The sequence below is a fragment of the Lissotriton vulgaris genome, chromosome 7 (genome assembly GCF_964263255.1).
Source record: "Lissotriton vulgaris chromosome 7, aLisVul1.2, whole genome shotgun sequence".
NCBI lineage: Eukaryota > Metazoa > Chordata > Amphibia > Caudata > Salamandridae > Lissotriton > Lissotriton vulgaris.
The window spans coordinates 788,493,432-788,637,610 of NC_141695.1; the positions used below are offsets into that span (position 1 = coordinate 788,493,432).

At 47.1% G+C, this 144,179-nt stretch overlaps 1 protein-coding gene across 1 annotated transcript; it reads left to right on the plus strand.

Annotated features, from left to right (window-relative positions):
- The first annotated feature begins 42,711 nt into the window (after positions 1 to 42,711).
- NPTX1 (neuronal pentraxin 1) lies at positions 42,712 to 117,752 on the plus strand. The gene is made up of 5 exons (XM_086931042.1): positions 42,712 to 43,800; positions 51,041 to 51,248; positions 75,663 to 75,907; positions 87,953 to 88,132; positions 115,047 to 117,752. The coding sequence occupies exons 1-5, from the start codon at positions 43,360 to 43,362 to the stop codon at positions 115,266 to 115,268; spliced, it is 1,296 nt and encodes a 431-aa protein (XP_086787168.1). The 5' UTR covers positions 42,712 to 43,359; the 3' UTR covers positions 115,269 to 117,752.
- The last annotated feature ends 26,427 nt before the right edge of the window (positions 117,753 to 144,179 follow it).

The following is a 144,179-nucleotide window of genomic DNA, read 5'->3' on the forward strand; positions in this document are numbered from 1 at the left end:
GAGCCATGTAGACATTAAAAAGTGTGGGGCTGAGGGAGGATCCTTGGGGTACTCCACATCTGATCTCTGTCAGTTCTGAGAGAAAGGGTGGGAGTTTTATTCTCTGTGTTCTGCCTGAGAGGAAAGATCACATCCAGTCTAAGGGCTTTCCTTGGATGCTGGTGGCTAGTGTGAGGTGGGAGATGGTGTCAAAGGCTGCAGATAGGTCCAGGAGGATGAGGGCTGCTGTATGACCTTGGTCGAGGGGGGCACGGATGTCGTCAGTGGCTGCAAGGAGGGTGGTTTCTCTGCTGTGGTTCCTACGGAATCCAGATTGAGAGGTGTTTAGGATATTGTCGGTTTATATAAAGTGTGCTAGTTGGGTGTTGACTGCCTTTTCGATGACTTTGGCAGCAAAAGGAAGCAGTGAGATGGCCTGAAGTTCTTGAGGTCCGTAGGGACTGCGGAGGGCTTCTTTTGGAGGGGTTGACTTCGGCGCGCTTCCAGTTGCCTGGGAATGTGACTGTCTTGAGGGAGCAGTTGATAGTTTGGCATAGCTCAGGTGCGATGGCAGTGGTGGCCTTGTGGAAGATGTGGAGCGGGCAGGGGTCAGAAGGTACCCTGGTGTGGATGCTCTTCATTGTCCCTAAGGTATCTTCTGGGGTGAGAGGGGTCCAGGTGAGAAGGGTCTATTTGGTGGCGCTGGTGGGTGTTGGGGCGGTGCAGTTGTCTTGGTCATCGAAGTTATTGTAGAGCGTCTTGATCTTTAGGTGAAAGAAGGAGCTGAGTTTGTTGCAGAGGTCTTGGGAGGGTGGGACGTTGTTGTTTCACTGTTGGGTTTGGCAAATTCCTGTAGGATGGCAAAGAGTTCCTTGGAGTTGTAGACATTGGGGAAGATTCTACCTTGGATGAAGTTCTTCTTTGTTCATTTAATGAGTTGGTGGTGTGCCATGATGGATGTTTCGTAGGCGGAGCGTGCTTCTGGGGTTTGGCTGTTTATCCATGTCTTCTCCAGTCATTGGTAGGCGCGCTTGGATTCTCAGAGATCCATGGCGAACCAGTTGGCTTTCTTGTTGTGTCGTTTCACGGTGTTCTGGAGGGAAGTGAGCATGTTGGCAATCAATTTATGGAGGCTGTATGCCGCTCTGTAGGCTTCTGTCGTAATTGCTCATGGAGTGCAGGTGAGGGTGGAGGTGGAGGTGAGGTGTTCTGCAGAGACTTTGTTCCAGCTTCTGTGTGGGAGGCAGCACGTGTGCTTGCGTGCGGTAAGTTTCGTAAAGGAGAAATGGATATAGTGGTGCTAGGTCCAGAGCAGCTCCACAGTATAGTAGAACAAAAAGAAGTGGCCTGGTCAAAATTACTGTAAGTGTGCCATGTAAAGTCTAGAACCATGAATCCATTAATAACACTGAAGTGATAGCACAGGGCTAGAAAAATTCCCATCAGCCCACCCATCTGGTGGAGTATCGTCACGTGGGAGATGTATCATAAATCCAAATCTTGATCAACGCACCTGGTAATGATGCAAAGATGGATTTCGTAGATATAGTCTTAGACCACAGTGCTTCACTGGTGATGCTAATGGAGTGCAGTGCAAGTGAAAAGTGAAGGCGAAGATAAAATTGACTCAAAGGACCAAAAGTCAGTTTATTGGGTATTGTACTAGGGTCAAACTTAAAAACAACGCCCAATAGTTTTAAATAATAACTATATCAAGGCATGGTGTAATGAGGTCGACATGTTTCAGCTAGATGGACTGCTGGTCCTAGCTTTCTTCAGGACCTGGTGAATACTGCGACTGCAAACTAAAGTAAGTAAATTACAATAATAGTAAATTAGTACACTTATAATGGATAAATCCTACCATTTACTCTGAGCCCAGATGTATACTGGTGGAGATCCAGTCATGCGGTCTTTCCTAAAACAAAAGAGAAAGTGTACAACTAAATGAATGTGTATAATGGTATCAAGGATACAACAGACAAACAACAGGCACTCAAACAATACGGAAGAGAAAGTCTCCCCGTTACTCAGTAGTCATACATTTCTACTGGATTAATGTGTGTAAATCACAAACAATCAAAATAGCTAAACTCACCCTGCGTTCTGTGGGAATATGCCTCACCTCACCCGGCACCCACTCCGGAATAAGGAGGCCCCGCTCTGTTAGAGTGGAAATAAAATAAGGACCTCAGAAAAATATCACAGGTACTACAGTCCATATAGTCACATATTTCCAGTACTCTACTAACAAAAACTAGTTGTAAGAAAGGAGATTCAACCTCAAATGAACATATGGCATAAACTGTGCAGGGTAATCAAAGATACAGCCAGAACTAAGTAAACTTTGGCTTGAATGCATGGCAGTATGGTGACAACAAGTCCCAAAGCAGTAAGCACAGGTTTGTTGCTAAAGAAGACAAAGTAACTGGCTGGGGCCACAATGAAAGCGTCCTACCTGTCCGTCGGTACCTCTACACCAACATGAAATGAATGAATGAAATGAAATAAAAATAAATTTATTGAGCGCGATTGCTGCCCAAGGGCGTCCAAGCGCTGAGCTGAGGCGGAAATGACCAGGAGCGGAAAAATTTAAGACACGAAGGATTTAGCAAATAGTAGTGTCTTCAGGTTTTTCCGGAATAGGAGTAGATTTGGGTTGGACCGGAGTGAGAGGGGGAGGGCATTCCAGAGTTTGGCAGTATTCAGAGAAAACAGCCTACCACCCGACCTGGCTCTCTTCACTCTGGGAACGACAGCATCCGAGAGGGAGTGGAGGTAACTGACAGATGGGCGCGCATGTCTTTTTATACCCGACTAAATTGGCTGACAGGCTTCAGCTGTTAAAAATTGTCCTGTAAACGTTAAATGATTGGTTAGAAAAACGCGCTGTTATTACAGTGCGCTCGCGCCATGTGGAACGCTATATTCTATACACATGCGTGATGTAGTTGTGGAGTATCAGTGCATAACACGCAGAATCCTGAAGATAGAGACGCGCTGTTGTTGAAGCGCGCTCGCGCCGTGTAAGACGCATTCTAACATGCGCATGCGCAAAGCAAATTTTGAAGTGCCAGTGCATAACACGCAGAATCCTGAAGATAGAGACGCGCTGTTGTTGAAGCGCGCTCGCGCCGTGTGAGACGCATTCTAACGTGCGCATGCGCAAAGCAAATGAGGCATCTAAGTGCTTGTCACGCATAATCCATCAAAATAGAGGCAGTGTTCACAACGCGCATCTGCGCCATGTAAGAGATTTGTCGAGGCTGGTGTCTCGTACGCAATGCGCAGTGTGAGGTCTCCTTGGTTATTTGCAAGACGTGTGACCTGCTCAAAAATAGAGACAATCTGGTAACAGGGCACGTGCGCCAATTAAATTACCGGGATGATTATATATTCGCTATCTAATATAATACTGTAAAGATTCAGAGTAATATATGTAGGTATAGCGAAATATCACTACTTGGAAGGTAGTGTATTGTTGGAAAAGCCATTACCATGGTAGATATAATGGGAATTGCACACGCATGATAGGGGACAGAGAAAGTTGATATTCATGCAGATGTGTCATGCAGTGTAGTTTGAAACACAAGGTAGGGAAAATACTGTTGACTCATTAAGAGAGATGAGTATGAGAACTAGCTCGGCTCTGTAGATAAAGGTATATTGTTCTCAAAAACTCACTCAGTCAGATAGCTAAATATCAATAGATACACAGTTTGTTTACAGTGACGTCCAGGGTATGTCATCATTGAGTCCCTGAATATGGCTTCTAAGAAGGAAAATCCACCTCTGTTCCTTCTTAAATAGGAACTTCAATATATCGCTGATGTGGGGGGGGGGTGTAAGGCTGCTCTAGAACTAACCACTTCATTTCCTCAGCTGTGTGTCTAAAATCCAGGAAATGATTCGTGAGTTTGGTGGCCTGTTTACGACACCTGATTGTACTCTTGTGCTCCCCAATTCTCAGTTTAATTTTTCGAGTGGTGTAGCCGATATATCTTAAGGAACAGGGGCAGGTAATCATGTAAATAACGTTGTCAGTGTTACAATTTGTGTGTTTCTTAAGAATCCACGTTCTACCTGTGCCTATATCAACTGTGTTGATCTTAGCCGTCTGAGGGCAAACACTGCATGATCCACACGGATGGTGACCAGAGACCGGCGGAAGACCCCATAAGGGGACCGAACTATCAGTGTTGAAAGTCCGAGGTCTAGTATGGACAAGGGTATCTCGCAAGCTTGGTGCTCTTTTGAATGCAAAAAGAGGCGAGGGGATGTTAGCATCAGTGGTATTAAGAATCCCCCTTATGTTTGCGAACTGATTTTTTGATGGTGTTTGACAATGCATTAAATGTGCTGGCAAATGTGAGTCGTTCCATTGGTGGTTTGACTGGACGTCTTTCAATCAATGCCTCACGATTATTATTTGATGCACGTTTCCATGCTCTTTTTACAAGGTGTTTTGGATATTGACGATCCTGAAGTTGGGTGGCTAACACAGTAGCATGTTTGTTAAACAGATCCCTTGATGAACAATTCCTCCTGACTCGTTCAGTTCGCAAACATTGGGGGATTCTTAATACCACTGATGCTAACATCCCCTCGCCTCTTTTTGCATTCAAAAGAGCACCAAGCTTGCGAGATACCCTTGTCCATACTAGACCTCGGACTTTCAACACTGATAGTTCGGCAACCTTATGGGGTCTTCCGCCGGTCTCTGGTCACCATCCGTGTGGATCATGCAGTGTTTGCCCTCAGACGGCTAAGATCAACACAGTTGATATAGGCACAGGTAGAACGTGGATTCTTAACCCTTTCGATGCTCATGACGAGCTCAGCTCGTCATGATGCACAGTTGAGCTGTGCTGATGACGAGCTGAGCTCGTCATGACACCAGCAAAATGGTAATTTTCAGCACAGGAGGGGGAAAACGCCTAGCAGCCAAGGTGTTAAGAAACACACAAATTGTAACACTGACAACGTTATTTACATGATTACCTGCCCCTGTTCCTTAAGATATATCGGCTACACCACTCGAAAAATTAAACTGAGAATTGGGGAGCACAAGAGTACAATCAGGTGTCGTAAACAGGCCACCAAACTCACAAATCATTTCCTGGATTTTAGACACACAGCTGAGGAAATGAAGTGGTTAGTTCTAGAGCAGCCTTACATCCCCCCCCACATCAGCGATATATTGAAGTTCCTATTTAAGAAGGAACAGAGGTGGATTTTCCTTCTTAGAAGCCATATCCAGGGACTCAATGATGACATACCCTGGACGTCACTGTAAACAAACTGTGCATCTATTGATATTTAGCTATCTGACTGAGTGAGTTTTTGAGAACAATATACCTTTATCTACAGAGCCGAGCTAGTTCTCATACTCATCTCTCTTAATGAGTCAACAGTATTTTCCCTACCTTGTGTTTCAAACTACACTGCATGACACATCTGCATGAATATCAACTTTCTCTGTCCCATATCATGCGTGTGCAATTCCCATTATATCTACCATGGTAATGGCTTTTCCAACAATACACTACCTTCCAAGTAGTGATATTTCGCTATACCTACATATATTACTCTGAATCTTTACAGTATTATATTGTAGGTAGCGAATATATAATCATCCCGGTAATTTAATTGGCGCGCGTGCCCTGTTACCAGATTGTCTCTATTTTTTAGCAGGTCACACGTCTTGCAAATAACCAAGGAGACCTCACACTGCGCATTGCGTACGAGACACCAGCCTCGACAAATCTCTTACATGGCGCAGATGCGCGTTGTGAACACTGCCTCTATTTTGATGGATTATGCGTGACAAGCACTTAGATGCCTCATTTGCTTTGCGCATGCGCACGTTAGAACGCGTCTCACATGGCGCGAGCGCGCTTCAACAACAGCGCGTCTCTATCTTCAGGATTCTGCGTGTTATGCACTGGCACTTCAAAATTTGCTTTGCGCATGCGCATGTTAGAATGCGTCTTACACGGCGCGAGCGCGCTTCAACAACAGCGCGTCTCTATCTTCAGGATTCTGCGTGTTATGCACTGATACTCCACAACTACATCACGCATGTGTATAGAATATAGCGTTCCACATGGCGCGAGCGCACTGTAATAACAGCGCTTTTTCTAACCAATCATTTAACGTTTACAGGACAATTTTTAACAGCTGAAGCCTGTCAGCCAATTTACTTGGGTATAAAAAGACATGCGCGCCCATCTGTCAGTTACCTCCACTCCCTCTCGGATGTTGGTGTAGAGGTACCGACGGACAGGTAGGACGCTTTCATTGTGGCCCCAGCCAGTTACTTTGTCTTCTTTAGCAACAAACCTGTGCTTACTGCTTTGGGACTTGTTGTCACCATACTGCCATGCATTCAAGCCAAAGTTTACTTAGTTCTGGCTGTATCTTTGATTACCCTGCACAGTTTATGCCATATGTTCATTTGAGGTTGAATCTCCTTTCTTACAACTAGTTTTTGTTAGTAGAGTACTGAAAATATGTGACTATATGGACTGTAGTACCTCTGATATTTTTCTGAGGTCCTTATTTTATTTCCACTCTAACAGAGCGGGGCCTCCTTATTCCCGAGTGGGTGCCGGGTGAGGTGAGGCATATTCCCACAGAACGCTGGGTGAGTTTAGCTATTTTGATTGTTTGCGATTTACACACATTAATCCAGTAGAAATGTATGACTACTGAGTAACGGGGAGACTTTCTCTTCCGTATTGTTTGAGTGCCTGTTGTTTGTCTGTTGTATCCTTGATACCATTATACACATTCATTTAGTTGTACACTTTCTCTTTTGTTTTAGGAAAGACCGCATGACTGGATCTCCACCAGTATACATCTGGGCTCAGAGTAACTGGTAGGATTTATCCATTATAAGTGTACTAATTTACTATTATTGTAATTTACTTACTTTAGTTTGCAGTCGCAGTATTCACCAGGTCCTGAAGAAAGCTAGGACCAGCAGTCCATTTAGCTGAAACATGTCGACCTCATTACACCATGCCTTGATATAGTTATTATTTAAAACTATTGGGCGTTGTTTTTAAGTTTGACCCTAGTACCATACCCAATAAACTGACTTTTGGTCCTTTGAGTCAATTTTATCTTCACCTTCACTTTTCACTTGCACTGCACTCCATTAGCATCACCAGTGAAGCACTGTGGTCTAAGACTATATCTACGAAATCCATCTTTGCATCATTACCAGGTGCGTTGATCAAGATTTGGATTTATGATACATCTCCCACGTGACGATACTCCACCAGATGGGTGGGCTGATGGGAATTTTTTCTAGCCCTGTGCTATCACTTCAGTGTTATTAATGGATTCATGGTTCTAGACTTTACATGGCACACTTACAGTAATTTTGACCAGGCCACTTCTTTTTGTTCTACTAGTTGTTGTAGGGGCCCAAGTTGCCTTGGTCGTTAAAGATGCCCTTCTGACCCTCCCCTATCTTATTTTTTCAGCTCCACAGTATGGCTGAAGTGAATGTTGTTTCCTCCGGCGAAGATGCGGTGAAGTATGTGTCTTGCTGTGTGAGTGGGGGTTGAGACAAGTTGCTTCAGTCATATGTTGGTTAGGTTCTCCAGGAGGGTGGTGGTGTTGGGGCCACTGTGGTTGTCCAGGGGAAGGTTTAGTTTGCATACTGTAACTGTTTGCTATGTGGTTTTTCACTAGTGCTGCTTTGTCTTCTGTGTTACACTGGTTCTTTTCTGACCTCAGTGTTACACTTGTGGTCTGTTCTGTTTCTTTGGTACATTGGTGCTGCTCTGTCTGCTGTGTTCCATTAGTGTTATTCCGTACCCTGTGTTACACTGGCGATATTTTGCTCCCATCTAACTCTAGTTTCGTTTTATTGTGTCTGCTGTGTTTAGCTAGTACTCATCTATCTGCTGGACTACTTGGATACTGAAGGAAGTGACCCGATTAGGGCCACCCGGGTCACTCGCGACCACCTCTCAGCCTTCTGTACAAATGAAGAGTCGGTCAAACAGTAGAGAATACAAACCAAGTATATTTTATTCAGGTACACTTGAGCGGAGTCCAGTCTGGCCAGCCTCTTAGGATTGCTGCAGAGGGACTGACTTCAGCCAACATGCAGATACATTATGTACATTTCTAAACCAAGAACGTCCCTTCGATAATGGAATTCTCCTAGCAGGTGCAGCTAAAACAAAGGAGTACAGTAAGACGAGTCTCAACTCTGAGGCCGGGCACACATTATCTTTATGCCAAGGTCATTCTGTTCGGGTCTAACGCTAGTCAAGTGAGAGAAAGCCTCTTTCTATGGGAAAGGAATGCTTCAATAAGAAAAGTGTATTCATTAGCGGAGAAAGGCCTAACCTTGGTTGAATGGGACTTTCCACAGCCTGCTTCTTGAGAAGGGAATACGCAGCTTACAACATAATTCAAAATGGCAGCTGAACATAAAATGGTGCCGGAAATGCTAACCTAACATAAGAACAAAACACAAGCATGGTAGCAAAACATATTCATTTCATCAATACTGCCCATCCCTTTTTATATGGGCGTTGTTCTATCAGCAGTATTACGTTTGGTAGTTTCTGTTGTGTTACACTTATGCTGCCCTGTTTCCTTTTTACATCGGTAAAGCTCTAACTCTTGTGTTCTGCTCCTGTTGTTGTGTCTACTTTATTCCACTAGAGCTGCTGTTCTTCTTACTTACGATTCCGCTCTCCCTCCTGTGCTACACCGACGTTCTTGTGCCGCCTTTGTTACACTGACTCTGTTCTATTCTGTATGCATATTTACAGTAGTGCTTGTGTGCTGCTATTGTTACACGGTTCAGTACTGCACTGCCTCCTTCCTTACACCAGGGCTGTTTTGGATCTGTTGTCAGACTTGTGCTGTTACACTCGTGCTGGGCTTGTTCCCACTGTTACAACAATGCTGTTCTGTCTCCTATTGCCTCTTTGATGCGTTACTTTGGTGCTGTTCTGTTGCACTGGTGGTCAGGGCTTTAAGTGGGATTTAAAAACTGGGGAGTCTCTCAAAGGGATGTGGCCAGTGTAATTAGGGGCGTGGTTTGGAAATACCATATCATTGCATACAGGGATATAATACACGTAACATTACACCTACCATAAGCCAGGACTATTGGCTTTGCCAATCGTTATAAATTGCATAAGATAAATTAGCAACAACTAGGACTTTGTTGTATAGAACATTGAAAATGCTTCAGTTCTGAAATGATGAAACTTTGGAAGACCAATAACGAGTCTCTTCGAAGTTACCTAACATAACTTAACACATGTATTTGTAAAGCGCACTTATCACCCGTAGGTCTCAATACACTGAATAACAGATGTTTATTGTTACCCAACTCAATGGTACTCATTTTATCGACCTCAGGTGGATGAAAGGCTGAGTGGACCCGCCGGGATTTGAACCTGTGACCAGACCAGGACCTCAAAGGCAGTGATGGGTTCTGGGCACTGCTGCAGAGTTCAGAGTTTTTTTTCAGCCCGAGGGCAGAAATGGAGAGCCCGATAAGGACCCGTCTCAGCACCAGCTTTTTAAAACTGCTGGTGCTTTTAAGCGCACTTAAAGCCCTGCTGGTGGTATTTTGCCTCCGGTGCTGCGCGGATTATGTTCTGTCGCCTGTCCTGTCCGTGTTCTGTCTCCTGTGCACCTTTTCTAAATATCCCCCTAGTGACATGGGCGTAACATAGCCCCCTGCAGCACGAGAGCTCAACCTTTCTTTTTTTTTTTTTTTGGTAATTATAAAGAGCCAAAATATTCTCTATGGACTGCCAAAAAAAAAAAAAAAAAGAGAGCTCAACCTTTCAAGGGGCCCAATTCCCACTACGAATATTTGTGACATTTGGGAGTGTGAAGAGCGACTCCCCACATTCCGCAAGGGGGTGGAGCGCCACCCGCCTCCTCTTAATGCCCTACCCTAAAAATCCCTTCGAATACATTAATTTCCTGAGCCGTGAAGCCATAAATGTTTCATTTGGTGCCATAAATGATCCCCCACTTCTGTGGGGACGATAACTCACTGCACAGCCTACAAGTTCGCATCTTCATCACACGCCCACCCCACGCCCGAGGGCGGGGGCTAGCCCTCGTCAGACACGCACACACGAGCGCACGCACACAGACACACGTCCACACGAACGCCTCCATCCGCTTATTACAAATCGGACTGCATTGTTGTTGTCGAGGTTTTTAATTTCCAGGAACGAGTGCTCGCCGGAGCGGAAGCCGGAAGCCCTAATTCCCGCCGGAGTCGAGGTATGGATCGCCTTCCAGTTCGAAGGCGGCAGGCAGGAGGGGGCACGCGGTGCTATCTTCAATCAAAACCCGCCCTATTTTTAGATACAACCGGAAATATTTTATTACACGAGGGGGCACGCAGACACAGAGAGGCTGGGAAAACGGATTAACCGGCAGCAGCACTTCGGAGTCACTGAAACCCGACATTGCTGCTCCGCCATTAGCCCTGTCACGGGGAGCAGAGGGTAAGTGCTTTCAGCTGGGCCTGGATGGCTCATTGACTGCGAAAGCTGGCTCTGGTTTCCACGCAGGCCAGAAGCGCCGAGACTTCGAGCTGAGAAAGAGAGGCAGGGTCGGACTGGGACCTAAATACCCCCGATACCAAAATAAAAGTGCTCCCTCATTAGTAGAATTAGATAACTAAAGAGGTGACTCATGTTTGCAAATAAGGCCAGTTTTGAACTCGTAAAGACATGCTGTATAGGCGTTTTGCAAAGTATGGAAAACTGCATGGATTTATGTTAGCTGTAGGCAATGTTCATTTCAATATGAGAGAGAACAACAGTAAAAACCAGCCCAGCAAACCATAAAACAGGCTCACAAACAGCCCAAAAACAAAGCCGACTCTGTCTGATTGCCCCGCAGGCCAGTCTGACCATGTTCAGTAGATCCATGGTCCTGAGTGTTGTTTCATCGAAATGGTTGGGGTACTGGAAGTGACATCACTTACCCTTTAGTTCCTTATGACATCACAGGGTTGGGTGACTGCCCAACACTTCAGCCATTCGCAGCTTATTATATAATGCAGAGTGTGAAAGTGATTGCACCCAAGGGGAACAAAGGAAGGTACATGGCTTTTGGATCCCGGTTTACATTCTGTTCCTGCCTCTACTACAGGAAGTAGGAATAGCAAGAGCAGTGTCTGTGGTACCAAGTGCCAATACAGGGGAAGCAACTGCTATCCCTAACTGACAACTGACGTTCATGGCTGCTGGGAATCCAACAACTCTAGGTTTCTTCTGGTACTCAGGTACCCAGTTGGTGGCATCACCAAATCTGGCGTCAATGTTGGCATCAGAGCTAGCAGTCTCCCCAAACAAGCAGAATAACTATGCAAAGGAAATGGAACCCAGTGTCCAACAAGGCCTTCCATGGCCCCCCTGGGGGGAGAGACGAGACAACAGGATGACAACTCAGGTAGTGGGCTTCTCACCCACATTACAGAAGACGGGCCCTTCGGTCTTGTCTGTCAATAATTAAAAATAAACTTTCCTTAACCCCTTCCATGCTCATGACGAGCTCAGCTCGTCATGACCACACCCGTTTCTATTGACCATCAGCACAGCAGGGGGATATCTCAAGCAGCCAAGGTGTTAATATGGGGTGCTGGAAGGCTCTACCACTTCCCTAATACCCACACTAATAGCAGTAATTAGCTCACTGCATGTATCCCATTTCTAAGATTCCCCATGGAAAGTGATGCACAGTGTCTAGGAGGAGAAGTCCAGTGTGTCCTTGTGCGCGGAACACTCAGAAGAAATGGACTATCAAACGGAAGAGAAGTCAGAAGCATTCCGAGTTGTCAAGTGATTCATGATGTGAACAGTGCAAAAACTTTAAGTGCCAAGCATCATCAAGTCTTTGAGCACTCTGCCGTGTGCTAGAGAGACCGGCGCTGCTGACCACAAGATGGAGATCCCTCTTTGTCGTCCTAATCTGCTCAGAGGCTGCAATTGCTGAAGACACACACCTGCAGATGAGCTGTTTTATATAGTGCCACGCTGTCATTTTATGGCTTCCACAGAGCACACTGTGACATTGTAAACATGCAGAAATGCCAAACAGAGTGGCATTGAGATATTCATAGTGAACGTCCTGGACCAAAGGCTAAGCTCTGGGAGGTGATATTCTCTCTTTGAGTACCCCGAGTCCCTTCTTATGTATGCTGAGTCGCCACCAACACTTTGTACTCGCCGAAAAGCCATGAGTAGAAGCTTCTATCTGTAGGCAATTTGCGTTATTCTTCGGCCACATAAGGTGACCAGGTGGGACAGTCCCCATTTTTTTGCCATGTGTCCTGTCAAATTTGAGTACATTTAGCACATGTCCCAGTCTTCACACAGCTGGTCAATTTAAACACAGATAGAGGCAAGTTTTTATATGTGCTAGTGCAGAATTAGTAGCCCTTACCAGAACGCAATTTAGTTATCGCAAATGATACTGCGTGTAGAAGTAGTATTTAATTACCACAGTCTGTGTTTTCTATGTTAGTGAGTGCTGACCCCTAAGTCATTCTGTACCCCTCGGGAGATGCAAAATTGTACTCTTACTTCTATGTTTGTGGCATGTCCTGGTTTTTGGCTGTCAACAGCTGGTCACTCCAGACCAGTGGTATTCAAATTGTTGTATGCCCACCCCCCACCTTTGTATAAAGAAAATGTCACCGGGACCATGTTTTTCCAAAACTATTCTTTACAATGCAGCTCTAAGCATATTTATCGATTCAAACACCACAGTGATGTTTAGTTATTCCTTTTTAGGACGAGCCTAAGGGCAGCACCCTTGTGCTGCTCGCTCTGCTAGGTATGCTGTACCGGAGTATGCTATTGAGGCCCCTCCCACTCTCCACCCATATTTGTCATTGGCTTATGTCATTGCCCGTGTTAAAGTCTGGCTTCTGATTCGTACATAGGCTTGTTAGTCCCTCCTTAGTGCTGCCTTGTCTTCACTTGTAACCTCCCATTAGGACTGGCCCATTTTCTTCAGTTGTTACACAGTACGCTTTATATGTTGGTGAGCACAATTTTCTTTAATGCTCTTCCCCATTGCACCCATTGCATCGGAGTACCCTGTTTTCAATTGTAATTTATTTATTTGAATTACAGCGCAGTCCATTTTATAGAGGCCACTCTTATTTAATTATTTTATATACAGCGCAGTCCGCATTCATTTTAGAGGCCGTGCCTGTTTAATTATTTAATTTCCAGTGCCGGCCGCTTTCCCTTTAACGGCTGGCCTACAAAGTTTTTCAATATACTTTTTTTAGAAAATAAACTTTAGGTGAAAGCACCATACGCTCTTTCACTATAATGGTGGCCACGCCCCTTTGTTTAGACCCTGCTCACGGTAACCCAAACAAGAGCGCAGAGTCTAAAAAAGGGGCGTGGCCACCATCAAGGTGGTCTCGCATTTGCGAGAGTTTGAGCTCTTGACATTAAAAACAACAATGTTTTTTATATAATATGTGTTCCTTTTAAAAACACATAAATAAAATGCATTGTTATTTTCTATGCCAATAGCTTAAACACTCGCAAATGCGAGACCTATTGCATTGAAAATGCCTGTTTAAAATGCAATTAATCAAATGCATGATTGGCAACATGCTATAGGGCAGCCTGGCCTCCCTAAGCTGTAAAACTAAACACAGAGGGATCCTTTATCAGAAATTGGATGAGAGACTTTGAGGGTTATTTAGAGCCCATTCTCACTTGATACATACTCCGAGCTGGAACATGAGACACAAAAATGTTCCTGATGGCTCACCACAAAGTGGCTCACTGCCGCTCTGATCTTTCAATTAAAGCACAGCACTTTGTCAGCATGATTCTCTACTTGGCCAGTGCCTGGCGCCCCCTTGAGATCAATTCAGGTCCCTTTATGGGGTCTGCCCACCAGTTTGAAGATCATTGCTCCAGGCCCGTGGTACTCAAAGTACGGCCCGCGGGCTGCGTGCCGCTCTTCTGACCTTCATCTGTGGCCCCCAGCTGAATGACTGCACTGGGCTGCTCTTTACTTCAAAAAGCACTAACATTCAAAAATAAGGTAAATAAACGGAAAACGTTTATTTACAGTCTAACTGAAGTAAATGAAAAGAAGCAAATAAGTTGCCTTGCAAAACATAACTTTTGGAACATATTATTTTTTTTACAAACGTGTAAAAATATGATAAAGTCGGAAAGTGTATTTCATTGACATGGAGAAACGTTACACCTTAGTACATCAGAAAAGATAAGTGCAATTAGAAGTATTTTGTTTTAACCTGATCATTTTCAAAAATTAGTGTAGAAATATTCATGGCTCCTCACACACTGACAACAATGTTAGTAGTGAACTGAGAGGCAAGTCAGTTCCCATGTGGGTCCCTCTGGGTGGTCATGGTTGTTATTGTACATGGACAACATTATAGATTATTACATCGAACACAAGAGGTCTGTAGAGGATATAGCCTTAACTCATGTATTTCAAGTTACAGTTTTTTGCCATAATGAAGAGAAAGGAGGTAAAGTGAAATGAAGCAGTTGCCTAGGATCAAACAGTTGTTCAACTGAGGAAGCCGGGATTGATCCTAGATTTTAACACTTCCGTCTCCCAAGGTAGCATTAGCAAGCAGAAAGGCTTAACCAAAGTGTGGTAGAGGGATAGCAATTTAATACAAAATAACACAGTATTGTCAAATGTATGACTCTACTAGAGACTGGGGACTTCATTTAGAGGGCAGTAAAGAAAGAAATACTTAAAATAGTTCCATGACTCACAGACCACACCCTGTATGTGATTCGCTTCCCCTGTGCCCACCTTAACCCCCTACAAAGACCCACTCCCACTGTACTGGCATTAATGCAACCCTCGGTCATACCACAGACCATAGCTTGTGGCCCCTGGGGAAAGGTTTGTGAGTACCCATGCTCTAGGCACACTCACTCAGATGAGGAGAAGTCTTGGTTTGAGAATTCTCTCTGTGCAAATGCCTTGGTTTGGTATCTGGTCTATGTAGAGACATTGTCTGTGTACATTTAAAACATTTGCCTTTTCCTTCTCGCTTACTACTTGCAATTTCTCATTTCTGAAAAAGGGAGCCAGGGCATGACCCCAAAAGCATATAGGTGCAAGATCAGCTCACTTATGGACAATATTAAGTGTATTTGGAGATTCTACGTGAAACTTCCAGTAGGGACGTAAAGATGCCATGAGGCATCGGAGAACCAACTGTTGGAAAGATAAACATAGTCTTCAACGAGTAAAACAAGTCTTTATTGCATTGCACATCCCCAATACCAGTCAGCTGTAACTACAACAGCGTTCCCTGGTGACAGTTAACAGGTCGGAACGTTCCACACCAGTAAGTAGGCAAGGGGAGGCAAGGTAGAAGAAGCAGTAGATGGAATACCAGAGGGAAATGGTACAGTCCTGCGTTGGGAGCATAGGTGCGAAAAATAACAGTAAGAAGAAGTGAAGCCTTGAGTACATTGCAGTATAAAAATCAGATTACAACACCAACTTTGCTCTTTCACTTCTGTGAGGGGACCACCACACTGGGGACAAGGCCATCTGTGGCTATTGCACGCCTGCGGCCGGATGCAACTATACAATCATTATGTTTTCAACAAAGGGTCGATTACAATGCGGGCTGGAACGGCTTCGACCTTTGGATAGAGCCCTCCAGCCTGCATCGTAATCGGCTAGTCGGATTCCTTTCCGACTGACCCATTTTGATGGGGTCGGTCGGAAGGCAATCCGAATTGGTTACCCAAATGTCTTTCGATGGGCTCGGAGAGTCCGTCTGCCATTCGGGAAACCTGCAGTAATCCCTTGGCCGGCTCTTTCCGGCCGAGGGATTACAAAGGTAGCTTCCCACTGCCTTTCTTTGCCAGCCTTTCCGACACAGAAAGGCATTAGGAACCTGTCTTTAGGTGCCCCCAGCTGGGCCCCACGTTGATCTCTGCACCTGTGACAGGCACCTCATGCCTGTCACAGGGAGCAGGGATGAACTGCACCTCTGCTCTTTACCATGCGAACATGCGTTCTGTTCGAAATGCTAGCTCCCAAAAAATAGGGTTGCGACCGATCAGGGTTCGGTTGTATCCTGATTCCTGGGCTGGAATCGACAACAGGAGGTAGTGTGGTTCCAGTTTCAAACCGATGTCGGGCGGACTCCGGTCCTTTCGACTTCGAAATCGGGCCTAAGTGTTAGGAACATGTTGTTCCAGCGCTCTACAAGGGCAGCACCGACCATCACTATAATAAGCACAGAGACAGTTAAACGGAAAGGAAGGAGCAAGATTTTCGGAATCACTTGACTTCAAAGAACTATCTGTTCTGGGGTTTTACCTCCACTTGTGTCATTGGAGCCTGCGCAATAGCGCAGCAGTGCCACCTAGCGGCCCGTCGCAGCGGCTCACTGAGAGATTATAAAAGGAGGCTTCAATCTACTTCGCTGCCAACGGGGGCCGCTATGGCGAACTTCTGCTTTAGAAGCTAGTCACGAGCAGGCCCGGTTCTAGAGGGTGGGCCGGGTGGGCCAGGCCCACCCAAACATGAGCCTGGCCCACCCAAACATGAGCCTTGGCCCGAGGCTTGATGTGAGCCGTTTTTTACCCCCACCAGTGTTCGGACTGGCTCTCCTGATCGGAATTTAAGAGGCTGTGGCAGCCTCTGCGCAGCCCAGCACAGATTATCGCGGCCCATTGTCACATATAGAATGACAATGGGCCAAACCCAGCATTCACAGCATGTGGTGGGAGCTCCCGCCCTGGCCTTAGGGCTGACGGAGGTCTTCAAACTGTGGGTCCGTGGCTGCAGTCCCAGGAGGGCTCAAATGCCGCTTTAAGTACTTAAGAATGAAGATGGCCTGGAAGAGCAACTTTTGGGTTTTTTTGCGTTTCCAGGCTGTCTTCATTTACATGACAGTTGAAGTGTCATGAAAAGTATGGCAGCTGTGATCCTGAACCTTGGGGTGGCAAAGTCAACAGCTTTGCTAAAAACAGCACAATATTTTATAAGTATTTTGTTGTATATACACGTTCGGCAACTGCACTTAAAATAATGCTCACGCCTACAAGTGAAGAGGTGTTAAATAAATGCACATTAAACTAATTGATGGGACACACACATCTTCACATTATGAAACTTGGTTAATGTGATCCCCGAAGATGTCTGTATGAGAACAGAGTCACAAAATTGAATCCAGGATGGTGCAGTGCATAATCGTGACATATGTATTTATGTAGTTTTACGGTCCCAGCATGTAACAGAAAGCAATGTGAATATGAAGGGTATTATTCTAAAATTGTAATAAACACTGTATAACATAGGTGGCCACACAATGATTGAGTATGTGATCAGGACCAATGGAATTATGTGTCAGGGGAGCACCTAAGACAAATTATGCAGTATATTGCGGCACATTTTAACTAGTATAAGTTAATTATTTTGAATTTTTTTTACTTGGTAGTATTGTCTGGGCAAAGATTTCACCTCGTTAGTACCAATTTAACAGCCAAATACAGAAATAAGCCACTGAAAGTTGGCCAGTTACCCTTTGAAAAGGGCTTCCAATGTGCGCAAACACGTCACCATGTTTTTTAGTGACTTTTGATCCATTTGAGCTTCAAGCAATTGTTTTTTAAATCAGCATGTTAAACTGCAGGTGGTGGATTTTGTGGCAAATACATAATTATGTGAAAAATGTCACGGCTGCAGAATCTCATAATTCCAGCAGCCTTGTATAAGAAAAAACAAGTGGTTTAGTTAGAACTTCACTTTTTTTTGTGTTGCGATATAGTTAGAACTTCCTCAGTCTTTCATTATTCTAATGTTGCTAAAAAGAGTTAGCTTGGGCAGTTATACATTTTTATTAGTAAAGCCAACCCACCAACCTTTGGGGTACTTTAAATCCTGAGTTTTTGCTTCTCCAGACCATACCCTCTTAAAATATACTGCCCACCAGTATGGATGACGTGAGTCCTACTCCTTCTACTCCTCATTGGCTTATGTGACATTCCCTATAACTGATATACCTACTTGCATAATAAATTATCTCTGTATAATGTGTGTGTGAGGTGAAGTACTGTGACACCCTACACTGATATGAGTAGCGCTATACAACAAATGAAATGCATATGAGAGAGGGGCTACAGAGGGATGAAGGGCACTGTTGGGTGGTACTAATGGTATCAACAGCGAAAGAGGTCATTGGTGGGGCGCCAAACAAGACTTTCGCACTAGTGCTAAAGCCGGCCCTGTCATCCCCTTTCATTTTTTTGTTTATTTAATTAGCAGTAAGGTCATGCGTGCACAAAGACTGTTTGGTTGGCCTTCTGGGGTTACCGAAACTAGTTATGCCCACTCTGTCCTTCTCCATATATGCTGCATTGGCTGCAATGCAGCCGGCAATGAGAACATGCCTCCACATAAGCCCCTGGCTGGGCGGTGTCCCGACCAATCACAACACTGCTTGCAGTGTTGTGATTAGCTTTGGGGAGGGAGCCTGGCTACCTGCACCTTGTTCCTGCTAGAGGCAGGAGAGCAGGAGCCGAGAAGACGTGGGACCCGGCAGGGGGAAAGGTAATCTACATTTTTTAATAATAATAATTATTAAATTAAAACCCCCCGCATGAACCCCCTACACCGTGTGAACCCCCTTCCCCCGCGAGTTATGCCGGCCGCGACTGCCGCAGTGACCCACCCGAATGTACCATTGGCCCACCCAAATAAAAATTCCTGGAGCCGGGCCTGGTCACGAGTATCAATGGACCTCTCGTTATAGTGGTTAGTGCATCGAAGTGGTTAGTGCAGAGATAAAGGACGGTAGGTGAAATGGGAGTCTAGCTGGCCTGGGACTAAGAAGCCCGGGTCTCACAGGTGTAGAGTGGTTTGGGTTTGCGTGACAAGGGCACGGATAACTCTTACATACACAGTTCCCATTGACAGCCCTCGTGCCCCCGGGGCACGAGGGGCGCCTGGCAGGCATCTCCCCCGCTACTGACAGGCCGTCAGCACCAGCTCCCACGTCATAGACAGTCCTCTGGCTCAGCATCCAGCCTCAAGGTCTGCTGCCGCCGGCAGTCTTCGCGGCCCTTTTGTTGGAAGCGGGAGGCAGAGGCCCTGGGGTTCGCATTCTTCGCGACGCCGAAGCACTACTCGCCGGCAGCACGTGTCTGTCGTCGAAGGTCGGCCGGGATGCATGCAGCAAGGTGACATTGAGCAACGTTAAGAACACAGGAGGGCACAACTGAGCGGTGAAGGAGGCGAGCGGCACTGAAGAGGTTAACCTCCTATCTGCCGAGCAGCACACACGTCTTCAAGGCCGAGCAGCCTGGAGCGCGGAGGCCTCGTCAGGCGGGCGCCTCTCGGGGCTCTGTTATGTCTGACACGTGACGTGGCTGACTCTGCCCCGGCTCATTCGGCCTTTCGAAGAGAGGGGTTTATTCTGGAATCCCCCCAGTGTTCCTCTACACCAGCCTCTGTGCCAGTAGAGAGTGAGGGGCTCTGACTGTCCGTGCCCAGGGCCGGCTGCTGGGGTCGCGCTTTCAATGTATTAATCAACCTGTAATTACTCACCACTTGTGTTTCACTGCTGGGCAGGTGGACAGGGTAGCCATCCAGGCAGAATTCAGCGGGGCTGTCCACGCTGAAGCGGAGTGGTGTAAAGGGATTTTACAAATAAATTAATATCTTCTGCAATTGTGCATAGTAATTTATCAAAGAAGGGGTAGCAAGCGTATAATGCCTAAGGCACGGCTGTGCACCAACCAAGCCACTTTTCTCTTGTAACACACTGTTTGCTAGCTCTTATATTTTTTGTGCTTTAGATACTTGCACAAGTGCCACCGTTGCCTACGTAACGTGTGTTCTTGTGTTTGAGTGTCTGCCGTTTATTGCAGTACTATACCTCTACTTGTACTTTGTACGCTTTTGTAACCTGCACACATGTAACTTTTTCCTCCTGTAATGCACCGTTTGCTACCTCTTGTATTTTGTTTGCTCACAATTGTCACTTTTGCCTCATGTAACTTAACGTTTGCTTTTGTAATTTGTTCACTTGTAATTTTCTCCTCGTGAATCAGTTCTGTTCCTATTGTGAAGCGCTCTGACACCTTCGGGTGAAGTCTGCGCTATATAAAAGCGCATAAAATAAATACATGAATAGACCAATGGCCTTTGACCTTTTCCAAGGTCTCCTATTTTGTATATTACGCCCAAGCAGATCCTGGCTACGGTTTTGCTCGGCCTTCGCTTCGTAATGTATGCGGATAAAACGCAGATTCGGCTTCATGTTGACTCCTCCCACCCTTCCGCTGCCTTGTCGTTGACGTCATATCTCGAGGCAGTGCTGGGCGCACTCTTGCTTCCTGAGGTTAAATGGCGGTAGGCCTGAGGACCGCAGTTGTGGGCTCGGGACTCCTGGCCCGAATCCCTTTGTCTTGTACCAGGGCTGGTTCCAGTTTGTCTGCAGTCTTGGGGTCCTTCTGGATGACAGCATGGCTTTCACTGCTCGAATAGGAGCCGTGGTACGGCCATGTCAACTCCAACTAAAAGGATTCTGTTATATTCTGCTCTGCGTCACACAAACTGACCACTGCTGTATGGCAGAGGCCAGAAGTCTGTCGAGGCTGGACCATGGCAACTCTGTTTGGGATTCCCAAAGTCTAATTTGAAAATAGAGGTGGGCGAGCCATTGAAAGTTCGAGAAAGAGGGCTGGCCCTGGCTCAGTTCTCTTTGAACCTGGAGCCCAAATCGAGTCAAACTGTCACTGATGGTATGTGGCCTAGTGCCTATGGCGGCTCCTCCACTGGGGCGGAGGAGCGCCACAGCACTGCTTTCTCGCAGTGCGAGAAAGCCAAAACATAAAATGGTAATAACTTTTGGTTATTACCATTTTATGTTTCTTTCCGCATTGCGGGCAGGTGGATGGGCGGAGCTTCCCAGGCAGGGTAGGAATGGCTCCCCACTCCAAAGTACACATGACTGGTTTGGTCGGCCCTCTTTGGCCGCCCAAACTAGTCATGCGCACGCTGCACTACTTCATGCAGGCTGCATTGCACCCTTCATGGAGAACATGCAATCCCCTACAGCCCCTGGCTGGGTGGCGTCCCGACCAATCACAATGCTCCACTGGAGCATTGTGATTGGCTATGGGGAGGGGAGGCAGGAGCAGACTGAGCATTGAAGAAGCGTGACCCGGGCTGGCAGAAAAGTAGGCTTAATAATTATTTTTTTCATTGAACTCTCCGTGCGACCCCGCGCCCGCCCCCACACCCCGCACCCACATCCATGAGCCATGCCAGCCGCAACTGCCTAGTGCTACTGAAAAAGTAACACAGAGAACCAGGTTTGAATCCTGGCAAAGCTCCCTGTGCTGAAAGAAAAGGTGTAGAATTGCCTGTGTCTGTTATGCAGCACTCTTATGTCCTTGGGCAAGGTTTGTGCTATATAAAACTGCCAAAAATAAAATGTGGATTCCGCTGGTCATCCACACTCTAATCTCATCTCTAAAGAAAGAAAGACAAAGTATTCATGTTTGCTTTCAGAAAGTGATAGCCCTCTAGTGGCGGCCTTGCACAGTGTTAAACTACAAATCTTTGAATAATCCTGGCTTCCCCGCTTGCATGATCAAATGGTCTGATCCTAGACAGATATTTATTTCACCAAGCCTCCTTTCTGTTCATTATCACATACGAAAGCACCTTCTAATACACAAGTTCAGGACGTGCACTGTTCAAAAATCTCCCTTATGTTTAATAAGCTATAATATTTTTCCATCAATAATAGGAATCTAGGCCACATAAAGGGTACAAACGACAAGCGACTTCCCTCATAGCACACTAATAGCATTGCCATCAAGACAGGCGGCAGAAATGTTTCTCTGTTCATGTTTAAAAACTCTCACTTTTAATAAATACTTCTCAATGTAGAGATTTAGGGCCATATGTAGGTAATCTCAATTTACCTGTTCTTAAATACCGAATTTTACCGATTCGGTATTTAAGAAAGGGGTAAATGGGATGTAGATAATTATTCTGTAAATTTTACCGAATCGGTAGGATTCAGTAATTAAGAATCAGTATTTACTGAATTGGTAATTCCCATTCATTCCTATGGGCCTGGAGGCCCATAGGAATGAATAGGAAGCCATTCAGTATTACCGATTCAGTAAATACCGAATCGGTAATAGGGGGAATATTTTCAAGGGTGGCAGGGTGGCACATTGACACCCTGTTGCACCCCTGAATAGGGCATGGGTGCACATGTGGCACACATACATGCCCTAAGGGCATGTATGTCTGCCACATCGCACTGTTGTAAAAGCAAAATAATAGCTTTTTCAACGGTTTTCGATATTTACCACCAACTTGTAGTTGATGGTAAATAACGAATCATTAACTCAGGAATGCACTAACTTGACTACTCCCTACATTACGGATTCAGTAGTTCACCGAATCGGTATGTTAAGAATTCGGTAATTTATCGATTCCTTAAATTACTGATTCGGTAAAATACCGAATCCAGGCATCATGCCACCTACATCTCAAAAGCCAAATACCAGTCGGTAAAGGCCGAAATTCAGTAATTTCGTCTGTTACCGACCGGTATTGGGCGACATACGTCTGGCCCTTAATGTGGACAAAACGTTTCTCTGTGTTAAAGAAATACATGTTTTTGAATTTTGAAGGCACGTTCTATATATATTCTATCATGAAATTTTTGCATGAGTTACATGCCACATATTTTCAAGCCTAGGCTTGTGCTCACACTCTTGGAGCCAGAGCTGACCCTTGGCATTTCCTCTTAATTTGTTGGCTTATCCACCACTACTTTAAGCACCTTCAGAGCCTGCAGAATGTAGCCATGCGTCCGACTACCAAGATCCTGATGGCTGCATTGGTGCCAAGAGCCTGAAAGCTGCATTGTTTCCAAGAGCTCGATGGCTGGATTAGTACCAAGAGCCAGATGGCTGCATTAGTGCCACAAGCCTGATGGCTGCATTGGTACCAAGAGCCTGATGGCTGTGTTGGTGCCAAGAGCCTGATGGCTGCATTGGTACTAAGAGCCCAATGGCTGCATTGGTACCAAGAGCCAGATGGCTGCATTAGTGCCACAAGCCCGATGGCTGCGTTGGTGCCAAGAGCCTGATGGCTGGGTTAGTGCCACGAGCCTGATGGCTGCATCAGTACCAAGAGCCTGATGGCTGTGTTGGTGCCAAGAGCCTGATGGCTGCATTGGTACTAAGAGCCCAATGGCTGCATTGGTACCAAGAGCCAGATGGCTGCATTAGTGCCACAAGCCCGATGGCTGCGTTGGTGCCAAGTGCCTGATGGCTGCATTGATACCAAGAGCCCGATGGCTAAATTGGTACCCAGAGCCCAATGGCGACATAGGTACCAAGAGCCCGATGGCTGCATCGGTGCCAAGAGCCCAATGGCTGCATCGGTGCCAAGAGCCCGATGGCTGCATTGGTACCAAGATCCTGATGGATACATTGGTACCATGAGACCGATGGCTACCTTGGTACCCAGAGCCCAATGGCGACATAGGTACCAAGAGCCCGATGGCTGCATCGGTGCCAAGAGACCGATGGCTGCATTGGGACCAAGAGCCTGATGGATACATTGGTACCATGAGACCGATGGCTACCTTGGTACCCAGAGCCCAATGGTGACATAGGTACCAATAGCCTGATGGCTGGATTAGTGCCAAGAGCCCAATGGGTGCATTGATTCCAAGAGCCTGATGGCTGGATTAGTGCCAAGAGCCCAATGGGTGCATTGATTCAATTGTACTGGGAGCACAATGGCTGCATCGGTGCCAAGAGCCCACTGGCGACATAGGTACCAAGAGCCCAAGGGCTGCATTTGTGTCTAGGGCCCGTTGACTGCATCAGTGCCAAGAGCCTGATGGCTGGATTGATGCCAAGAGCCCAATGGCACCATCAGTGCCAAGAACCCGAGGGCTGTATCGGTGGCAAGAGCCCAATGGCTGCATTAATACCAAGAGCCCAATGGCACCATCAGTGCAAAGTGACCAATGGCTGCAGTGGTACCAAGAGCCCGATGAATGCATCGGTACCAAGAGCCAGATGGCTCCATTGGTACCAAGAACCTGATTGATGCATCAATGGCTGCATCAGTACCAAGAACCCAATGGCGACATAGGTACCAAGAGCCTGATGGCTGCATAGATTGCAGGACCCCGATGGCTGCATAGGTACCAAGAGCCTGATGGCTGGATTGGTACCAAAAGCCCGATGGCTGGTTTGGTGCCAAGAGCCCGATGGCTGCATTGGTTCCAGGAGCCTGATGGCTGGATTGGTGCCAAGAGCCCGATGGCTGGATTGGTGCCAAGAGCCCGATGGCTGGATTGGTACTAAGAGCCCAATGGCTGGATTGGTGCCAAGACCTCGATGGCTGGATTGGTGCCAAGAGCCCGATGGCTGGATTGGTGCCAAGACCTCGATGGCTGGATTGGTGCCAAGAGCCCGATGGCTGAATTGGTTCCAAGAGCCCGATGGCTGCATTGGTTCCAAGAGCTCGATGGCTGGATTGCGGCCAAGAGCCCGATGGCTGCATTGGATCCAAGAGACCGATGGCTGGATTGGTACCAAGAGACAGATGGCTGGATTGGTACCAAGAGCCCGATGGCTGGATTGGTATCAAGAGCCCGATGGCTGCATAGGTCCCAAGAGCCTGATGGCTGGATTGGTTCCAGGAGCCTGATGGCTGGATTGGTGCCAGGAGCCTGATGGCTGGATTGGTGCCAAGAGCCTGATAGCTGGATTGGTACCAAGAGCCCGATGGCTGGATTGGTGCCAAGAGCCCGATGGCTGGATTGGTTCCAGGAGCCTGATGGCTGGATTGGTGCCAAGAGCCCGATGGCTGCATTGGTTCCAAGAGCCCGATGGTTGGATTGGTACTACCAAGAGCCCGATGGCTGGATTGGTGCCAAGAGCCCGATGGCTGCATTGGTTCTAGGAGCCTGATGGCTAGATTGGTGCCAAGAGCCCGATGGCTGCATTGGTTCCAAGAGCCCAATGGTTGGATTGGTGCCAAGAGCCCGATGGCTGGATTGGTGCCAAGAGCCCGATGGCTGCATTGGTTCCAGGAGCCTGATGGCTGGATTGGTGCCAAGAGCCCGATGGCTGCATTGGTTCCCAGAGCCCGATGGTTGGATTGGTACCAAGAGCCCGATGGCTGCATTGGTGCCAAGAGCCCAATGGATGGATTGGTACCAAGAGCCCGATGGCTGGATTGGTGCCAAGAGCCTGATGGCTGCATTGGTGCCAAGAGACCCATGGCTGGATTGGTGCCAAGAGCCCGATGGCTGCATTGGTTCCAGGAGCCTGATGGCTAGATTGGTGCCAAGAGCCCGATGGCTGCATTGGTTCCCAGTGCCCGATGGTTGGATTGGTACCAAGAGCCCGATGGCTGCATTGGTGCCAAGAGCCCAATGGATGGATTGGTACCAAGAGCCAGATGGCTGGATTGGTGCCAAGAGCCTGATGGCTGCATTGGTGCCAAGAGACCCATGGCTGGATTGGTACCAAGAGCCCGATGGCTGCATTGGTGCCAAGAGCCCAATGGATGGATTGGTACCAAGAGCCCGATGGCTGCACTGATACCAAGAGCCTGATGGCTGCATTGGTTCCAAGAGCCTGATGGCTGCATTGGTGCCAAGAGCCCAATGGCTGGATTTGTGCCAAGAGCCCGATGGCTGCATTGGCTCCAAGAGGTCGATGGCTGCACTGATACCACAAGCCCGATTGATGCATCTGTGCCAAGAGACCAATGGCTGCTAAGGTACCAAGAGCCCGATTGCTGGATCGGTGCCAAGAGTCTGATGGCTGCATCAGTACCAAGAGCCTGATGGGTGCATAGGTACCAAGATCCTGATGGCTGCATTGGTACCAAGAGCCCAATGGCTGGATTGTGTCCAGGAGCCTGATGGCTGGATTGGTATCAAGAGCCCGATGACTGCATTGGTGCCAAGAGCCCAATGGATGGATTGGTACCAAGAGCCCGATGGCTGCACTGATACCAAGAGCCTGATGGCTGCATTGGTTCCAAGAGCCTGATGGCTGGATTGGTGCCAAGAGCCTGATGGCTGCATTGGTGCCAAGAGCCCAATGGCTGGATTGGTACCAAGAGCCCAATGGTTGGATTGGTGCCAAGAGCCCAATGGCTGGATTGGTGCCAAGAGTTTGATGGCTGCATCAGTAGCAAGAGCCTGATGGGTGCATAGGTACCAAGATCCTGATGGCTGCATTGGTACCAAGAGCCCAATGGCTGGATTTGTGCCAAGAGCCCGATGGCTGCATTGGTTCCAAGAGCCCGATGGCTGCATTGGTTCCAAGAGCCAGATTGATGCATCACTACCATGAGACTGATGGCTCCATCAGTGCCAAGAGACCAATGGCTGCTAAGGTACCAAGATCCAGATTTCTGGATCGGTGCCAAGAGCCCGATGGCTGCATTGGTTCTAAGTACCCGATGGCTGCATTGGTGCCAAGAGCCCGATGGCTGCATTGGTTCCAAGAGCCCGATGGCTGCACTGATACCAAGAGCCCGATTGATGCATCAGTGCCAAGAGACCAATGGCTGCTAAGGTACCAAGAGCCCGATTGCTGGATCGGTGCCAAGAGTCTGATGGCTGCATCAGTACCAAGATCCTGATGGGTGCATAGGTACCAAGATCCTGATGGCTGCATTGGTACCAAGAGCCCGATGGCTGGATTGGTGCCAAGAGCCCGATGGCTGCATTGGTTCCAGGAGCCTGATGGCTGGATTGGTGCCAAGAGCCTGATGGCTGGATTGGTGCCAAGAGCCCGATGGCTGCATTGGTTCCAGGAGCCTGATGGCTGGATTGGTGCCAAGAGCCTGATGGCTGCATAGTTACCAAGAGCCCGATGGATGGATTGGTACTACCAAGAGCCCGATGGCTGGATTGGTGCCAAGAGCCTGATGGCTGCATAGGTACCAAGAGCCGAATGGTTAGATTGGTACCAAGAGCCCGATGGCTGCATTGGTTCCAAGAGCCCGATGGTTGGATTGGTACCAAGAGCCCGATGGCTGGATTGGTTCCAGGAGCCTGATGGCTGGATTGGTGCGAAGAGCCTGATGGCTGCATTGGTTCCAAGAGCCCGATGGTTGGATTGGTACCAAGAGCCAGATGGCTGGATTGGTACTACCTAGAGCCCGATGGCTGGATTGGTTCCAAGAGCCCGATGGCTGCATTGGTTCCAGGAGCCTGATGGCTGGATTGGTGCCAAGAGCACGATGGCTGCATTGGTTCCAAGAGCCCGATGGTTGGATTGGTACCAAGAGCCAGATGGCTGGATTGGTGCCAAGAGCCTGATGGCTGCATTGGTGCCAAGAGCCCAATGGCTGGATTGGTACCAAGAGCCCGATGGCTGGATTGGTGCCAAGAGCCCGATGGCTGGATTGGTACCAAGAGCCCGATAGCTGCATTGGTTCCAAGAGCCTAATGGCTGGATTGGTGCCAAGAGCCTGATGGCTGGATTCGTGCCAAGAGCCCGATGGCTGAATTGGTACCAAGAGCCCGATGGCTGCATTGGTTCCAAGAGCCCGACGGCGGCATTGGTTCTAAAAGCCTGATGGCTGCATTGGTGCCCAGAGCCCTATGGCTGAATTGGTGCCAAGAGCCCGATGGCTGGATTGGTACCAAGAGCCCGATGGCTGGATTGGTTCCAAGAGCCCTATGGCTGCATAGGTCCCAAGAGCCCGATGGCTGGATTGGTGCCAAGAGCCCGATGGCTGCATTGGTTCCAAGAGCCCGATGGCTGCATTGGTTCCAAGAGCCCGATGGCTGGATTGGTACCAAGAGCCTGATGGCTGGATTGGTTCCAAGAGCCCGATGGCTGGATTGGTACCAAGAGCCCGATGGCTGCATTGGTTCCAAGAGCCCGACGGCGGCATTGGTTCTAAAAGCCTGATGGCTGCATTGGTGCCCAGAGCCCTATGGCTGAATTGGTGCCAAGAGCCCGATGGCTGGATTGGTACCAAGAGCCCGATGGCTGGATTGGTTCCAAGAGCCCTATGGCTGCATAGGTCCCAAGAGCCCGATGGCTGGATTGGTGCCAAGAGCCCGATGGCTGCATTGGTTCCAAGAGCCCGATGGCTGCATTGGTTCCAAGAGCCCGATGGCTGGATTGGTACCAAGAGCCTGATGGCTGGATTGGTGCCAAGAGCCTGATGGCTGACTTGGTACAAAAAGCACAATGGCTGCATCGGTGCCAAAAACCAAAAGCCAAGAGCCTAAGACTGTACTCTAAAGCATTTCCCTATTTGTATGTGTGCTGCAGAAAGCAGCACATATGCAAGGAGGGAAGAACGAGGATAAATGAAAAAAATGTCCTTGTTACACCTTAAGGGAGGTGCAGGATTTAGTCTCAAATGTATGTCTACAATGTTTTGTATTTTCTTTAAAACCCATGGATGGTTGCATCGGAACATCCATGCACCCCCCTTGGTACTTCCCTCAGCGCAAAGCAATACAAGGCAACACATTGTGCTTCCTTGCTTTACTTTGGATTACAATCCAACTCAAATCTTAATTTGAGTTGGATTGTCACTCATACCAGTAGACTTTGAGTCAGGTTTGTATTAAAAAAGTAATGCACACCTGATGCAAACTCTTGGTAGATCTGGGGCTCTGTGTCAACTTGATGGTTATTTTCTTTTTCATACATCCTCTAGCATAGACCCATGATACACGCACATTGCGTGTGTCATGAAGATTTCGAGTGTGCATGCACTTCATATATAAAATTTTAAAAACCTTGAGATTAGCTACAGGAGCTTGAACCTTTCCTCCATTCCTACCCAGCCCATTTCCATTTGAGATGGAGTCATTCATTTCCGAATACCCAAGAATAAATCTGCACAACACCTTTCCAAAAAGGAACTTCACAACTTGAATGGACCAGTGCCTGTTTTGATTGCAAACTCACTTTGGTTACCTTGCACTTAGCTGCTTGGATATTAAGATCTAATATGAACATTGGCCCATCTACTCTGCCCATTTCCTGCCTTCCTTAAAACCATATTCTCCTTAATCTCCAGTTCGTTCTTTGTGCTCACTCTGGAAATAATCTCCTGTGTCTGGCAGGGGCCTATTCAAATTATGCTCCTTATTCTGTCCAGAGTCCCACTTCTGCAGATCAGTTTTATCCATGCACCACCCTGTCTGAGGAGCATGACCTCCTCCAAGTCCTGAGCCCTCTGTGCCAAAGTTCTTCTCATACATTATGCCTTGTTGTTGAGCCACACCTGAGCCTCAAGAACCTGCTGATGCCCTCCTGCTCCACTGGACTCCTAGCTCCGAGACTACAACGTTGAGCGTCACTTCCACACTGGCCTGTGGGTGCACAGGCGATCGGAGAACAGGAGATGGATGATACACCTGCATTCCACCTGTCTAGACTCTGAAAGTCACTACTGGGTAGTTTCCCCCAAGTTCTGGAAGGCAAGATGGGGAGGCAGAGCCTTTTTGGTGGCCACGGGCCAGCTTTGGACCTCCCTCCCCGTAACATCCCCTGCCTAAAGGCTCATTCCTCTTTCAGGAAAGCCTTGAAAACCTGGCTCTTCACCCTATAATGATGGCGCACCAACTCCATGAGCATAGAGCCTGTTATCCTTGCTGATTGTACTTCTCATCAGAATTTACCAATCTTTAGCGCCTTGACTCTATTGGGCATTTGTGCACTCCTACAAATCTTTTTCATTTAATTTGAAACCATAAAAGAGCCATGCTACTGAATTATTATTATTATGAGTGACTCTCTACGATTAGTACGGCTCTCTGTTTTATGGCATTTATTTTTTTAATTTCCTTCTGTATTTAGCCATATTTATTTTTTGCTCTTTTTATCTGTCTTCCTTCATGTTTATTTTGTGTTCGGTGAAAAGGGATAATGTTGCAACTAATACATTTCCACATTTATTAATCCAATATATGTACATTTACAAATAGTACCTGTTGGGTTTTAGCGCTGTCAGGAGACATATATATTACCCTCAACAGTACACTTATTAATGCTGTATAAAACAATATGCCCTGTCCATCACCACCCCCTTTTGTACCACTTTTGGCCACCATAAGTGTGGCAGGGTATGCTCAGACGTGAGTCCCTTGCTCACTTTGCCACTGGATTCAAATATGCTCCGTCCATCACCACCCCCTTTTGTACCGCTTTTGGCCGCCATAAGTGTGGCAGGGTATGCTCAGACGTGAGTCCCTTGCTCACTTTGCCACTGGATTCATATGCTCCGTCCATCACCACCCCCTTTTGTACCGTATAAAACAATATGTGCACATATGCAGCTATTTAAGGAAATCACATCCTGTTCTCTGCAGTCAGGCTGCAGAAATGTTGGCAGGGCAGTCATAAGGGACAACTGTTTTTGTCTGTGGTTGTATGTAAAAATCAGAAAAAAATGAAAGAAATGTCATCACTTCTAAAACAAGCCACATTAACCCTGTTGTTGTCGCATTCTAACGAAATCCCCAGGGGCCCTGTTGAGGCAGTGGCCATATGATGATTGTATTGGCACTACAACCTCCAAGCTTCTCTTCGGCCTTCAAGGACTTCCGTTTGGCTTGTCCACCCCAGATTCATCTTCTTGAACACATCCTTAAGCATCATAAAAACACTCTTGGGCGGCTGTAGAAGCTATGCAAACCTACAGCAGGCAAACAACATCTACAAATGCAAAGCAAAGGATACTACGATTTACCCACATTGCCAAATTACACACAGTTATGTGTTGTCTCAGATGTATTGGTAATATGCTGTACTCATTTCAGGCAGCTTCTGTTGAAGAGGAGCTTGTGTTCACAATAGCATATCGACAACTGTGTCGAGCGGTGTATGGCCATCTGCAGTATTTATTTGTGTGAGACTGTTTTCAAGCATGTTTGAAATCTGCAGAAAACGACTCAACAGTAATGTTTATGGGGCACTGCCTGCACCAGGCCATGATGCCAACTTAAAGAGCAGAGTTGCCCTGCCTACATCCATTGCCGGCACTGCTCTGATGAGGACATTCGTGTCCTTTGCCCGTGCACGCCTGGCCATCTATAGCTATAAGACTAACATAACTAAGGACATATTTAAGCATTTCCACAAAAAATGTGACTTTATGTCATAGGGTCAGGCGATTTAGAAAGCAGGTGACGGTATCTCTTTTCTTGCAATGATTTAAAGATGGTGTTTCCTATTGGTGTATCTGAGCGGCAGCCAGGGGGCAAGTTGATAATATATAAGAAATCAACAAAACAAGCAAGTTGTTAAAGTCTGATTAAAACAATGCCAGAGGCCCTTTTTTAACTTTTACATATTGCTCAGCAGGATGATTTAAGACCTTACACTAATGAAGCGCAGAAAAACCTGGAGAACCCCCGCCTTGCCTGTCTGGAAGTGATGTGATTGCTTTCACCCAGCCCCGGAGGGTAGACAAGATCGATGCTGAGTGTATCTTGCTCTCAACGTCAAGCAGAGAAATGGCCCTATAACTTCCTGGCGCTGGGGAGTCTCCCTGTAAAACAGTATCACTGGCTCCAATTTACAACGATGAAGGCCATTCCCTTTATTTTTATACTATCCGAAACGCTCTGCTCATGGCTGGGCTCACTGACCCACTGAAAAGTAAGACCTGGTAGGGTTCTCAAAATTACAAACACATATGCAAATCATCTTCACTGAAATTAATTACAGCAATAACGTGCCTTTATACAGTGCCTCATAATCCAGGCACTATAAGTAGCGGGTGTTAGTGTCACTCATGAACCCGAATCCCTCAATCAATCATTCGGTACCTGTAAAGCGCGACTTACCACCCGTGGGGTTATCTGGGTACTGGGTTGCTGGGCTTAGTCGAAAAGCAGGTCGTGAGTCTCCCCCTGAAGTCGGTCAGCGAGGGTGATGTTGGGAGAGGGAGGGCGTTCCAGGACGTGGAGGCGAGGTGGGGGAAGGAGCGCCCTCCGCGGTGGTTACGCAGATGCGCAGAGTCTGTGCAAGGGCGAGGGAGGCGAAGGGAAGGCTTCTGGTGGTTGGTGAAAGTTCAGGCGGTGGTTCATGTATGCTTGTTCTTGGTCGTGGAAGGCTTTATAGGTGTGTGTCAGTGAAGACTTGGATCTTCGAGCAAGTACCCAAGCTTCAGGATACACTCATCCAGATTAAAATGTATGTAACATAACATACCCCATTAAAGGATACTCATTTTATTAGCCTGTGAAGGATGAAAGGCTGAGTCGGCTTTGTGGGATTCGACCTGCAGAACACCATGCGTTACAGCAGCATGCGCACTCACCGGGCCATCGATGGACTCAAACACATTGACATGCTGCAGGTGACAGTTTGGAGGATAAACAAACCCAGTTCTACTCTTTAGTTTGCTCACTCAAACAAAATGCACATTTAGTTCTAAGATCTGAAATGAAAGACAGATCTCACGACCGCCCTGCTGTATGGTGCTCATTGTATCGACCTGGTGAGGATTGTTGAGGGAATGATGGTACGAGGGTTTCACCCTGTGCCCTGCCAGCAGGGCCGGCGCTAGGCATGGGCAGTGTGGGCAGCTGCACAGGGCCTCGTGCTCAGGGGGCCTCGCGCCCCTGTGAAAGGTCACACCTTATCAGCCCACCACAGGGCCCCCTGCCTCTCCTGATTACATTACGGGTGGGGGATGCGACAACCTGAATGGGGGACGGCACAATGGCTGGGCCAGCAATTATGTTGGCCTCACAATGTCAGGGGCAGGGCAGCGCCTCGGTTAAGTACCGGCCATTATCGGCGCTGTTTGTGCATTTTGTATCTAGGCAACATAAGGCCCCTTTGGTTCCAGCACAAGCCGGACACAGGTAAAAGGAGGTGGGTGAGGGGAGGAGGGAGCAGCCTTCGAATCTTGATAGGACAGTGTCTCTCATCTTCATTGAATACAGCTAAAGTTTGGTAATAATAATGCCTGTGGCATACAGTGGTGGATACATTCTTCCTAGCTCGATAAATTAAAAGCAATTAATTCATTTATGCAGAAACACTATCTGACTCATACTGATCTGACACAGGGGGGCACTATTACATACAAAACATACAAATATTTACCGTTCTCGTTGCCATCTAAGCTAGGTACAGCTACCACTTTATTTTCTGTCCACTATTAAAGAACACCCCTTCAACTGAGGTTTTTTTTTTTGTACTCTGATGAGCTCTCAGCAGTGTCTTGGGAAGTGCCTTGTTACTGTTTGAAGGCCCATGGGAGGGGGCCCCCCTCCCAAGGCCTTCAAGCACTAAATGGAGCTGCAAGGTCTTAGTGTGGGGGCCCCCTTCCCTGGGCCTTGTAGCCTTTGGTGTCTGTTTCAGAAAGCGCAGCAAGAGTGTAAGTTTTAAGTAGGACTCATTCATATATTGGTGATACATTTGGCAAGTCAGTGAAGGTGGCAATGTATGCCTCTATTGAGCCTGTCCTGGACTACAATATGGTTATCATCTTTGTCATGGCAGTGGGCACCTTAGCCATCGGTGGCTATTGGGCAGGAAGCAGAGACGTTAAAAAGTAAGTGAAGCAAAATCAGTTGCCGTGGAAACCACATTCATAAGTTACTAGTAGAACGCAACAGCACCTTGCCGTTTAAGTATAGTGGACGTTTTAAAAAAGTACTCTACGCTTTAAATTTTGACCTGGGGCTCGCTTTAACATCCTTGGCTACCGTGCTCATTCTCCGCCCACAACAGTTTTGAGCTGTGCCAGAGGTTAACACCTAACTTTTTAGCATTATTATATGTATCTTTTGGTGACAAACATCCCCGTGATTCAAATACGTGTTCAGTAATATCCAAATTGATCTTTAGTGCTTCAACATCAACCATATAGTTTTAGAATGTAAATATTTTATTTTTTACTAGATAGTTCGAACACCTTACGTCCCAGGTCTGATACCTTGGAGATAAGTATGCATCTGGAGGCTCTCCCATGATTGTGTTGTTTTAGAGCTGGAATTTCGTTGACACAGGCCAAATATACAATGAAGTGTCTCAGTTACATTTAGTGATCTTTGAATCCCTGGAACTGACTAGGGTAGTACTGTCTTCTTGACTCCACATGTTGTCACGTAAAAACACACCACTGTGACTGGGTTTGCGTATTGTGGGATATAAAAACAAGCATTTCCATAGCCAATAGGTCTCGCTTTTGGGACCTTCTAAGTATTTAGTTATGCAGCACAATATCTTTGGTGCAACCACATTAACTGTTGCATGGCTAAACACTTATAAGATCCCAAAGGCGAGACCTATTGGCTATGACAATGCTTGGTGTGGTTGTGTGTGTGTGGTTGTGTGTGTGTGGTTGTGTGTGTGGTTGTTTGTGTAGTTGTGTGTGTGGTGTGTGTGTGTGTGGTTGTGCATGTGTGGTTGTGCATGTGTGGTTGTGTGTGTGTGGTTGTGTGTGTGTGGTTGCGTTTGTGTGTGGTTGTGTGTGTGGTTGTGTGTGTGGTAGTGTGTGTGTGGTGTTGTGGTTGTTGTGTTGTGCTTGTGTGTGTGGTTGTGTGTGTGTTCGTATGTGGTTGTGTGGTATTGTGTGGTTATGTGGTGTTGTGGTGGTGTGGTTGTGAGTGTGTGTGTGGTTGTGTGTGGTTGTGTGTGGTTGTGTGTGGTTGTGGTTGTGTGTGTGTGTGTGAGTTTGAGTTTGAGTTTAAAATTATTTATAGAGCGCAACGTACACCTGGCGGTTTCTTGGAGCTATAAGATGCTGAGCCCAAGAGGGCAGGAGGCAGGGGAGAGTGGATAAAACGGTTTATTGGGAAAAAGCTTGAGAAAATAGAAAAGTTTTTAGGGCTTTGAGAAAAAGTGTGTATTGGGGGCAGGATCTGAGATGGGCCGGGAGAGAGTTCCAGAAAGCAGGGGCGAGTGTAGAAAATTTCGTGCCACCCCACTTTTTGCGTTTAAAGCGAGGAACTGTGAGCAATTGTTGGGCAGATGAGCGTAGCTCCCTGACAGGGACATAGGGTTTGATTTCAGAGGAGATAAAGGCAGGCGCTGCGCCGGCCCGGGCCTGAAAGATGATGCAGCCCAGCTTGAACTGGGTTCGTTCACGGATAGGAAGCCAGTGTAGAGACTTGAGAAGGGGAGTGACATGATGGGATTTGGCCAAGTTGAAAACCAGGTGAGCCGCCTGGTTTTGGACCAGCTGGAGTCGTCTCATGCTGTAGGCGGGCATCTGTTTCAGGATATGAGCGGGGCAGGGATCCAGAGGGGAACCTGATTTGACCAAGGGCAGGAGGGAGAGGAAGGATTCTTTTGTAAGAAGGGGCAGGGAATCAAGGCGAGCCGAGACTGTGTGTGGTTGTGTGTGTGGTTGTGTGTGGTTGTGTGAGGTTGTGTGTGGCTGTGTGTGTGTGGTTGTGTGTATGTGTGGTTGTGTGTGTGGTTGTGTGTGTGTGGTTGTGTGTTTGTGTGGTTGTGTGTGTGTGGTTGTTTGATTGCAATATTTCCTTTTATCTGGATATTTGCTCACCTGTTTTCCATCCCCTCTACTTTTTGTCCATGTTACTGATATACACATTAGTTAGCTTCAGTGATGCCAAATAAGATCGATAGTACTGTGATGTTACTTTCTGTGATGTCACTTCTTGTGACGCAATATTCAATTGGGGGAGGCCTCATCTTCCCTTTCGTCCGGGGCCTCAGAAGGCCTAGGACCGGCCCTGCCTGCCAGATGCACGCCTGTGCCTCGGGCAGGTGAATGAAGCGCCTGGGCTGTTTTATCTACTGCATTGCGTCCCAGCGACGACTCCTACAATAAACACCGACAATATGGTTCTCTTCAACAAATAAAGTGTGCCCTAGTGGAATATGCTTAGCCCTTGTGCGTGCCTCCTGCCGGGACACTGCACGCAGATCTTTGCAGCAGGCAATCTGCCTACTGAGCTATCTAGGAGGCTTAATGAGATTATATGTTTCAACAGAAATGAAAGAGTTTCATGAAAACACATGAGGACATGTCTGTCCCTAACAGTTCCACCTTTGGAATAAAACGTGTTATTAATAGTGCATTGACGCTGCACTCATTCGTTGTAAGTACTGCACAATTGCCACATTGTTGTTATTGGAATAGCATCAACTTTAGTCGCATGGCCGTTGCTAGGGACGTGGGCTCGGTGCTCATCTTTGCTCATTGTTTCCTCGCTGTGCCTCTGCTCGGCGCACACCACACACGCCAGCGTCTCGGGGTATCCAACAATAGCTGTCCCCGTTGCCTTGTTTTACGGCATTCTTATCGACTTCCGAAGGACAAACGGCTGAACCGGCGACGGTGAATGGCAGCTGTTGTAAGGTGCATGTAGATCGCCGCAGTGGGCGCTCAACCCATCGGGCTGCCTGGCTGACATTTGAACCTGTCACCTACCATGTTGACCTGTACAGTCAGCGCGCGAGCCCGAGGAGCTCACGCGCTCGGCTTTGGCCCTGTGACCTGCAGGTTGCACTCAGATCCCCATCGCGCGGGCGTTAACCGGCTGAGCTACCTTTCCGGCGAAGCGCTTTATTCATGAGTTTACTTTCCATAGCCAAGAGAAGCTGGCATAATGGCCGAAGACGCATAGCAGACTCCCCGCCCGTCGCTCCCTGGCCCGTGGACCCTGTCTTCACGAGCACTGTCTGACATTTCAGGTTTAGAGGGAGCTTCTCTCCTGTGCATCCTTGGGGGTGTGCGAGGCACATGCTTCTATAAGTGAGCTTCAGAAGTGTCACTGCAAAGTGACGGGTGACTCACTGAACCGATCACGAGGTGAGTCAGAAGGCACTTGATTGTGCCGGGAAGATAGCCATAAAAGGGGGTATGGAGACGTGGCCAGGAATCCGTGGGTGGGCTCTGCCCCGTCAGGGCTGGCAGGATATCGCATTGTGCTAAATATGACCTGCATTGGAACATGGGACCGGCAAGTCACACTGGCATAGGTACAGCAAGTGCACTAACCCACCGAGTTGCCGTGCATGCGACTTGTGAGCTAGAAGCAGATGTGTGAATGGGGCATATGACTCACCGGGTCCATGGAGCTAATTGACTGGGTTTCACTTTCGACCCTGGGACCTTCGGTGTACACGGAAGCAAGTGCACTAACCGGCTGCGCTACCTTGGTATCAATGGCCTGCTGTTGGTCTTCAAATCGGTCTTATTGACCCTTGGTACGTGTACCAGTTGATGCAGTCTTTCACCAAACCTTGATGTAACCAATAACACGCAGACTTGGATGGCTTCTCCCGCTGGGGCGGGGGAGGGATGGGGAGGAGCGGGAGGGGGGCTGCTCAGATTTTGTGATGCCCAACTCCCCATCCGTCAGATAACCTGTTTGGGCCACCCAAAGTGGCGTGGTATTTTCTTACAGTTAAATAGACTATAAAACAGCGAGAGCAAGCTAAAGCATGGTGCTGGTGCCGGAGAACACTCTGCCCAAAAATAAAAATACAAAAGCTGATTTTCAGTAGTGCTGTTCATTTATTGCAAGGTGTGCAGGTACCCAGGGCGTGAAAAGACTGCTGTAAACACCTCAAACGTGTCCAACACTTCAAGCCAGAATACAGACAGTGGGCTCTTTTTTTAATGACAGACACATTTTCGCTTTTCATCTTTCAATAAACAAGTATGTGAAACTAAACCTGTGTTGCAAGCTAGAGTGGCAAAAGTTCAACGGGACGTGTGTGGGGGACAGAGGGTGCACAGTACTCTACACATTTCTTTTCTTTTTTAATCGATGTAGGTTCTTTTTCCGTTTCTCATACTAACATTTCGAATATTTCCAACAACGCACCGACCTGGCTTTGCTTTAGAAGCACATTTTACCAAGCACGAGTTCAAGATGTGAGTGGTTTTCAAAGACCCGTGTTGAGTGGCCGAGGAAGCCTCTTAGTCGGCGACACAGCCTCGCGACCCCCAGGACATTCATTTGTCCCACGGTCTGCAGCTCCTCGCGACCCCCAGGACATTCCTTTGTCCCACGGTCTGCAGCTCCTCGCGACCCCCAGGACATTCCTTTGTCCCACGGTCGGCAGTGCCTCGCGACCCCCAGGACATTCCTTTGTCCCACGGTCTGCAGCGCCTCGCGACCCCCAGGACATTCCTTTGTCCCACTGTCTGCAGCGCCTCGCGACCCTCAGGACATTCCTTTGGGCCACTGTCTGCTGCGCCTCGCGACCCCCAGGACATTCCTTTGTCCCACGGTCTGCAGCGCCTCGCGACCCCCAGGACATTCCTTTGTCCCACAGTCTGCAGCGCCTCGCCACCCCCAGGACATTCCTTTGTCCCACAGTCTGCAGCGCCTCGCGACCCCCAGGACATTCCTTTGTCCCACGGTCTGCAGCGCCTCGCGACCCCCAGGACATTCCTTTGTCCCACAGTCTGCAGCGCCTCGCCACCCCAGGACATTCCTTTGTCCCCCAGGACATTCCTTTGTCCCACGGTCTGCAGCGCCTCGCGACCCCCAGGACATTCCTTTGTCCCACAGTCTGCAGCGCCTCGCCACCCCAGGACATTCCTTTGTCCCCTCAGGACATTCCTTTGTCCCACGGTCTGCAGCGCCTCGCGACCCCCAGGATATTCCTTTGTCCCCCCAGGACATTCCTTTGTCCCACGGTCTGCAGCGCCTCGCCACCCCCAGGACATTCCTTTGTCCCACTGTCTGCAGCGCCTCGCCACCCCCAGGACATTCCTTTGGGCCACTGTCTGCAGCGCCTCGCGACCCCCAGGACATTCCTTTGTCCCACTGTCTGCAGCGCCTCGCGACCACTGTCTGCAGCGCCTCGCGACCCCCAGGACATTCCTTTGTCCCACTGTCTGCAGCGCCTCGCCACCCCCAGGACATTCCTTTGGGCCACTGTCTGCAGCGCCTCGCGACCCCCAGGACATTCCTTTGGGCCACGGTCTGCAGCGCCTCGCCACCCCCAGGACATTCCTTTGGGCCACTGTCTGCAGCGCCTCGCGACCCCCAGGACATTCCTTTGTCCCACTGTCTGCAGCGCCTCGCGACCACTGTCTGCAGCGCCTCGCGACCCCCAGGACATTCCTTTGTCCCACGGTCTGCAGCGCCTCGCGACCCCCAGGACATTCCTTTGGGCCACTGTCTGCAGCGCCTCGCGACCCCCAGGACATTCCTTTGGGCCACGGTCTGCAGCACCTCGCGACCCCCAGGACATTCCTTTGGGCCACTGTCTGCAGACCCCTACTCTCGTCTCTTCCATTTGAATGATAGGGCCTCCCCGCTCATTTACGTGTCTGGTACCGCCCTGTTTTATTACTCTCGTAATTACTATTAGAATTGTTATTAATGGCAGCGGCTCATAGACACCCGTGCGTGAAGGCGCATGCGCCAGTCCCGTCTGGTGACGTGATTCCACACCTGAGGGCCCGGTCCCCTCCGGCTCGGCTCTGCTCCCAGGCTCCCACACCTGTGCTGTCCTTCCTGAGTGCTTTTCTTTTTCTGGTGGCGTGCGGCGCACTTGTTCTCACCCCTGCCGCGAGGCGCTTGCTATTGTCACCTGTTCCTCAAGTCACCTTCCTTATATAACTCAACCCCATGTACAGTTCGGTGAACACTAATGGGCTTATTAATATTTACAAGCCCCTTGCGCCGCCGATGCGTCACTTTTAATATAGGAAAAAGGGCCGTACCGGCGGCGCAAGGGACTTGTAAATAAGCCTTAAATGCCTCCTCTCCCAAACGAGGCTGTGCCCTGCTGTGATACAACGAGCCCCCTCAGACGAAATACACGAAGTTGTCCACTCACTGTAACAATAATGTGACGCGTGACAGCAATTATTACTCATATCCCTATTAATGTGATTATTACCATTAATATTCATGTAATGCGCGGAATCCTGTTTTGATCTTTTGAAGGCTGTAGTTTATATTCTTTTCACAAGCGAGGTCTGACGTCAGAACTTGTCCATAATAAGTAGTGACAGGTAACGGCGCAACGCAGGATGCCCCCCCCCCCCCCCCCCGCCTTGAAAGTCAGCTGGACAGTGTGGCGCGTGCCCCAGGTGGCAGGGATAGTACAGCCCGGGGACGAGGGGGAGGCAGTCCTGCCGCGTGCACGGGGCCCCCGGGTCCTGCGCGGCGGTGACTGACCTCTGTGCAGGGGCGCAGTCACGGCGCACGTCACTTGTCCCTGCGCGCTGCCGCCTTCCTTGCGCACTGCAGGAGTGAAATCCAGGAAGGGATCGAGAGATGGGGTCCTGAGCACCCCCCCCCCCTCCACCCACCCTCTCTCCCGGGAATCGGGGCAGTCCCTCTAGCAGTGAAGGACTTCTGTGGAACATTTTCAGTCCCTGAGCCATCTTGGCGTGGCCCCATTCATCCGGTGGCCAAACAGGAAGTGACAGGAAGTCACAGTAGCAATTGCCGATCCCACAGTACCTCGGAGACCACATACCACCTGTAGAGGTAAGATAAAAGGCCAGCACCTGGTCGGGTTTCCGTGTAGAACCCAAGGGGAATAGGTTCAAAGAGATGGTGCGGTGCAGCGTATCAAGCACAGCTGGAGAGAGCTGAACTGCGCCATACCTTCAAAGTAAAGGGTACAGCACGTGTCTCTTCATCTGCAGGCACAGGGTGGGCGGCCTAGCCCCAGTGCGGGAATCCTTCCGCCATAGTGCAAGGGTGTCAACATGCGGTAAGGAAAAATTTTCCAGACAACACTTCCCCGAACAAAAACTATAATTTGAGGCTATTTCCTCTTTGAAAAGAGGAAATAGCGATGCGAAATACACATATTTCTCTTCGATACGCCAGCCTCAGCCAGGCATACCATTTTGGAGTAAACCCCTGGCTATATATTTTTGAGTATATCGGTTTGCGTCAAAATCCGCAGGTAGGTGCACAGGTACACCCATGTACCGGCCATGGAATGCCACCTGAATCAAAGTCACAGAAGATAGAGCAATGCCCCGCGTTGCTTTGCATTGTCTTATAATAAAGCCACACAAGCACAAGTCAACATTTCTGAATACAAAAGAAGGATTTTGTGCTAGGGCTGCATCAAAATAATGACTCGACCCCAGTGCACAATCTTTATAAATGTCAGCCAGGAGTTCTAAGACTGAATCTTGGCTTTCCCACTTACACAAATACCGTGAGCCTTGGAAATCACTTTGTCACCATATGCTTCTGTTTCTTTCTGTACGCTGCGATAATGCTAGGGAATATGCAGGTCCTGGCATGCAGGGTGAAGGGATATGCTTTAATTCAACCACAATCACTCAGGGAAAGTGTGTGCCCATTACCTTGCATTATAAGGAATAAAGTACCTCCAAGTGAACATACAGAGGATGTGGCAAGTCATCTGGAGGGCCCATCCTCGCATAAAGCTGCTTGGCCTGCAGCCTCTGCTTATCTAGATATGACCACCACCTTACGGTATTCGATTAATGCACACGTGGCGGTGCTTCAGCATTACTAGGAGCTGGTTCCATGTTTTTGATATTATAATAATAACATAAATGACTGTTGTTCTCATTGCTGACGTTACCACTGTTTTTACAATGCTATCAGTGACAGCGGCAGTAGTGCTTCGTCGTGACACCGAGGCGCATTGGCAGCGGAGTCCGCTGGCACAGACGCTCCTCAAGGCGCTAGGCACTCTCTCTGCACCACCGAGGGCCGGGCGGAGGCGGTCACACGGCGATTAAAGCGGGATTCCAGCCCTGCTCACGTCACAGGGGCGTGCACGCGGCCGCGGTATAAGAGCTGTGGTCGTGCTGCAGCGGGCTCAGCCACAGCTCCTGGGACCGAGAGCACTGCAGCAGGAACACAGCACAGCTCCCCAGCCAGCGGGTGCAGAGGCCTCGGTGTCAACTACAGGGACATACCCTGGGACTGAGCGGAGGCTGCAGCACAGGCAGGTCCTGGTTCTGAAGGGAGAGCTGCAGCACATCACAGCTCTTAGGGCCTGCGGACGCAGCACGCGTAGCGAGGAGCTGCAGCAGGGACAACTTCTGGCACAGAGCGACCTGCAGCACAGTTAGTGAGATAGGGAGGTAGCATACAGCACAGAGAGCAGTAGAGACAGCTCCTGTGACTAAGGGAGTGGCTGAAGCAGAGGCAGTTCTAGGCGGCAGCAGGGTCAGGGTGGCGTTGCAGCAGGCAGTTCCCCTGCATCGACACACCTCGCCGTTCCTGGAGCAGGACAGGCAGCTCCTTGGACTGCTGGGAGGGTTGCAGGAAGCTGGATGCACAGCTCCGGAACAGCTCCCGGGGAAGAGATAGCGCAGCTGAGGGCAGAAAGGGCACTGCTCCTGGGTGCTGAACTACATAGGGCAGGAGGTGCGCGCAAGAAGACACGCTGACACCCCTCGAGACTGAGGAGAGAGCCGAAGTCCGCTCAGGGACAGCTCCTGGGACTGAAGTAAGGAGAACGGGCGCGCGGGAGCAGTTTGTGGGAAGCTCCTGGTGCTGAAACGAGGACAGAACGCGGGAGCGCGCTTGCGAGACACCTCTTGGGCTGAAATAAGGAGAGCACGGTGCGGGCTTGCGGGACAGCTCCTGGTGCTGAAGAGAGGGCAGCGCGAGAGCGGCTTACGGGACAGCTCCTGGTGCTGAAGAGAGAGCAGCGCGAGAGCGGCTTACGGGACAGCTCCTGGTGCTGAAGAGAGGGCAGCGCGAGAGCGGCTTGCGGGACAGCTCCTGGTGCTGAAGAGAGGGCAGCGCGAGAGCGGCTTGCGGGACAGCTCCTGGTGCTGAAGAGAGGGCAGCGCGAGAGCGGCTTGCGGGACAGCTCCTGGTGCTGAAACTGAAGCGAGGAGAGAGCGCGAGAGCGGCTTGCGGGACAGCTCCTGGTGCTGAAGCGCGGAGAGAGCAAGGTGTGGACTGACGAGACAGCTCCTCGTGCAGATCCGAGTCCCGCGCACTACAGCTGCTGAAAACACAAATACATTTATATTTAAATAAAGACACGAGAAGGACCGCTCTGATCCTGCAGGTAAAAGGGGGGCAGCCAGCGCCCAGGTGCTGAGAGAACGGGAGGGACTCGCGTAGGGACCGCTCCCGGGGCTGAAGCCAGCAGTCGAGAGGCGCGGCACCAGCAGCTCCCTGCGCTGAACTAGGATAAGTGCTGCAGGAGGCGGGGGCGGAGTGCTCCGCCGGCGCCTCCTTCTGCCAGAAAGGACTCCCCGTTCACTCCCACGGAGGGACTCCACCGCCTCCTTCTTTCAGACGACTCTCCCATCTGCCAGAGAAGGATTTGCCGCGATCTGAGTGATTAAAACCAGGCAACGCTGCGATCTCAATCGCCCGTGAGTGCGGATCCCACCAGAAGACTTCCGGCAGCCATGGGCACTGGGCTCGCGTGGATGTGCCTGCTGCTGACCCTCTCTTGGCCCCCCGGGTCCGGGCAGGGCTTTGGGCAGAGCCGGTTCATCTGCACGTCGGTGCCCGCGGACACGGACCTGTGCGGCTCAATGCAGGGCACGGGGCCCACGGAGGACCTGCGTGGGACCATCCTCCAGCTGCGGGAGAGCGTGCTGCAGCAGAAAGAGACGCTGCTGAGCCAGCAGGACACCATCCGCGAGCTGACGGGCAAGCTGAGCCGCTGCGAGGGCCAGAGCTCCGCCGAGCCGGGGGCCAACGACGCCAAGGCCGGGCTCCCGGGGGCCAGGAAGATTCCACCCAAGGGCTCACTGGGGGACCTGTCCCGAGGTTCCGGCGCAGAGACCCTTAGCAGTCTCGGCCAGACCCTGCAGACCCTCAAAACCCGACTGGAGAACCTGGAGGTAAGAGCTGGGGCGCCCGACCCACCAGCGCCCGGTTTACCCATCCGCATGCCACGCTACCTACCCACTTGGCTATTACTTTATGTCCGCACCTGTTTGCCAGGGACTGACTTGCGCATGCACCTGCTCTCTCCATCCGCATCTTCATAGCTATGAGTCTCTGTGACACTCCATCTCCCCACAAATAGACCTACCCCTCACCTCTTGCTGCTCCACCTCTCTCCCTCTCCCCCTTTCTCTCTCACGCTGCCCTTGGGTCTCTTTACTGTTCAATGTAATCAGACAAGTTCCTGGCACCTCAGTATCTCTGCACCTCTCTTGCCGTCTGTGCATTCATCTATCTTCCTTCCACTCTTCTGGGTATCTCTCTACCTGTCTACTCACCCCCCCCCCTGGTATCTTCCAACGCTCTACTCACCTGCTGACCTCGGCAGGCCCCGAGTGCTCTGCCGAGTTCTGTGCTGTGCTGCGTCCCAGGCGCCAGGCGGGCGGTTAATGGCTGGCATAATCTGGGTCAGTGCGGAACTGAACTGCTTTGCCGTGATCTGGGATTGCGGATGTGTTGGGTCTGCAATGCACATTAAAATCCAGCTGATCGCAGAGTGTGCACGACTCCTCCCAGCCTGCGCTCGACGTCTCTCTCACCTTCTGTCACTAACACACATGTTCTCTCCTCCTCTCTACCTCTCACCATTTCTCTTAGTTCACTCTGCCTTTGCTCTCCCTACTTTCTCCTTCTCACTAATTTTTGCTTTCAAGCTTTCCTTCTCTCTTACATTCCTTCTTCCTACCACCCCCTGTCTTTTATCTTCTCTTGGCATCTTCCACTTTTCCATGTTCCCTCTGACCTGCCTCCATTCTCTCGCCATCCTTATCTGTCGCTTTATTTGTCTATGCCTCCTTCTAGTTCACATCCCTCTTGTCACCTTCTAATTCTTCGTCGCTTTCCCTCACCCTTCTTCTCTGCCCCTGGTATGTGTATAGTGTCCCTTCCCTTCGACACTTCCCCCTGGCGCTCCTGGCTGCAGGGTGACAGCCTCACTCCAGGTCATTGGGGACACTGCCCTCAGTCCAGAACTTTTCACCTACAAACTATTGGTTTCAGGGGTGTTCGTCTAATTAGTTCAAAGGAAGCAAAACAAGACTGCAAACCCCAGAATGCATCAGGGACCACATAAAAAGTGCAGGACCAGAAACTGTGACTGCAATGACCCGGAGCAAGGTGATCACCCCCAGCCCCGTGTGTACTGCTGTCCCTAGTCTTCGGCATGCTGGCAGAAATATACTCTTTCCCTCTCTTCACTTTCTCTCGTGGTTCTCACCGCCTTTTCTTTGGTCTTTTTTTCGGATGCTTCCTTGTCTCACTCCTTGCTTTTCTATGTTGCTTTATCTTTCTCTCCACCACTCAGTTTGATCCCTCACTATTCCCCATCTCTCCAGGAGTCTCGCCGCTCCCTCTCACCATGCTGCCTCGTTCTTTCCCTCCCTCTCGATCCGTTTCCCTCTCCCCTCTCACTCATCTCTCAAATTAGACTCATCTCTCACCTCTTCCTTGCTCCTCTTCTCAAGATTACCCTTCCTACTCCTCTTCCTGCTCTCCCTCCCCTACCCTCTCTCCCCTTCTCATTAGTCTCTGACCCCTCTACCCCATCTCATCTGCGTTCCTCTTTATCTACCCCCCGCACTCTCTCTTGCTCTCTCTCCATATGCTCCTCTCCCACTCCGTCCCTCTCCTCCCCCTAATCTGCCTCGCTGTCTCTTTCTCTCGTTGCGCCTCTCTCCATCTCTTAATCCTCTCAAGTAATCCCCGTCTCTCTCTATTCTAGCGCCCTCGCCTTCCCTCCTCTCTCCCCGTCTCTTGCTAACCTTCTTTTCCTCTTCCTCTTCCTCCTCACTCCCACAACTGCCCCCCTTGTGTCTCTACTTTGATCCTAGCCTCTTTCTTCTCACGTTCCCATCTTTCTCTCTTCCTTGTTTCTTTCTTTGTCCCAATCACTCACTTCCTTCGTTTTTCTGCCCTCCCTCCCCTTTGTGCCTTTTGTCTGCACCCAGATTTCTCTCTAACAATCTTGTTCCCTCTTCTGCGGTGCATATTCCCTCTTTTCTCCAATCTGCATCAAGCGACTTCCCGGTGTCGTCTCCCTCCCTCCGTCCTCACTCCCTCCTCTCTATCCCCGTCACTTAAATGAGACTCTCTTCGCCTTCCTCACTCCTTTCCCTCTCTCTCATTTTGTGATCCAGCGCTACTACACTCTCTCCTATCTTGGCCTCGCCCCTCTCTCTGTCTCTCCTCTCTCAGTTTCGTTATCTCCTCTCTCCCTCGCCTCGCGTGCTCACCCCTCTCCTCCTCTCCATCACCCGTGAAAAAAAACCCGTCCAGCCCCCCGCACTTCTCCCATTCCAGGTGTGGCCCGGCTTCCTTCCCCTTCCATCTCCCCCGTCCCTCCCTTCTGTCTTCGCCTCTGCTCTCTCCCCCACCCATCGCCCCGCGTCTTTACCGCCTCCTCTCTCTTCTCTACCCTCGCTTTCCCTCCCTCACTACAGGACACAGAGAGGTTTTACAGTGCCTAGAGGCAGGCGGTTTGCTGGAACCGCTTGATTGCCGGGGGATCCGATGGGGCGCGTCACGGGGGTACCGGGGAGGGCACAGGGCACACAGGCTGCCCCAGGGCTCGCAGTCTGGCTGGTGTTCGCTTCTCGAGGACACGACGGGGCTTGTGGTCCCTTGATGCCCACTCAAGAAGCTGATGTAGCCTTTTGCAATCTTCTCCTCAGCCTCTCCTCTCGCCGTTAGACCCGTCCCTCCATCGCCCTTCTACCGCCTCTTCCGCACTCTCTCCAGCGCTCACTCCCCAAATGGCTCCTGCAACCCGTCTTCTCTCAGTCGTCAATCTAGAACTCTTTGTTTCTTGCTTTTTCTCCCTCGCCCTCTCTTGACCCCTTTTCTCTCTCCCTGAGTTTCCCGCCCTTCCCCTCTACAATTCCCTCCATCTTTACTTCCCACCTTCCCTCTGAATTTCTCTTGAAGCCTCCACCCACCACCTTTTCCTTTTTACTTCTCCGTCTCCTTCCCCAGTCCTGCTCCGCCGGCCCTTCCTGCGTTTAACCCTCTCAGTACCCGCATGGTAACTCCTCTTCCGGTTCCAGCGGTGCCTCCAAGAAGCCCGAGAGCTCCTCGTGGGCGTTCTTGGGGGGCATTTGCCAATGCCACCTGATCTGCTCTGGGTACCGCGCCTATCTCTGCCCTCCTCTTTGCCATGGGCTCTCTTTGCAGGTTTCGGCCCGTGCAGCCGTGTGCCATGATAGGTGCCCAGTGCTCCTTGCCTGCGCCCCGTGCCCGTTGACCTGTGCCCAGGTGTCCTTTGACCCGTGCCACCGATTTCCTTTTCGTCTACTCCAGAGCTCTTTCACCTCTGCCCCAGTGTCAGCTCACCTGTGTCCCAGGGTTGTTTGACCTCTGCCCGGTGTTCTTTGACCTCTGCCCCAGTGTTTCTTCACTGGTGCCCCAGGGTTATTTGACCTCTGTCTGATGTTCTTTGACCTCTGTCCCAGTGTCCTTTCACCTGTGCGACAGGGTTGTTTGACCTCTGCCCGGTGTTCTTAGACCTATTCCTAGCTATCCATTGACCTGTGCTCTAGTGTCCCTCGACCTGTGCCCCAAGGCTGCTTGACCTCCACCCTAGCGCTCCCAGCGCCCCTGACCTCTGCCCCAGGGTTCTTTCACCTGTGCCTGATGATCCTTAACTTATTCCTAGTTCTCTCTTGACCTGTGCCCTGGCGCCCCTTGACCCGTGTCACAGATTTCCTTGACGTCTACTTCAGTGTCCCTTCATCTGTGCACCAGGGTCCTTTGACCTCTGCCCGGGGTTCTTTGACCTCTGCCCGGGGTTCTTTGACCTAGCCACAAGCGTACCTTGACCTCTGTTCCGGTCTATCTTGACCAATGTCCTTGTGTCCCTTGTCTTGAGCCCCACGGTTTATTGACCTCTGCCCGGGGTTCTTGACCCTCTTTCAAGGTATCCCTGGTGTATGGATCTGTGGTTTGGTGTCCCGTGACTTGTGCCCCTTCCCTTCTTCCTCGGCTTCTGCCACAGGGTTGCTTAACATTGGTCACAGCCAGCTGGCATCCTCCTCCAAAGGACATCCGCCTTGTGCTCTGAGCTCCTTCGAAGTACAAGTCCCTGTGCCCATGGTCGCCCAAAATCGCCCTCAGCCACTCCCTTTCTCTGGCTGTGATCGTCTCTCTGCCATCAGGACAGGCCCCTTTCCTTCGCGTGTTGGGCTGCTGCGCGTTGCACGTGACCTTTGTCACACGCTCTGGTACCCACAACTGCACAATGACATTGAGGGAATATTAAAGAGACATTCTGGTATCCAGGCCATGGCCAGAGCGGCTGCGGGACTCTCTCTCTCTGATTCCACTCCTTCTCTCATTCTTTCTCTCACTAGGGCCCTGATTCTGAAAGTGTCAGGCAATGCAGCGCAGCACAGCACCCAAAGAAGGTGCGTTGCGAGATAGGGAGAGAGTAGGAGAGAACCATATTCACAGCGATATGGCACTCTCCTCCATTCAGCAGCCGTGCGCCAGGCACTCACCTTAGTGCCTTAGCACTAGGGTGTGTGCCTGAGTCTAGCAAAGGTTTCGACCAGGAAGGGAACCCCTCCTGTTCAAAATACTACACCTAGACAAGTTTAAAAGCTGTTCCTACTTTGTATGTGTGCTTCACAGTGCAGAACGCATGCAAAGTCAGAAAGCACAGAGAAATGAACACATTTCTACTCCATTTCACACTTGCTTTTCAGCCGTGTTCATTGTTGGTGGTAAACCCTTTCAACCAATGTTAGTGAATAGGGTATAGTGTAAAAACAAGAGTGATTGCATGGGAAAGACCATGTACCACCCATGCAACACGTCCTTGACGCAAAGTAATGCAAAGCAACGTTTTGCGCTGCTTTGCGCTATTTTTACACACACACCAAAGCTAATACCAATTAGCGTTTGGGACTGTAAACATTTGAGAAGCTGGGCTTAAACTTTCCTTCCCCTCACTGCCTCTCCTTCCCTTAGCCCTATTTCAATTCATCTCTCTAACTCACTATCTGTCCTCTCCTACCCTCTCACTCTTTTTTCTTTCCCTCATTTTCTGTCTCTTTCTACTTGTGTGCATCTTGCACTCTTTCTCTTTCCATATTTTTGCCCTGTCCTTGTGTCTTGTCTTCTCTGGCTATCTATTTCCATTTCTCTCTGTCTCTTTGTGCTGTGTATATGTCTCTTTCTCCCTCTCTCTATATCCCCCACACTTCCTCCTCCCTTCACTCTTTCGCACTCCCTGCTTCTCTTTCAGCCGCTGTCCGTGCAGGTAACAGCGGTGGGGTTTCTCTTATTTTCTTGCTTTCTATCTTCTTGTCTTTCTGTCACGCTCTATCCTTGTTTGGCTCGTTTTCTCTACCCCCCTTCTGTCTCTTTGATTTTCTCTGTTTCGTCCCCTTGTATCTGTTTTTCACTCGCTCTTTAGTTCATTCTTTCGCCCACTCCTCCCTCCCTCTGATTGTCTCTTTTTCTTGTGCCCTATCACTCTCGCGTCTCGTTGTCTCCTTTGTGTCTTACTTTCTCTCTAGATCTCCCTCTATCTCCCCCACTCTATTCTCCATTCCTCTATTTCTACTTCCTTTTGTTTCCCCATCTCTCACTGCCTTTGGCTATCATGCTGTCTTGCACTCTCTCGTCTTCTCTTGCTCTCTTGGGAGTCATGCCCTCTCTCACTATAACTGCCTTTCTATCTCATCCACTCGATCTACTCTTGTCTTTCTCTGTTTCACTCTCTCTGTTTCTCTGTCTCACCTGGCCTCTCCCTTTGCCTCTCTGCCTCATTCTCTCTCCCCTATTCCCTGTCTATATCCACTTGATCTGGTCTCTCTCTCTCCACGTCTCTTTCTCATTCTTTTGCTCTTCTCCATTGTCTGTCTCACCCTCTCTCACGCTCTCTCTCTCTTTCTCTCTCACGCTCTCGCTCCCCTTGTCTTTCTGTCTGTCATGCTCTCTCCCTCACATACGTATTCTGTCTGTCTTTCTCCTTGTCTCTCCCCATCTCTCTATCTGTGTATTTATCTCTCTCGCTCTCCCTCTGCCTGTCTCTCTCCCCTTGTCTTTCTCTTTCTCTTTGTCATTGTCTCCCTCATGTTCTCCTTCTCTCTTTCTCCTTGTCTCTCTCTCCACCTCTCTCTCTCTCTTTCCCCGTCTCTCTGTCTCTCCCTGGCTGTCTCTCTCTGTCTTTATTCTTGTCTCTTTCTCTCACTCCCTCCGTGCGCTCTCTTTCCTTCTCTTTCTACCACGCGTGCCTTGTCTTTCGTTTTCTTTCTGTCTGCTATTCTCTCTCCCTCTCGTGCTCTCTCTGTCTTTCTTGTTGTCTCTTTCTCTCTCCCCATCTCCTTCTCTCTGTTTTTCTCTCTCCCACTCTCCCTCCGCCTGTCTCTCTCCCCTTTCTCTGTCATTCTCTCGCCCTCTTGTTCTCTTCCATGCACCCTCTCTCTCTTTCTCCTTGTCTCTCTCCACCTCTCCCTCTCGCTCTCTCTCCTCTCCATCTCTCTCTCTCACTGTCTCCCCGTCTCTCTCTGTATTTCTCCTTGTCTCTCTCGCTCCACCTCTTTCTCTCACCACCTCTTACTCTCTCCCTGTCTCTCTCCCCATCTCTCTCTATTTCTCCTTGCCCCTTTCCACCTCTCTCGCTAACCACCTCTCACTCTCTCCTTGTCTCTCCGTCTTTCTCCTTGTCTCTCTCTCTCCACCTCTTTCTCTCACCAACTCTCGCTCCCCCCCCTCTCTCTCCCACTCTGCCTTTTTCATAGTCTCTCTCCCCACCTCTTTCTCTCAACACCTCTCTCCCCCTCTCTCTCCCACTCTGTCTTTCTCCTAATCTCTCTCTCCCCACCTCTTTCTCTCAACACCTCTCTCCCCCTCTCTCTCCCACTCTGTCTTTCTCCTAATCTCTCTCTCCCCACCTCTTTCTCTCAACACCTCTCTCTCCCTCTCTCTTTGTACCACGCGCGCCTCCGCCTCAGCCGCTCGGCCGGAGCCTCGCGCCGCCGTGTGTAATGTGATTACAGTGTTTGCCCGGCAATCTCTCAGTTAACCCCACTCCTGGCGGGAGGCCCGGGATTACTGTCACCGTTAAGTACCAGGTGGTAATGTTGTTTTATCCACAATCCACTTACCCGGCGTGCTCCCCCTTCTCCCCCGCAGCAGTACAGCCGGGGCAACACCTCCACCCAGACCAGCACCATGAAGGACTTGCTGCAGAGCAAGATCGAGGACCTGGAGCGGCAGGTGCTGTCGAGGGTCAACAGCCTGGAGGAGGGCAAGCTGGGAGGCAAGAACGACAGCGAGCAGCGGGGCAAGATCGAGAGCACCCTGACCTCGCTGCACCAGCGCATCTCCGACCTGGAGAAAGGTGAGTGCCCTTCAGAGACGCCCATTGGCTGTTGAGTCCGGCCGTATGACGTCATTGGGCTGCAGTGACATGGAAGAGCTGAGCGCTCCGGCGTCAGCATCGTGTGAACGGGAAGAAACCACGATTCAAAACGGAGAAACACCACAATGAAACAAGCATGTGCAATGCAATAGGTGTCGCATTTGCGAGAGTTTAAGCTATTGGCACTGTAAATGACAATGCCTTTTATTTATCTGTTTTGCTAATGAACACATATATCTAAGGCATTGTCATATACAATGCCAATACCTCAAACTTTTGTAAATGCGAGACTTATTCAAAGAAGCGGCTGCTTTTGTCCCTGGCTGTTCGGAAAGTGTAAGCATGCACGCCACGCTGAATTTTTCAGGAAAGCATGTCGTGCCTGTAATAAGAGAAACTCATTACAGAAAATAGTGTTTAAAGAGTAAAAAATAAGTACTGTGTTACAACCGAAGTAGAATGGCCAGTCCTCATGCGAGGTTGCTTATGAAGACAAGGAAGTACTAAGGAGGGACTAACAAGCCTATTAAGGAATCAGAAGCCAGCATTTATAAAGGACAATGACACAAGACAATGAAAATTATGGGCTGAGAGTGGGTGGGGCTTCTATTCCATACTCCAATATAGCATGCTGGCTTGACTTAAAAAGGTAATCATGAAGGAAAAATGAAGAACATTAAGGCAATGTCAATTTAAAAAAGCATTCATGGGGGCGTGGCTACGATGGCGGCCTGAGAGGACGTTAGTTCGTGAGGCTCCTCAGCCCGGATCCCCGTTGTGACCCTTATCCAGCATTTAAACCCCCAGGCTAGAGTGAACTGTACCTAGCAGCGCAGGGACAATTAGTGTCCGTCCTTTTGGTGGCGAGAGAAAGCGGCAGCGGCCCCTTGTGACACCCTTCCTCTGCGGTGCGGGGTCTAGACTGGGGCTGGGGCGTAATGGCGGCCTGGAAGATTGAATAACCTGCGACGAGTCTCTGCCGGAGGTGGCCCACAAGGGGGACACCCACCAAGAGGTCGCCGGCCGTAGCTGCGGACAAGAGCCGGTGTGGAAGAGCGAGGCAGTAGCGCCTGATGAGCGAGGGGAACTGCGGAGCGGGCAGCCGGTGGCGGCAAGAGCACCGACCAGAGAGGCACGAAAATCGAGCCACGGGACTTGGGGCTTACATCCAGTTGGGGGGCGCCAGCCCCGCTGGAGCTGCAACCAACGGAGCAGGGGCCGGTGCGGTGAGGGAGATGCCCATACTGAGAGGGAGGACGGGAGCCGGCGGTGAGACACGAGGCGGCAGCGCATCGCAGGCAAGGCGAGCTTTGGTAGGACTGGCCGGCGGCAGAGGGTATGCCCGCCCGGGAGGTGTGAAAATCGAGCCCCAGGCGGTGGGGCCTGCAGAGGCCTGTCAGCCTGCATCACAGTAGCCTTTGAGGAGGTGTGGCAAAAGACCCAGCGTGGCGGAAAGGCCTCCTCTGGACACGGCCCGAGGAGCAGACCTGCCGGCTGCGCGCACTTGCAACGAGAAGTGGCCCAACGAGAGGGAGCCGAGCCCAGAGGGTAAGGAGAGGAGCGGAGGGAACGATGGTGCCTGTCCAGCGCCCACAGCGTTTTGCCGGCAGGGAGACTGAGACCCGTGAGATACACTAGGGTCTGCATCTGACCCGGACCAAGTGGACTTTAGCGGGGGTGCAGCCTAGTCTGAGCCATTCTGCTATGAGTGGGGCCTGGAGCAGGTCCCAGCAGCGTTTGCCCCCATAACACTTAGAGCATCATAGAGGTCGGCATACTTGGCGGGCGCAGCGCAGAAGACGACCTGGGGGCCTGGATTCTAGCCTGCATTGCCTGGTCACCACATTGGCCAGCACTCATCCGAGCAGTACCCCGCCGAGGGGACAAGCTTTAGGGGCCCCCCAAGGCTCGAGTGGGTAGAGCATCATGGCTGCTGTGGTACGCAGGGGCGGACGCACCTTAACGGACATGCTTGTCAAGAGTACCCCTAAGGGAGAGAAGGGCCCCTCATCCCCAGCAGTGGCGAAAGAAACCACAGGGTAGGAGGACGGAGGGGTCCCATCACTAAATCGTTCTTGGAAACCCTATTTAACTCCTTGCACGAGGACTTCCAGACACTAAAGCAGGATATGGCCAGGGAGAACCGTGAATTGCGCCGCGATGTGGACGGCTTGGGGGAACGAGTTGCAGCGGTGGAGGAAGCGTATCAAACTAGGAGCGAGGAGGTAGAACAATTGCAGCAGGAAGTCCTTCGCCTCCATGAGCAACAAGTGGATCTTCAGGCACATGCGGAAGACCTCGAAAACAGCTCACGGAGAAACAACATAAGGGTCCGAGACATGCCACCCAAAGCAGAGGGGGACAGTGTCGCCAGCTTTTTACAGGGAATGTTCCGGGAGAACTTGGGGGAAACCAATGACTTTGAAATTCGCATCGACAGGGCGCACAGGGTAGGCCTGGCGCGCCGAGCACCTGCCCCCACACCCGATATCCTGGCCTTCCTGCCTGACTTTCCCTTGAAGGAAAGATTCCTGAGGGAGGCACGCCAGAAACAGCCTCTCCTTCATCAAAGCTACCCGGTGGCATTGTACCAGGACCTTTCGGCCATCACCCTGCACAAGAGGAAAACCTTTAATGTAGTCACGACATTCCTGCACGACAAAGGGATTCCTTATTCCTGGGGTCACCCCTTCAGGCTGATCTTTAAATGGAAAGGGGCCTTGCATCAGCTCAGATCGCTACAGGACACATGTGCCCTGTTGGGCATCGACCACGACGAGGACCCGAAGACGGAGGAGGCATCTTCGCGACCCTCACAGGAGAAATCACCGCGACCCTCGTGAGATGGATGGCAGCGCGTGGGCCGCAGATGCTCGCCCAAGGCCAATCTTAAACCGGACCCAGCAACAATGACACAGGAGCAGGCATCGGCTATCCAGGAAGTGTCTAAGGACACATCGGCACTGAATTGATGCAGCAATGAAGGGGGTTTTCTTTGCACTGAGTCCATGCGGGTCGGGGGGGGAAGACGGGCGAGGGGCCTCCGGGGTCGCCACAGCCACACACTCCTCCACGTAACTGTACCACAGGCCTGAACTGAGTATTGATAGGCCTGGGACTATGATTCACACTTGGGAGTTCCTGGTTGGGGTTTGGGTGGGGGGGAGGCGGGGGGAGGGTGTTGGAGTTCGAGGGGGGATGGGTGGATGGGTTGGGGGAGTGAGAGGAGAGGGGGCGGGACCAGTGTGTCAGCAGGGGCAGGGTTCGGACGAGTGGCATGTTGGAATGCTCTTAGATTTACATAGCACACACTTTCCACTGTTCTCGGGATAGCCGCTGCTGAGTTAAAACTCGTAACATTAAATGTAAAAGGCCTCAACAGCCCCATTAAGCAGAGAGCAGTCTTATCCTACCTTGAAAACTCGGGAGCAGTGATTTGTCTGCTTCATGAAACTCACTTACTTTCTAAGGACTGGCACAGAAAGAGGGCCAGGGCTTTTCCCCAACAATTATTTTCCTCCACACATGAGAAGAAGGCAGGTGTGGCGATTCTGGTTGCCAAACACTTTCGCGGCCAAATTAAAGATAAAGTGGGGGAGATCAAAGGGAGATTGCTGGCCCATAGTGTTACAGTGGGAAGCGTGCAACTGACGGTGGGGTCCTTGTATGCGCCGAACACAGGGCAGGAACCCTTCCTACGCAATGCCCTGTCTGAAGCGCTGCGCTCATCTGACCCCCTCCTACTTCTGGGAAGAGACCTTAATTTGGTGATGGAGGCAGGCAAGGACCATAGGTATGGTGGCACAGGCGCTATCTCAGAGTCGGGTAAGGATTGGCTGCAACAGAGGGGGTTGGTGGATATGTGCAGGGCTAAACACCCGGAGTCGTTACAGTACATTTTCTACTCTCACTTTCATCACACCTATGCTGGACTGGACCCCTTCATAGGCTTTTCGGAGCTGGAAGCCCGGGTGGTTGACGTGGGCATCACCCCGGCGGCCATCTCTGACCATGATGCCGTAGAACTTACACTCCAGGTCCCTACAGTTTGGAGGCACCCAGGGAAGTGGAGACTAAGGGAACCCCTCTTGCAGCGCGTGGATGTGGCCCAACGAATTCGTAAGAGCATCACTGATTACTTAGAAGTGAATGACAGGCCTGAGACGCCGTTATCGGCACTGTGGGGGGCATTGAAGGCGTTGGTACGCGCCAAACTTATTGCGGTGGCAGCGGCGGAGACTAAGGAACGCAAAGCGAAGCGAGAGGTCCTGACTGCCAACGTTGTAGAGCTGGAGTGGGTTCATGGCCGTACAGGGGCTCCTAGGGTCTGGAAGCAACTAAAGGCGGCCAAGGCCCAATTGGCTGGTCTGGACACCAATCGGGTCGAATATGTGGCTCTCCGCCTGAGACATATTTATTACATAGGAGGGAACAAAACTGCTCGCCTCCTCGCAAGCGCGTTAAGAGGAAAAGTCCAGTGCTCCAAAATCCTAACTTTACGTAACAGGGACGAGGACGAAATACGGGATGAGGAGGCAATCGCGGAGGCATTAAGAACTTACTACGCCTCACTGTATAGGGAGTACCCCGTTGTGGAGACGGAGGCAGAGGCCTATCTGAGCGATGTAGCAACTACAGAGCTGAATTCAGCGAATGCAAGCGCCCTGGATGCCCTCATCCATCTCGAAGAGGTCGTTGGGGCCATCTCCCATCTTAAACCCCTGAAGTCGCCAGGTCCGGACGGCTTCTCCGCGGGTTTTTATAAAGCCTTCTGCCGGTTGATTGCCCCGATCCTCACGAAGCTTTTTAACTCATTTCAGGGCCCAGGTTCCATCCCGCCTGACATGTTGGAAGCAGAGATTATAGTATTGCCCAAGCCAGGTATGGAGGCCATGCAATGCTCGGTGTTTAGACCAATCTCCTTGCTTAACCTAGATCTTAAGCTTTTCATAGGGATCTTGGCCGCACGACTGGGGCCTTGCCTGCCGGGGATTCTGGAGCCGGATCAATTGAGTTTCGTACCCGGCAGGCAATGTAGAGACAATACCAAGCGCTTCCTTCATCTGATCGATAAAACCCACTTTCAGCAATCGGACTCGGTCCTCCTGGCCATTGACGCCGAGAAGGCGTTTGACCGGGTAGATTGGGGGTTTATCCAGAGGGTGCTGCGACATTTTGGAATAGGAGAGCGCTTCCAAACATGGGTGGTGAGTTGTTACCATCGCCCCCAAGCGCCGGTCAGCTTGAATGGTTTACGCTCTAGCCCCTTTGAGATCCAGCACGGCACCAGGCAGGGGTGTCCCCATATTCCTCTCCTGTTCGCGCTTTATGTCAAACCACTGGCACAAAAAGTGCGTGATAACCCGAACATACTAGGCATAACGTTTGGCGGGGAGCCACACCCCATAGGCCTGTACGCTGATCGTACAATTGAGAAATAACAACCTAGGTAATTTTTAAGAGTGCAAAACCGTAATGGTAAGGATTAATGAAGGTATGACTACAGCTGGCTAAAAAAACATAATTTTATTTATCAATTGTCACAATAAAAAGGAGATTCATTCATATAACACACAATCAAGATTACAAATTCACAGTAAACATATGACATGGACATCAATGCATAAAAGTAAAACACAAAGAGAGAGGGTAAGTGGCATAAAAATAGGGTCTCTACGCGCGTTTCGGCCGCAGGCATCAAGGCGCTTGCCTTGGGAACCCGTCCTGGCTTTTCCCTGTGAGATAACCCCTACTGGGCATCCCCAAGGTGAAAGCCAGGCATCCCGCAGTGGGTGGGCTGCCGTAGTGGAGATTAAGCAGCTATTGCCCAGAGTTGCAGCGTGGGACCCCATGATTAGAATAGGCACCGAGGCGAGAATTATCGAGTCTGTGGACATTTTTGGGTTCAGGTCCCTGCCGCGTCGGGAATTGAACCCTGGTCCCGGGCCAGACCTCTGCATCAGGGTCTGCTGCTCTAATCAGTGAGCCACACTTCTCCACTTCTCCACTCTAGGTCCATGATCCTACCTTTGGGCAAGAACGCACGCTGCCCCCAGGACACTCCATTATACGGCAGTGGCTTACTGACGCAGTCACAAATCCCATACTTGGGTATCACCCTTACTGCGTCCATGGACCGAATGATCGTGCTTAACTACACCAGACTTAAGGTGCAGATCCAAACAGAATTGGCACGCTGGACTAAACAGCCGCTTTCTTGGTTAGGGAGAATTGCAGCAGTAAAAATGTTGGCCCTTCCTAAGATCCTTTATGTCTTTCAGACAATCCCACTGTTCCCTCCAGCCGGGACCATAGCGCACTTACAATCCACTCTCCAGCACTTTATATGGGGGGGAGAAACCGCGCCTACCCAAACGAATGGCTTACCAAGAAATGGACAAAGGGGGCCTAGGAATTCCCAATCTTCAGCAATATTTTCAGGCAGCGCAACTGCGCTATCTGGTGGAGTGGTACAGGCCAGAATCAGAAAAGAGGTGGCTCTTCCAAGACAGGGCTATGGCCCAAACGTCTCAGTGGAAGATTCCATTCCTCCGCCATGCCCACAGACAGAGCTACCTCCAGCGCTCACCCATCACTCGCACTATATTGAAAGTATGGGATATGGTCGCGGTCAGACGGGCACTAAACTGGATAACCCCGACTTCCCTCCGGGCACCGACCCCCAAGCATTAGCATTCCCCCAGTGGCGTGGCACCATCTGCAGATCGGCAGGTCACCTTTTTTACCTGAAGGGCTTTATTCTCTTCATGGAGTTATCCAAAGGATATGACATTGCTTCGCCACAGCTTTTTCAATACTTCCAACTTAGGCAATGGCTCACACAATCTGATCTTGGCCCATGTGTAGGCAGACACATGACTGTGTTTGAGAAATGGCTGGTTACGAAGGAGTTGGATAGTTGCCTTATCATGGACCTCTATAAGATGCTCACACCCCCACCTGAGACACCTCATATTGCGGGGCAGAGACAGTGGGAAGAGGAACTAGGGAGGGTTCTTTCACTTTGAGAGTGGAGCTCTGTATACTACAGGGCCAACCATACGGCATGCTCCACAGCGGGCAGGGAGAAGGCAGTGAAATTAGCCACGTATTGGTATCTTACCCCAGTGAGGCTCAATAGGGGCAACCCGTCCAGAACTGTGCTCTGTTGGAGGGGCGTGGTGAATGAGGCACCCTGACACATTTCGTATGGGACTGCACTGAAGTCAAGGGGTATTGGACGGCAGTACTCGACGACGTAGATAGATCATTCGACACTGAGATTCCGAGATTCCCGGCCTACACCATCCTTGGACTCCCAAATGCTCTTACCTTCCCTCTCAAATCCATAAGGGGACGCCAGATGGGTCTTGCTATGCAAGCTGCTTCCCAACACATCTTATCCCTCTGGGGGACATCTACTCGACCCACCCACACGAGATGGTTACGCAAACTATGGTTTACCTTGGGGATGGAACGCATTCAAGCCACACTAACACACACCGCAGCTACATTCCGGAAAGTTTGGCAGCCACTGCTTACCCTTCTCTCTCAAGAATTCAACGAAATCACGTGTCCCAGATATCTCCACTTATTGCACCTGACAGACGAATCCAATGATCCCCCAGTACCCAAGGAGAATGCACAGTGAGGACGCTGAGATGGACATAGCCTGCATGCAGATTATCTGACAAACTGGTTGGGGAGGGGGGTGGTTTGGAGGAGGGGGGAGGGTTTAGGGCTTTTTTTATTTTCTTGTTTCTGTTAATCAGGCTCTGTAGCAGACCTTCTTTTTTAGCCGCCACATACAGGGAACATAGCACAAGCATTGGAAACTGGGAGCTTACAGACTTTGTGCTCTATATGCCTAGCTTTTCTAACAGAACTTTGTGGTTCATTCGTCATTTGTACCCGTGGCGTCAGTATGGCTGTATACTGCCTGTGTTTGTACTTGAAACCAATAAAAATACATTTAAACAAAAAAAAGCATTCATTTAAAAGGTTTGGGATAGACCCTGCCAGTAAATAACCCCGATGTCATAGGAGTCGAGGCAACCAAAGTTTTATGAGTAGGCAGTAGCGGTCAGTGGTGGGAATGTGCTGCCGGGCAGTGATGTGAGGCGGGGAGGGGCAGGGTGGGAGGGTAGTAAACTACAGAATATGGCCAAATGCAGGTAAGTAAACATATAAATAAATAAAACAAACTTGGCGATGCAGTGCACGCAAGGAAATTCACCCTGCCCCTCCCCCGCCCACGTCACCGCCCGGCAGCACTCCCACCACCAACCGCTACTGTGAGTAGGACAATTTTCTCCCACATTAGGTAGCAGGTGTTTGAACAAGGCCGAACGTTTCCGCAAGAGTTGTCATGAGCCGAGATTTATTGCAGATTTTGCAATCATGTTTGACTGGAGTCCTAGGGAGAGGCAGCTCTTAGAGCCAGAAAATGGCAGGCTTGGCCAGATTGCTTTCTAGAGAGAAACATACACATGTGAAGGAAGAGTTCCTGCCAAGGACTACCATCGTCTAGTGGGGAGTTACATGTGCCCACTTAGGTATCCATCATATGGGGTTCAACATAGTAATATAGTAACACATTCTTGCAGCACCTCAGGGGTATCAGGAAGCAAGAGCGTAGCTTGGTGAGTAAGACTTGGGGGTGGGCGGGCATCAGATTTCTCAACAATCACGCTGGCACATAATGTTAAAATACATTATAGGACAAGCAGGGCACAGTAGGGAGGCATAAGGGGCAGCTGAAAGGGGGAGGAATGAGGATTAGTAGGGGTACTTAGTGAGATAAAGTACATTATTTTGTGAAATAACTAACATTTTTGAAGTCTATCCAAACAGAGAGAGGGAGAGTGTGTGTGTGCATTTTTGTCTTTGTATGCAAATAATACTGGAGAAATCCTACTGACACCTCACCATACAAGACTAAAAGCATCTGCAACCAACTATGTATCGCAAATACATTTATTAGGGGTGTGTAACACCCCAACCCCCCACCCCACACCCCGAAGCTACGCCCCTGCAGAAAGGGTCATATTTTGGGAACTCTAAGGATTTTCTACATTGGGGTTAGTAATTTTAATTGTAAAGGAGTGCACCACAGGTACATACATTAAATAGACCTTTAGTCTAGCCTCTTTTGAAAGCTCTGTAATATATAGCCCTTCTAAAAGAAAAGAATCCAAAGTGTCTCGTCTTGCCCTTCAAATATTTCAGGGGCTTTCCTGCAACTCATCCCAGAGAGGCACGGTTCCTTTGCATGCTCAGTCGGCTGAACAAGCATATACTGTGGATTGGCGGTCAGTCTGCAACATAATATGGACATCATACCCTGTCTGAGGGGACATCAGACTGTTGGCCACCTTGTCCCACAGTCTTATTCCAACATATTAGGGAAATATGGCAAGGGAGGAACATAGCTAGGATTCATTTACTCAGAACGGAGTCTGACCTTCTGGTGCTCACACTTGAGACACAGAAGGAGAAATGCCCACTCGTGTATGATGGGTGCCTTAGATATGGACCCTTCGTCGGTCCCGGTCACCAATGTGAGGGACCTTCTTGTGCAACCACTCGTCCTTTTTCTGGCAGCAAAGGTCACCTAGCCTCCAATGAAGAGGGGAGACAGAGGTGGATCACGCGTGTTGATCTAACCATCACAACGAAGGACAGCTCCAGAGCCTGGGGCCTCATCTTCTCTTGTTCCAGTTGTTCCAGTTGTCCATGAAGTTTCAGTTATCCATGAAGAAGGTGGGGGGACTGGTCCCTGTTCCTCCTGGCCTGCTCATACACACGCCACGTTTCAGTGGTACACGGTACCCTACAGTCTCACTCATGAGCCTGCCAAAGCTACCCCTTGGACAGCACTTTCTTTCCCGCAGCTGAGACATTCCAAGGCCGATCCCCAGTCTAATGGATTGGGAGCCTGACTGAAGAGCAGGTTGCCCCTGGCATGATCACTTAGAGAGCTGTCCTAAAGGACCTCACCTCTAGGAGTTTTACCTCTAAGGCTGTACCCTGAATTGCAAGAGACTCAGCATGCAAGCAAGGGAGACTACTTCCTTTTGGTGCCGCACACCCCCATCAGCTGAACGGAGTCTGGTGCTCAGGTGGGGCGCAGGTGAAGAATTCACCTAGGTGGTATGTGGAGGGGAAACATCAAACAAGTTGAGGGAGGAGCAAGGAATATCCCCAGGCATTTGTCGTCACAAAGAGCCTCATTTCGATGGCGGTCAGACGAGCGTCCGACTGCCATCACTGTGGGATGGAGACAGCCCCAAATGTAGTCGGTGGATCCACCCACCATATTATTATACCACCACCGTTTAGGCGATTGGAAACATGCAGTTTTCTATTGCAGCTTATGCTGCAGCCCAGAAAAGGGCTGCAGCACAAGCAGCAGTAGAGAAAGGCATGTTTGCAAACATCCACACATCGTGTGCCAGGAACCATGTGGTGCCGGGCACATGGTGCATGGATGTATGGGGGGATCACATGTGCCTACTTGGCCATATAGCGGTGGTAGATGGGGGCCCTACTAAGGGCCCCCAAAATCTCTTTCCGGCAGCTTTTTCATGGCACTGGGACCGCCATGAAAAGGCTGTGGTAAATGGACCCTACAGTGGTGCCTGTGCAGGCGCTGCCTTCATTGTAGGGATTACTGTCCGACCCCCGTCCAAATGGGCTCTTTGAGCCTGTTGGAGGGAGAGGTCTTTCCCCCTGCCTGCTGAGCTCAAACCGGCGGTATCTTACTCCACCAGTCAGACCATTACCCCTGGATGTCGGGCGGACCACCTCCAAGGGCTTGTCGGTGGAGTTATGAGGAGGGCCAAAGAGCCTGTGTAGTTGCGGCTGGTATAAATACAACCAGAATAGGCAGCCTGGTGGCCCTTGTCTGCTAGTAATAGCTTTGCTTTATGACAGGCTAGTACCTCTGAACATCTGGTAGGGCAGGCACAGAGCCAGTTTCGTGTTAGATTCAACCAGGTTCCATCTTTCATTTAGATGCTCACCTTTCATCCATGTTGTTTCTTCTCATTCAGTGTTACATGCTCATGCCCAGAGTCTTCTCTACTCACCCTTGGCCTCTCCACCCATCCACTGAAGCCCTCTCTCATATCCAGGACATTCATTTCCCATCCAGTGTCTCTCCTTCCACTTGAGACGTCTCTATCCTACATAGGATTGTCTCTCATATCAAGGCATTTTCTTCCACCTTGGGTTACCCCCACCATCCAGGTTTCTCACACTCCTATTCAGACTCACCCTCTCTTTCCAGGTCTGCCTCCCACAGTTAGCTGTCGCCCCTTCCCATTTGCAGCCCCTTCCCATTTACAACCTCGAACTCCCTCATCCTTCATTGCCTCTCTCTCCCCAGGATCATTCTGCCCTGTCAAGGGCGCCCTTCCTATCAGGACTTTCTCCTTCCTACCAAGGTCGCTACTCTCATGAAGGCCTCTCTTACGTCTCTCACTTGAGATCACCCCTTATCTGTGGTCACCCTTCATATGGAAAATTCCACCCCCCCCCCCCCCCATTATGGCCTCTCTCTCCTTTTCAAGGTTTTGTTCCCTCTCATGGGTCTCCCTCTCACATACATGAAACTCCCCTTCAAATCTGTGGTCATCCTTTGTCTACTTAAGGTCTCTCTTGACATTAAAAGTCCCCCTGCTTCATGCTTTGGGGGGAGTCTCCACCAATTTGGACCCACCCCACTTGCCTAGGCCTCTCTTCCCATCCAGGGTGTCTCTTCCCATCCAGAGAATACCTGGAGACACTAGAGAGTCTGTATGGAGGGAAGACGCAGAAAGCGAGAAGATATCCAAAATGAGTGGATGGGGGATCTGAGGGGCATTATCATTTGTATCTTTACATCATCTCCATAACCTAACCCAGCTAGCTATTATATTCACCTATTATACTTACCTTGGAACAAGTGGCAGGATGTTGGATGCAATATTATTATCATGCGATATAGTGGAATATACTTCCTAACGTAACTAATGGAAATACGCTTTTTGTCAATCTATGGGTTAGGGGTCTGAAACGTAAAAAAAAATTCTCAAAACTTTGGGTATTTTTTTACAAAATTACAAAAATTATGAACATTAGGTCGCAAAGTTTCATGTGTGCTAGACTTTCATGAGAAAATCAAAACCTTTGCACGTTTTGAGTCACTTGCGAGGGCAAGCTAAGCAAGGTATGCACGAGTATATAAAATGCTTGCAAAGTACCAGAACCAACACTTGCAAGAAAAAACTCTAATACATACTGATTCAGTATTTGGAATAGGGGTTTTCAGGGCATCCCTTCCAACTACTGAATCGCAGTGGTATTTATTGATGTTTTGCAACTGAATTACTGTTGCAAAACATCATTTTTTATCAACTACTAAAAGGCAGTGGTAACCAAATGGGAAGGGGTCCCCTAGGGACCGCTTCCCCTTTGAGAATGTAAACAAAAACAGTTTTAAGAGCAAGAAGTGGTCCCATGGACCACTGCCTATTCATAAAAAAGGAAATGCAAACGTTTTCTTTTTAAATTCATCCTGTTTCCCTTTAAGGAAAACTGGCTGCATTAAAAAAAGTTTGCTTTGTTTAAAAGCAATCAAATACCTGATGGTCTGCTGACCTCAGCATGCCACCATCCTTGTGATTGCTGCGATTCCTAATGAGTCTCTATTTGCGAACGTCCTCATTAATATTCATGAGGTAAATCAATTTACGAACCCATTTCATAAATACTTATTTTGTACATTAGGAATTGTGATTTCCTAACTGTGATTCTATAAGAATCACAGTTAGGAAATAGCAATCCAAAAATGTTGTACATCTGGCCCTTGGTTCTTTGCCTTGGTATGTGTTGGTGTCTCATTAACAATTGGTTTTGCAGTATATTAGTTATAAAAATTGCCTTGATGCATCACGTGAAAAAAAGTCAATCTGTATCTAAGTGTAGGTCAGTGAGTAATGCCATACTATATAAACATTACTATCAAAACACTAGAAAGGTGGGCTTGAGAGAATTAAAGAGGTCAGCTAAACATCTTTCCAATCTACAAATATTGGCAACACAAGGTATGGCAAATTCTTGACAAAGAATTGCTCATGGAAGCCTTTCCTGTCCGTCAAGGCAACTCTTAATAAAATACAGGACTCTCACCCACTCAGTGGTGATATAGTTTATTAAAGGGCCTACTCCTCATTCAGCACAGGAATCATTCCTGTCTGACGGGGCTTCTGGTAGAAGGAACTATAGAAAGGAGATTCATTCCTTTTTAGGTTTTGCCTCGCCAAAAAGATGCGCTCTGCGCATCTTTTTCGCGCAGGCGAAAACCTGATGAGAACTGTAGTGTGGCTTTGGGTCGGCCCTCGTCATTCATTGGCTGGCTCCATAAATGGAGCCTAGCCATTGGATGAGGGGCCTGTCCATCAATGCCGGACCAGACACGGGGGCGTTCCCGACATTCTTTGGCTTTTGCCGACGTCACGCGACGCCGGGAACGCCCCCGATTCTGGTCCGGCATTGCCGGCACCCGCCTTCCGTCGTCAGCGTCTCTCCTCCCCCTTTCCCGCCCCCTCCCGCTTGTTTCCTAGTGCCCGCCTTCGTGCTCCGGCCTCTCGTCCCCCTTTCCCGCCCCCTCCCGCTTGTTTCTTGGTGCCCGCCTTCCCGGCCGTCGAATCTGTTCCTTCGTGCTCCGTCTCTCCTCCCCCTTTCCCGCCCCCACCCGCTTGTTTCCTCATGGCCGCCTTCCTGCTCCAAGGCCGTCGTCGGCCGTCGTCAGCGTCTCTCCTCCCCCTTTCCCGCCCCCTCCCGCTTGTTTCCTCATGGCCGCCTTCCTCCTTCCCCGCCCCCGGAGCCCGGACACAGACTCAGCGCGGCGGCTGCACTCCACCCGGACCCGGCAGGTTTCTGGGGCCCAACACCCCCGTCCAGCAGGTAAGAACGGCACCCCGGGAGGGAGGCGGGGAAGAGACTCGACCCCACTTGCTTAATCTTCCCGACGGCCCCCAGCGACTAGGGACCCTTATGACAGCAGGCCTTCCCTCCTCTGGCGCACTCTGCTTCCGTGGGTGCCCCCCGGACCTTTGCCGATAGGTGTGAAGTAAATGTTGTGTGAGTGAAGTCTGCATGAGTGTCCCGGATGAGAGATGCAACGTGAGCCACCTAGCGTTTCAGGCAAGTGCAGATTCTGCCTTGAGCCAGATTAAAAAGCTCACAAAGACAAGGGTTTCTTTGGCATTAACATCTGTGCTCTTGTCAAAGTTGTGTACATCGGAATTTCTAGAGTTGTAATATGTACTTGTTAATAGGTATAAACTTATTGGTTTGAACACTGGATTCTTAAACGGCATGTCCAATTAGGAACAAATGGGATGGGGATGTGTATTTGTTGCTGCTCAACCTATGATGTGTATGGAACCACATGGCAAAGAGATCATTTAACTTCCAGGCCTCCCGGCTCCGGACTTAGCTCTCAGAGCCCCGCCGCCATCTTGGGCCAGGGTCCGGACCGGCGCACCTCTTGAGCCGCGTTTCTCCAGGTTACGGCTGCGGCGGGCTTCAATGTAGGACCCTAGTGTTGTTTCGGGTCTGTCGCGGTCCTTTTGGTGGAGAAAACGGGACTTTGAGCAGGTTTGAGACGTCGGTATATTGTTGTGTATTCCAAGTTCCTTGTCCACTCATGAAAGTATTTATTGTCTTTAAGAGTGGATTGGATTTGGGAAATGAGTTTAGAGGAGATTGGAGTTTGGGTGTCGGGACAATTACAGTCGCAATAAAGATAATTTAAATGCAAAGAGGTCAGCAGGGGGCAAGAACTGACGTGGCCGTGACAGAACTAATCAAAGGAGAAGGGTTTGGCCGGGGGAAGCCCCCTCCAGTATCTAAGGGGGTGCAAGTGGTGAAAATGGAAGGCGAGACGCCTGGCGCCTGAGACATCTGCATCGAAAGTGAAATCACATCCACCGAGTAAACTCGCACGTCATCGACATGTCAAGGCATGATGAACCAGGAGAAAGGGGCCGGCATGATCTGAGACCCACCCCCCCTGTCTCTCCCCCCCCCCACCCCCTCTGTCTCTTCCCCCCCCACCCCCCCTGCTCGTGTGATGACTCCGCAAACAGCTGCTACGAACATCACAACGTCCGCTGCACTTGAGGCCTCTTGATGCGGTCGACTCTTGTCACATACATTGGATAATGAAATCAGTGACCATTTACACCCGACTGAACGGTCTTTTGCCACTTCTAAGCAGTTTTTAGTAACACGTTTCAAGTGCATTCATCTTACCGACCTATGAAGTATAAAATACTGAGCTGGCCTTCAATCTATTCAACTCTGTCGGTTGCAAGTAGATCTCTGTAACAGGCGACCCCCCCTCCAGATATTTAACCAGCTAAGTAATGCACTCGTTTTGGGTCTCTATGTTTCGTAGTTAAAAACAAATAATCTTGCCTGGGTATAGAGTAAACTCTTTAATCGTGCTTCTGATAGGCCATAAGGAAGTAAATTGAAGTCTGCTAAAAAAACAATGTGTGGCCGTGCAGTTTACATGGGACAGTGTTCCATCACAGTGCAGCTTTAAGAAAAAATGCTATACAATCGAAATGATCATATTACCTGTGGATATGCACAATTACCTTCTGCCTGCACCCTGCTATGTTACATAGACACAGTGAAGCCTGCTACCCATGCAGTCGAGCGCTGTGCACCTGCAGTTTTCTGATACGTGAATCACCAGTTATTCTTGCTGTATCTTAGCTGGGCTGCATAATATAAGAGCATAACGGCTTGGGTGTCCAGACCTCACTCGTCATCTGGTTTGTAGGTCTATGGCTGCAGCTCTGGGTTGTTTTCCTGACAACATAAAATTGTTGAAACTTTGTTGAATGCGAGATAACGTATCCTTAAGGGGCTGTAGTGAAACTGTGTAAAGAACAGGAGCTGGGGAGCCCTGTCATCTGTATTGCCACTGTGCTTCCCAACCTGGTTAGTCTGACTTTATCCCAATCAAAGAAGTATATTTTTTAATTGCTGCAACAGATCAGAAACATTATAAATAGTATTTCTTTGCTAAAGACGTGACATTTCCAACCCTAGTTATAGAATGCGGTCTTTCACCCATTGTAAGGAAAGCTGAGCTTCCAGCATCACCTAGACTGTCGGTTTTAAAAGGCCTACAAACTGCAATTGTGAGAAGTGAATGAGGTACACATTTTTTCCGACCCACTCTTCAGCTTTTTAGTACATCTAGGTGGCCCAGGGAATGAAAAACAAAGGTGACTTTCCAGATCACCTACTAAATATTAAACTCAGATAACCATGTTTGTTGCCATGGTGGCTTATCGTCTACTCGTCTACCCCGTTCCCGCCCCCTACTGCTGCCTCGCTCTGTGTCTCTGACCCCGTTCCCGCCTCCCCCCCCTACCGCTGCCTCGCTCTCCGTGTCTCCCCGGCCCCGTTCCCGCCCCCTTACCGCTGCCTCGGCTGCCGGAGTTGCAGGAGGGAGCCTGGCTGCCTTATTCCGTTCCTGTCGGATCTGGAGGCCAGAGAGCAGGAGCTGAGAAGACATGGGAGCAGAGAAGATGCGAAACCCTGCATCAAGGTACTTTTTTTTTTTTAATTCTGAACATGTGCGACCCAACCCCCCCCCCCCCCCCCTCCCCCCTCCCCCTTGTGACGCCCCACCCCACGCCTACCTTGCCACCGGCGAGTTATGCCGGTCGCCACTGATCTCTGCTGCCTGGAATTTGTTGTATTGTACTGGAGAGGATGGCGTTATGTCTGATCATATAGATTCATTGGTTAGTCACAGTACACATGACTGCTGCTGCTGACATTGTGAACCTAGGGTGACATTGAAGCAACTTCCTAGGCACGCCATATCTAGGCTCAAATGCATCCAAGACCTAGCAGCCAGGCTGATACATGGCCTAAGACACCGTCCCCGCATTACTCCTCACAAGAAAGCTTTTCATTGGCAACCTGTTCACAAACTCCTCTTCAAATCATTGTGTCGCTGCCGCAATGCTGTTCACAGCCATGCTCCAATCTATAGAGACTTTTTACTCTCTATAATTCTGAATTTGCTGTTCAGTCTATGAATAATCATCTCCTTTGACTAACCAAGATTGAAACGATCACACTCTGGTTGCCTGACCTTCTTCTGTTGTTGCTGCTTAGATTGCCGTCCCTTCTTGCTGCCCAGCCAGCAAATAATAACTTTTTTTTCTCGACTTACCTAAAATCTCACATATTCTCTTCCATATAAACCCACTTCGCTATGTCGACCATTTGCTATCACTTTTTTGTTTTTCTGTGCCAGGTTGCCATGTTCTGGTGCAGAATGCTTTACAAATGTTACATTCATTCATTCATTCACTAGACTAAGAACATGACTGTAGTATGGAATATGTTATTTGGGGACAGCTGTCTGGTTTTAATCAGTGAGTGTTATATGATTGTAAGCGTAAGATCACATGTGAGGTTTGTAGCAAAATGTTTTATTATGGTTATTTTTGTACTGACTATGGAACTTGAAAATGTATTCTTCGTCTAAGAAAACAATCAGTTGCCTGCTTCTGCCTCTGTGTGCCCCTGTTGCCTGCTTCTGCCTCTGTGTGCCCCTGTTGCCTGTTTCTGCCTCCGTGTGCCCCTGTTGCCTGCTTGTGCCTCCGTGTGCCCCTGTTGCCTGCTTGTGCTGTGTTGGTGTGTGTGGAGGGCTCTGTGTGGCTGTGTGTGTAGGAAGCTTTGTGTGGCTGTGTGTGTGGGGGGCTCTGTGTGGCTGTGTGTGGGGGGCTCTGTGTGTGTTTGTGTGTGTCATTTGCGATAGATAAAGCTAGTGGCATTGTAAATGACAATGCCATTTATTTATGTTAAAAAAAACATAAATAAAAATAATGTCAAGAGCAATGCCAATAGCTCTAACTTTAACAAAGGCAAAACCATTGCATTGTAAATGCTTGTTTACAATATGGGTTTGATTAAAGCCTGGGATCCAAGGTTTTTGTTGCCTAAGGCCAGCCAGCAAGTTTTTTTTATTATGGTTATCACTGATAAGACTGAAAAGCAAGGGTTGGATATTAGGGGAATTCCGTCATTCCCCCATGTCCTGGTCAACATGTTACCGTAAGATATCAAGTCCAGAAGGGTCAGAGGTCTTTGTCAGGACCCAAGGATTCTTAAGCCATTGTCCCTATCCTTTTGTTATGTTTAGTATGTATGAGATGGAGGGTAAGAAAATAAGTAAAATATAAATACTCATTGTTCAATTTGGCTGCAATAAATACCTGATATTACAAGAAAGATAGAATCCAAAAATATTATGTCACATACTTCCATGACATAGTAACTAGTCATCACACATTTTAAAAAAACATAGGTAGATGAAAACCTATTGAACCCTTGATAGGAACGTGCTTCACAGCCAAGTAATTCCCTTCAAAACTCAAGGAAGTGGAAAGACACATCAATGTGAATAAAAAGCAAAGCAAATAGTCCTATCTTATCTTACATAGAAGGGCAACAGGTCACATGGAGGGACTTTTGGTCCTAACTCCGATAGGCAAACACTAATAAGAGTATACATAAAATCAAGGGGCATATTACCAAACAATAGCGATAATTATCGCTATGCATGGTTAGCGGGTAAAATTATATCGCTGAGCACCAAGGATTTTTACCGCTGAGATACCCTGATATTGTCAAGGTTTATCTCAAAAGCTGTAAAAATCCTGTGAAATGCATGAATATCGCTGAAAAATCTGCAATATTCATGCTTTATCGTGACAATGCTCTTAGCCATGTTATCCACCTTCCATTGGATAACATGGCTAAGAACTGCTTTTGGCAGGCGTTATCTTTTGGAGATATTAGCGCTTAGCGCAAATATTTCCAAAATTAGATAATAGGATATAGCGATGTTAGGGACTGTTTCCAGTCGCTAACATCTTGGCACGCCCACTTTGCATGTCATTAGTGATAATTATCACTGACATGCAAAGTGGGCCCCAAGATGATCGCTATCTCCTTAAAGCTGTCGCTAACTGGTGTTAGCGACAGCTAGGTATTAGGGCGATATAATTATCGCCGCTTTAGTGGGAAAAATTCCCGCTAAAGCGGCGATAAGGCCCTTGGTAATATGCTCCCAAGTGAGTATAGCTTGTAAGTGGGATAGTAACCCCTGCTATAGGGAGAATATAAATAGTAGTATTAGGTATCACAGCAAGACCGTAGGCATTTGACTGTAAGCTCGCCCTTGACACTAATTATCTCTTGTATGTGTCTAAAACACTTGTACAGTATGTAACAAAAATATGAAGACTCTATGGGACCCATTAGGATGTAGGGCGGTCCCAGCACTGCTAGGGTGCCGGGGAGACGGAAGTCCACCCACCATCATAATGGGACTCTATGTCTTTAGATTATGTTTAGGAAGATTGGAATGCAAATATCCAGGGGCTACTTTAAGCTTGACAATTTAAAGGGATTAGGAGTAAAAAAAAGAAGTTGAATTTTTGAGATAGTAGTTACTTTAACTGGTTTTTATCCAAGCTAAATGCATAATGGATCAATAGCTTGAGCCTTGTGAAAAAGAACTATTCTCAGAATTAATTACTCTCAAAATTCTAATTCGGATTTGTCTTTTTCAGAATAATTCAGTAAGAGCCACTCTATAACAACATTGTTGTTTTGAGAACAATGAAAATACGGGTCAATTGTTGGTTTTACAGGTTAAGGAAATGGAGGGTAATAATTTTATTAAGACTGTGACAAATTCCTAAGTCCTGGAATTAATAGGAACAATATCAGTTATAAAAGTCTTCCATTCCTTTTGTTTTTTTCAGTGTGTGATTACTGTATACCTTTTCATGGCAGTACATAATACAATATATTTTGGTCTGGGGTCTGCTTTTTTTGTAATAGCAGCCGAATTGAACCACAAGTACTTGTATTTTGTTTATATTCATACTCTAAACTTCATATATAATAAACACAACATGAAGTGTAAGGACATTGTTTAGGGATTCTTAGGTGCTGACACAGCTACTGATTCATATGGGCCTAATGGTTGACTGAAGCATGTTGACCAAGAAAAGTGGGGAATTACTGAAATTCACTACCATCCAATTCTTGTTTTTTAGTCATATCAATGATAATCATAACAAAACCACATAGGTTGAACAGCAGATAATTTTATCAGTAAGAAACGTTGGATCCTGGGTTTTTATCATAGCCCTGTTGTTGAAAACAAGATGTCAATTTCAGTTTTTTCCTATTGGAGCCCTTTCAGACAGGAGTGCTACTTGTCTTTTAATGAGACCAATTCTTTGGTTAGGGTTCACCATACCTTGTTTTGCTAATGCATGAACATCAATAGTCACAAAGAGCTCTGTGCTTAAACTACTTATGCGATCACCAGCATTTGGTTGCAATTAAACTTCATGGATAATGGAAGCCACAACTAAGGAACATCATCCAAGATTACTGTCTCACTCATTCAGCCTACATACCACCACTCTAGCTTGAAAAAATAGGTTTTACAAAAACCTTTAGCACTCTGAAGTAAATGACTCCCGGATCTATATGACTCCTAAATACATACATAAATAAATGACAACCTGTACAGCTTACACAGATTTCAAAATGTCAGGTGTGATGGTTCTTCCTACTAATTGACCCTTGCACTAAACATTTTTCAGGCAGTTTGTAATTTGCCTGATCTCAGTATTCATAGCCTTTATCTCAAGCCAGCGGAGACTGAGAGAAGGTTTTTCTGGGTGCCCACAACATGTACAAGCAGGGTGAACTTCCAGGTATCACAACATTAGTGTTGTCAGCATAGGAATGGACACATAGACCCAAACCAAGAATAGCCAGCCGGAGGGGAGTAATGCAATTGTTAAACAGACATGTTCGGGGGGTGGTCACTGTGGGACACCATGGTCAGTTTTTATAGGTGGAGATTGAAAGGTGTAAATGGACAGTTGTAGAGTGTTGAACTATAAAGCAATCAATTCATGCAAGTAACTTTCTAACACCCCAATTACATATGTAAGGCAATACAACAGCTGTTGGTGATCTGCCATGTCAAAGCCACCTGAGACGTCCAATAGCACTAGCCTAGCAGGTGCCCTTTGTTTCTGTTGCTCAAGATAGCCCCTGGGGTGATGGGAAGGAGACCTGTCTGAGGGGGACCTATGTTGTTAATTTGACATAGGAGATCCTGTAACTGTTTTGTTATGATCTTCTCTCATGCTGTGAGGACAACAGGTAACCCAGTGATTGGGGGATAACTGCTGGATCTTCCTCCTTTACATTTGTCTTTTGAGTAGTGTATTGTGATTGTTGGCACTGTGGCAGAGAGGCTGGGTGAAACCTTTGATGATGAAGTAGCTCATAGTGCAAACAAGCCAAGAAGTCAGAAAGTGCTTAACTTGGTCAAATAAGCTTCACAATCAAAAGCATTTAATAAGCTACCCAAATAGTTACTGGTACAGTTACTGCACTTTAGATTCTTTGCCATCCTCCATTCTTTCTGCCCTTCATTAGGAAATAGGAAACTGTTAAAGAGCTGACCACAAGCCAAGGAGCAAAGGCTGTGGTATCATAGGTGATCAAAGGGTCCATGATGTCACTTCTGCTACCCTTGACATTTTCATCAATTTACCCCATGATTGCACATAAAAACCTTTGTATTTCCCTTCTTCTACTTTGGTGGCTTTCTCACTGCATCACCTAGATACATTTTAGGTCTCTCTTACAGACATCAAAAAAATATTTTTAGCTGTCTGGTGTCAAAGACCTATTGTATGCAACACCAACACTTCGGGGCATTTATACTAGCTCCTATCGCCACTGGAACGTCCCTTTTAGAGACGTTCCTGTGGCGATATGGGCTTCACCTTATTTACAAGACAGTATTAGGCTACTTAACTTAGCTTAACGCTGCCTTGTAAATATGGTCCCCTTTCACGCTATACTTAGCATGAAAGGGGCGGGCAATGGGTATTGTGGTGGGTGTTCTACAGCAACACCCATTGATTTTGAGGCTGCCCCATATTTACAAGGGCAACGCCATAATTAAGACTAGAGAAAATCTGGTCACAGGTGCAAAGAGGAGACACATTTAATTTCTCCTCGTTTTTGCTGTTTCTATGTGTGCTGTGTTGTGCAGTACACATAGAAGGGACACCTTCCTGCACATAAACAATCTTCTCCTGCAAGGCAGGCTCCCTTGCACAATGTTGCAAGGGTGTCTGCATTGGTGCTAGGCAGCTAAGATTAGAGCGAGCGCAGTGGGAAAGGCAGGGCTGCACCGTATCCTTGTAAATACTATGGAGCCCTGGGTTTTAAAAGTAGCAGAGCGCAGTGTTAAGCCAAGGTGGCTAACACCGCGCTCTGCCACTTCCTAGTAAATATCCTTATAGTGAGGTTTGGGTCAGCCCATTTCTTATCATTTATTGGCTTCCTTGTCACTCTCATTTGCCTGCTTCTGATATGATGGCTTAAACTCATCTTTTTGTGCATTTCATCCCTCCACTGGTGCACAGGTTCTTAACAATCTGTTTTAATGCATGATGCCTGCTCTCATCGGCTAACAGCAGGGACCTTTATTCTTTTTCTTTGAACACTCCATGGAAGTGTAGGTGTTTTCTTCCTCATTTTCCAAAGTACTGCTTCCCTGTTACATCTCCACCACCCCATGCTCTCCATGTTGCCCCATCCCTCACTGCTCACCCATTAAAGCACTGGAACAGGTATATTTGGACAATTTTGACTAAACAGAAGACTTTATCAGTTTGTTTTTCTTCCTTCCACATGTTGCATGAAAGCCCATGAAAGCCCATGACTTGTTAGGCCGTAGCCATTACAGGGGTGCAGGGTGGTGGGTGTGGGGGGGGTTTGTTATTTTAGTTTGTTTTGTTCTATGGTCCCTATCGATCTTTTCCGGCTTTGGGAGGGTCTTTTTCTCTCTAGTAGGGTTGGCTGTCTCTTGGTCTTACACCTTTTTTCTTTTACTGACTTTGGCACTGACCCTGTGTTTAATGCAGAAGTTTAACTGAGGTCCTGATTATGGGTTATGGTGCAATTTATCAAACCGGATAAATAACAGTACCTCGGATATGTTACTTATTGAGTGCGATAAATAACCTCTATTACAAGTTGGCGGAGAAAACATGCAGATTTTGGTATTTAACCCACTAAAATCTGCATGATACTGTAAATATCGTATGCTCCCCCGCCCCTTTACATTTCGACAGGACTACCCTACCAAAATGTAACGAAGGCTGAGGCTCTTAACATATCCGTTAAATACTGGACGCGTTAAATACCTACCACAACATAATTCCAACCTGTTCGTAAACAGGGGTTATGCATGGGTCGGAATATAATGGCCAACTCATAATCTGGGCCTGTTAGTGACTATAAAATGAGTTCATAAATCTGATCCTTGAACGGCTGCAGAGCACCAAGTAGCAAGAGCATTTGTTCCAGTTCTGAGTCATGTGGAAAGTTAAGGACAAGCAATTTCCCTTAAAATGTTTGCATTTTCTGAGAGACCTGATATGTTCTTTTAAGTAGCTGTAACTAGTCCTCCGTTTTTTTTTCAATCTGGCTTTTAAAACTCTGTTCAGAATTTCCTGTATGAAATTTGAAAAATAAACCATGCTGTTTATAAATATTGCAAAAAATGTAATTCAGTGTTTAGTTATGAGATAACATAGTATATGTGCTTGCTTTTCCTCCTGTATTTTCGGTCTTCTTTCTTTTACTTTTTTTAAACAATGCTTTACAAGCAGGCATTGGTAAAGTCAAAGGCCTAGCACTTGCATTATAAAAGCAGGCCTTTTGGCTTTGCCTCTGCTTGTTCATCCTTTCCCCTCACCCTCCGAGGTTGCAAGTCAGAATATCATTTGCAGAAGTCTTTCTTGCGTAAATACTGTGTTCTAAATATCATTTACTAAAACCTAATTCTACTGTGTGTCGATTTTCTAATATTTACCCAGAGTGGGCAATATTTCTGTAGACTATATTTAGGTCACAATATTTAAGCCAGCCGATATTCTTACAACTTGTACCAGACATTCTCCAGTCTTCAGTTCTGGCCACAATGGGTACCCAGACCCATGTGACAGATTTCATCAACTAGATCTGTAATGGATTCCATTGAAATTAGGTCAACCTTGACATCCTTCCTCTGGAGCTGAGCTACTATGGCATGTCAATTTCTGTGTTTTATGTGCACCGAGAGGCCTGTTTCTTGTAATCCAAAAGAGTCTTTTTGATATCACCTTCTGTGCTGTCATCACCTTCTGCCAGCCTGTCATTTTGTGCTCGACGAAAATAAATGTCATCTATCTTTTAATTTGATTTCAGGTCAGAAGGAGAACAGGCCCACTGATAAGTTCCAGCTCACCTTCCCACTCCGAACCAACTACATGTACGCCAAGGTGAAGAAGAGTCTGCCGGAGATGTACGCCTTCACCGTATGCATGTGGCTCAAGTCCAATGCCTCCCCTGGAGTGGGCACCCCCTTCTCATATGCTGTGCCAGGCCAAGCCAATGAGGTGGTGCTGATTGAATGGGGCAACAACCCCATGGAGATCTTGATCAATGACAAGGTGGGTTGAGACTGCACTCATCTTCTCCTTTTAGGGTTACCAAGCCAACTCAAAGTCAGGGCAAATGAGGTGAAATGAAGAACCATCAACTTTATTGTGGAATCGAAACTAAATATCCACTGTGATCATGTTCACCATATGCACACTCCCATGAAACACTCCCGACAACAGATTTCCCCCAATAATCGAAGTATAGGCAGAAGTCAAGGGTATGCAAATAACCACTGAAAACCTATGTGAAAGGGAAGATGTTGGTTGTTACTTAGAAACCGTAATCTCGAGTGCTGTAAAGACGCGCCACTAAAGAACTTTGATTGAAGAGGCACTGTGGCTATGGTCAGACATTACAAAAAAGGCAGAGTATTCCAGTTATGGTGGGCTGTGCAGCAATGATTTCTGCAGTGACCTGCTCCTGACCTCATGTATGGTATCATGGATGACATCATAAGTGACATCATTAATAACATTGCTACCTTATAATTCACTTGTATGGCTGGAGTAATGCTATCAATAGCTAGATGTTTCTGTAAAGAAAATACAGAAAAGAAAAGTCCCAGCGTACGGCAAGTCCACTTACCTCTGGACAATACACTCTGGGATCAGGGAACAGGAGCAAGCTTCGCTCCCCCTTTCCATTGATTCCTATACGTCTCCATTCACTTGTCATTGAACTCCCCTCGACGTGTCATCTCTGTCCCTCTCTCCTCTCACTCTTTCTTTATTTTGCTTATCTCTCACCTCTTTATTTTTATTTTTCCCTCGCGCTTCATAGTTTTCCTCCATCTCTCCAATGTTCTCTCCTCTAATTTCTTTCTTTGCTTTTTCCATTCGAGCTGTCTTTCTCCCTCTAACACCCTCCTTTTGAGCTGTCTTAATCAGTTTCTCTCATACTTTCCGTTCTGCCATGTTCACTCCCTCCCCCATCCATAACAGCTTCGGCTAAATGTGAATCTTCTAGCTGACTTCCTAAACCTGACCCTATAATCTTCCATCAAGAGCTGACAGCCTCTGAGTCAGGGCTGAGCCCAGGATAATCCCTGGGAGCGGTCAGAGCTCAGTCCCAGCCCACGCCGGCAGCTCATGCAGCGACAGCCCACGCTGCGGGCAACCGGAGATACCCAGGGGTCAGCGCATGCCGTGACAGCCTACACTGCAGGCAGCCAGGGATCAGTGACAGAATATCGAGGGACATAATATCGACTGCACACAATATCGACGCCAGAATAGCGACAGACAAAATATAGTCTACCTATTTACAAACAGGTAAATGCCAAAATATCGATTCCAAAATATAGTTGTTAAAAATATAGTTTATTAAAATATCAAATTTTTAAAATTAATATTAAATTAATTAAATAATTAATATAATTAGGTAAAACATACTTAAAATTCATTAAACATATTAAAATTAATAAATAATATATTTAACCCCCCAAAAATTAAACATACATTTTTAAATATATATTAACTTAATAATATTAAAAGAAAATTATTTATTTTTAATTATTAAAATGTTAAAAACATAATTTAAAATATAATTACATATATATAAATAAACATTATATAAATATAAAAATATTTCAGATATCATAAAGTAAAATATTAGAATAAATTTAGTTTTTAAATATTATTTTCCCCTACATTAAATATAAAAATAGTGAAAACGTTGCATAGCATAGGATATAAAATTACTATTTCCACTCCATCAAGTTTAATAGTAGTGAAAGTGTTGGATAGTGGGCATGTACAAATTACTATTCTCACTCCAGTTAGTTGAAAAGTAGGGAAAGTGTTGGATAGCGGGTGGGTAACAATTACTATTCCCACTCCAGTGAGTGGAACAGTAGGGAAAGTGTTGGATAGCAGGTAGGTAAAAATTACTATTCTGACTCCAGCGAGTGGAACTGTAGGGTAAGCGTTGGATAGCGGGAGTGTAAACATTACTATTCCCACTCCAAAGAGTGCAACAGTAGGGAAAGTTTTGGATAGCGTAGGGGTAAAAATTACTATTCCCACTCCAGTGAGTGCAATAGTAGGGAAAGGGTTTGATAGCGTAGGGGTAACAATCACTATTCCCACTCCAGCGAGTGCAACAGTAGGGAAAGTGTTGGATAGCGTAGGGGTAAAAATTACTATTCCCACTCCAGAGAGTGCAACAGTAGGGAAATCGTTGGATAGCGTAGGGGTAAAAATTACTATTCCCACTCCAGTGAGTGAAACAGTAGGGAAAGTGTTGGATAGCGTAGAGGTACAAATTACTATTCCCAATTCAGAGAGTGCAACAGTAGGGAAAGTGTTGGATAGCGTAGAGGAATAATTTAGTAGACCCAGTCCTTCAATTTAGTTAAAATTACTTAAAAAATAAATAGTTATTTAAATTGTATTTACCTCCCACTATTTTCCACTATAAATGTCAGCTCAAATAGTCGAAAATATTAATAATTTTTATTAAAAAATTAATTAACATTTAATGAATTAGCTAATCACAATTAATAAAAAAATAATAACAATAACTACATTAATTAATACAATTACCAGTATAAAATAACTTTGATTAAATATTATATAAATATGAATAAAAATGTATTTTCAATTAATTTAATACTCACCATACTCCCCTATAAACACTCAACACACTCTTCAAAAAATGAACATAATGAACATATTAATACAATAATTATTAATAATTAATATGCATTTAATTACAAATTAATAAAACATTACACAATTTACATATCTATCCATTAATTAAAACCCTTCATTATTAACTTTTTAAATATTTAATAATACATTCATTAACTTAATTTCCAATAAGAATTATTAACCATAAAACTATTAATTAATTATTATTTTTGAAAATTTAATTTAAATTACTTCTCACCCTATTCCCCTATAAACCCACAACCTGCTACGGAACTAATATACGCAAAAATTAATTACCAATAGGAATTATTAAACAATAAATTATTAATTAATTAATTATTATGTTTTTTTAAATCTAAATTCAATTACTTCCCACCCTATTCCCCTATAAACCCACAACCCGCTACGGAACTAATATATGCAAAAATTAATTAACATAAAATTCATTATCTTAAAAAAATTGTAACATACATTAAAAAATATATACTTTTAACACATATACTAGCATATAATACAATCATTTTTTTCTCGATTTAATGAAATTCTATATAATGACATTCGTTATAATCACATTCGATATTACTTACTTATATGTCGAAATTATTTCCAACTATATTATGTCTATTCTATCTTCTGTCCTCTCGATATTTTTGATTCGATATTGTGTCCTCTCTATATTTTTATTTCTATATTTTGGGTGTTTACCGTCAGCTCATGCCGTTACAGCCCACACTGCACACAGACAGAGACAGACAGGGGTCAGCGGCAGCCATAGACAGCCTGGGGCCAGCGCATGCTGTGACAGCCCACACTGCAGGCATACAGAGACAGCCAGGGGTCAGCGGCAGCCAGAGGTAGCCATGGGTCAGCTCATGCAGTGACAGCCCACACTGCACGCAGACAGAGACAGCCAGGGGTCAGCGGCAGCCAGAGTTATGGGTCAGTGCATGCCATGACAGCCCACGCTGCAGGCAGCCATGGATAGCCAGGGGTCAGAGATGGCCCACTTTGCAGGCAGCCACATATACCCAGGGGTCAGCTTATGCAGTTGCAGCCCATGCTGCAGGCAGACAGAAACAGCCAGGGGTCAGCGGCAGCCAGAGTTATGGGTCAGTGCATGCCATGACAGCCCACGCTGCAGGCAGCCATGGATAGCCAGGGGTCAGAGATGGCCCACTTTGCAGGCAGCCACATATACCCAGGGGTCAGCTTATGCAGTTGCAGCCCATGCTGCAGGCAGACAGAAACAGCCAGGGGTCAGCGGCAGCCAGAGTTATGGGTCAGTGCATGCCATGACAGCCCACGCTGCAGGCAGCCATGGATAGCCAGGGGTCAGAGATGGCCCACTTTGCAGGCAGCCACATATACCCAGGGGTCAGCTTATGCAGTTGCAGCCCATGCTGCAGGCAGACAGAGACAGCCAGGGGTCAGTGGCAGCCAGAGATAGCCCAGGGTCAGCTCATGCAGTGACAGCCCATGCTGCATGCAGACAGAGACAGCCAGGGGTCAGCTGCAGCCATAGATAGCCAGGGGTCAGTGCATGCAGTGACAGCCCACGCTGCAGGCAGCCACAGATAGCCAGGAGTCAGCTCATGCAGTGGCAGCCCATGCTGAAGGCAGACAGAGACAGCCAGGGGTCAGCGGCAGCCAGAGATAGACCGGGGTCAGCTTATGCAGTGACAGCCCACAATGCAGGCATCCAGAGATAGCTAAGGGGCAGTGAAGCCAGAGATAGCCAGAGGTCAGTGGCGGCAGAGGTAGCCAGGGGTCAGCTCATGCAGTGACAGCCCACGCTGCAGGAAGCCAGAGACAGCCCGGGGTCAGCTCATGCAGTGACAGCCCACACTGCAGGCAGCCAGAGATAGCCAAGGGGCAGTAAAGCCAGAGATAGCCAGAGGTCAGCGACAGGCAGAGGTAGCCAGAGGTCAGCTCATGCAGTGGCAACCCATGCTGCAGGCAGACAGAGACAGCCAGGGGTCAGCGGCAGCCAAAGATAGCCAGGGGTTAGCACATGCTGTGACAGCCCACTCTGCAGACAGACAGAAACAGCCAGGGGTCAGGAGCACCCAGAGATAGCCAGGGGTCAGCAGCAGCCAGAGATAACCTGGGGTCAGTGCATGCCGTGACAGCCCACACTGCAGGCTGACAGAGACAGCCAGGGGTCAGGAGCACCCAGAGATAGCCAGAGATAGCCAGTGGTCAGTGGCACCCAGTGATGGACAGGGGTCAGCTGCAACCAGAGATAGCCAGGAATCAGCGGCAGCCATATATAGCCAGGAGTCAGCGGCACCCAGTGATAGCCAGGGGTCATACTAGCCAGAAACAGTGGAGAGTCAGAGGCAGCTGGATACAGGCTTGGGGAGGAGCAGCTCAGGTTATAAATAAACAGGGGTGAATACAGAGACAAATATATACCGCAGGTGCCCACTGCATCCTAATGTACTCCCACAGCGCCCATTGCATTCTAGTTTATTCCTAAAGAGGGGCAAATGCAATCAAGAATAGATGCTGCAAGTGCCCGCTGCATCTTAGTTCAATCCTAAAGAGGGGCAAACGTGATGAAGAATAGATACAGCCAGTCCCTATTGCATGTTAGTTTACTCCTACAGAGGGGTAAACACAATTAAGAATGGATACCGCTGGTGCTGGCCGAAAGGTGGGCCATAAAGAAAGAGGGTTATATACAGTGGGGGATGGATTCCACCAGGGCTGGCCTCACTCGAGGGCATATTTACAAGAAAGTGGCAAAGCATGTAGTTAAGCCAAGAAGGTTAACAACACGCTTCATCACTTTAGAAACGCAGGGCTGCACCTTTACTAGAATATGGCGCAGCCCTGCGTTTCCCACCACGCTGGTGCTAACTTTGGCTGCCTAGCGCAAATCCAGGCACCCTTGCACGATAGTGCAAGGGTGCCAGTGTTGAGGGGAATACTGTTAATGTGCAGGAATGTTCCCCTTCCTGCACATAAACAATCTTCAAATGCCGTTTTGTAACTTTTATGTGTGCTACTTAATGCAGCACACATAGAAGTAGCAAAATTGATTTTTTTTCAAATTATTGTTTATGTGCAGGAAGGAGACCATCCTGCACATAAACAATCATAGGAAATGTGCTGATTCTATGTGTGTTGCACAAGGCAGCACACATGAAACCGCAAAAACTAGGAGAAATAAAGCATAGGAGAAATAAAGAATTTCTCCTCATTTCACTTTACCTGGTCTTAATTTTGGCGCTGCCTCCTATTTACTCTGCCCTTGTAAACAGGGGTGACAAATGCAAAAAGAACAATTGATGGACAGACTGCAGAACAATGTCATACATTCACCCCAGTACGGAGATCTGGGCCTAAATCCATCGTTTTCTTTTGCTCCACCTGCTATTCTTGTTTGAACCCAGCCATATGCAAATCAGTCTTGGCCCTGTGCCCAATGGGAACAGTCCAGCCCGAACTGCCAGGCCAGGTCCTTCCTGGACTGAAAACAAGCATCCTAGGACCAATTTGGGGGTTTCACCCCATATCAGCCAGAGCAGCTTGACTCCGAGCTCACTGTGCCACTGGATTCAAGCTACTCTGGCTGATGAGGGGTGATGCCCCGAAACTGGTACCAGGATGCTTATTTGTGGTCCAGGTAGGACCTGGCTTGGGAGTTCCTTTCTGGACTGTTCCCATGAGGCATAGGGTCAAGACTGATCTGCATATGGCTGAGTCTAAACTGGGGTGGCATGGTGAGCAACAAAATAATGGATTTCACTCAGATCTATTGACTGAGGGAGAATGTTTGATTTGCTCTGCATTCTGTCCATCATTTGTGTGTCTTTTGCTTTCCCTTCCTAAGTCCGCCGGGTCTGCCCAGACCTGGGTTCCGGGATCACTGTGCCACTGGATTCAAGCAAGCCTGGCTGATAAGGGGTGATGCCCTGAAACTGGACCAAGGGTGCTTGTTTCTGGTCCACGGAGGACCTGGCTTGGCAGTTCGGTCTGGACTGTATTCATGAGGCACAGGGTCTGCCTATGGCTGAGCCTAAACTTGGGTGGCATGTAAGCATGGGCGGAAAATCCGTTCCGCTCGCGGATTTTGCGGATTTTCGGTAAATTCGCAATCCGCGAACTCCCGCGAATTTACCGAAAATCCGCAAATCCGCGAGCGGCGGATTTTTCCGGGGGCAAAAGTTCAAAACTTGCAGCCTGGCCTGTTGTAACTATTTTAGGGTGGCGCCGGCAAGCTGCCAGCGCCATCCTAAAATAGTTACTAAGTTAGCTTCAACAGGAAGCTCTAATAGATAAAATAAAGCAGGTGCTCGATTTTATCTATTAGAGCTTCCTGTTGAAGCTAACTTAGTAACTATTTTAGGATGGCGCTGGCAGCTTGCCGGCGCCATCCTAAAATAGTTACAACAGGCCAGGCTGAACTGATCTTTCTCTGACCTTTTATGCACACAAGAGGCATGTGAACTCGCATGGAAGCCCCGCACGTTTGGCCCCGCGCACACACTCGCGGTTTGCACCGTCTTCCCGCCATTCACCCACTATGATGGACAGCTCATTCAAGGGACCCCTGCGCCCTTCGGGGCGATTGCATAGTAACACACACATGGGCACTCGAACTAGTTGATGCTCAAATTCAGTGACTCATTCATTAGCCCAAAAACAATCATGAGCGTCTTCGAGGCTGGACAGGTGTGCCTCTTCCCAAATCTACCGTGGAAAGTCAGCTGTGATGCTGGGTAGAGGCCTTTGCATCCTTGACTTTCATGAGCGCAATCCCCGTGCTGTTCCTGTGACCAGGAGCTTCTTTCTCTTCATATTATTGTGTTTGCACGGGTTGCTGCAAGTTCGCACGCGTTTTGTACAATTTCGCAATTTGTGAAATTGTACAAAACCCTCGCGAACTTGCAGAAACCCGTGCGAACATAAAAAAAAATCCGCAAATTCGCGAGAATTCGCGGATTTTGCGGATTGCGAGTTCGCAAATCCGCAAAATCCGCGAACGCGAGATCCGCAAAATTCGCCCATGCTTAGTGGCATGGTGAGCAAAAGAACAATGAATTTAACCCAGATCTATTGACTGGGGGAGAATATTTGATTTGCTCTGAATTCTGTCAATCATTTGTGTGTCTTGTGCTTTCTCGCCCTACGTGCACCAGGGATGCTCAGGCTTGGGTCCCGGGCTCACTGTGCCACTGGATTCAAACTAGCCTAGCTGATAAGGGGTGATGCCCTGAAACCAGTCCCAGGATGCTTGTTCCCGGTCCAGGGAAGACCAGGCTTGGCAGTTCGGTCTGGACAGTTCCCATGATGCACAGGTTCAAGACTGATTTGTACATGGCTGGGTCTAAACTGGGGTGGCATGGTGAGCAAAAGAACAATGGATTTAACCCAGATCTATTGACTGGGGGAGAATGTTTATTTGCTCTGCATTCCATCCATCTTCTGTCAGTCTTTTGCTTTCTCGCCCTAATTGCATCGGGTATGCCCAGACCAGACTTGGGTCCCAGGTTCACTGTGTCACTGGACTCAAGCTAGCCTGGCTGATGAGGGGTGAGGCCCTGAAACCGGTCCTGGAATGCTTGTTTCCAGTCCAGGGAGGACCTGGCTTGGCAGTTCGGTCTGGACTGTGTTCATGAAGCACAGGTTTAAGACTTATCTGCATATGGCTGGGTCTAAACTGTGGTGGGTTATACAAAGAGAGAGTTAAATCCAGTGACGAATGGATACCACCAGAGCTGGCTCCACTCAGGGTCATACAGAGAGTGTTAAATACATTGAAGGGTGGATACCGCCAGTGCTTGTCGCAGCCTGAGTTATACATAGGATTAAATACGGGGAGCTGGATGCAATCCAATCATTTTAACTGCAACACCGATAAAACGGAGATCATGCTTCAGGGTAAGACCAATTCCTTTGGTCTGAAAAAATGTTGGCAAGATCCTGCACCTCTCCACCTATCACAGTTGAGGTAGTAAAAAACCTGTGCGTGATATTTGACTCTACTTTATCTTTTCGTCCACAAGCTCTTGCAGTGGCAGGAATGTGTTTCAATTTGATAAAATCTCAGGAAAAATGTTTTTACTACCTTTCTGTTTCAGCGAGAAAGACAATGGCCTTTGTATTGATCACATCCAGATTGCACTACAGCAATAGTCTATATCCAGGCGCAACTAAACAGATTTTTCAAAAGCTGTAAGTGGTTTAACATGCAGCTGCGAGGCTTGAGCTGAAACTGCCATGAGGTTCCTCCCCCTCAGCTGCACTTAGAACCTTCCATTGGCTACCAGTACATAAAAGGGCTATGATTAAAATTATTTTGCTCACTTTTAGAGTTAATAGAGCAGTAGGGCCAAAATATCCAGTTTCCAGATTCATCCATTACACCATATCTCAGACCCCAACTGCCACTTTTTTCAAACAGCCTACCTTTACGTGTAAGGCCAAAGGTGGCTAATCGCTTGCGGTACTGGGGACCAAGGCCTGTAATGAACTCTCAAAACATCTGAGATTTATTGATTCCGAACCTCTTTTTAGGAAATCTCTGAAAATGTGGATCTTCATGGCCTCTGATTCATTGTGTGATGCACTTATCCGTTAATCTTAGGCTCTTCTTCCATTCCTGCCATTATGAACTCAGTCCTTATCCTCTCAGCTCCAGGATGCTCCTTTAGGAGTGAAATGTGTGCTCTATAAATATAATATTAAAGAATGGTGCTTGTCACAGCCTGGGTTGTATGTAGGGCAGTTGCGGCTCACATGATTCGTGGGTGGGGGGAATTGAGCGGGTGTTCGCGTGGAGGGGACCAAATTTAATAAATTAAAACTTACCTTACCGGGCCCCGCACTGCCTCCGCTCCTGGCTGGGTCTTGCTACTGGAAACAGGAAGAAGGCAGCCTCCTTCCCCTTCCCTAAGCCAATCACAACTCTGCAATGGCAGCGTTGTGGTTGGTGCGGACGGTGCTCAGTAGGGCACCTGTAGGGAGGCCATTTTTTCTATGTAGGCTGCATGCAGCCTACATAGAGAAAATGTAGAGTGTGTATGACTAGTTTGGTCGGACCCAGAGGGCCAACAAACAGTCAAGGTACTCAGAGTGGTGCAAGCTACTCCTCCACGACCCGCCCACCCACCCACCCCAACCAGGAATACCCTCCTGCCCGCCCTCAACCAGGTATACCCTGCCTTCTACTTTCTCGCAGCACGATAAGCAGAAACATAAAATGGTATTTAAAATACCATTTTATGTTTCTGCTTCTCACACTGCGAGAAAGCAGTGGGGCAACGCACCTCCACCCTAATGGAGGAGCCGCCCCTGACGTAGGGTTAAATACAGTGAGGGATGGATACCACCCGTGCTCGTTGCACCCTCGGTTATACATAGGGTTAAATACAGTGAGTGATGGATGCCGCCAGTGCTGGCTACGCTCAGAGTTATAGAAAGAGAGGGTTAAATACAGTAAGGAAGGGATAAAACACGTGCTGGCGTGACTCAGGGTTATACAGAGAGAGGGTTAAACACATTTAAGGATGGATAACACCAGTGATGGCCGCAGGACGGCTAGATAATGCCGAGAACAGTTACTGTTAAGGAGAGCTGGCTCAGAGAACACCATGGCTAGAGATAGCAAGGTCAAAAACACTCTCATGTGTAGGCACTGAAACAGCTAAACACGTCCAGAACTAGATGTAGCGATGGATAAAGACAACCAGAGGTAGACACATCTGGAACAGAGACAGCCAGCCTTGGCATTGCCAGTATCAGAAAGGGAGTCTAAAGACAGCAAGGGCTAAACAGAGCTATGGGCAGAAACAGCTGGGCAGAGAACGACAACCACTGTGAAGGATGCACGAGACAAACAAGGCAGCACACAACCAGGGTGAGAGACACTGAGAATGAGAGACTGTCCTGGTCAGAGACAAGAGAGCAGCACGCAACTGAGGTGAGAGGCAACCAGGCAGAAAGACAACCTAGGTTAGGGAAAAACAGAGCAACACACAACCAGGGAGAGAGACAAGAGAGCAGCAGGCACCCGAGGTGAGAGGCAACCAGGCACAAAGGCAACCTAGGTTAGGAAAAAACAGAGCAACACACATCCAGGGAGAGAGACAACCATTGTGAGGGATGCGCGAGACAAAGCAGTACACAACTGGGGTGAGTGGCACTGAGAATGAGAGACAGTCCTGGTGAGAGACAAGAGAGCAGCAGGCACCCGAGGTGAGAGGCAACCAGGCACAAAGGCAACCTAGGTTAGGAAAAAACAGAGCAACACACAACCAGGGAGAGAGACAACTAGGGAACGAGGCAACCCAGGTGAGAGATAAACAGAACAGGACACAACAGAGGTCTCTTGAGAAAGTTATTTTAGGAAACAGGAATGGAAAGCCCCGCCTAGATACAAGCAGGTACAATAATGACCCAAGTCACCAATATGCAGTGTTAGTGGCCTCGGGGGTTCAGGACAGTCTGGTCCAGGGACAGATGGGCAGAGATAAATAAAGACAGGCTTAGAGACAGAGAGGGTTAGGGATACTGAGGGTTAGAGGAGGACAGCGCTAGAAACAGGCAGGGTGACAGACAGCAGCTACCGTGAGAACTAGCTTTGAGTTTATAATCCCCTCCGAGGCCTGAACTCACGGTGCAGCCTGTATCCGACAAAATGGCGGCCACAGATGACAGCCATGCTAAAAGGAGCCTCAGCTATTTCCTTCTATTCGAAGAACGAAATTAGATTCATTATCAGTGCCGCGGAAACGCTTCTTTACATCAGCATGTTCCTTTCAAGGTGTGACCTCCGCTCCTGCATATAATGGCCTGTTAGCCCGCTTGCTCTCAGCCATCCCCGGGCCTCAAAGAAAGAGAACATTAAAGGAAACAGAACGAGAGGTGCCACTGAAACCAGCTGGGCCCAGGAGCTGTGGGAGCTAATGATGCTGCGTGGCCGCCAGCAGGCTGGCGAGTGCAACCGAGCCACAGACAAAAGCACAATGGTTGGCATAGAGAGAGGGCTCCGTGCCTGAAGGTATGCAAGAACACTCTGAAAGAAGCGTCAGTTTCATTCGGCTTACGTGCGTAGCGCACCCAGTCCCAGCTTTTCCATTGGCTATTGAGACGAGTAGACCTGCGGTTATAATAGGTTAAAACTGAACTACAAATACCGGTATTCAACAAAAAAACTCAACCAAGTAAGGTACTCACACAAGGGCCTGGGGAAATTGAGCCCTTTGCTGCCTTTAAGCATCCCAGCAAAGAGTGTATTTCTACGTACATATAATGTTTACAAAATGACATACTTTACTGTTTGAACCTAACTATGCTTGTGAAGTTCTTACCGTGTTTTTAAAGGGAAGAGTATCAAGCTGCTTGTTTTCCTAATCTTTCAGACTTCTGACCATGTCCCTCTTTTATCCACAGGTTGCAAAGTTGCCCTTCGTGATCAATGATGGCAAATGGCACCACATCTGCCTTACCTGGACCACCCGGGACGGGGTCTGGGAGGCCTACCAGGATGGTACCTTGAAGGGCAGTGGGGAGAACCTGGCCCCTTACCATCCCATCAAACCCCATGGAGTACTGGTGCTGGGACAAGAACAGGTATGGCTCATGTGAAATTCCATACAGCTAGGCCAGCTCTTAAAAAATATAAATCTGCCTGAACCAGTGGGCCTAGTGCAGGTCTGCCTGTTAAAATCCCAACAAGCCCCCCTCTTGCCAGCCCATCCCCAGCTATATGGTGTACCTGACCAAAAGAACTGCCCTCTTGGTGTGTCTTGGGTCGGGGTTTTCATGTGCCGCAACCACAAGATGAAATCCATTTGATCCCAGGTTAAGCACGGGTCAGATGCCTTCGCTCTACGGAAATCCTTGTCATACTCCTTCCAACCCACTTCTGCGTATTCATCATGTGCACTGGTGATCCTATTTTGATAGCACACCAATTGTGCTCCCAGCCCGGGGAACCATTCCACCATTATTGCATGATAGTTGTAGAATGCCTTTATCCAATTGACTAAAGTTTCATCAATCTTTTTCCTGGTGGGCCAATTGCCCCAATCACTTGGATAAGCCCATTCCCTCATCTTTTTAGCCTCATCCTTATCAACTAATAAAGAGAACATGTTCACATATTCCCTTTTCCAGATTTGTTCCTTCACCTACTGTGAGATGTGTCTCCCCAGAAGCTCTCAGGATGAGTGCAGCTCTCCCAAACCTAAACTTGCACCGTACTTGCAGTTGTGCCTTCTTGCATCTTGGCGTGCTCAGTTCCTGTACATGTGCCAGCTTTGGAAGGTTCAGGGCCATTCTTGCTGCTCACTGCGCTGGTTTGCCCTGCCCCGCTGGTAACCCCAACAACTGCCGCCGGTGGGCCCATCTCAACTGATTGTGGTACCCCCTGCTTAGCCCCTTCCTCTTGTGCTACCAACTTCCTGGCCCTTTCCACTGCATCCCCCTCGGCTAGCAGGACACCACTGCCTGCAGAAGGGATCATTTTGCCCACTGTGGCTAACCATGGGAGCATTGCCACTAGACTGGCTACCAAATCTGGTTGTCCAGGGACACTAACCACAGGGACCCACTGGGAGGTACTACCGTCTGGGTCAGGGCCCCCTCTAAACTGGGACACCCTGATGCGCCCGGTTGGCTGGGGCCCCCATGCCCCGTGGTGGGGTTACTCCCAATGGGGCTGCCCCATTCCCTTCCTCTGGCCAGGATCCCCCCTAACAGAGGCTGAAGGCCCTGGGATCCCTGGACTTGGTAACCCTGGTGGGACACGGCCCCCACTCCCATGTTTGGGTTTAGATCTCCTGAGAATGCTGCCCTGGGGGCCCCCCTGAACTCCTAAGCCTTTCTTCAGCTTCCTCCTGCCCTACTACTCTCCTACGTAATTACGACAAGGACTGCCCTATATCAGTCATTGTGCGCATCAATGCCTCCATCCACTCCTCCCTCCGAGTTGGAACATGACCCCTCTTCACCTTGGGTGCCTTTACCAAATTAAACACACCAGAAAGAGGGCCCACTAAGATATATGGCTGCCAGCCTAATGTCTTTGACGGTGGCCTACCATACAAGTACCCCTAGCAGCCCCAACAGGCAAGACTCAGACCTTATGTAACAGTCAAAGAAATCACCCTTGGAATGCTGACTTAAATTTTAATAGGCCCCTTGCACAAAAAGTCCAAAATCTATGCTGCGGGCCAAAAATTACCACTCCCTACGCTGATGTGGCCGCAAACCCCAGCCTTAATGCACCCCGGGGTCCACAACTTCCCTGGGTTCGGTTAGGGCAATGCCCAAACCCATACCTCCCTTTTAAGATAATCATCAGGTCCCAGCCCCTGTCGACTGTAAGCACTCTCAACAGCCAGAGTCACTCCCACAAGTCCAAACAAGTGGGGCAGATGAGTATTCACTCTAACTCGCATGGCTCCCACCTGTGGTGCAGTGCAGGTCTACCGAGAAAGAAGGGAGAGTGCAAAAGCTGCTGGTGCCAGTTGCTGCCTGTTCTCCTCGGGCTCAATTCCCAAGAAAAATAGCCTGCAGAAAAAGGAAACAAAGAAAATGGGGGGTTAAATGTTGACCTCTGTCAACGGCGAGGAAAAGACCATGCTGCCGCTACGTGCTCCTTTTTTTAGGAGCCAACAAACAAAATACCAGTTTTAACAGGTTCTGACAGGATCTGGGACCTGCTTCTCCTATGTTGCCCCGGAAGTACTTGGTGAGCTTCCGGGGCATTCCTTAAGCAACCAATCACTGCCGGCGGGAGCGGGCAGGCGCTGGCCGCGTCATCGGCTGCGCTGACCCCACCCCCCACAGGAGAAGCGTCCCGGGGACCAGTACAACCGCCATATTTGCGGCGTGCCCAAGTTTCCGGTGGCGCCTATTGATACTTAACTTACTGTCTGGATATTCTTTTGTTTCTCCATGGGGTTGCTCCACTTGTGCTCTTTGGCAGTTGAACCAGATCTCTTAAAAGCAGGGGGCCATGGCTTTCAATGGCACAAGGGTTTAGACCAAGAGACAATCTAGGAATAGGCAATTATTCTTTTAAGAATGGCAAAATTGTGCAAATTTGCAAAACGATTTGCCATATAGCAAAATTTCACATTCTATTTGTCCATAAGAGACTGGTTCAGAATAACACAGTAAATCGAAGCAAAGAGAAATATTCTCCTTCAGCCAGTCTCCTACTGGTTTCTCGCATTAATTCTCAACACAAGTTATGCCCTTGAGTTAAATTTTCAGATGAAATAACTGGCCAAAAGAAAATTCCACTATATGCTCAATTCAATTCATAAACTTTATTCGACAATTAAGTCATAAAAGCAGTACATAAAATACACATTTTCCAATATGTACAATTTCATTAAAATTCATAAATAAATATTTTAAAAAAGATTAAACTACAAAAGACTATTGTCGAATGTCATATATCCTTAAAACACATCAATATGTACAGTCCAGGGTGATATTACACAAAGCTCAATTAAAAGGAAACATCCCCTCTATTTACAACTAATTTGAATAGATGAGTATTAAATTCTCTGTTTACTGTTGTAACTGTTTTGACCGAATTATCCATGCCCATTTTAAAAACTTAGCCACAGCTATAGCAATTGGGAGACTAGGGTCAGTACATAGAATTCTTAATGCCTCTTCATGACTGTGGATGACAATCAATTTACAAATAGGTTTCACCCATATTGATCTAGGAGCAGCATATAGGGGACAAAAAAACAGAAGATGACTTATAGACTCTTGTTCGTCCCTGCAACTAGGGCATTTATCATTGTCGTTTTCTCCTGCCCATTTCACTGTGAACGACCTTGTTGGAAGGGTGCCTACTCTCAGTTGAAAATAGAGTTTGCGGTCATACTGCTTCTCTATGGCATCCCAATATAGTTCCAGCTTCGGGTGAGCCTTAAATTCCAGAAAACGACCTGTTAGATGTAAAGAAAGACCCTTTGTACATGCTTTTGAATTAACCATCTCCCAATACTTTGCCTTCAAGATTTATTTAGAAGGGAATATCGCATTTGCGGGGTCATCCCAAAGTTCTCTCATTCCCAGGCTGACTAACAGGAACCTAATAGCCTTCAGCCAGTGTATTTTATGGGAGGAATCTTTAGCAATTATTTCCTTTAGGCCCCCCGTGTAGTGCTGTAATTCTTCTGTGGTCCATATCCTACGCCAATACAATAGCGGTCGTAGGGAAGCAAGATCTTGGACATCTTTTTTTCCCAGGTCCCACATTAATGGTGTCAAGGGGGTACTTTGCTGGACGCTAGTTGCTTTACTCAAAAATTCATTTTCCGCTAGCGTCAAATTTCTTAGATTTTCAAACCCCCAAAGTTCAGCTCCATAAAGGGCCGAACTTAACACCTTCATCCTGTATATCTCTAATAATGGGCTAATAGGTTTTGATACTGAAGTGTTAAACCTTTTCAGAAGAATACCTGCCTGCTGGTAATGTTTTAATACTGCAAGATCTAATTGGCTAGTCCATCCCAGATCTCTCTGGAGGGTGATCCCCAGATATGTGAAGGCGTCAACTCGCTCTAGCGGGGATTTATTTAAATACATGCTCCCTCTGAAAGGTTTAGCAAACCTGGTCGGTTTATGATCAGTAAGGACCATAAACTTTGTTTTCGCTGTATTGGAGCCCACTTGGTGTTTTTGAGATTATAAAGGTGTCGTTCGCGAACAAGAGGATCGGAACTCGCTTACCAGTCATCACAGGGGATCAGTCGGGACCAGAGAGAGGAAATCCGCCACCCCGTTCACGAAGATCGAGAACAAGGTAGGCGCCATGACGCAACCTTGCCTCACTCCCCTCTCAACGGGGAAGGATTCCGTAACCTCGCCCTGACGTCCCCACCGAACCCGAGCGAACGTGCCCTCATGTAAGCGAACTATCAAACTCAACAACCAGGACTCGCCACAACTTATTACGTGGGACCAGGTCAAAAGCCGGCCTTAGGTAAACAAATACGGCATACAAAATGCCTTTCTCCAAAACAACAGTACGCTAATATAGAATAATGAACTGAAAGACCTGATCTATCGTACTGGTCCTGGGTCGAAAGCCATCCAGGTCTGGATTTTCCCCAACACCAGATGGCCCATGATTTTTTGGATGGAGTCAATCAGACTAATAGGCCTATAATTGCCTGCTGACGACTTGTCCCCTTTTTTTATAAACAGGCACTATTTCGACACCTTTCCAAGATTGAGGGACGTGCATCCCATGAGCTATGGCATTTGCAAGATACATAATGTACAACCGCCATCTATTTTTATCATTTAGGAATAGATCAGCGGGAACGCAATCCATACCTGGGGCGCGTCCCTCAGTTACTAAATCTAACGCCCTGTCTACTTCGCTTACAGTGAAGGCGGCCTCCTTATAAAAGGTATGTACATAAATCTCCTCGCTATTGCCGACTTCACTTTTAGCGTATTGTGGCTTAAAGTAATCAACCCATGAGCTTTGAGCAACATTATTCTGGGGGCTCTCACGATGCCCACCCCTGTCCCATTAAAAAAGATTCCAAAAGGTTTTTGGATTCTTAGACTCACATGCCACCTTGAGGTCCTGCCACTTACTCTCTTCCCATGCTTTTTTGGCAATATAATGTTTATGCCTATAATTTGCTCGTGCCACCTTGACTTTACTAGGATCTTTTGTTTTTAATGCTTGGCCCAGCTCCCCCCTGGCTTGTCTGCAGGTGCCATTATACCAACTCTCCGCTTTTCGAGTTCGGACTCTATTACCTAGGATAGGTTTACAAAAGTATGTTTTAAGTTTTGTGAAAAAGTTATCATGGGCTTCCATAAAAGGTTTATACAGTGGCCCATGTGTTATATCCACCTCCATAATTGCTAGCGCACCATCCAAGTCTAACTCAATATCAGTCATAGTATTCTGATGCTCTGCAACTTGACACCACTTAAGGTGGCGCTCATCATTTGTTATAACTAATTCAGGGGGTATAAATCCCCGGGTCATTTCATCCACTTTATCTAGGACCAGACTGAACAGCGCAGTCAGAGGGTTGTGGTCACTCTCGATGCGGGTATTACCTCCATATCGACAAGAGTGTACCACAGCTTAAGGGGAACACGTAAGTAATCTATATTACCTGCCCTAACACCATTATCAAAAGTTTTCTTACCCATCCTGTCCGACAATGTTCGGCCATTAGCAGCCCTCAACTGATTCCCCATGCAGAGACCCTTCAGCTGAATTGTGGCCTCTGTCCATTTACTTATAGGTTTAATATCCAGTTGGGGGACTCCCCACCTACAATCCTCATCCTCTGTTAGGTTCAGATCGAGTCCAATTGGTTCAAAAGTGGTATTAAAATCTCCTGCAATTAGTGGGAGTACATTAGCTGGGATGGTCTCAATCAGCACTTCCAGAGCTGTTACACCGTCAGATTTCCTACCTCCTGGTAGGCCCCTGGCATAAACATTAAAAATACCAATTTTTTAATTCGATGGGAAGCTAAGTATCACAGCAAGAATGTCACTATTTGTCACAGGGAGAAGTTGGGTATTACACTTAAGGCCCTGCCTAACCCAAACCACTAATCCGCCCATAGGACTGCCCGGATGCCTTTTGACTGCAGGGACAAAAAAATTCAAATAGCCCACTTTAAACAGAGGTTCAACCGCCCAAGTCTCCTGAAAAAGACAGATGTCAAATGTATCAATAAATTCCATCCAATGTGGTGTTTGGGGCCCACACCCGCCACATTCCAGAAAATAAAGGATGTCTGGCATACTGGCCCCTCAGATCTGAGAACAAGTTCTCCCGACACTGGAGATAAAGGAGAGGCTTGGTTTACAAAATTCTGTTTTATGAATGATAACTCAATTCTAGCCCCCTCTACAGTGCCTACACATGCTATGTTTTCCCTGTAACCACCGTTCCCTTCATGCCTACTTCCCTGGCCAGTCACTTGCCCTGACCTCCTTTCTACATCCTCCCCATTTCCTGTAGCTATGCTATTCAGAATGGGACTTTGAGACGCATACAGTCAGTCACAATCCCCCAGCCCCGACAGAGCCTCGTATCTGTTAAACAGCCTTATGTTCCCCTAGGGGCAAGGGTTCAGTGCCTCTCCCAGTGAAGAAGTATCCCTCTGAATGGAATGCGGGGCACCATAAAACTAAAAGTAGGATAAGGGGAATTTTTGTATCCTGGGGGACCGGTCGTTTTGAGGCCAATTACAGATATGATTAACACACCTCCAGTTTCTGAAGTTAATGATAACACAGTCCCACACCATCGACTTACAACTCCTACCTATCCAGTTCACTCTCTTGGCAAACAAAATTTCAGCCCATCTATTAATTGGCAGTGGTCCATACTCATTGAGCCAGAAGGTGCAACTATTTTTAAGGTCTGCATATGACTCCCACTTCCCCTGAGTCAATAAGGGAACCCCCACCAGGACTACCACATATGGGGTTGAATCAGGAGGGAGATCAATATTGGGTAAGGTGGCTACACTATGTGCAATGGACGTCATGGACGATTTTTGAAGTGTAGCTACAAGACTTCACCCATCTGCCTGGTGCGTCCTATCACTCAAAGCTATGTTTCCGGCCTCTGTCAAAATAGAAGACGGGGTTGCGTCAGTGGAGACCGTGGGGGCTTTCTGAGTAGAGCTAACTCTTTCTGTTACTGCTCCAACAATATTAGATTCAGCAGAACTTTGGGCTATAGTTGTTTTCTGCACACAAATTGGAGCACTATTCCGGGTTCCCATCTGCTTCTGGACTGATGCAAGTGAAAGTTCAAGGCACACCAGTCTATTCTCAATAGAGTTCAACCGATCGTATATTGGATGACATATCTTCTAAAAAGTGCCTTCCAGTCTTTCACAGAACAATGGACCCAAATCGAATTGTGCATCATCCCCCACAATTACTTGGTTGCTATGTCCCTCTTTGACAAGTGATACAGGCTGAATAGGGCTAGATAATGACCTAACAACAGGATCCTCAGTGGACACAGCCTTTTTACCAATTTTAGCTTTCCTCCCCCCCGCTTGCATTTGTGCCCAGGGACGTTTTCTTTTTGCTGACACCCCCACCTCCTGCTGAACCAACCCCAGTTTTGCATGGCAGGCTGAGCGAGTTTTAATATTAGGGAAGGGGACTCTCCTTGCGGCACTGTGTGTACCCATACCCCTAGGGGAGTTCACACTTGTTTCAAGAATGACCACTGGCTGTGGTGATAGGCTTCTCTCCTCCACCCCCGAAGGAGGCAGTGTACCCTGGGAGTCAGCCTACTGATGTATTGGTGATCTAACTCTTGCCAGATTTCCCAGAAAAGATCTCTTGTCAAAGGGAATGTCCAGGGATAGTCTCTTTTCAGTGAGTTCAATATCCTTGGCCAAAGCTGACGATACCCTGACAAGGAAGTTATCAAGGGTGCCCATTAATAATCCTCCGGTGGACTTCCTACCATTCACTCCTGCATTTGGTGAAGTAGCCATGCTTGATGTGATGGAACTGCTGCTTTGCACTCCTAAATTACAGTCTATAACACACCAAGACTATGCAAAAAATCACTGACCTTTAGTGACTGGGGCAGAAGTTAGGGGGGTAGCCCGTCCCATCCTTGACCGGTCTTGAACAGGCTTAAACGGGCCCGCCCTTGGCCCGGGCTTCGCCCAGTTCGTCCCGCGCGCACATCCCGCGATGCGAAGGTCCGCGCTTCTTAATGCGCCTCCTGGAGCTGGTAGCGCATCACTGGTGCGCTCCGCCGCTGAGGCAGCCGGGAGATGTAGTCCCGGGGTGGCGGAGCAGGTAGCGGTGGCGTCTGATGGTGTTAGCAGCTCCCCAGAATGCCGGCGAAAACCAAATTGCACCTCAGGTATGGTGTGGCGTGGCAAGACTCCCCCCCCCCCCCGCTCCACCAAGGTTCGCGCTTCTTAATGCGCCTCCTGGTGCTGGTAGCGCGTCACTGGTGCGCTCCGCCGCTGAGGCAGCCGGGAGATACAGCCCCAGGGCGGCGGAGCAGGTAGCAGTGGCGTCCGGTGGCGCCAGCAGCACCCCAGAATGCCGGCGAAAACCAAGCTTCACCTCAGGTATGGTGTGGCGTGGCGTGGCAAGACTCCCACTATAGGCTCAATTTTGTGTAATATTTATTAAATGTAACCACCAAAATTTTGAATTTCACCCAGCCCAGTACCAAGCAGGAGTTTGTACTGGAATTCTAAGCCTCTGATAGAAGAATATTTATATAATTTTCACAGCACTTTAAAGTCTACTAGGATCACCTTTCTCTAAATTCACAGAAGTCGTAGGAATGGGAAAAGACTCTAGAGAATCTTCATCTCACTTCCAACCCTTACTAAAGAAAGAAAACCACAGCGACAGGCACCTCTAGCAATATATTCACATTATTGTGAAAAATCTTAATGTGAGCTAGGAGTGTGTAAAGTTGCACATCTTCACAAATGTGCATCACTCAGTTAATGTTTTTAAAACTACAGATAGTTATGCTAATGAGTAGCTATTTATAGTTTAAAAAGGGGTCTTTCAGGCTCTGGTAGGAGTTTTTTATTATAACCCCTTTTGTACATCTCCACGGCTGCTGGAAAGATTTTGGAGCCCGCTGAAGCTAACCCACCCCTGGGCCAATCCATTTAAAAATCAATCTGCATTATGTTCCTGCGACAGCCTGTCTGTCTACTCCTAATGCCATCATCTTCTCGAGCGAACATAGGCCCCCCATCTTATGGCACAGCCTTCTCAGTGTCTCCTAAAACAATCTTTACTACCTGAAACACTAGCCATCCCTGAACCCTATAAAACCATCACTACCCCTTGATACTATACACCCCAGGCTCTAAAAATCCCTTTCTGCTCTTTAACTCAACTCATTCCTAAATCCTAAAATCCCTTATTACCTTTATTTAAATTAAATGATTTGAAAAATATAAAATAGAAACACACACACAATGTTTATGTCACTTGAAACCATACAAAATGCACTTACTTGCTAAGTAAAACACCATGATGTAAATTTAGTGAAAACCCACCCTCAAAGTACTTACCTGAGATGTAATGGTAGCATACTAATCAAGAAACAAATTGCTGACCTTGGACTTGCTATGTGTGATATCTGAATGGGTGCCAAGGTCAATTCTCAGCAGTGCTGCCTTCCCATTCACAGACAGTGCCTGCATTAATCTGCAGGCTGTAGGGGGCAGTATCTGCACTTCTAAGCAGGACTGCTATGCTTATCATGAGCCTGGACTTGCCTTGGAGCGGCCCGTGCTGGTAAGACGAGGAAAAATTAACTTTAAAAAAAGAGAAAAACACTTTACTTGCAGTCACCGCATCGCCAACTCGGCAATATGTGGCGAGCGCAAGTCGTGTGGTGTTCTTTTTTTATTAGATTTAAACTTCCCTCGTCGGCGGCTGTCGACATGAAGCGCCAACTCCGGCCAGCGACCCCTCGAAGCCCTGTTCTATCAATGAGGGGACGGATACTATTGGAACCGAAAGCTACTCATTGAAGTTACTCTGCAGACATGTATGGATCCTCAGAGGGATTTAAAAAAATGTATTTATACTCTCAGAGTGCTGCACCTTATCTCGGCGCCGAACGAGCAACACTTGGGGGAGCACGAGCCAATGTGTCGAGACAGAGCAATTATCAGCTTTAGCAAACTTTAGAGCTTTATCTAACAAGATTAAACAATGCTCGATACAGATGTTTTAGTGGCAGTTCATTACATTAGTTGGGACGGGCCACATGCGTCAAAGTCCGGTTTTGCGATTCCTTATTTGCGATTTTTAGGGAATCGCAAATAAGGAATCGCAAAACGGGATGCATGATGTAAATCGCATAAAATTTGCGATTCGGTAAAAATCGCAATTTTTACCGAATCGCAAATATTATGCGAATTTCAATTTGCGATTTCGCAATTCCCATTGATTGCTATAGGCCAAAAGGCCCATAGGAATCAATGGGAATTGCGAATTCGCAAAATGTTAATGCATTCTATGGGTGCAGGGGGGGTCCAAAGGACCCCCCCCGCACCCCTGAAATGTATTTTGAAGTGCATGTTTCACACACACATGTCCTAAGGACATGTGTGTCTGTAACATGACAGTGTTTTAAAATGCAATTTTGAGCATTTTGACACATTTTCGCAAATTACCACGAGGTTCAACCTTGTGGTAATTTGCACCCCCTAATTGCGAATTCGCAATTTTAAAAGTAATCATGCATTGCTTTTGAGGAATCGCAAATTTGCGATTCCTTAAAAGCAATCGCATTTTTGGAATTCGCTAAAAATAGAGATTTTACCAAAAATGCTTGATGCATCCCAGAAACCTATTTAGGAATCGCAAACGGCCGAATTTTGCGATTCGCACCGTTTGCACTTCCTAAATAGGTTGATGCATGTGGCTAGTACCGAAAATCTCTGGTCACCGTGAGCTTTGCACTTTGTTCTGGAAATTTGTAGATGCAGAAAGTCAGCTAAAGGCCTAGTAGGTAGATAACGTGTTATTGTATAAATTGAAAAAAATCATTCACAATGCATCTTACCTACAATAATTTAACTTATAAACACAGAGATCAAAAACAACAGCCTTCAGACTAGGGGCCAAACTCGATCTGGTCAAGAGTATCCATTAAATTGGCCATATAAAGTGAAAAAAAGTATCAGCCTAAAATACATTGGTGGTCAACATTTTTGGCAGTCGCCCATTGTCATTAGAGAGCTTTTACGAGCACATGAGGTGAGGTTTGTATTTCACTCACCTTTAGCTTGCTTGCTAACATAGCCATTGGGTGTATGTATAGTGTAACAACAGTTTCTCCATTTCCCATGTCAAGAGCTTATCTAATACAATGTTTCTCCTCTTAAGACGAGCATTGCAATGAAATGATGGCTGCTAGAAAGGGAGGCCGTTCCACGCACTTGGTAGAATCCTGTGATATATGATGTTTAAGAAGAGGGAGTGTGTATTCTTATTTTTCTGCCCAAAATTATGAGGTGCCAAGTAGTGGACACATGAAGACCAGTGTCAATATTTTAAACTTGACCCTGGATTTGCGAGTCAGCCAACAGGCGACATTGAAATTGGATCCATTTTAGGGAGCTGTAGAAGGAGCTGAACTGCTGCGGTGAATCATTTCTGCAGCCCTGCAAGCAGGCAATTCAGATGCCCTCCAAGTAGGGCACTTCCAAAAAGCAATTTGGAATTTATTTCTGCTCCTATCACATTTTATGGGATTCCACTGCAGGACAGAGTTCTTTAGAAAGCCGGCTAGTGCTTGATTTGTGAAAGAAAGAGTGTTGGTACCTGAAGCTCTGATCAGAAGCCGGCGGCTGGTGCAATTAAATGTCGGTGCGCCAAATACCAAGGCCGGTACCCTTTTATCCACTATCAGACACTCCCTGCCACTTTTTCGTGCTCTTTTGTGTTCCTGCTTTTTATGTGTGACGGTTTGGGCGTCTGTTTCTTTATCTGTCTTTCTCATCTTTTGGTTTTTCCCTCTCTTGCACTCGATAAATGTCTGATAGGGAAAAATAAGTGCCAGGCCCCCAAAATAAGTGCTATTGCCCCCCCCCCTGCCCCTCAGCAACCACAGGCTCAAATTAAGCATTGAAGCCGGCAGATTGTGTATTAGGATTCTTTGGTGACTTTGTCAATTTGAGGGGACATACAAACTCGTGCTTGAGTGCCAACACATCCTAAATTATGTACACGTTTCGCAACAAAAGACTATGCACTTTTATAGCACTGGGATACTCGTGTATTATTATGTGTTAAAAATGTCAACCCAGCAAGATGTTAATGTCATGGACGTTTTCATGGTTTTCATTTAATCACATTGTTTGCTGCATAATTTGCCTTTCTGCGCCGCAAAATAGGTTCACCCATGTTGCATAATTCTAGTGGTCACGCCCACAGTCAAATTAGCCCATAGCAGACCATCTGTTGGTGAAATAATGTATCTGGAATCTCTATGGAGGACCCCTGGCCAAATTGCCCGCCTCTCACTGCTCACCCTCATTTCCTCAGCTGAACTGTCATGTGCCTCACACAGAAGTTGCTTTGTAATTAGTTGTCACGGTCATTGCATATTCTAGAAGGCTCGAACAGGACAGGTGGCTTTTCACGGCCCTTCTTACACCCTCAGCTGAAGTGCCAAGCGACACATACACAAGTTGCTCTGTAAATAGCTGTCAAGGTCATTACACATTCTAGAAGGCTCGAGTAGGACAAGTGGCCTCTCACTGCTCATCCCTACACCCTCTGCTTACAAGTTGCTCTGTAAATAGTTGTCAAGGTCACTGCACATTCTAGAAGGCTCGAGTAGGACAGGTGGCCCCTCACGGCCCTTCCTACACCCTCAAATGAAGTGTCAGGGTACACATTCACAAGTTGCTCTGTAAATAGTTGTCAAGGTCACGGCACATTCTAGAAGGCTCGAGGAGGACGGTCAGTGGTTGAGGGGGACGGGACAGAACGGAAACGCACACTCGCCCTCTGCCGCCTCAGAAGCAGGGGTGCGCGGGGCAGGCCGGGAGGGCGAGGACATCAGAGCGCGTGCCGAGACAGAGAGGGGCCCAGGCTCCCGCCAGCAGCGCTGCTGCCTTTGATGATAACACGTAGAGACAAAGGCGGTCGCCCCCACCCTGGCCTTTGAAGCCCGGCATTCATTTGCCGTCGCTTGGAGATAAAGCAGTGTCCAGGGCCCTTTGTAGCAGGGGGAAGTGTCCTCCAGCTTACAAAGCAGCACTTTCTTCTCGTGCAGCGTCAGCTGGTGGCCAAGACCTTCTGATGTTTGAAAGCTCTGTCCCCGAGAGAGGTATCGAGGGCCATGGCCGGTTTCATCTACAGAGCCAAAACTTAGCAGCCTAGAGAGTGGCGGCTGATGCACCTCTGTCACTGGGGACAAATGTGGTGGCGAATAGCATCTGACCGAGGTCACAGAGTGAATCTCCTTCAGTATGACCTATTCCCTGCCAAGAGCCTCTACTAGCCACATAATTAGCCACATAAAGTCCTCTCTGAGCCTTGGATAAGTAGAGGTAGCCGTCATTTGCAGCAGGTGGGGGACCGCAGCGAGGCCGGTCATATTTCAAACCGACAGACATTGCACACTCATCCACATATAGCGGATTCTGAAAAATGACCCAATGCAAGCCAACATGATTGTGTTAGAGAATATCACATTCTCTCTCCGTATTTGTTACACCTCATCAACACAACGTATTTTCAGTTTTCATATTTACATATAAAGTTATAATATGTACAGTACAGCATTGGGATTATCACCTGGACATTACTAATACATTAAATTTCCCCTATACGCTATAGCTGATACATTATATTTCCTTGCAAATACTCAAAAGGAGTCATGGTTGACCACACCTCTGGCTCTTGTGGCATCGATTGAGTCAAAAGACTTGGACCCAGGACAAAAAACCCGCTGGTCCCTCCATAATTTGTCCTCCACAAGGCAAATTCACCTGCCCCCTCAAGACAGAGGGAGCTGGGTTAGCATAACAGATGGTACCCCAAAAGAGGATCTCTGGTGCTCAAAAGGGGCCATGGCCACATCGGAATTCGGGAGGGGCAACCAGGTAGCGATGTGCGATCACTTAACCTAGCCTAATATTTAACCTGTCCTGCTTCCCCTGGCTACCACCCAGTCGACCCCACCGGTCATGTGGCTAACAATGGCTGCACGCTGTGGCAGACCATGACATTCAAAACATGGCCACTGAACCTGACCAGTTGGATCCGGCCCTCACCGGTCTCCGGTGCCTGCAATTTAGCAGCTTGGCCCCTTGTCCAGACTTCCGCTCACGCAAGCATGTGCACTGACACAACTTCCTAAGGGCATGCTAAAGAATACTTAATTGTGCTAAATGTTAATTTGTTGTAAAAAAGGACCTACAGAACAAAGTAAAGCAAACCAGCAGAATAAATGAACAAGTGTTACATATTCCCTGATAAGAGCAAAAAGTATTTGGACAATGACGCCTCAACCACAATTTGTGACATGCTTCATCATTGGGTAATGTCCATATTCATGGTGAATCACTGTCTAAGGATGACTTAGAGTTAAACATAGTTTGTGAGAAGGCAGAACAGTACCTGTTGTGGAGTTTAGTGCTATCATCCTGTGTTGTACCTAGAAAGGGTATGTTCCACTGTCAACATTGAAGCCCAGACAGGTCAGTGGCCTTCTTCAGGATATGCAATCTTTGACTCTTACACTCCTTATGCAATTTATATGCTGTATATGGAGTAAATGGTATTGTAGCAATTATCACATATAACAAAAAAAATACTCACTGTTATACACGATAAGATTCAGATATCTCCCTAATATAGAGGGAATAAAACCCTGTAGGGGAAGAGAGAAAGCATTCCCAGGTCATACAGGGGACAGAAACCAAGAGTTACACTAATTGGCCATTTACATTGACGAATATTTGACTGCTGGAAGTTGCCTTCTCTCTCTGTTCAAAAGTATCCCCTGTAGTCATTCACGGCAAAGCAAAATCGATTACTTGTGAGCATGTGAGGATCAAAACCCTCGTCGTTGGATGTATTGAGTTCCCTCTTTTTCTATGGACGGACAGGGCTTATGAAATACGTCAACAGAGCAGACAGACTGGAATTTTAACCTCTATATTGAGGGGAGAAACCATTGTACAACTTTTGACAATGGTCTCTGCCTTCTAGAAACAGTGGACTCTGTGCCCATGGTGCACACCATTGTAAGGGCATTGGGGTAAAATGAAGCACTAAATGGCTGCAACAATATTCGTAGATCCAGACAGGAGCCCACTTTATCGATGCATTGAGAGACGATGAAGAGTAAACAACTTAATTAATGCCTTTTGTGCATGAGAACATTTTTTATGGTCTCAGCCCTGGGTGAGAAAGCATAGTTGGGGTGGGTGAGAAAGTGGCCCATATTCTTATTTCATGAAGCAGCAGAGGTAGGAGGAAGTAAGTGAAGTGGGAGGGAGTCCCTCAATGTGTTTGATCTTTCATGCACATCCATGGCTGGGATCACAGCCAAACCACCTAGCTTGACTACTGTGGATCACTTGGTGAGGGTGTAATATCATCTGCTCAGGATAGCGCCCAGCGTATGTGCGGCATCAAGTGGCAAGGGCTGTTGTCCTTCTTGCTTGGTCACCAACATGACTCACAGTGAAGTGGCCCCAAACGAGAGAGGGGACAGTCACAAACCAGCAGGAAACCTGCCCGAAACCCTTAATGCAGCCAGCCAGTCTGGCATTAGCCAGACTCAGTTTATGGCCAGTCCACCCCTGGACCTGACGCAAGCCAGCAGGTGCTCCTACTACTGGCCACAAGAGGTTGTCAAGCAGGTAGAGCAGCTTTCTCGGAGGTCAGGGGGGATAAAAGCGTTAGATGTCCTTGACGGGTAACAAAGGAGTACAAAAAAGGGTGTACATCTAGAATGCGTTGTCCGAGATCAAAGCACCTTTTGAGGTTTGTTCAACGGCTACGTTTGACGAGGAAAGGAGTCCCAGGTTTAATGATAGTCCTGCATTGTTAAAGTTTAAAAGGAGTGGTATGTTTCACTCAACCCTTAACTTGGTAAATTGGAAAGGTTTTCCTTGGCAAAAGTTCTGCCTGTTCGTCAAGATACTTCAAGACAGAAAAAGAAAAACTCTGATAAGGAGAGCATGATCTCTGGTTAGGGAATGATTGTTAAGTCCTTTGAACGGATTTCGCTAGACAATGCCCACCATGTGCGTTTCGTGAGGGGTTCCTGGGTCTGTGGCATAACTGGAAGGCATGACCACAGGGAACTGCAGCTTATGCTGCCCCCCAAACTTTCATCTAATCAGGTGACCTCAAGACAGCTATTTAGGTGAAGGGAGCTGCTTGAGATAGGGGGCACTTGGGACAACTCCAGAAAGCAGGTGCCAAGGGCATCCATGGGGCACAGTATGAATTGCCACCCAGTTAGGTATCAGTGACGTATCCATGGGAGGAGGATCAAAAGCGAAGGTGGAAGGAGGCGGATCAGTGCAAAAAAAGAAAAAAAACCATAAAGGGTGCCGCACAGTCCTCAGAGCTACTTCATTCCTTCCCAAAATAGGTTCGACATCAGTTAGAAGTACTTAAATGAATAAAATGGGGTCATTCACCATCAACGACATTTATTGCAAGGGTGTGTATTGTGTATTGGCATTTATATAGCGCACTACTTACCCGTAGGGTCCCAAGGCGCTTCGACCGCTGCGAAACCCTTCCTGGCTTCCCTGAGAGATGGTCCCTTAATGGGTATCTCCAGGGTGAGACCAGGCATCCCCGGCAGTCTGGTGGGGCCGTTAGTGAAGATGAGGCAAGCTAATGCCCAGAGTTGCTGAGTGTGATCGCTAATCAGAGTGGGCACCGAGGTGAGAGAATTATCGAGTCCGCTGACCCTGGTCCAGAAACCTGCCGCGCCGGGAATCGAACCCTGGTCCCGGGCCGTCCTCTGCTCTCGGGTCTGCCGCCTCTAACCAGGGAGCCACACTACTGCCTCTACTGCCTAATGCGAAAAGTGGTGTAGTCACAAAACTCTTTGGTGAAACTCACAACTAATCAGTTGATGTATTAGCTGGATCAAGGTGATATAACTAATACTGGGTTTTCTGGCTTGAAACTCCGAATTTTCATCACAGTACGAAAGTATGTGAAAAAGGGAAACCCTGTCCTTCTCTGAAGCACCTATTACAATCCGTCCAATGAATGCCAAAAAGCAAATTCACAAAATCCGATCTGTGATTCCTTTGTTGAGTGAATGCATGCTCTACAGTATCAATGTATATCCTCTCAAAGATGTTTTTACAAAGGATTCTCCTATTATAGTTCTGCACTCCTTTGATGAGAGAGTAATAATTTGAAAATCAGAATTATACGCCTCCTTAATAAGTAAATCCGAGTCTGGAATCAGAATATTTAATCCATTTGATGTGGGAGGTTTTATTTTATATTCAGAATTAAAGGTCCCTGTGCTTAGAATCGTAGGCAGGTGTGCGATTGATAGAAAACTCGATTTAGAATATGTGATGAGAGTAATACACAGTTTCATATAATTAGCAGCAATCTAAGATGAATAAGGAAAAAAACAACTGAAAATGACATGCATACAGATGTAATATAGGGTTACATGTACTTAACAGGAAATGTGTTGAAGTTACATATTTACTGTGAGGGAGGACGGACAGATGTTGAGGTCAGCTGTTGCCTTCTAGTACATGATGGTGATCCTGGATGGAGAGGCAGGCTCTGGCATGAGGAGGAATCAGGTGGTGGCCTAGTGGATGGAAGGGCCAAAACCTGGATGTAGTACAGGGCGGTTTGGGTGAAGCCAGATGGTCCTAGTGAGCACAAAGTAGGTTGCTGCCTTGTGATTGTAGCAGGTCGGTGTTGTCAAATTTTAGTCGGGTGCAAAGTCATGAATAACTTCAAATACAAGTGCTGGAAACTTACAAAGGACTCTGCTATGTAAGGGAGCCAGGCAGCCAGCCTGGCGTTGATAAGAATATGTGGCGCAAGCCTGGGTAGAGAGCAAGATGCTCTTGTAGCTTAGATGAAGAAGTTGTCCAATTGAGAAAACGAGTAATTAGACTGCCACAACATTGGATTGTACTTAGAACAAGGACATTTGTCAATGGTTTGGCAGTATGTAATAGGATGCATGAACAGAGCCTTTGTATATTGAATACTTGATACGGAGCTGACGTTGCAGCAGTAATGATGGATTCCGAACTGTGCTAGCACTAAAAAGAGCACCAAGATTTCTTCACAGGGGGCAAATGTCAGAGGGAAGCAGTGTCTGCAGCTGGGGATGGAAGATATCAGATTTCTGCCTTTGAAGAGTTCAGCATGAGGGTTCTTGAAGCCATACAATGAGGAATAACTGGTGTAATATGGAACACTTAACTAGAGGAGTTTTGAGAAAGATGTGGAACAGGAAAATATTTGGGTGTCATCGAAGCAGAGATGATGCGAGAAACCAAAGGAGGAGAAGATTTCACTAAGAAGAAGTTGAACTATCTAAGGGCAGAGCCAAATCTGTCTAGGAAAGTAAGGACGGAAAGTAGAGTAGCATGATCAAACATATCAAACGCAGCGGGCACGCAAGGAATAAAGAAGATTAGATTGTGCTGGGCAGTTGTTTTGATGTTGATTATGTGTGTGGACGAGAGCTGTCTTAGTAGATAGGATTATGCGGAATCCTGATTGTTGGGGACCAAGGAGCTCATCCTAAATGTGCTTGATTGTTTCATTGATTGTTCACTGGGCTAATTAACCAGAAATCGCAAGCGCTTGCACGGTGTTGGAATCTTGATTACTAAAGGTTTCCTTAAAAGGCGAGCTCAGAATATGGACCTTATTTGCATACATTTGTTTACTCATCAAAATCTTAAAATGTTATTTCTGAGGTGCCTCCTTGTTCGTATCTCAATAATCTTCGGCTGAAGTGCAGATGACATATATTTTGGGACCCACAGAACTGTATGTAATAAATGGTCCTGCATAACTTCCCTTCAGTCAACCTTGTTCCCACCATAAATGTTGCTTCCAAGTAGAAGCATACTACTAAACTAACCAAAATGTATTTTAAGTAGTACAAGATAGCCCATGATTTTTTGAAGCAAAAGCAGATTAAACCCATACTCTTGCTTGATGCGAGTTTCTGACCCTTGTCATATGGTGTGCCCATTTACAATTCTTTCATCACATGAGAGCCAAAATACATGTGGATGTTCGCTGATTTTAATTCCTGCCACTTTAAATATCAGCCATAACCACACCTACCTTTCCCAAAGCACACTACTCATATATTCTCTAAGTGGAACTCATGATGTTGTGTCTTGAAATACTCATTAGCCTGTGATAATATGCGCTGTCACCCATCAACTGTCAGATCTAGTTTGCATACAGCAAAGAATGATAGCAGCTCCCATTGAGCTCTACAGGCTAAATAGCCCTGTAGGTGTCAGCCTGGTCTTCAGACACTCCTTCCTAACCGCTCATTCACCTGGATTGTCTGTCTAATGCCTCCCTGCCTTGTGCACCTACTGCTACGTTACCAGAACAGACCACTTGGATCAGATCCCAGTACAAGGGAAAGTGCCAGCCTGGTTTTATTGAACTCAAGCCCTGGAGGAGTCAGTTGTGTCAATGGCTTAGTAAGGTCTACAAAAAGTTGCAGAAAGCTATTTAAACTCTTATTTGAGCATACTTAATGTAAAGACTCTTACACACCAGAGAGTGGTATGTCCACTAAGCCAATCTAGTCAAGCTGTCTGGTGGACTATTGCAATCTTACACTCATTTGGAGAGACGTGAATGCACCACTTTTTCGTAAAGTTTTTCTGCCACATCCAATATGGGTATTGTCCAATACGGGCATCCAATATGGCATGCTCGGGCGAAATGCTTCAATCATCCTGCTTCAATACACGTGTTTTGTATTTTAGTAACTCTACTCCCATTTCTTTGGGTACCATCAAAGAAGAGTATTTGAGAATAATTCTGAATATTTGCCATCTCTTGCTGCTGAATTACCAATTTTAATTGATTTGCAGCAGCCCAGACAAAAATATTCTTGTATCTCTCTGTTAGCGCTTACTGTGTCTTCAGAGCGAGGCAGTGCAGCTTTGCAATCATTGGCCCACTGATGAGGTTAATTGATGGGTCATCAGTAATTGAACATTGTCCTGAAGCTATAGTCACAGTTTAGTTGATGTGTAAATAGGGATTTTAGAATCAGACCTGTGTTGATGTCTGACAATGTGTGAATAGGTATTCTAGAACCATAAGCACGAGTCCCTTCCGCGATGTACTGATACGGGTTCTACAGCCAAGAATTTGTATCCTTACGGAGACTAAATAGAGAGTGTGGAATGAGAATTTGTTTCCCTTTGGTGGGTGAGTGTGTATTCTAGGATCAGAATCTTTCGTTTTTCGATGTGGAAATAGGATTTAGGACTCATGATCTTGAGTCCATTCCACGATGCATTCTGCTGTCAGACAGGAGTGTGGATTCCACAACCAGAAGTTTTAGCTCCTTTCAAAAGTGAGACATTATGAAATCAGAATGATGTGTTCATTTGATCATTTGTTAATAGGGATTCTAGACTAACAGTCACAAGTCCCTTCAAATAATAAATATGGATACCATAATGCATATCTTATGACGAATTGATGATTGTGGGGGAGTCTAAAGATGGAAATGCTTGCATAAGGATTACATATTACAAATTGTATCATTTTGATAATGTATGTAAAAAGGGATTTGGGGGTCTAGATTTTTGTAGCATTTTGATGTGTGAACATGAATTGTAAAATCAAAATTGTGTTCCCCTTTAAATGGTACATGATTCTGAATTTTATATTTTAGACTTAGCTTTGGGTGTTTCATTTAAGATGTTTCCATACAAAATTCTAGAATCACAATTGTGTGCCCCTTAGTAGGTGTGTGAATAGGGATTCTGGAATCAGAATCATACATCTTAAATGCTAATGTTTATAGGGTTAAGCAGTATCATTTGTCCTTTTGATAAATGGGATTCTACAAAATGATTCGTCTGCAGTCGTTGGCCATGCATAGTTCGGATTCATTATTACTGACACGATTAAAGAACTTGCTGATAAATCAGCCTGCCTGTATGACTTCCATTAATAATCATTTTGCCCATCAGATGAGATGTCCCTGTGATATGTATTGGCCCTGTTGGACCTTGTTGTCCTAGATCCCCCCCCTATTAGGTCGAGCCTAGGCAGTGCTTGCGCTGTCTCTTCGAGGCATGCTGTATACACTCTGTGGGCTTACAGTCCATCCATTGCCTTTTAATTCGCCCCTTTGATTTTTGTTTACAAAATGCTTGCTTGCTAGTAATTAATCCTTCTTCTTTGTCCCACCTTTTCATGTTTTGTTTCCTCCCATTGAGCACCTACCAATGACGTGTATCCTTACTCCTGTCCCATTATAGAATCTGTCCTATGAACTACATTTTTATTTTTCTAACAGCGCTCTGAGATCTGTTTCTGTAAACAGGGCTGCAATTCTTGTTCTTGTTTTGTCACATTTGCAGCAGCCCTTTCAGCATGGCCCAGTTGGAGCCTTCTTTCCTCCAGCACGCTCACTCGGTACAAAATGCATCCAATTTACTCACAGCTCCGACCTTGCACCACCCCACTTTCCCCCTGCTAAACGCATGTACAGTTTGCTGCTGCGTCACCCGTAGTTGTCACAGTAAGGTCAGTCAAGCCACATGGGGTAGGTATGTGGGGGGTTGGAGGGGGATCCGTGGCATTCTCTAGAGCTGCAGTGGCTCGAGCAACTGGAACACCCTTGCGCACACACCGGGGGAAGAGCTGGGAGCCCAAGGTCCGGCGGCGTGGCCCACAGCAATGACATCAAGACCAATGCCCTGAAAGCCCTAGCAGCTAGAAATCTGTGCATGCTTCTTACTGTGCCCACTGCCGCTCACACCCCATCTTTAGCGGCCTCCCTGCCATCATTGTGGTTCTCCAGACTGTCCTTCTCGGCTAAGCCATCCTGTCAGCACACTTCCACTTGACTCCTCTTCCTATTTCCTCCTCAGCCACCGCCATACTTCAAGACAGCCCCGCTGCAGTGCGCCCCAAAGTGACTGACATAAACGGCCTTAAGCGTCGCCTTCATGGGCATCGCCAAGGCAGCTCTGGGTTTTTATCTTGCCATCTCAAAGAGGAGTTTTGTGGTCTGACCAGCCCGCCTCAGAGGTGCCAACCTAGAGGAATAGAGAGTATCTCTAATGTGGAGGCAAAGCCCAAGACTCTGCTGTTTCTTTGTGGGCCTTTCACCAGCAAGCGGCTCATTCGGTACACTTCAAGGCTGTTTATCACACACAAGGTCATCTAATGAGGCTTTTTCACACTTGCACATTGCACTAATCACAGAAGACCCCGCTTGTGAGGAAGCATGTCCTCATTGAACCTCCAGTGGGAGCCCGAACCCCATGGGAGACTAATCGTTTGTACCATGGCAATTACCTATGTGTGTTTACCAGCGCTGTTTTTCCATTTTTAGGGTCGAACCTATGAGAGCATATGCTAACGCAAGCGTCTCGCTTGTGACACACTGCTGTTAACAAAAAAGCTTTTAGAACCCCCCCTCCCCCCGTTGCTTACCTTGTGTTGGCTTGCATGGCATTATTCTATACAGCCTTGTTTTGAGCACTTCACAAGAGATTGTGTGTTTTTCAGCTGTCTGACTTGTGTACTTGTCTTCCTCTGCTGCGCTCGTATTGCTCTGCTTTATGTTCTGCTCACCCTTGTGTGCTTCGCTCCTTGACCCCCTGCTGTATGCTGGCCTGTGGGCTCCCCTCCAGTCCACGTTGCTCTATCTTGTCTGTTTGCTTCCCTCTCTGTGCCCCCTGTGCTGCTTCTCCCCATGTGTCCCGTGTTGCTTCTTCCCACCCTCCATGTGGCTTCCATGCCCTCCATGAGTCTGCCCTCCGTGTTGTTCCTCCACCTGCATACATCTGCTCCCTCCTTCCACCTGCATACTTACCCTCCCCTTCTGCTACTTTTTTTTATTTACCAATCCAACTCAGATCTGTAAACAAAAAGAAAACAAATCACTTGTCTTCGTTTAGTGGTTGTGTATACTTTTTTTTCATTGCCCCATAGAACAAAAAAATCAAATGCTTGGGTTCAGGTACTGCGCTCTTCAAATAACCTAACTTGTATTTTATGTAATGGTATATATTGTCGCTCCATCTTTAATAGGAATTTCGGTTTGCCTCTTGGTTCACTATTAATATTGTCATCGGGGCTGAGGCAGATTTGCTTCTCAGTTGATGTTTGAAAACTCACTTTTAATATATACTTCTCATATACGCCGATGTACTAAGGTAAAACACTTCTGCAGGCTCAAAGAACTGCACCGAGCACAGCCCTTGAGAGCAGGAGCTACTCAGGGCCGGACTGAGAATCAAAACCGGCCCTCGCAAAGTGCTTGGCCGGCACCCTAGGGGTGCGACAGAGCTCTTTGTAGGCCGGATTTCGGCCGATTTTGTTACAGGGCGGCTTTTGCACCTTTGCTATGCTATGCTGCAAAAACGGCCCTGTAACAAAAACGGCTCCCTGGAGCCAAAACCGGCCCCCACCCTTGCGGAGGCACCGCGGGATTCCCCGGTGCCCGCAACGGCCAGTCCGGGCCTGGAGCTACTGCGATGTTTGTTGCATGATTGACATGAGGAATATTTTTAGTGCTCAGAGCGTGCATGGGTAACAGGTAGATTCATCAAGCCGAAATCGGCTCGCAAAGGGCGAGATTCTGAGAATCTGGCCCTTTGAGAGCGCTATTTTTGCATTTGGGATTCATCATCCCAAATGCAAAAATCGCAATTCTAGAAATTACTAAATTGCGATTAATTGCATTTAAGGAATCTCAATTTGAGATTCCTTAAATGCAATTCATGAACCAATTTAAAATTGCGAATTCGCAATCTGCGGCCGCTATTTACCGCGAAGTCTAACTACGTAGTAAATAGCAAAAACTTAGAAAAATGCACTTTAGTGCATTTTTCTAAGTTGTATGTTACACACACACATGTCCTTAGGACATGTGTTTGCGCAACACCAGTGTACATTACCATTTCAGGGGTGCTACAGGGTGTCCTTTGGACACCCTGGCACCCTTGAAATTGCTTCCTTATTTACGATTCGCTAATTGCAAATCGCAAATAAGGAATGCCTCCCCATTCATCCATAGGAATGAATGGGAAAGCCATTCCTTATTTGCGATTTGCAATTAGCGATTCGCAAATAAGGAAGCAGTAGAAATCGCATAAAATATTGCGATTTCTACATGCATCCCGTTTTGCGAGTCTTTAATAGCGAATTCGCTATTAAGGACTCGCAAAACATGACCATGATGAATCTGGGGGTTAGACCCATGGCAAACCCATGGCTCGACTCATCCTGTTGATTCGTTGGCTCGCACATTTTTTCCTGCGCCTTCGCAACCCTCGAGCACAGGTGCCGTCTCTTGCCCAATGAGTTGCGGCCGATGATGGTCTATGCATCTGGTTGCAGCTGCTTCTGCTTTTGGTGTCAGGAGACATGCAAAGAAACTCTACATGTACATATTCTTTGCTTAATCAAAAGCCGGCAATTGGTTCAGGTGTTGAAATTCTACAAATGCCCAGACATGCTACTTCAATAGAATGTTCTGTAAAGACCTCTGTATTCTTTTTAACATTGCCCTTCTTTCGTTTTGTATCTTAATTGTCAGTTAGGGATCTCAAAGGCAGATATTTAGCACAGTTTAAAGTGCTTCCTTCTTATATATACGCTTTAAAGTATGTAGTGAAAAAAAGCATTGGCAAAGCTAATAGGTCTCTCCTACTAGTGAGCTAATAGTTTTGTCAATGTTTTCAGGGCTGAATGTAAAATAAAACGCTTTTTTTTCATTCAGCCATGCTTCAGAGCATCCATGCCGCTATATAAGATGGCTAAAAACATTGACAAAGCCAATAGGTCTCCTGTAGACCAGACCTATTTGCTTTGCCAATGCTTGTTTACATTTTGTAAGGACATACATGTTGCTACTCTCTTGTCCTGAGGAGTACCCTGATGAAATTACTTCCTAGTAACCGTCAACTAATCGTTCTTAATCATGTTTGCATTTTGTGCTGAGTTCTATGTAATGGGGTAACCCGAAATACCACTGGATCCGGGTATCAAACAGTACGTAACAAGAGATGTCACAGTGGAAGACAATTAAAAAAAAGTGTGAAAATTAATCATTCAAAAAATATCATAATGGATACAAACAAATTGTAATTTAATTAAACCACATGATTATTAATGACAGCATGATTGTCTGTGCATTTAGTTAAAAATGGTGCTCAGAGAAGGGAAATAGAGGGCTCTGGAAAGAATCTGTGCTAGTGAGGGTTAAATGAAAGGGAAGGCATTGTGCAATATATACACCTATCCAGCCTAATAATGGCAAATCAATACAGCAGACATAGCAAATAGTAGTCACAGATAATGAATCTCTGTCGACTAAGCTTACAAAGTGATATAAGACTTGACGTTTCGACCCCTATGTACAATCAAGGTAACTTAATCCTTATCGTGGGGGTCTTCATCAGGACCAAAAGGAGGGTGAAGAAAGAGCACCGATTGGGCAAAGCAAGAAAAGTCAGGCCGCAGGTAAAGAAGAAGGTGGATCAACAGGCTCCTAGAGATATTAAGTTCAATCTCGCACAGAAATGGAAAAGCAACGGGCTCCAGGGCCTCAGAGAGAGGTGTGTTAGGACCTCCACACATTCGATTGAGGTAGGTCAGTAACCTCCTAATTTAAGGAATCCGATGTATCAGGATGATTAGGCATAGACGGAGTGAATAAGTCTGCTCTTCGCTTCCGGCCATTCCTTAAAATCAGGAGGTTACTGACCAACCTCAATCGAATGTGTGGAGGTCCTAACACACTTCTCTCTGCTGCATGGGGCCCTGGAGCCCGTCACTTTTCCATTTCTGTGCAAGATTAAACTTCATATCTCTAAGAGAATGTTGGCCCACCTTCTTCTTTATCTGTGGCCTGATTTTTCTTGCTGCTCCCAATCAGTGCTCTTCCTTGCACTTCGCTGTCATTTGTAGCATCTATTCTTTAATAGGAATTGTCACTGCTTTATATACATTTATTGTGTCAGCATGGCCTTTATGTCACATAGCCCTGCTATAGTATCAAATATTATCTGTAAGTTATTCCTTCTAGAACTGTTTTTCTTAATATGTCTTTAATTGCCCTGGTTCCATGGGAAATAAGACCAGGTGGTGAACTCTGCTCCATTCGCAGAGTTTTTCACACTCTGCACTTCGCGGAGCATGTGGAGTTCTGAAAAACTCTGCTCCGCATAGCAAAGAAGAGTTTTTTTCCCGCTTGCGCTCCCCGACTTCAAGTTTGTGAGTGCACACAAGAAAAAGCCACCTGCCAGTGAGATTTCTGACGCAGTTGGTCGGATTTCTCAATGCAGGCGACCGCTCATGTTGAGAAACCTGTTTGCATTGATGAGCGGCAGAAAAGAAGCAGAGCCCTCTTGCTCTGCGCATGGTGCCATTCGTGTTGCTTTTCTAGTGCAGGACAAACATCCGGTGCTGAAAATCAACACGAACAGGCTTGACCAGGCCCACTCCGCCTCTTGCGGAACTTCGCGTAGTGTGGCAGAGTTTTTGGGTCACTTCAAGGAGTTCCGCATAGCAGAACTCGTCAAACTCTCCCAGCTTTAATGGCAACACAGGGTGCCCCCTAATTTGTTTTTATATAGGAAGGCAATAGGTCTGACTCAGGTCACAAAACACACAATATGACCAGTAGCCTGTTAATTATAATCCTGGCTCTAAAAATTGGTAAAGAATAAAATAATAAAAGAAATATCACAAAGTTCCCTTTTGTTGTGTTCCCCTGCAGGATACCCTCGGAGGCGGGTTTGACGCCACTCAGGCCTTCGTTGGGGAACTCTCTCATTTCAACATCTGGGACCGGAAGTTGGTGCCCTCTGAAGTCTACAACCTGGCGACCTGCAGCACCAAGGCCCCCGCCAGCAACGTTATCACATGGTCCGAGTCCAACATCGACATCTATGGCGGGGCCACAAAGTGGACCTTCGAGGCCTGCCGCCAGATCAACTGAGGCGTGTTCGGGCCATTCGGCGGGGCATGGCCCCAGCCACCTCTAGCCATTCGCCGTTTTAGCCTCTTTCCTCTCCTCCCCTGGGGGACTAGGTAAGGGCAGGTGCGTTTTCATTTCTAGCAACAACAAAAAAACTATCACCAACCAATCACCGTTATCATTAATCAGAAATCAATAACTGTGTCGAACAAGCACACCATAGGCCAGGCTGAGCTTGCATGGAGGTTCGTTGGAGGGCGTGGCTTGATTCGCACCCTCCTGAGCAGTGTTTAAGACCCTCGGCACCTGCGACGTGGACAGAACTCGCATTCCCGAGCATGGTTGCCGCTCTTTGATCAGACAGTACCGGGACTTCTCTGCTGAACTTTGATACTTTAACTGGACAGTACTGGAACCTCTTAACAGGGCTGCAGAAGTTTTAAAGGGACAATACCAGCGCTTTTTCAGCAAAACAGACATGCAAATTCGACAGTAATGGCACATCTCTGCAGTTTTGCGGTAGTTATTGTGGCTACGTACAATCACTACTGTGCAGATGGGGGCACAACTTTTTGTTGCAGCACTAGCTATTTTTAAAAGCCTTGTCATTCTTTTCTGAAACTATGGCACGCCGCGGCAGAACTTAACGGGACAGTACTGGCGTTTCTCAGCAAGACTGTGTTCCTTTCATTAGCACAGAACTTGTAGGACGAAGACACGGGTGATCGGAGAGTAAAGGCACTCTTGCGCAGAACCGACACCAACCAATACAATAGTCAGCGTATGCCCTACTTTTAGGAGGACGGTGTGGGCGCTACTCTGCAGGACATCGGAGGTTAACGGAACAGGACCAGTGTTGCGTGACTTTAATGGGACAATACCGACAATTTCGTCCAAATGTTTGTCTGTCCATGCAAGCACTGCTCCGGAGAGTGCCTCGACAGCCGGCCTGGCATGATAGGGCGCTACAAATTCTTGTTTTTTTAGAATCATAGATTTTGCCGTTACCAACTAAGCTACGAGCCGTAGTGCCTCGGCATACACCCCGCAGGCGCTTGCGTCATCAGCCCCACCCCTTCAATATATCACTAGCTGACTAACAACATCTGTTCTCAAAAATAAATGTGTTTTGTGCTGTTCGCCAGAGGTGCCCTCTCTGTGGGGGTTTAGTTTAGTTTAGTTTTTGTTCTCAGCACGAATCCCCGATTCCCCAGCTCGCCACAGGAATGGCCGACACTCCCATACCATCACATTGTTTTGAAAGCTAAACGCATGGCAAACGTCACGAGAGATAGCAGACTTTTTTATACAAAGTGGCTGTTGTGCTTTCGGCCCATTCTTTTCCTCTAAAATATCTATTTTTTACGAGACGCAAAATATTTAAAAGTGTGAACAAAAGCCATGGCTGGCGCGTTTTTGAGTGGACTTGTTGAGTGAAATATGAGACACGTGATTTTTACTCTAGCATATAAAATGAGGCTTTTTTACTCGACTTGAAACAAGGCATACACACACAAACTAAGCACATACCTTCTGGTACTCTCCCTATTGGCCAGTTGGCCTCAGAGCACAGCGCATGCGCAAGACCAACATTTACGCGTGACGAGTGATGTAGGTTGAAATAGCGATTCTCATATTAACATGACTAGAGAATCTGGATTTCATTAAAGACACGGAGGCTGACATTATGCATTATTCCTTTAATGCAGTCCAAGTAGCCACTTACATCACAATATTAAAACGTTCCAGAATAGGACAATAGCAACACATGAAAGGCATGACGAGTGATGTAGGTTGAAATCTCATGAATTAACAAAACGGTAAACACACTTTGCTCTAGATCTTTTCCTTCTATGCTGTTTTTTTAACAATGAGATGTAAAGTGCACCTAGATTTTGAGTCTGGTCCACATATTTTGAAGACCAGACCTTCTGTACAGGTCGCGCGCTTATTCAGATACAAGCATGAATGCGTCATCACCAGGCCACGAGGCGCCCGCTTGCTTGCATGTGGCGCAACACAAGCTCTTGCGGTTCAGTAATTAGCTCTCCTCGTATCATGGAGAACGGCTTTTTTATTGGGCAGCTCGACTGGCCGTGTGCATCCCGACATTTCTCACTCAGCAACACAACTTGACTAAAGAACCCCAGGCTAAACAACTTTATATGTCTCCAGTTCAAACATTTCTGGCTCCTAGACCTAGTAAATTTAACCTTTTGTTCCCTAAATGTCTGCATCTATCCACTCTTGGACACAAGAACAAAGTAAGATGTCACAACAGACATGATGGTTTGTGAACCCGCCTCTCCTAGGGTGCCACCAGAGCCGGACTGGCTACTGGGCGTTTTGGCATGTTGCCGAACTGGTGGCTGATTTCACTGCGGTTGGGGCTGATTTAGTTGATGGAGACCTGGGTATGCTTCGAAATCAACAAAGCAAAACAATTTTTTTCAGCACACGCAGGTCCCCATTAACGAAATTAGCCCCCAGCTCGGCAGCATGCCAAAACGCCCTGTAGTCTGTCCGGCTCTAGGTGCCACGCAGGCCGCCTCCTGCCTTGCTTTTAGGCGAGTTGTGACACAGTGGCACGCTGACTGAACTTCTTCTTGCTCTAAATAACAAAAAAGCAGTGAAAAAGAGATATCAGCAGTGAGTATCTGATCTGCTTCTTTCCAAGGACACTCCTCAGGCTGTGACACCGCATGCACGGCTTCTGTTTGGGCTGCTGCTTCTACATGACTCTAAGCAAGCGTAGGTACTGCAACTACTGCTTTCCCATGATGCTCAGTGAGCTGTGAGCAGCCAGCACAGTTCTCTATGGCATTGAAGGAGGATTTGTGCAAGATGTTCTAATGACAACGTATTGCAGCCTCAAGAAGACCATGAGCACCACCATTAACAGCATTATAGGCCCGGGGCAATACACAACCCCTCACAGGAATAAATATGTTTAACAGAAAATTAGTGTTAAATTCTGATCTACATTGGGCCCTTATGATCGTGGGGCCCCCGGGCAACTGCCCAGCGTGCCCACTTGTTAAAACGGCACTGATCACCACAGAGGGTGAAAGGAACCTCAGGGTCGTAGTTTCCTTCTCGTTCTTTGAAAACTCCATCTTGAAATGGCTACTGTTTTCTTCAGGTTACCAAAGCAATGTTAAAAAAACTAAAACATTTTAAAAACTAACCAGGATTTTCAAGAAATTGAGGCTGAGCCAGGGAGAATACATTTCAAGCTCAGCAAAATTGTATTTATGATTTCCTCTCATTTTTGATGTAAATCTCCCTGTGCCTTACTGGGAAGTGTTTCTTGACGTCGACTGAGTGGAACAACCCCCAAGGCATGTCAAGAAAGGAATCTCCTGTACTTCTAGTTTAATTGCAATTTGGTGCATTTCTGCACGGCCATGTTTTATCACCACACACTAGATCGCCACCACGTCTTGGTGACTCAGAATAGTAAACCATGAGCTTTTCTTGGAACCTGAAATATTTTTTGAGTCAGAATATGGCCTGTTCTTGCATCCCTTCAGCCCAACCCCTCTTCCAGCCTCCAATGACTGAACATGCCTCGCTCTAAAGCCATGCTATTTTATACTGAAAGCTATTTTCAACTACCTACTTTCCTTCGTGTGTGTGCTGCCTGCCACTCCCAGTGCATTTTAAACACTACTTACACGCCGCCGGCTAGGTTGGTCGACGTCACACCTTTCAAAGCTTTCCAACTTTTGATAACACTGCGTGTGAACTCTTACTGTAAAGATACGTTTATAACTGGTATATTTTGTATGAAAAATAATAACTTTAAAAAAGTAGAAATACATTTAAAACAACTATTATTCCCAGTCACAAAAAACTCTAAACAATCTGCAAAAATTAGAATATAAAAAGCACTTATTTTCAAAAGAAAGAGACTTTGTATATTTTTATTTACTTGCTTTGCAGCCTCCAGGCGTGTTTATGGCACAAAGTGTGGGAGGGGGGCTGGATACAGGATGACTGCCAAGAACGATTTTTGGGGAGGGGCTAAACCATGGTAACAGTAACCCTCTGTCCAGCCAGACCAGTGAGACAAGGAATGCTGTTTCGGGTGATATTCTCATGAGAGTAAGTTGTCTGGAAATGCCTGTTTCATGTTATGGCCAAAACAGGAAGTGAGGGCTCTGTATTAACTATAGTCCCAGATGTAGACAGGTAAAGCATCTAATTACAAATATTTGATTGGATCCAAACGATGGAGCAGTGAAATGTATTTTAGCATTTAGCAGCATATTTTAAGCCATGCAAGTGGGTTGGGCAATTTCCTGATTAATTCAATGCCTCACCGAAGGCAGTAAGACACTGAAGCACAATTTGCAAAGAGAAAAAAAATAAAACATGTTTTGAAAAGGGTATGTAACTATTACAAATGAGCATTGTGTGTGTCCAGAACTTACCTTCCCCAAATCATACATTCTGTGTAGATTAGAGGGGGAAACATTGCACAAGTTGAACATTGTATCCGCTCCCACAGGATTCTAAGCAAGCTGGGACACTTGGGGCATGGGCAGTTTTGAAACTTTATTTTACACGTTTGGTTGCCAACATTAGCAAGGTACCTATCCACACTAAAACAACGAGCGGAGAAGGTACATGTGGCTGTTATGTTGTAGCTTGTTTGCACCATGCTGTTAACAAATGTGCCATGGACTGGCTGATCGAGAAGGAAACTGAGCTTTACAGACCTGGGAAAGATGGGAGGGCTGGGGTAGAGTGAATTGTATGTCAGACGTGATTTACTTTTAGTCGAAGCATGAGCTTTCCCAACCTGCTATTCTGAGATGCCATGCACACGAGCTTAAGGATACAAGCATTCTTACACCACAGAAAATTGAATATGGATTACATATGTTAAGAACAGAAAAAGCAAGGTTACTTCTGCACACACATAAATGGTTTGTAAGTTTTATGACCCCCTTAAAAACAATACCTCCATGTTTCCTTTTATGTCCTCTATGCCAACATGTAGTGATACTCATGAGTTGTAAATATTGTACAGGCAGAGCTAAAGAATGCCAGTACATGCATTGTCGTTCTTGTTCAACAAACCTGTACACCTTTTCAGTTCACCTCAATGTCACAACATTCTTTGGCTTTTGGCTAGGTTGTACGTTGTATGTCACAGGTCAACAGCTCTCACCGCTGTATTTGTGGTTCATTTTCTACGGATTTTACTGCATTTGATTTTCTTTTACCGCTAAAAGGACATGAAATGTTGAGTTTATTTTTACACAATAAAAAAATAAAGAAATATACTGCTTCAGAACTTTGCCTACTTTGTTATTTTTCTATAAAGTTTCTAAGAGCAAATTGGACCTGGTCGTCTGTTACAAGGAGTCAAAGGGGATACAAATGTACAAAACAGCGACTTGCTCTGCCTTGCCTTGAGATCCTATCCTAAGCTCCTGTCTTTCAAAAGTCCCAATGATCCTGTAAGCCACTTTCCTCTGGCAGCACTCACTGATGCGCTGTCAGGTGCTGGCATGGGCTGCAGCGTGAATGAAGAAGCAGAGATGTGGTGTTAGTCTGGACTTCGTCTACCAATTGACTTGGACATCCAGCAAAATCTTTTATTTAATCAGGAAGACACCCTTGGGGTCAGGAAGTGTGAGTTAGACACACACCCATATTTTAGAGTGGCGAGGAAATGGGGGACAAGTAGGGGGTCATGGTGCACCTCCACTGTTCGCAGGACCGTTGGCGAGTGAAAGCTGTACATAGGATGGCTCTCTTTAAAGCCTGCTCACCTGCTTCTGGTACTTATAACCAATCTATGGGTCACGCAATGAGGTTAACATCACAAAGTAATATTAGCCCTCTGCCTTTTGATTTGGACTCAATGGCTTTCGACCTTCTTTGTGTTTTTGTCTGCCTGCCCTCCCCATCAACTTCAAAGTGTCCTGTGCAGCAGAAGACAATGAAGAGGAAGCTCTTTTGGTGCCTGCAGTCTGCCTCTAGCTGAAGAGCAGGACCTCTACGTGCTACCCTTCCCCCTCTTCCCACCCACGCCTGCCAGGCAAGTCCAGGCTCTGGGTCACCTAGTGTCCAAGCCCATCTTCAGCCCTACCTCCTCTGCACCTGGGAGTGCAGCCCTGCAAGGCTTGCCTTCACAGGAACAACCAGCGCCCGAGCCCCCCTCGGACCCATCCTACCTGCCGCCTTGAAGTGGAGCCCTGCGGCACATCCCTTCATAGGAACAACCAGTGCCCAAGCCCCCCCTCGGACCCACCCTACCTGCCGCCTTGAAGTGGAGCCCTGCGGCACATCCCTTCACAGGAACAACCAGCACCCGAGCCCCCCCTCGGACCCACCCTACCTGCCGTCTTGAAGTGGAGCCCTGCGGCACATCCCTTCATAGGAACAACCAGTGCCCAAGCCCCCCCTCGGACCCACCCTACCTGCCGCCTTGAAGTGGAGCCCTGTGGCACATCCCTTCACAGGAACAACCAGCGCCCGAGCCCCCCCTCGGACCCACCCTACCTGCCGCCTTGAAGTGGAGCCCTGCGGCACATCCCTTCCCAGGAACAACCAGCGCCCGAGCCCCCCCTCGGACCCACCCTACCTGCCGCCTTGAAGTGGAGCCCTGCGGCACATCCCTTCACAGGAACAACCAGCGCCCGAGCCCCCCCTCGGACCCACCCTACCTGCCGCCTTGAAGTGGAGCCCTGCGGCACATCCCTTCACAGGAACAACCAGCGCCCGAGCCCCCCCTCGGACCCACCCTACCTGCCGCCTTGAAGTGGAGCCCTGCGGCACATCCCTTCACAGGAACAACCAGCGCCCGAGCCCCCCCTCGGACCCACCCTACCTGCCGCCTTGAAGTGGAGCCCTGCGGCACATCCCTTCACAGGAACAACCAGTGCCCAAGCCCCCCACCCTCAGCCCCAGCCTACTTGCGGCCTCGTAGTGGAGCCCTGCAGTGCCTTCCTTCCCAGGAAAAAGTAGCACCTGAGCCCCCCTACTCGGCCCTACCCCACCTGCGGGTGTGAAGCAGAGCCCTGCAGGGCTTCCCTTCACAGGAACAGCAAGTATTGATAAATGTATGAGGTTTCACCTATGTGACTATTAATATGCAGTTTTTTGTTGCAAGTTGTATCTTGATCAATAGTTGTGTAGTATAAGTTACTGAATGTCTGTTCAAGTGTTATGACTTGTTTTTGAAGAAAGGCAGTAGATTGTGCTGTTACTGGTGCTATCAAATCTGTCTCTAAACACAAAAGCAACACTAAATTAATTATAACGTGAAATCAGAAACAAGAGCACTGAAGGGAACTAGCTTGTGTGATAAGTTAACCAGAGGTGTAAGTAGGATGATTCACTTTCCCATGCTTTATGCTGTGGGGGGTTGAAGCAAAATATGAATGACACAGCAACAGACCAATGGATGAAGACAGGCGATTGAAAGCCCCTATGGGTATGTATATTATACATATTGTAGTACAATCAAAAGGTCTTGGCTAACACCAGACCTAAAATAACACATAATTGAAAAGAGATATTTGGAGCCAAGGAACAGGCAAGGAAAAAAGAAAAGGACCCTCTGCACTTCAGTACTCTGTGAAATTACAAGGCTTTTCTTCATATCATTCATGGTTTAGAATCAGATCCTGAAAACTGCCCAGTACCTTAGATGGCCTGGAAACAAAAGCCCTGAGCACAAGATCAGAACTAAGCACACATACAAAGCACATGAGCATTGGGTCTCGGACCGGAAGTCATCAACTAAAGTACAATTAATTGCATATTTAGAAAAAATATGAAAAAGACAATAACCAGACACCTGTACCAAAAGGTAACACTTCACCAGGTGTCAGGTAAATATTTAAGGAATTACATTTTCACAAGTAAACTGTACAATTGACATGCAGTCTGCCAACCCAACACTGCCAGCAGGAACACTAGAATGGAAATCAGAAAATCCCACCAGAGTGCAGTCGGGGTCTGGCCTTTCGGGCAGTCTGACCCTGTCAGATGGGTCAGTTTGAAAGGGACATTGTGGGCCATGAAGAGGCTAAACAAAACAGCCCAACCACTGGCCCATTCAATCAGGCAGTGGTAGACTGCCTGAAAGGCATGTCCAACACTGTAGCATAGACCACTATAGTGGGAGGTCATAAAAACTCACTAGAGTGCAGGGTTGGGCTGACCTTCCAAGAAACCTGGCACTGTGACACAGGCTAGCAAGAAAGGGCCGTTGTGTTGGCTGTTTGTTTACGTGTGTGGGCCTTGAGAGAGCTAAATAAACAGACTTTACACTGTCCTTTCTACTTAGGCCCTCTGGCAGTGCCAAGCTACAGGAAAGGCCAATCCAAAACTGAGAGTAAAAACCCTATACTGGGGTGCTACTCAAACCCACCAGAGAGCAGTGTTGGACTAGCCTTTCAGGCAGTCTGGCATTGCCATGTGGACCACTTTGAAAGTGCCAGTATGAGGTCTATTTCTGGGGCCATCACTGGGCCCAGAAAAACAACCCACACCCTGGTTCGTCCAAGCTTGCCCATATGGCAGAGGCAAAATGATAGAACGGTCAGTTGACCCTGTGAGAGATAACACCAGAGTGAAAGGTCACAAACCTCTACCTGGGTGAATTGTTGGATTGACATTTTGGGCAATCTGGCACTGCCAGATGGGTCTACTTGAATAGGCTGGTGTGTGTGTGGCGTTTTATCTTTTGTCCAGTGGGCCTTGGCAGGGCTAAGAAAAACACGCACATTAGCTCTTTCCAGCTGGCCCATCTGGCAGTGCCAGGCTGCCTGAAATGTCAGTCCAATAGCGCGAGTGGATACACCAGATTAGGATGTCACAAAAACCCACCAGATTGTAGTGTTCAACTGGCCTTTCATGCAGTTTAGCACTGCCAAATTGACCAGCTTAGAATGGCCAGTGTGTGGGTTGTTTGTTTAATTATATAAACCGTAAAAGGCCTGAAAAAAAAGAAGCCCACATACAGGGCCTTTCTAGCAAGCCCATCTGACAGTGTCAGACTGCTAGCTAGAAAGGCCAATCTGTCACTGCAGGTGGGAAAACCAGAGTGAGAGACCAAGACAGATGGTTTGTGAGGCAGGAGCTTACTGTGTTCTGCTTTACAAATTGCCTGCTTTCAACACTTATCTATTCTTGCATCGAGGGGAAAGGTACGGGCGTATGGGGGACGCGGGGGGTACACCCCCCAAGTTTCAGAATGAGGGGGATGCTGTGGACAAGGTGGGAGGGGACGAGTTGGATACATACATCTCCCAGGCACCTCGAGTGTTAGCAGAGTCATTTCCTCTGTTCCTCTGCTCTCATCTCATCGAGGGGACAGAATTACCTGGTCTCTATAATACCCAATGAAGTTAATTTGTAGCCAAATCCTTGCACATTTCCATGTGTAGCACCAACTGGGTCAGTAACGTTATAATGGAACAAAGTTAAAATTATATTCATGTTACATATAATTAATACATGGAAATTAATAAACCATGATTAATATGTCACTGCAAAAATCAATCGCATTCCATTATTCAATATACCATGGAGCCAATCAGTGTCAAAAGAACGATTAAGCTCTGAATGAGCCTAGTCTCTCATGCTTAGTTAAGCCTGTGATTATTCAAACAGTACTTTATAGGCAAACTACTGGGTGAAAATTCACTGCATAAAATACGTGGACACACAATACTTGGCATCTCTGCAGAATGAAATGAGAAATAGGCACATATTTCAGTTGCAATCGTGAATCTGTACCAATGTGTGACAAAAATATTGACAAGGTAAAAGAAAAAGAAAATGTGGAGCTTACATTTGAGTGAGTGCCTTGTGTGATTAGGAGTGGTGAGTGAAAGAGATGTGAGCAAGTGCATTCAAGAGAAGGAAACCAGTGTACAGAAGAGGACATTTGAGATGTATGATATGCAGGAGTGATTGAGATGCATTGTAGACGACTACTCCATTCCACAGGCCTCAGGAATGTTTAACCTACATTCTCACAATTTCAGAACTGAAACATTTTCTACATTGATTGCATAAAACAAGAGCATTAATGTTACTCAGTTATCTTAAAGAGCTAACAACCATTGACAAAGCCAATTGTCCGGGCCGGTTTTAGTTGTATGTCTGTTGTTGCATTATGTATCTGGATGTGGTAACAGAAAGCAGAGCGAGGAACCTAAATAATGGCTGGGTGGGTGGAACACTATGGCAATCAGAGAAATTATGGGGCAGACTTGTCAACATTTCACACAATGCAACACAGCAAGACACCTTGCTGCGCCACGTTTAAGGGAGAGGGCTGGAATGCACCATATTTAACATTATGAAGGGAATTCCTGTCCTCTCCTTGTGCTGGCTGACTTTTGGCTGCCTAGCGCCAATGCAGGCACCCTTTAGTCATGGTACAAGGGTGCCTGAGTTGCCAGCAGGTTTGTGTTTGTGCAGGAAGGGATGCCTACCTGCACAAAAACAATCCTATGAGACGTTTTCCTCTTCCTATGTTTGTTGCAGAATGTTGTAGAAGGAGGAAATAAATGGGAGAAATAAGGATATTTCTACTCATTACGCCTCCCCTGGGAAGTCATAGCATTTGGACGCATTCCCAGGTCTACCACTCATGGTAAATCTGGGAATGTGAATAGGGGTATGTGTGGACGCACTGCAAATGATGAAAAACGTTTCAATTGTTGTAAGGCGCTCCGGAGTAACACCCTCCGACAAGGGGTGTAAATAAATGCTTGAGGTTGCACTGCTCAATATTGAGAAGTGACCCCCGGGCTCCTTGCTAGTCCTGGTAAACAGGTTTTCCACTCTTAATCGTTCATGTTTCAAACGTTAGTTTTTTATTGTATTAAACAAGTCTCTTGTTGTGTTCACAAGAATATGCTTCATTCCATGGATAAATTCATTTTTAGAAACAACATTTCAATAAATCCCAATGCATTTCGGCAATGGTATTGCCTTCTTCCAGGGGATAATTGTCTACAATGAGGAAAAAAATAAACGAATCAAAAAGCTGCAAAGCGGAAGATACAATAAAGTTTAACTGGGAGATGTGCCATTTAAATTACCGCTGGTCGGGTGAAGGGAATTGAAAGTAGAAATCCGTGCACGTTAACACCGGTTTACAGAGTGAAGGATCATAGCAGATTCAAAAGACGAAGTGAGAATCGTGTATTCCAGAAAAAGCGTCTGTAAGCATGCAATTTGCTCATAAGAAAAACGAGATGTGCTGCGTTAACCCGAAAATGTGCACCCCGTGGTTAAAACGCTTACCGTGCTGGTAATGTCGGTGGCTTCGTAATGTGCCGGGTTCCGCACTGTTTGGTAAATCCCGGATAAATATAAACGGTCGGGTGGTTACTACGTAACTAGTGACGTTACTTCATGCGCCCAAGGTGTGTCATAGAGATAGAGAAAGGACTAAAAACGGAAGAAACTGTAAAGGGTGAAAAAAACGAAGGTGATGTGAATAGTAAGCATGTGATAAAGACAGGATCGGCAATGAAGTATAATCATTAAAAAATGATCATATAGACATGGTGTGGTGTTAACCAAAATTTAAATGTAAAAAAAACCAAATGTGAAAAAAACAGTTAAACAACACAGGATTATGTAAAGAAACAGAAATACAATAACTAAAAGGGAGATGTCCATCAGTCACATTTAGGAACGAGCTCAATGAAAATGCAATGAAGGTTCAAAGGTAGCAGGCAAATTCTACACGATCATTGAGACCATTGGGTTTCATGCTGGATAAAGTGAAAATCCAGTAGTTTTCACGTTTCAAAAGTTCATTATGATTATCCTTTCCTTGTTGTCTGAAAACAGTCTCCAATGCACAAAATCTCAGTTGGCTGATTCCATGACCCGCTTCCAAAAAATGTTGTGCTACCGTGGATTTAATTTGGCTAGTCCTGATGTTAGATTTGTGTTCCGTTAATCGTGTTTTCAGTTTCCTTTCGGTTTGCCCAACATAAATCTTGCCGCAAGGGCATTTCAGCATGTACACGACATTGGAAGTGTCACAAGTTGCTGTGGCTCTGATTTTTATTTGATTCCCTTTCATGGGGTGACTGACTGTTGTACCTTTTATTACGCTGTTGCAATGGTTGCAATTCCAGCAGGGTGTAGTGCCTTTATATATTTGTCTTTCAGTTGTAGGGAGTTTAATCAGTTCACCGATGTTTTTGGCTCGGGTATAAGCAAAAATAGGTTCTGTTTCAAAGACTCTATTGAAATCAGGTTCCACTCTAAGTATGTCCCAATGTTTTTTGATAGTTTGCTTGAATTTGCGACTAGAGGTGGAATATTTAGACACTACGGTGATGACATCAATTTTTTGATTGATGGAGGTTTTTAGTAGGTCGTCTCTGGTTTTGGTTGCACACCTTGTTTTGGCCTGGTCAAGAATCTGGTCAGGGTATCCTCTGGCTTTAAAACGTGCTGTGATCGTGTTGGCTTCAGTGTCATATCTATTAGCTTCAGATGTGATTCTTTTAGCTCGGATGAGCTGACTGTAGGGTAAATGGTCTTTAAGTGGTTGTGGGTGGAAGCTGGAATAGTGAACGGTATTGTTCCTGTCAGTTTGTTTTCTGAACAAACTTGTCTCAAATCCGGTGTGGGTATTGGTTATTTTGACATCAAGATAGTTGATGGATTGTGCTTGCACTTCAAAGGTGAACTGTATTCGTGGATCGATGGTATTAAGTTTGATGAGTTCATCCATTAAGATTTCTTTAGGACCTTGCCACATAAGGAAGATGTCATCAATGAATCTGACGAATATTTTCAAGTGATGGTTCCATATGGTTTTGCTCAAAATGTGATCCTGTTCGAACCTGTGCATAAACATATTTGCATAGGCCGGTGCGGCCGAATTGCCCATAGATGTGCCGGTTAATTGGTGAAACCACTAATTTTTCCACACAAAGTAGCTATGCTGTAGTGAAAATTCCAAAAGTTCCATTAGGAATATTTTCAGGTTTTGATCCAATTCTGTCCTCAACAGACAGTGTTCCACTGCCTCTATACCCATGGAGTGGGGAATGGATGTGTATAAAGCTGTTACATCCACTGTGCACAAAAATAAGTTCATGAAATCATCAATTTCCACGGTTTTAAGTTTGTTTAGGAAGTGGGTGGTGTCTCTCAAAAAAGTAGGTATTTAAGAAACGAAATTCTGAAAGTGTTTGTCCAAGAATTTCCCCACTGGGTCGTGTATGCTTCCACATGTAGATACTATAGGCCTACAAGGAGGCGTCTGAAGATTTTTATGAATTTTAGGAACTAGAAAAAATTTCGGGCTCTTTGGGTACTGAGTTGTTAGGTATCTGCTGGTTTTAGTAGTGATTACTTCATTGTTTAGAGCTTTGCTAATGATCGAATCAAGTAGTGCCTTGTATTCAGAAGTGGGATCATTCGGAAGTTTGTGATAGGTGTTGGAATCCGAGAGGTGAAGGGATGCCTGCTCTTCATAGTAGGTGGTGTTTAAAATGACGATAGCCCCTCCTTTATCAGCTTTGACACATGTTATTTGCTGATTAGACGCAATGGATCTAAGCGTGGTATGTTCCTTGACAGTGAGATTCTTGGGAATGTGCCAAAATCCATGGGTGGGAACACCCACGCTCCATCCATGGAATGCCTACCTGGGGCAGGGCAACGCAAGGCAGCAACTTGCGCTGCCTAGCCCTACTCAGGATTTACCAAACACTGCAGGGCCATGCAAGCTGGCTTGTTAAATCTCACTTTAAAGTTGCGTTGCCCTTATGTTACCTTGTGTGGCACAAGGACAATGCAACACTATGATAAACCTGGTCCATTGTTTACACGTTTAAGCCACACCCTCAATTTCATGGGTCATTACCTTTTATAGACCCCATTTTTTAATTTCACTTGAAGCCCTGGAGAAGATCATCTGCAAATCTACCTCATGAGGTTTCCCCTTAGCTTCAAAACAAACTTTTGAAAAGAAGAAGCGCTATATAATGAAAAAAGTTTGCACTATTTTCACTTCAATTATAACAGAATTTGGCAAAATTTTGATGTTCTATTAAGTTAAAAAAAGGTATGCATCTTTTATTACTTTCATATTGCAGAAAATTCAATTTCTTAAATTGTGCATCTCTCCACCACATTTCCTTGTGTCTTGTAGGCACATATTTATACTTATTAAGTCCTGGTTTTATAATTTGCTTTTAAGGAACTTTCAGTTCTCATTTTACTTTTATAGGTGAAAAAACAATTCCCAGAATGCAACTAAACTGTAGAAGTGTGTGAGTCACTAAAAGCTCGAGTCAGGCTCTCGCCAGATTCCTTACTCTGGCTCAACTCAAGGACCTTATGGAAATTTAAACCCAGAAAGTAGTGCCAAGCTTTCAATGGAGGTGACCTCACTGCTACAGCTGCTGACCATGTAACATGAGGAACAATGTTCTAGTACTGGGCTTGACTCCGCATCCTGTCAACCCAGGCAAATCTCACTGTGGCAAAAACAAGCATGTTTTGCAGCATGTCTCTTGTGAAGAGTTCGTATGTCTTTGAGCAAGATTTTTGCTATGTAAAACTATCCAACATAAAATATGGATTCTGCTCGTCAGCCAAGCTCTAATCACATCTTCTAAGAATTATGGACAAAGCATTAGCCTTTGATGTAAGAAAGAGACACCAAACTAGCAGCTAATAGCACAGAGTGAAACTAGAAAATCTGGGATCAAACGCAGCTTTCCTGCTTGATCAAATTATGTGATCGTAGGCAAATACTTTAGTTCACAGAACCTGCTTTTTGTTCATTATGGCTTTAAGTCAATGCAAAAGTGTAGTCCTACATCCATGTTTGTCTGAGGTCCTGGTTTCTGTTCTTGCCTAAGACAGTATATGCGCTGTAGCTTATGAGATCTTTTTTTAACTTAAACTTAAAAGGGGCGTAAAGGCCGCACGTTACTTACCATAAATTTAGCTTTTTTAAATGTAATTGTGCTTTTTGTCAAACACCACTATCCCTTTTTAGGGCTCGCCTCTTTCCTATTCTGCAGGAATAGGAAAAAGAGCCCTAATGCAGCTAAACCACTTAAGGCCAAGGGCTTTCCCCAAAAGAGGATTTTGGGAAGTGCACGCCTCGTGCACGAGCTTGCCTGAGCCTTCTGCCTATCAGCCTGCCAGTTCTCCTCCCCTAATTATTCACTTCACTTGTGACTCTGGCTCTTCAAAGGGTCTGCTCCCCGACCCCCCCCCCCCCCCCCCCCGCCTGCACTTCACAGCCGCCAGGGCCCCTGTTGCTTCATCTGCTTGCCTTCTGTCCCTTAATCTCCCCATGACTCCCCCCTCACCTCTCCCACTCCACTGCTTCAGGCCCCCACCATTTGCTCAGGACATTGCTTGTTTTAACTTGATTCACGGCTTCCAGCACGTTTCTTTTGCTCTTCTCTTCCGTTTCAGTGCCTGCCACTTATTGCCACGTTATGCTTGCCTCTACTTTTCCCTTTTATTAGGATCAGGTTTCCCCTTGAATATTCTTGCATTCTTTATTTTACGAAAGATTTAACTTCATTTTGACCCTTACCCTGCCTCATATTTCCTACATTTGTAGACATTTTCTCAATGCCCGGCCGCGCGGACAATGCTTGTTGGTTCACGGCACAGTGTGCTTTTCTTTCTATGCAGCTCCGTTTCTCTTCTGCTCTAACTTCATTTATTCAATTTTTTCTACTTAAGCACAGCGACATACTTTGCTTACATTGAGCGCGCCATATGCGCTTTCACTTTATAGCAGGCGGGATGATACAGACGTTTGTTAGCAACGCCATAGAGTTCCTGCTCATACGATTGTCTCCTTTTCAAAATCAAAAAGTCACTATTTAACATTATTAATTACATCGAATACGCAAAAAAAACACGTTTGAATTGGCATGCCTAAACTAGTTAATGAGTTTTATTTGCTTACAGCTTGAAAAGCGTGCATAGCTCAGAGACAGCTACTGTGTGCATTTCTACTGGGTGAAAAAGCCTTATAAAGAGAAGAGCGCAGGAACCTGGGAATATTTTAAGCCGTTTTTTATTTGAAAATTACTGCGATATATCTTTGCGTGACACACCCTGACCTACGAGCACCAGGTTTTAATTAATTCAAATCATAGCACGTCTTACCCCCTTCTAATCAGTAAGCTGAATTAAAAATCAAACTCATCCCGCCGCAAATCCCTACAAATTGCAAGCACGCAATGGTTCTACATGCCTAGAAGCGATAAACTTCACATTTAAAAAAAACGCTTTAGACACATGACAAAACACAACCCGCGTCCAAAAGTAAATTCTGAGGCTATTTCCTTGTGGGGACTGTCACAAGTATGTTCCCCATTTGCTTGTCAACTCCCGCATTCCAGCTCCTAGAAGAGTATTTATGTTTCTGAAAAACCGCACTTACCCGACAGGTTCTTACACCAAGCACCTTCTTCCTTCTTCAGTGTCTTCTGGTGGTAAAATACGTTCGCCAACTAAACAGCTCAAATGTCAAAGTTCTTTTTTGAACAACGATTACATAAAGTTAGCTTAAAACCTGCCTTTCGTGGAACTGCGTGCATTAATTTTAGTTCAAGTTCCCAGTGCACATTGTGGCGGGAAGATCTGCCTGGCCAAGCCTCTTTTCGAATGGAGTGGTTTATTTAATGCGTCAGTATAATGGAAGCAACTACATTTGAAACAGAGAATGCAGAGTAGTATAAAGGAAACAAAGGTTAAAAGTACCAGAGCCCCACTCTGTACATTCAGAGGTAGAATGCACGTATAAATGATGTTATGAGGACTATAGTTCCCATTGTGCTCACAGTGTAAACAAAAAAATGCAGACATAAGCTGAATGACAAATGGGCACAGAGGCCGCAGTTTATTCTACCATCCCAGCAGAATAGTGAAAGGTGAAGTGCGATGTCTCTGTCGCGTCAAACCACCATGTGAATTCAGAACATTGCTTGCAGAAGGTTTTATTCGACGGTTCAATGTAATCGCATTTAATGTGCTATTTCATGAATGAAAATGGCTACAAATGATCTTTTATAACTAGCGCTATCTCACACGTTACACTCAAATGGGCTGATTCATAATAGCATAGAAATGCATGTTTGAAGTAGCAAGAGTAAGTCACAATGCGCATGCGCATAGTTAACTATGTTTAGTCTATTAGTAAGTTCCCTTAGCGTTATATCAGGATACATGTATGAGGTAATGCACGCAGCAGTATTTAAGTAACAAGTGTGCAGTAGTGACTATCCTGACTCTTCCTATACGAATGGACAGTTGGGCCCAGCATATACACAAACCCCAATAGGAAGGCAGCAACAACAGAAACTTAAAAAATAAACAATAACAATGGGGAGACCCAGTAAAGTGCAGAACCTGGGGATAGATACGGTATATGGACAGTCGTTCTGTCACGAAGAAGCCCCTAACTACCAGTTTCAAATGCCTCTGGGACCTCGATTGCCAACATTTCCCTTGTTTAACTAGCCCTTCAAACAGACAAGAGTCGCCAATGGGTCTTGCACGTGAAAGCAGTAAACATGCCCCAGGCGCCAGCGGAGCCCAAACCACACAGGGACATCCAGACATTGGCATTATTTCCTATGTGAGCCGAATTAGTTTACGCTTAACTCCTAACATACAAAGGTTGTATTTTTATTTAGAAATATATAGTATCTTAAACAGTAATGTGTTCGTGGTAAAATTAGAACGGCACTATGTTGGGCTCATCTAAGTATTTCCCCCTGTTAGCATTATGTTAGGGATTTTAGCCAATGTAAGGTTTTTTCTTTTCAGAAATACTTTATTTGTTAGTCATATACAACGTAAAGGATTTTTTGTATTGTTTTGCTTACACGATATTTGTACTACATTTAAAGTTTACACAGTACAGTAGATGATTATCTATTTTTTTCTGTCACATTTACGCAAAACGTATATAACTTTCCATTATGTATCTTGAATGGAGATAAAAATTGCTCTCACAGCTTTGTTTATTTTACTAGCCAAATTAATGCCATCCGCGCTTTCACCAGGCACACAGACATTAACAGTTGTTAGTGCACGTTTTCAGCAGGCACACTCCTCCAGACGTCAGTGCACACTTTCACCACGCATACACACCACCAGTTGCCAGTGCATGCTTACACTAGGCACACACACCACTAGCCATTTGTGCACGCTTCCTCTAGACACACATACCACAAGCCATTATCACCAGTCAGTGCATGCTTCCATCATGCACACACACCACTAGCCTTCAGTGCACGCTTTCACCAGGTATAGACACCACCAGACATAATTGCACGCTTCCACTAGGCACACACACCAGCAGTTGCCAGTGCACGCTTCCACCTGGCACACACCAAAAAACGTCAGTGCCCACTTTTACTAGGCATACACACCACCAGCCGTCAGTGCACGCTTTCACCAAGCACACACCACCAGCCATCAGTGCATGCTTCCACCAGGCACACACATCACCAGCCGTCAGTGTACACTTTCACCAGTCATACACACCAACAGTCATCAGTGCACGCTTCCACCATACACGCACACACCACTAGCCATCAGTGCACACTTTCACCAGGCACACACCACCAACCGTCAGTGTACACTTCCACCAGGCATACACACCAACATCCATCAGTGCACGTTTCCAACAGACACACACACATCACCAGCCATCAGTGCACGCTTACACCAGGCACACACACCACTAGCCATTACTGCACGCTTCCTCTAGACACACACCACAAGCTATCATCAACAGTTAGTGCATGCTTCCATAATGCACACACACCACTAGCCGTTAGTGCACGCTTTCACCGGGCACACATACCACCAGCCGTCAGTGCATGCTTCCAACAGGCACACACATCACCAGCTGTCAGTGCACACATTCACCAGGCATACACACCACCATGCGTCAGTGCACACTTTCACCAGGCATACACACCAACAGCCATCAGTGCACGCTTCCACCATACACACACACCACTAGCCATCAGTGCACACTTTCACTAGGCACACACCACCAACCGTCAGTGCATGCTTCAACCAGCCATACACACCACCAGCCATCAGTGCACGTTTCCAACAGGCACACACACAACATGCCATCACCACCAGTTGTCAGTGCACGCTTCCAGCATGCACACACACCACTAGTTTCTTGTGAAACCGCTTTGCTTTATGAATAGTTTCTCCCATTCACGGACTCAACATGCCATGCCCGCTTTCACTTTCAAAGCAGGGACAATGGTGGCTCTCATCATGACTGCACCAACCCTCGCGCTCTCTCTTACCATGACTCCCCTTCTTTCTGAAACTGCTTTGCTGCCCTTCCCGCCCCATGCCGTGCCTTTCATTTGCATTTCTTAAGTTCACCGCAGTGATTTTGGGATCAACGGTGCACGCAGGCTATCTGTTTACCTTTCTTACCTTTCCCTCCGTAAATTGTTAGTTGGTTTAATTAACTCCTAGCTATTGCCTCACTATACTTGTGTAATCCTGTATGCAAACGGCACACATCAGGCAACACCTAACAAGCTCCATATCTATGTTTTCGCTTGTTAGTTTGCTGGAAACCTTCATTAGGTGTTTTTAAAGTGCATCTAGGGATTCGGTATTTAAAGGCGTTAAAGCCGCATACGCATCTAGACATTAACAGCGTAACTAAGCAAGAAGCTTCAACCCTTCTCAAAGTGAGACACTGATCTGTATTTAACTTTTATATTTGTTATTGATGTGATTTAAAAAACAAAACTTAAATCTGGGGAGTACCCTTAACGCCGAGGGGTTGGTGCAGCTCATCATTTGCCCCAAAAGTGTTCATTTAGCCGCATTACAATCTGCCGGTTTTATGAAAACCAACGAGGTATGTTTTATGAGGATAAACATGTACAATAGACTAATTCATTTTTCTCCTTAATTGGGACAGCTGCTCTCTATGCTTTAGCTGTTCTTTGTGCTTTTGGTTTTGTTAATAAATGTTACAATAAGCAGAAGCCATGCTTAGCTAGCATTCACTTTAAGCGCTTTTATTGTCATTTTTCACATTCGCAAAGCAATTTATTTCTTTTCCGAACCCCCACAGCAGCTTGTTCTTCTCCTATCTCGCAATCACCTTCTCCTGCTGTTCACGATGATAGAGCTGCATCACTTCCCAGCTGTTCCCGGCTCTCCCCCCTCACCGGGATCCTGACGCCCCGCCCCCTCAAAGCCACCCCTCTTTTCCCCAACGATGCGAGCTTTCGCCCCCACGGCCTCTTTTTTCCGGTGGGTGCGCCCCCACCCCCGGATCATGGCTTTGTCGACTCTGAACGAGGCACACTCAGCAGCAGCAGCAGGAACAGATTCAGCACAGATATGGGATATAGCAGGATATCACTGTGCACACAACAGTGCACCTCTCCGTGCACCATTATACAACAGTGCACAACCCCATGCACAACTTATAACTTTCACCTCATACTGTCAATTGTTTTACCCACCCCCGCTCCCTCCCTCATGTCCCCTCCCTCCTCCCTCGTGTACTCCACCAGTTCAAACTGAACATAATCTTCACAAAAGTTATTTACAAAAGTTTAAGCTACTGCCATTATAAATTAAAATAACTTTTATTTAAGTATTAATTATTAAAAAAAGTAAAAGCCATTGTTAATTGTAATATCAATACATCTAAGTCACGTAAATACAACACATATTGCATTACAAATGCTATAGGTGTCACATTTGCGAAAGTTAAAACTATTGGCATTGTAAATGACAAAGCTAATAATTTTGCTATTTTCAAAACCAACACATAAATACAAAATTTGTCATTTACAATATCAATAGCTCAAACTTTCCTAATGCGAGACCTATTGCATTGCAAATGCTTGTTGATTTTTTTTATCAAACCCTCAAAATGTTTATTTTAAGTTTTGACACATCAAGTCACAGATTTATAGATGTGTGGTACCAAATCCCACTGCCAATTATAGTGCTCAGAGACACACCTGTGTACCCAATTCAATGTAATTTTGACTATCTCATTTCAGGTAACATTTCAAAACGTCTTTATTGCATTTTTGCAAAGAACTATAATAATTGGTATTGTGTTTCTTTGGGTAATTCTTTTCCGTTATTCAGGTATTTTTTTGGGTAGCACTGTGTTGCTTTCCCTACTCCTCCCGCCAGAAAAAGAAGCGCTATGACGAGAGCAGAGCTGGCCACATCAAAGCGTGTTTTTTGTAACCAGAACTGTACAACATGGCTAAAAACATTGACAAAGCCAATAGCTCTCTCATAGGCAAGACCTATTGCCTTTGCGTGTTTAGTTTTCAAAATGTGGTCACGCTAAATTATGATGACCCTGCTTTTGACCTTCTGACGTGCCCTTAGTACTTTTGACCAATCTGCAGGTTACAAAATGAGGTCACCCCACCCTAAGCCCACTACCCTTTTATTTAGACTTCAGTGTTTTTGCCTATTATTTGTGTTTCTTACCTGCTAGCCCACAGTTTCAAGCTGTCCTGTGCCGCTGAGGATAAAAGAAGAGGTGGAAGCTGTTTGCTGCCCGCAGTCTGAATCAGGACCTCCACACACTGCTCACTAGCTAGGAGGTCCAGGGTCATGGCCGTCTAGTGCCCCAGGCCCTGCTCAGCAACAGCCCTGCCAAGGTTCCCAGGTCAAGCTGTTCCTGTCCAGGATTTTCTTCTTTGAATTCCGGGGCATGTAGGCTTATTTATTCCATTATACAACCAGGTCTACACTCTGCAGTCCCAGAATCCAAGGGAAAAAAACTTGATTGGTTAACTTGGCAGCTATGCCTCCCTACCACGCTTGTTGCTTCAAAGCTGAGCTTCATGCTGTGAAAGACGATTATCAATGTACTGCCCAGTCGAATGCCTGCAGACTGCTACTACCAGGTAAGATATTATTGTTAGAGTGAAACCCAGGGCCGGACTGGCCATAGCGGGCACCGGGCCTTTCCCCGGTAGGCCGCTAGGGTGGGGACCGGTTCCGTTTTTGTTACCAGGGGTCGGCAATCTCGGCCCCCGGTAACAAAATCGTCCGAAACCGGCCCTCGCAAACTGCTCGGCTGCACTCCCCCTCACACCAGGGGGGGGGCAGCTGAGCAGTTTGCCAGGGCTGCTTTCTGTTTCCAGTCCAGTCCTGGTGAAACCAAGTACTCTACAACAACGTGTGAAGTTTAAGTAGAGACAGTAACACAGCCAACTTTATTAATTTATCAGTACATAAAAATCATGGGAACTGTGATCCTTGACTATAATGAAAGTAGGGTAGAGATGTGGTAAAAAAATAACAGTTAGATAATAATTTTGCTGGCATTTAACATACAGACAACTCATGAATACAGTTTTATTTGTAGACCATGCCGACTTTTTTGCCTAATGTCAAGGTTCTGTCTTTTTTCTGTTTTATGAAATATTTAATAAATATATTCTGATTTAAACATTTTGAAGCCCAAGCCAAAAACAAAATCCTTGAAAAACTCATATTCATCCCCTATTTAAATTCAGCATGGCCTTTTTAGGTGGAGGCTACCGTCGTATTGTGTAAGCAGTGGGCGGAGCCGAAGATTTTATGTTTCACAGTACTGGGGCTTGAGCCCGCCTCTCTCTTCCATTGGCTGGCTTCCAAAACGGAGGTCAGCCATTGGAGGACAGGGGCGTCACTCAGTTCAAGCCCCGTGCTGAACGGATTCGGGGGCGTGTTTTTGCAATTTTTTCATCTTGTTGTTTAATCTCATCGTCACTGCAAAAACACGCCCCGAATGTGAAAATGTCGGAGCTTTGCGGCAGCCATTTCAGGCCCACCGCCGCCAGAAGAAGTCATCCTCAGGTGAGTGCTTGTTTGCTATTTGCCGCTCCCGCTGTCCTCGTTCCCGCCCCCTCCCGCTGTCCGTGTCCTCGTTCCCCTTGTATCCTGCCCCCCCCACTGTCCGTGACTTTGTTCCCGCCCCCCTACCACTGTCCGCGTCTCCGTTCCCACCCCTCTCACCCGCTGGAGTGTCTCCTTTTACTGCCTCCCTCCCCCTGTCTGTGTCTCCTTTTACTGCACCCCTCTCCCACTGTCCATGTCTCCGTTCCCGCCCCCCTCCCGCTGTCGGTGTCTTTGTTTCTGTTAACGCAGCACCCGTTTCATTTTAATTAGGGTGTGAAATGTTTTTTTTTAAACCTGCAAAGTCACTTTCATGGCGAGTTGCGGTGCCCTGTATTTTTCTTTTGTGCTCCAAATCTCAGTTGCACGCCTGAACACGTCTGCAACACCTATTGCACTCCTCGAATATCACTGTGATACAGGGACTACAGCCCTCTGCTCCACTGTCTAATGCCTATAGAACGACTAATGGCCATTTAGCAAACATGAGTCAGATCGCATTGCAAGCTCACCGGTGCGGCATGGAACCCGGCGACAACCAACGGCAAGTGTCAATGAGGCCAGTCCAGGCCGAGTCGTTGTGAGCCCTCAGTGCAGCAATAGAGCAGCTGCTTGCCACTTGCATTTTACCGCAGCAATATTCATCCTGAAACTTCTGGGACCGTGTAGTAAGTATACTGGTGTGGCGTGCGCTTCTATGCTTTTCGCGTACTTGTTGGTTCTACCACTGAAACTCGATCACCCCTACGGCGAGCCGACATATTTAATGTCTGTAATGCAACTCATGCTCATCTAAAGTGCTCTGATACCTTTGGGTCCAATTCACGCTATATAACATGTGTAAGATGATGTTCCAAATGCATTCAACAGATGTAACATTTCTCACTATGTAAATAGATTTATTTGAGGTATTCCTTGGAAAAATTACGTCTCCCTCTGTTAGGGCGCTATGCTCTGGTATATATTCTTGCTACATTGATGGGCGTGGTACCAAGTCATGACTGACACATCCAGACAGTTTTGCCATTTTAGCCAGGAGGTCTGCACAGGTAGTTTCAATCCCTTATTTCTAATGAGAAGAGTGAAAGTACCAGTCCCACCATGCACAGAGTTAGATGTTCCTTGAAATCTATGATTGCTTGAGGATGGCTTTGCATGACATATCCAAAACGGCAACACTTAGGACACTTCGAACTTCTATGACGTAAGCATTTCGATTCAACGCGCAGCAGAGCGCTGGCAGGGTGTTGATCCAGTTGTGAGTTTCTTAGGTTAGGCTTAAGTAGGTTGAGAATAACCCAGTTCATCCGTTTTTAAACTACGACAAGCAAAGAACAAGTCCACTCAGTGGCCCAGGGACGTGTTCTGCAATGCTGATGGGAGCAGAGGCAAGCTCAGGCATTCTGGCCGCACTCCTTTGACCCTTGGCTTTAACTGACTGGAAGCACTCTTACCTGCTTCGAAACCCGATCCCTCTGATGCTTCAGTTATGTAAGAAAGAAAAGGGTATGGTCCATCACAGCGCATCTCCGAGGAGTTAAAAGGAGTGACCAGGCTTTCACCAGGGAGTGCACAAGTGTGTTCTGGGAGTGCTGCGCTCGTGAGGACACAGGTGGACCAGGCAGGTGGGGAAAACTGACGCTTTTCAGGTATATATTTACATTTTATCCATCAGGGGGTGCATGCGCAATATATAAAGTGAATGTATGTATGTGTTGTCCTGTCACTAGCACTCTGAAGCAGCTGTGAGCTACCAATAGCACTGTAAGGAGTTCAAACAATGAAAACTGAATTCAAATAGGATGCGCGATGCTCAGAACGAATGCTGTATGCCCCATAGAGTCAGGAACTGTTTTTCATTTGCCAGAAAGTATGTGAACAGTTTAGATAAAACTTCAAAAAACTTAAAAACATTGTTCCCAATAGATTTCACCCACTCCAACCCGTGCTTAATAACATCAGGCATCATTATCAACAGTCTAATCAGACTTTAAAGTCTCACCGTTTTTCTCTATACACCTGCCATCTTCAGCACACTAAATCCATATAATAGCCACTTAAAGCGCTGTACAAATCTCCTTAGTAAATAAGTAACATTCCATTGACCAGGGACATTGCCTACAGCAAGGAGACAATCGGATACATTTCTTAATCCTAAAGTGTTACCAAATAAGTTTCACCAGGTATCATTTGCGTGATGGAGGCAAATCATGTTTTCCTTCTTAGACCTATTTAAGGTTTAAAGTCTCCCAATATTAATTTTTGTGAGTGCAATTTAACTGTGAAATCACGAGTAGGCATTAGTCCGTGCTTGTTACAGGAGAGGGGTGGTCCACAAAGGAATCCAAGTCCACATCAGTTTTCACAGGATTTTGAAAGTGATAACACACTCAAGAAAACTCTGGACCTCTTGAGTTTTCGGACAGTAAGGTATTTGAAGGGGATGATGAGTGTGTTAGGCATTACATCTTAGTGTCCTTAGGCTCAATCCTTTATTGTTTAAATGTAATCAAAGGAGTCCTTGTTTTATAGAAAAGTTGCTTTATTAGTGTGGATAAAAGCGTGAACAGCCGACACGTGTTTCGCCCCTGTGGCGAATTGCGCCAGGGCTTTTTCAAGGCTATTTACAAAGTTATCAGTTCTGTAAATTTCTTCATTTTGTACACATTAAATTTCAACATTTGATCCGGTTGGTAAATTTGATAGGGTTGAATCCCTGGCGTGCTCCTGAGAGTCTCCCGTTTCTAATACCGCTTTCACGGACCGTGACCAACCGGATCAAATGTTGAAATTTAATGTGTACAAACTGAAGAAATTTACAGAACTGAAAACTTTGTAAATAGCCTTGAAAAAGCCCTGGCGCAATTCGCCACAGGGGCGAAACACGTGTCGGCTGTTCACGCTTTTATCCACACTAATAAAGCAACTTTTCTATAAAACAAGGACTCCTTTGATTACATTTAAACAATAAAGGATTGAGCCTAAGGACACTAAGATGTAATGCCTAACACACTCATCATCCCCTTCAAATTAGTCCGTGCTTGAGCTGCACAGAAAAGGGCAATTCCTTGGAAAGCTTCTGTTCTACGCGTGCAGACAGAGCCGCATATAGGGAGGTGTTTTTGATAAGGGTGCACTGACGTCACTGCCTCTGTGATCCCTGTCCTCGCGGGTGGCAATGGCAATGCCAAGGACAAAAGGTGAACAGTGCCCTCAGCCATGAGCACTATTTACTCTCTGCAGTTCCCACTGCGACAGGGGGCATTAAACATTTAGTTTTATAAAACAAATAATTTCAGCAGTGAAAGACTCTCTTCCAAATACATAAATGTACAAGCATTTGCATTGCAGTAGGTCTCGTATTTACGCGAGTTTGAGCTATTAACATTGTAAATGACAATGCATTTTTTTTCATTTTAAATCATAAATACAAGGCATTGTCATTTACAATGCCCACAGCTTAAATGTACGTAAATGCGAGACCCATTGCATGTGGGGGGCTCTGTGTGTGAGGGGGGCTCTGTGTGTGAGGGGGGCTCTGTGTGGCTCTGCGTGTGTGTGTGGGGCTCTGTGTGTGGGGCTGTGTGTGTGTGGGGGCTGTGTGTGCGGAGCTCTCTGTGTGTGTGTGGTGGGGGCTCTGTGTGTGTGTGTGTGTGTGGGGGGGGCTCTGTGTGTGGGTGCAGGGCTCTTTGTGTGTGCGGGGCTCTGTGTGTGTGTGGGCTCTGAGTGTGGGGGGGCTCTGGGTGTGCGGGTGGCTCTGTCTGTGTGTGTGTGTGGGGGGGGGGGCTCTGTCTGTGTGTGTGTGCGTGGGCCTCTGTCTGTGTGTGTGTGTGTGGGGGGGCTCTGCCTGTGTGTGTGGGGCTCTGCCTGTGTGTGTTGGGCTCTGTGTGTGTGGGGGGGGGGGCTCTGCCTGTGTGTGTGTGTTGGGCTCTGTGTGTGTGTTAGGCTCTGTGTGTGTGTTGGGCTCTGTGTGTGTGTGTGTGGCTCTGTGTGTGTGGGGGGATCTGTCTGTGTGTGTTGGGCTCTGTGTGTGTGTATGTGTGTGTGAGTTGGGCTCTGTTTGTGTGGCTCTATATGGGTAGCTTTTTTTTGTAGGTGGGTCTGTGTGAGGGTGGCTGTGTGTGTGTAGGTGGCTCTGTGTGTGTGGGGGTGGCTCTATGTGAATGACTGTGTGGGTGGCTCTGTGTGGGTGGCTCTGTATGTGTGTGTGGGTGGCTTTGTGTGTGTGGCTCTGTGTGTGGGTGCAACTGCACTAGGTCTCGCATTTGCGAGAGATTAAGCTACTGGCATTGTAAATGACAATGCCATTTATTTATATGTTTTAAAAACAAAAACATAAATAAAAATAATGTCATGAGCAATGCCAATAGCTCTAACTTTAACAATACTGAGACCATTGCATTGTAAATGCTTGTTCAAGAAGCAGCTGTCAAAGTCTCCTAAGCAAGATTCTTGATATGTGTGTGATTCAATCTTATGCTAGGACGGCACTGTTAGAGGCGGAGTGGCTTTTGTGAATGAATCCACTCCTTGAAATCAGTACATTTGAATGTCTAGCAGTAGGATCTTCAGTACTTGTCTCAAACCTTTACATTTTGTTAGTTTCAACCAGGTTTTTTTTCCTGTTCTACATTTCTCACATTTAGGGCTATATTTATAAGGGGAGTTGCGTAGCTCTTGCACCAATCAATGTGGTGCAGGCATGACACTAGCCCAAAATGACATTTCTAAAGCCTGAGGGTCTTCATAAATCTGGAGTAAGGCAACGCAGCACAATTTGCAGTGTTGCCTTACTCTGAACCCGGAAGCGTTTCATGGATGTTGTGTGGGTGTTCCCACGCAACATTCATGGATTTTGACGCATTCCCAGATTTACCAAAAGTGGCGGACCTGGGAATGCGCCAAAATGTTACGCGTTCCCAGGTGATACGAATAGAGGAGTACTATTTTTATTTCTCCTTGTTTTTTCCTCTTTCTATGTGAGCTGCATTTTACAGCTCACATAGAAAGAGGAAAGTAGTTCAGGGGATTGTTTTTGTACAGGAAGGCGCTGCTTCCTGCACAAAAACAAGCCTCCTTACAACTCAGGTCCCCTTTCACCATGGCACAAAGGTGCCTACATTGTCACTAGGCAGCCTATTGTGCGCCAGTGCTGGGGAAAGGACAGGAATGTGCTGTATTGAGATGAATACAGTACATTCCTGCCCTTTCCCTGTAATGCAGGGCAGCGCGGCAAGGTGATTTGCTGCACTGCATTACTTTTACATAAATATGTCCAGTAGAGGCTGGTGTGGGGTCAGAGTGGCGGGGCTGGAGGGGAGTGAGGAGGAGAGGAGAAAAATACAGCACACATAGAATAAAAAAAAAAAAAGATCTTACCCGATTCTCATTGCCGTAGGCTCTGGATGCTGTCTCCTTCCTCCTGGCTCTCCTTGGCTGACGTGAGCGGAAGTCCTTGCGGAAAGGGAAAGACTTCTGCCCATAGGACAACGTGAAACCAGGCAATCCTGGAGCTGCAGCGGCTGGAGCAGGCTAGCCCAGTGCTCATTTTGAAGCTGGGGCCTGCGGCTGAAATCCTTCGACTGTTTCTCAGCCTTGGGATTGCAGGCTATTAAGTGCGCAGTGTCAGATTAGGCAGCCGGACAATCTGACCCTGCGCACTGGCAGGGGCTGACGGAAGTGCAATCGTGCTAATCAGCCCCGCCCCCTGCCATCGCGATGTAACAGCTCGATCCTTAAACACATTTTTAAAATTGTATTTATTACCATTTTATAAATGTATGTGCCTGCTGTGCTGGCAGGGCAACGCTCCTCCGCCATAATGGAGGAGCCGCGCCTGAATATGCCCCTTACTGTTCAAAGATGTCATGTGCTGCTTTTGGCTTTCATGATGGGTCACCTGAAGGTGACTGCTATTCACATCAGATTGAGCATAACCAGTCTTGACAATTAATATCATACTGTGTTGTACAAATCTTTTGTACACATGTGCGTGGGCCAGCTTGTGCTCAGTTC

Coding starts and splice junctions, on each gene's coding strand:
- NPTX1 (XM_086931042.1), top strand. CDS start 43,360: ATGGGCACTGGGCTCGCGTGGATGTGCCTGCTGCTGACCCTCTCTTGG. Junction 51,249..75,662: donor CATCTCCGACCTGGAGAAAG/GTGAGTGCCCTT, acceptor ATTTGATTTCAG/GTCAGAAGGAGAACAGGCCC. Junction 88,133..115,046: donor TGGTGCTGGGACAAGAACAG/GTATGGCTCATG, acceptor GTTCCCCTGCAG/GATACCCTCGGAGGCGGGTT.